The sequence below is a fragment of the Carcharhinus amblyrhynchos genome, chromosome 6, assembly GCF_965287045.1.
Source record: "Carcharhinus amblyrhynchos chromosome 6, sCarAmb.v2.hapA, whole genome shotgun sequence".
Taxonomy (NCBI): domain Eukaryota; kingdom Metazoa; phylum Chordata; class Chondrichthyes; order Carcharhiniformes; family Carcharhinidae; genus Carcharhinus; species Carcharhinus amblyrhynchos.
In genome coordinates this window covers 64,072,436-64,216,614 of record NC_137329.1, presented here as the reverse complement: position 1 = coordinate 64,216,614, position 144,179 = coordinate 64,072,436, and positions in this window count along the sequence as shown.

Below are 144,179 nucleotides of genomic sequence, written 5' to 3'. Positions count from 1 at the left end.
CACATTGTAACTTGCACTAGCCTGTCAAAATGTCCTTGTGACAAAACTAAGTTGTAACTTTCCCTGTCTTTCCCTAATCAAGCAATTGGCAATTCATTCATTAATTTCCACCTTTTTGGTATTTTCATGAAATACATTTCATTATAAGATTTAAGTAAATACTACATACCATTAAAAAGTATGCATTGTCCCAGGCAATAACAATATCAAAACCTTGTTGTTTGACGGTTAATTTGATTTCCTCCCCAAATGGGTAGATCTGTATTTGATTACCATTGTATGGCAGGCTGACACGTCTGTAATCAAAAAGCATTGTTAGACATAATGTAAGCATAGGTAACATGCAAAATGCACATTTTTATTATCTCTCCAAGTATTCAAAAATCCTATAAATTATTCTAAAACTGTAGAACGATTGGTGATCATGCATTTCCATTGGATTAGTGCATGGCTACACTTGACAAAGTACTGCAATGGTTTGCCTGCCTTTTACAATATGGACACGCCAGAGTATCACCCCATTTGCATATTGCCCACGAGGTGATTGTGATGGGGAAGGGATCGTTGTCCATCTCCTTGTGGCATGTGCCTTTGTAAAGGAGTCTAGAGAGAGATGAAGCGGTTTTTGTCAAGGTTCGTGCCAAACAGCTCTATGACAAAGGATTCTGTGCTCGATGGGCTACTCTTAAGGACGCACGTATCCTTGGGAGACAAACCTCAGTTATTGCTGAAAAATCATAAGTTCAGTGAAAGGTGCTCTTTGGTTTCTCCGAAACTTGTTGGTCTTCCAGTGCAAGGAGTTGTTTCCAAACGAGTGTTGCATACTGGCACATTCCAAAGCTCAGGACTAAGTGCTGAAGAATGCACTAAATTTTGGCTCAGCCACCACAGAGATGCAATGGGGAAAGGTTGCCGACTAAGACCTAACAGCCATAGTGAATTGAGAGGAGCGGAATTGTACAGAACGCATGGAAGGATTTACAGGCTAATAATCAACCTACGTGGTCACATTATGAACACACTTTCCATGACATCAAGCCCTAGAGTGAAACTTGAACTTCTGGCCCAAAGATGTGAATGCTAACGTTGGACCATGGGACTTCTCTTCCTATACTGCCCCCTATTCATCATCTCTGCAGGCAAGCACTTCGTTGGCTCTCGAGTCTACAATAGCAGAACTTATCAGACTGCTGTTATGAGGTTAATGATAATGTTATAATTAGTCGTTTGGAGTACAGAATCTGAGTGTTGCTGAAAAAAGACACATTATCAAATCTTTTCATCTTGCATTCATTAAGACAATTCGCAAAAATACCAATGTAAAGGGAACGATAATTTATATTCATGAAAAGAGGGTGCTGATTGGTTGGCAAGTGGACTCTAATTGTTAGAGATGTTGCTATTGAGAATGAGAGTTAACTTGTCAAGCATTGCTTAGATTCAAATCAGGCAGGTTGATTCTGATTGGTAAAGGCAATGCCATGGAGAATGGGCCAGAAAACGTCTGTCTAGTTGAAACCAACACAATGTGTGTACATGTTTGCTATCTGTAAAGAACAGAGCCCTGTGGATTAATAGCACAAATGTGCCACAATGCAAGTCTGACTGAATCTTAAATTGGTTCTCAATGTAATTCTTAGTGCAGTCAGGATTAGTTTGCAAATGCTACCTTGTCAAAGATTCACATTTTATGTCAGACACTGCACTTTGAATTTTGCAAGCATGGGCTGGTTGGGTACCGTTGGTATCTTTAGTGTTGCAAACAGCTAATGGAACATGCTGGTATGATCCATCAACTTTTGCGGGTACAGCCTATATATCTGGTATCAATGAACGTCATATGCCACATTATAATTTTGTGTGATAGGCAGAACTTAATGGCAGAATCCTGTTACGGGCGAACACCACTCATGTTGCTACTATATGGTAGCAGTATAAAACAGCTAACTTCACCAGTTGCTCAAGTTTTTGAGATAATCTTCCAAGGCCAATCTGAAGTACACTAAGTACTTTTTCAGGACTAAAAGTGGCAGCCTTAGGCCCATTCATGGGTTTGAGCAATATACAGCGAGCAATGATCTGATCAGGATAGACATTGTCTTGCAAAATGGCTTTGATGTTCCCAACTTCAGCGTTAAGCTTGCACAGTGAGCAAATGGCTCAAGCCCTATTCACGAGAGTATCAAGATGGCCAATCTCATAACACAGGGAACTGTAGGAATTTCAATGTGTACATGACTGGTAAAGGTAGGCTTGAGGTAGATGGGAATAGAGAATCCCTTTGCAGTTTTCTGAACTAACATGCTAAGTATGATGATACTATGCCTTTAGAAGGGGAACAGAGACTTCCCCGGGAATTACAGACCGGTGAGTCTTACTTCTGTTGTGGGCAAAGTTTTAGAAAAAATTATTAGGGATAGGATTTATAGTTATTTAGAGAGTAATGTATTGATTGGAGATAGTCAGCATGGTTTTGTGAAGGGTAGGTCGTGCCTTACTAACCTTACTGAGTTTTTTGAGAAAGTGACCAAAGAGATGGATGGGGGTAAGGCAGTTGACGTGGTGTATATGGACTTTAGTAAGGCATTTGATAAGGTTCACCATGGAAGGCTTCTGCAGAAAATGCAGATGTATGGGATTGGGGGTGATTTAGTTAATTGGGTCAGGAATTGGCTAGCAGATAGGAGACAGAGGGTGGTGGTTGACGGAAAGTATTCGTCATGGAGTTCGGTTACAAGTGGTGTGCCTCAGGGATCTGTTTTGGGGCCACTGCTGTTTGTAATTTTTATAAATGATCTGGATGAGGGTATAGTTGGGTGGATCAGTAAATTTGCTGATGACACCAAAGTCGGAGGAGTGGTAGTCTGTGAAGAGGGGTGTCATAGTTTACAGAGAGACTTGAGCAAGTTGCAGAGCTGGGCCGAGAGGTGGCAGCTGGAGTTTAATGCGGAAAAGTGTGAGGTAATTCACTTTGGCAGGAATAACAGATGTGTAGAGTATAGGGCTAACGGTAGGACTCTGAATAGTGTGGATGAACAGAGGGATCTTGGTGTATGTGTACATAGATCCCTGAAAGTTGGGAATCAAGTAGATAAGGTTGTTAGGAAGGCATACGGTGTCTTGGCGTTTATTGGTAGAGGGATTGAATTTAGGAGCCGCAACGTCATGTTGCAACTGTACAAAACTCTGGTGCGTCCGCACTTGGAGTACTGTGTGCAGTTCTGGTCCCCACATTATAGGAAGGATGTGGAAGCATTGGAGAGGGTGCAGAGGAGGTTTACCAGGATGTTGCCTGGTATGGAGGGAAGGTCCTATGAGGAGAGACTGAGGGATTTGAGGTTGTTTTCGTTAGAAAGAAGGCGGCTAAGAGAGGACCTTATTGAAACATATAAGATGGTTAGAGGTTTAGAGAGGGTGGACAGTGATAGCCTTTTTCCTCGGATGGAGAAAGCTAGCACGAGGGGGCATGGCTTTAAATTAAGGGGTGGTAGGTATAGGACGGATGTCAGAGGTAGGTTCTTTACCCAGAGGGTGGTGAGGGATTGGAATGCCCTGCCTGCTGCAGTTGTAGATGCGCCTAGTTTGGTGGCGTTTAAGAGATCCGTGGATAGGTTTATGGATGGAAAGGGATTGGTTTAGGTTAGAGGGTCATTGCTTTTTTAACTGGTCGGCGCAACATCGTGGGCCAAAGGGCCTGTTCTGCGCTGTAATGTTCTATGTTCTATGTTCTATGATACTATGCCTTTAAGAAATGTATTTGTATTACGTTTTTCGTGAAGGAGATGTTAAGACTAAACAAATAGATATGAAGGATAAGTTAAGATGACTCTGTTTAAACAGTGCCAATTTGTCTTCAACAAGCAGCCCTCATGCTGAGCTTGAAGAAAAGCAATAGCTCCTAATTATTGGGTTAATGCAGTTTTGTTATTTTATAGGATTATCCCATAGGGTTTTCAGAGTAAGGTTTAATTAGATTTTATTGATATGTGTGTGTCATGCGCTAATAGGAGGAGGTTTACAGAAGGACAAGCAGATGGTTGTTTGAATTTTTATAGAGCAGCAGCTCTTTCTTTCTCTCTCTCTGGAAATTGAAGTCTGGGACCTGCCAGAAAAAAGCATCTCTCTCCAGAGATCTGCAAAAGACAAGAGATGTTGTTTCTTTCTCTCTCTCTCATTGGAGTTCTGCTGTGTGAAAACAAGTCTTTCTCTGGAGTTCTGTTATTTGAAGATAGGTCTGGTGGCTACTGTCTGAGAGTCAGAAGACAGATGTCTCTCTGTATCTCTGCCCAGAGGTGTTAAAAAGCTTGAGGCCTAGCAAATCACAAGCCTGTGGGTTTTTGCTAATTGGTTCTGAAGAGGAATTTATACCTGTGATGAATGTTGCTTAAGTTGGAACTAATAGAGATAACTAACCATTAAGAATTATACCCCGTCATGTTTAAGCATTTCAGTTGGTAAAAGCTATGCTAATTATTTTGTTATAGTTAAACTGTATTGCTAAATAAAGCTTACCAGTGGGTCAGTAGAATCACACATGGAGTGAAACTCCTTATGCTCTCACTATCGCCAAAATCAAAAATAGTTAAGGTCTAGGTTTACTTCATAACATACCTTGGAGTTTCTAATCTGGTCCCTAACACAAGTAAAGAAAGCTCATTTGACGGTTTCATTGCAAAAGTGAATTTGAGCACAGGATGGAACCCTTTAAGATGTGTAAGGAAATCAATAAATGCAGCTGCAATTTTAAATATAGGAAAGGTATAATCTATATATTGGAAATATACAAGCAGTAGAAGTTGGGTATCATTCCATTAAAATACATTTCTGAGGAAACCCAACAAAAATATTTGAGAGAACTGTACCTAAAAGAAATGCCATGTTATTTAAAAACTGAACTCAAATAGATGAGTTGCTGAGTTCATAAGATCAATTAATACTGATCCACACAATGGTGACAGGCCTCGATCACCATAAGAAAATGTGGCATGTTAGCTACGACTCTCATAACTTTTACAGATACACCATAGAAAGCATTCTTTCGGGTCGTACCACAGCTTGGTATAGCTCCTGCTCTGCCCAAGACTGCAAGGAACTACAAAATGTTGTGAATGTAGCCAATCCATTGACTGTCGACATTTTCTGCTACCTCAGCAAGGCAGCCAGCATAACTAAGGACCCCATGCACCCTGGACATTCTCTCTTCCACCTTCTTCCATCGGGAAAAAGATGCAAAAGTCTGAGGTCATGTACCAACTGACTCGAGAACAGTTTCTTCCCTCTGCTGTCAGACTTTTGAATGGACTTACCTTGCATTAAGTTGATCTTTCTCTACACCCCAGCTAAGACATTCTGCACTCTTGTTTCCTTCTCTATGAATGACATGTTTTTGTCTGTATAGCATTCAAGAAACAATACTTTTCACTGTATGTTAATATGTGACAATAATAAATCAAATAAATTGATATTATGCAAATATCTATGGCTTCCTTGAGCAGTACTCCAGTGATTGGTTAGCAATTTCGCATGAATACATGGACATTGCATTGCCATTTATATGCAAATTATGTATGATCTTTGTAAACATGAAAGAATCTGCCACTCCATATGAAAACTTTCACAAAACTGATTTTGGCATCTCTCCCAACCATTTGGCCAATTCATGTAATCATTGATAAAATAGGGCATAAAAGGACATCATTTTAGTGTGTGTCCTGCGGAGCCCAGGCTTACATAGACACAGTGAGCCAAGAGGGCAAATCCTCTTATAAATATTACCCAGCAGCTTGTTGGACTTAAATAGTTTCTAGCTTGCTTTTCAACAAGATTGTCCAGTCATGATGAGTGGCTGGTCCAATAGATCCAAATTTTGGTCTGTCATTTAGAATGGCATATATTTTGTCAATATAGTCATAGTTCTTAAGGATGACTATTTTAGTCCCTTTGTCAGATCTATGACTATAAATAAACGGATTTGCTTTGAGGCCTTGTAAAGCTAATAAACATTGGTGCTGTATGCATGTGAAAATCAACCAAGTCATTCAGTTAAACCAGCGAAGAGCACTTTAAAGAATTCAGTATCTTAAGTGGACACTGGTTTATGGCAGATGATTTCCTAGGTAATGCCTTGACTGATCAGAGTCAACCAGGTTTGTTTGAATTTAAACAAAGCTTGGCAGTTAATTGTAACTCATGAGCTAACTGGTGTATTCTCCATGGAAATACTTCTACCAGACTCAGTCAGACTCCATTTGCCCATCAATAAGTACTCTCTTTTTATGAAATATAAATTGTTGTTCCCTTTACATTTGGTATTCTTGCAAATTGTCCTGATGAATGTAAGATGAAAAACATTGACAATTGTGTCTTTTTCAGTAATAGCTCAATTGTATTTCAGGCACATTAAAAGAGCACTGCCACTGGAAGTATTAAACTATCTGAAGGTAGAAGTAATTTTTGTTTTGTTAAATTATGGAAAAGAATACTGACATTTAACATTCTTAAGGACATTTACTAGTCACCTAGCAGCTCTCATTTTATATTTGCTTACTCATCTGGCTTTATGGTTTGACAATGACAACACCATAAATGGAAAAGGTTTTTACATCTGATCTATGTTTTTCAATACTGCAACGCTCATTGCGGTACCATTGCGTCATGTCATAATTGATAGGACTCTCACCTCTGGCTTTTGGTTCAAATCCCACTTGAGCACAAAACTCTAGACTGACACTCCAGTGCAGCGTTGAGCAAATGCTGCATTGTCATCTTTCACATGCAATATCAACCTAAGGTCCTGTCTGTTCTATTGTAAAATAATCCACAGCAGTATTTCAAAGAGCAGGGGAGCACCTACCAGAGATTGTCAACTTCATTTGTGTTCCTTTGTTCCCAAAACATTTAGTAACATAATCTAACATCTAAAGATGTAATTTGGAACAAAGCAGCAAAAATGATCATTAGGTCTCTCTCCCACACACTCACCAATGTCCTCCTACCCATTCCCAGTCAGGCTACACTCACTCATGACTTCCCATTCCTACTCAGCCCTGGCTGATTGGTGTCCTCCCTCACATCCCCACACCACTTCCACTCATTCACTCATGCCCTCCTTCACATCCCATTCATGCACTCACACCCCAATCAGCCCCATTCACTCATGCCCTCGCTTCCCACCCAGCTTCATTTATTCAGTCATCCACCCACTCACTCTTCCCTCCCGCTACCTGTATTTCATCACCTTGCTTGGATGTGAGACACCTTCCATTCCTTCTATACCCAAGCCCCACTCTCACATCATGCCCAAATCCCTACACCTCAGCCTTGCTTCTGCACTCCCTCACCTCCTCTCCCACCCACAACAGCCTCAACCTTACTTTCTCCCGAAAGGCAGCAGTCCCACACTCTCCCAGTAGTTGCAGCCAGGCTTCTTCTCCAGGTTTCAGTCCCGGCCTCGGCCCCAGACTCTCCCCCAGATATTCTGTGTTCTCTCTTCTCAGACTTCAGTTCTACGCCTTGACAGAATCACAGAATTATTACAGTGCAAGAGGCTATTCAGCCGACTGTGTGTCTGCACCATCTCTCCAAATGAGCATTTCATTTTGTGCTAGTCTCCTGCCTTTTTTTAGCTAACGCTGCAGATTGTTTCATTTAAAATAATTACCTAATTGTCTCTTGAATGCCTCAGTTGAACCTTCCTACATTACACCTGAGGCTATGCATTCCAGACTGTGTAAAAATCCTTTCATGAGTGGGAACAACTTCTCTCTATCTATCTGTCCAGACCCCTTGTGCTTTTGCATACCTTTTGAATATCATCTCAGCTTACTTTATTCCAAGGACAAGAGTCCTAGCTTCTTCAATTCTACTTCAAAACTGAAGATCCTAATCCTTATAACCATACTTGCAAATCTCTTCTGCACTCTCTCCACTGCCTTCACATGCTATCAAAAATGCTCTCCCCCAGGCCGTGGTCTCTCGCTCTCTTCCCAGGCCATGGTAAGAAGTCTCACAATACCAGGTTAAAGTCCAAAGGATTTATTTGATATCATGAGCCTTTGGAGTGCTACTCCTTCTTCAGGTGAGTGATTCTGTCAGCACTCACTTGATGAAGGAGCAGCATTCCGAAAGCTCATGATACCAAATAAACCAATTGGGCTTTACCTGACGTTGTGAGACTTCCTACTGTGCCCACCTCAGTCCAATGCTAGCATTTCCACATCATGGTTCCCAGGCTAAGGTCTATCATTCTTCCCCAGGCCGTGATCCCTCACTCTCTCCCAGGCTGTGGTCCCTGCCCCCAGGCCGTGATCCCTCACTCTTTCCCAGACCATGATCCCCCCGCAAACCATGGTGTCTCACTGTCTTCCCCAGGTCATGCTGTCTTGCTCCCTCCCCAGGTTGTGGTCCCTCGCTGTCTCCCCAGGCCATGGTCTCTCACTCTATGCAGGCGATGGTGTCTTGGTCTCTCCCCAGGCCATGGTATTTCACTCTCTCCCCACATTGTGGTCCCATGATCTCTTCCCAGGCCACAGTCCCTCGGTCTTCCACAGCCCACTATCCTTCACCCTCTCCCCAAGCTATGTCCTTTACTCTCCTGCAAAATATGATCCCACTTTCTTCTCAGAGTATGGTCTATTGTTGTTCCCCCAGGCTGCAATTCACACTCTCCCCCACTCTTCAGCCCCACTCTCAACATTACAAAGAGAATAGCAGGTCAATGTCACGCTGCTTTGTACAAGTTGGCAACTGCGTTGACTATATTGCAATTGTTACAACACTTCAAAAGTACTTCATTGGCTGTAAAATGCTTTAGGACATCCCAAAGTTATGAAAGACATTATCACACAGGTCATTTCTCATTTGCCATATACATTTGTGTGTACTGTGCCCGAGAGTTTTGCTGGAAGTTAGTACACAGCCACAGTAGCAACAAGTCAACTGCATCCCAATGGAATATTGTCTAGCAGCCCTTCCCTTTTATTTTGATGTCAAACTCTCATCATCGATAGCTTTGGCATTGAAAGGACTATTTGATGGTTACAATTATCTTAAATTAGCAAGCTTTATTAAAACATACCCCTCTTCATTCACTGTAATACTTCCATTCTCAACTTTGATCACAGTACTAATAATCTGGATTACGATTCTTGAAATAGTTCCGCCAACTGTTCTACGAAGTTGAATGTTGAAATCTCCTGAGCAATCACTGGCAAAGATGTAATTGCATGTTGTACTGATGACAAATATTTTATTGTCAAAGGTCTGGAAATGGTCAGTACCCCAAGTATAGCATGTTCCTTCTGCAGGAGCTGTGAAAGAAATAACTTAATAAATAAAACTTCTTTTTAAGCAGAAAGTTTTGTTAGCAACATTACAAATATTATAATCATTCAAATGAATCATGCTTGTTTCCCATTTAGAACCAAGTAAGAGCAGTTAAGTATAACTGCCTTATACTTGAGTTCATGTTGAAATCAAGTTTATGAATTCATATTTATGAACTTATAATTTAACAATAAAATAAGAGAAAAAGTTGACATATTGAACTCATTGTTTCATTTATCATCTTATCTGTGTTATTAGTCAACTGATTAGTTATTGCAGCAAGGAGCAAAAACCAGTTAGGACTGTCTTCACTAAGCAGCTCATGTGTATTTTAATGAACATATCACAATTGGTCCACAAAAAGGCCTTTGAGTGTAAACACAAATGGTGCATGCCCTATCTAATGAGAAATACTAATTAAAATATCCTATCTTATTTACTTATTGATTCAATATCAGTGAAACATAATAATGGTTCTCTGCTTCTGATGAAAATTTAGGAGAATCAATAGAATTATTGATTGCTTTCACAGAAACCATTTAGCCTGCCATGCCTTGCTGGCTCTCTGAAAGAGCACCTGTTATCCCACTGCATTTTACCCATGGCTTACATTTTTCTGTTTGGACTTTTACAGTATACTACAATGCAGAAGAGGCCCTTCAGCACACTGAGTCTGTACCGACACATGAAATGCGCTGACCTCCCCGCCTAATCCCATTTGCCAGCACTTGGCCCATAGCCTTGAATGTTATGGTGAGCCAAGTACTCACCTAGGTACTTTTAAAGAATGTGAGACATCCCACCTCCACCATCCTCCCAAACAGTGCATTCCAGACCATCACCACCTGCTGAGTAAAAAGGTTTTTCCTCAAGTTCCCCCTAAACCTCCCATCCCCCACTTTTAACTTGTGTCCCCTTGTAACTGACCCTTCAACTAAGGGGAACAGCTGCTCCCTATCCACGCTCTCCATGTGCCTCATAATGTTGAACACCTCAATCAGGTCAACCCTCAATTTCATCTGCACCAATGAAGAAAAATCCAAGCCTATCCAACATCTCTTCATAGCTTCAATGTTCCATCCCAGATAGCATCCTGGTAAATCTCCTGTGCACCCGCTCCAGTGTGTCCTTCCTATAATATGGCAACCAGAACTGTACACAGTATTCCAGCTGTGGCCTCATCAAAGTTCTATACAACTCCATCATGGCCCCTCTGCTTTTGTAATCTATACTCTTGTGCCTTTTTCACCACCTTATTAACCTGCCTTCAGAGATCTATGGACAATGTCCCTTTGTTCTTTGGAACCTCCCAGTGTCAGACCTTTCATTGTATACTTCCTCGTCAAATTTCTCCTTCCAAAGTGCATCACCTCACACTTTTCAGAGTTAAATTGCATCTGCCACTTACCTGTCCATTTGACCATCTCATCTACATCTTCCTGTAACCCAAGACACTCAACCTCACTGTTAACCACCTGCCCAATCTTTGAGTCATCGACAAACTTACTGATCCTACTCCTACGTAGTCATCTATGTCATTTATATAAATAATGAACAATAGAGGTCCAGTACAGATCTCCGTGGTATGCCACTGGTCACTGACCTCCAGTCATTAAAGCAGCCATCTATCATCATCCTCTGTCTCCTACCGCTAAGCCAATTATGAATCCCATTTATCAGACCATCCTGTATCCCATGTACTTATCTTTCTTGTCCCATGCCTTCTTAATAAGTCTCCCGTGTGGGACTTCGTCAAAAACTTTGCTGAAATTCATGTAAACTACATCAATCACACTACTCTCATCCACACACTTGGTTACTTGCTCAAAAAACTGAATTAAGTTTGTTAGGCATAACCTCCCTCTGACAAAACCACGTTGTCTATCCCTGATCAAACATTGCCTCTCCAAATGAAGGTAGATTCACTCCTTCAGCATCTTCTTCACTAGTTTCCCAACCACAGACATGAGGCTCACTGGTCTGCAGTTCCCTGCCTAGTCTCCACAACCTTTCTTAAATAATGGAACCACATTAGCTGCTCTCCAGTCATCTGGCACATCCCCAGTGGCCAGAAAGGAATTAAAATCTGGGTAAAAAATTTGATACAGTAAAAAGTCTGACAACACCAGGTTTTAGTCCAACCTATTTATTTGATAATATATATTATCATCAATAAATAGGTTGGACTAAAACATGGTGTTGTCAGACTTTTTACTGTGTTTACGCCAGTCCAACGCCGGCATACCCACATCATAAAAAATTTGATCCAATCTCTTTTGAAAGTCACAACTGAATCTGCCACCATTCTCACACAGTGTATTTCAGATCCCATCCATTCACTGTGTAGAATATTTTTCCTCATGTCAGTTTTAGTTATTTTCGAAAAACCTTAAATTGGTACTCTCTAATTCTCAATTCTTCCACTACTAGGAACAGTTTCTCCCTATTTATTCTGCTCAGAGAACTCATGATTTGGAATGCCCTTCTTACACCTCCTCTCATGCTTCTCTTCTCCAAGGAGCACAGTGCCAGATTTCCCAATTTATCTTGTTAGAATCCTGGATCAGAACCCCAATATATATTAAAAAGCCAGACTAGACCCCAACAATTTTTCTATTTTGGCATAAATGTGAGGTTATGATATTTCTCTCCAGGAGTAATTCCACTGATAAATTAGGGATCTTTTATAAAAAAAGTAAACTTTACTTAATAACAGAATTGAAATATACCTCCAGATGAAGTAGCTTAATATGAAACGAAACAACGCTAATTTCTAATCCGTCACTGTTTCAATTCCAAATAAGCAACATTGTTCTTGCAGGCTTAAATGCCACTTTAAATTTAGTTAGCACCATATGTATACTTGCTATAATGACTGTAGACTGCCTTGAAGCTTTCAAAGAGAAAAATGAGCTTCAGAGCAGCTTGCAGAAAACCTGTTTTCAAACCATTCCCAGCTAGAAACACACAATAACCACATTATAACATGATCCTGTCAATCAACTTCCCAAGGAATCTTTTGTGTAAGCAAAAGTCCATTGGCTCTATCAAAGTAACAAATTCCTAGCTGAAATTCCTAACTTGCTTTCATAACTCTTGAGCTAAAACACCGACTACCTACAGATTAAAGCTGAATTTTAAAAAAATTCCTCTTAAACATAAATCTCAATCGACTTAAGTTCCTCATCCCTGGAATCCACCTTGTGCGTCTTTTGTATACACTCGCTATTGCCTTCACATCCTTTTCTGAAGTGTCGTACCCAGACTGGATGCAATACCAGTTGAGGCCAAGCAAGCTTTATTATAACTTTTTTGTTTTTGTACTCTATCCCCTATTTACAAATCCCAAAACTCATTTGCTTTATTACAGAAAGGTTTCAGCTCAGAAGGTCTGTCATGTCTGTGATTGCACCAAGTGCCACACCTGCCTTTCCCGATAACAGGTATATGCTTCCTTATCAGAATAATCACTTAATTACCTCATTAATGCCCTGGTTGGACCTGCCTCCATCACAGTCTTAAGCAGTACAGAAGATTGGTTAGGGCAAGATTAGGGCCAGTTAGAGACAGCAGTGGGAAGTTATGTGTGGAACAGGAAGAGATTGGAGAGGCATTGAACCAATATTTCTCTTCGGTATTCACACAGGGGGACATAAATGTAGCTGTGGAGAACACTGGGTTACAGGGTTGTAAACTGGACAGTATTGCAGTTGATAAGGAGGATGTGCTAGATATTCTTGAGGGTTTGAAAATAGATAAGTCCCCTGGGCCGGACGGGATTTACCCTAGGATTCTCTGGGAGGCAAGAGAGGCGGTTGCAGAGCCTCTGGCTCTGATCTTCAGGTCGTCGTTGGTCACAGGTATAGTGCCAGAAGATTGGAGGATAGCGAATGTTGTCCCATTGTTTAAGAAGGGGAACAGAGAATTCCCTGGGAATTATAGACCGGTGAGTCTTACTTCTGTTGTGGGCAAAGTTTTAGAAAAAATTATTAGGGATAGGATTTATAGTTATTTAGAGAGTAATGAATTGATTGGAGATAGTCAGCATGGTTTTGTGGAGGGTAGGTCGTGCCTTACTAACCTTATTGAGTTTTTTGAGAAAGTGACCAAAGAGGTGGATGGGGATAAGGCAGTTGACGTGGTATATATGGACTTTAGTAAGGCATTTGATAAGGTTCACCATGGAAGGCTTCTGCAGAAAATGCAGATGTATGGGATTGAGGGTGATTTAGTTAATTGGATCAGGAATTGGCTAGCAGATAGGAGACAGAGGGTGGTAGTTGATGGTAAGTATTCGTCATGGAGTTCAGTTACAAGTGGTGTGCCTCAGGGATCTGTTTTGGGGCCACTGTTGTTTGTAATTTTCATAATTGATCTGGATGAGGGTATAGTTGGGTGGATTAGTAAATTTGCTGACGACACCAAAGTCGGAGGTGTGGTAGATAGTGAGGAAGGGTGCCATAGTTTACAGAGAGACTTGGACAAGTTACAGAGCTGGGCCGAGAGGTGGCGGATGGAGTTTAATGCGGAAAAGTGTGAGGTAATTCACTTTGGCAGGAATAACAGATGTGTAGAGTATAGGGCTAACGGTAGGACTCTGAATAGTGTGGATGAACAGAGGGATCTTGGTGTATGTGTACATAGATCCCTGAAAGTTGGGAATCAAGTAGATAAGGTTGTTAGGAAGGCATACAGTGTCTTGGCATTTATTGGTAGAGGGACTGAATTTAGGAGCCGCAGCGTCATGTTGCAACTGTACAAAACTCTGGTGCAGCCGCACTTGGAGTATTGTGTGCAGTTCTGGTCCCCACATTATAGGAAGGATGTGGAGGCTTTGGAAAGGGTGCAGAGGAGGTTTACCAGGATGTTGCCTGGTATGGAGGGGAGGTCCTATGAGGAGAGACTGAGGGATTTGGGGTTGTTTTCGTTAGAAAGAAGGCAGCTAAGAGGGGACCTTATTGAAACATATAAGATGATTAGAGGTTTAGATAGGGTGGACAGTGATAGCCTTTTTCCTCGGATGGAGAAAGCTAGCACGAGGGGGCATAGCTTTAAATTAAGGGGTGGTAGATATAGGACGGATGTCAGAGGTAGGTTCTTTACCCAGAGGGTGGTGAGGGATTGGAATGCCCTGCGTGCTGCAGTTGTAAATGCGCCTAGTTTTTGGGTGTTTAAGAGATCCCTGGATAGGTTTATGGATGGAAAGGGATTGGTTTAGGTTAGAGGGTCATTGCTTTTTAATGGGTCGGCGCAACATCGTGGGCCGAAGGGCCTGTTCTGCGCTGTAATGTTCTATGTTCTATGTTCTATGTACATTCCAGAGCCTAGACACTTGCTGTGTGATTAAAAACTTACTCATTGCTTTTTTTGCCAATCCTTAAATCAGTGTCCGCTTGTTCTCAGTTTGTCCATCAATGAAAATAGTTTCACCGTTCAGACCCATTGTGCTTTTGAGTACCTCTATTAATATTCCCTTAAACTTCTTATTTTGAGGAAAAACAGTCCCAATATGTTTAATATCTCTTCAAGGTGCCCTGCCATCATCAACAATATATACCCCTGGTCCCTGTTTCTAAACTCCCTTTCGAATTATAATTTTTAATTTATATCACATGTCCTACTCACTGTTCACAATGCTTTCAAGCTGTGTCATCTGCGAATTTTGAATTTGTGCCATGTACACTCAAGTCTAGATCATTAATATAGATTTAAAAAAAAGCTCCGAAGAAGGGTCATCCAGTCTCGAAACATTAACAATGTTCTGTCTTCACAGATGCCGTCAGACTTGCTGAGATTTTCCAGCATTTTCTGTTTTTGGTTCAGATTCCAGCATCTGCAGTAATTTGCTTTTGTCAAAAAAAGCAGTGTTCCTTATACTGACCCAAGGGAACCACACTATACACAATCCTCCGATCTAAAAAGATTGTTCACTTTACTTTCCGATTCTTGTCACTCAGCCAACTTTGCTTCCTTGCACCATGGATTTCAACCTTGCTCACAAGCCTGTTTTGTGGCACTTTATAAAACACCTTTCGGAAATTCATGTATACTATCATCGATACCCTCATGCTTCTTCATCAAAAAGTTCATGCCAGTTGTACATAATTTTCCCTTAACAAATCTATGCTGAATTTCTTTAATTAATCCATTTTGTTCAAGGGACTGTTACTTTTGCCCAGATTATCATTTCTAAAAACGTTCCCACCACCAAGGTTAAACGGACCAGCTGTAATTGCTGGGTTTATCCTAATTCACCACGGGCATAAAACTTTCAATTCTCTAGTCCACTGCACTCCTCTGCAATTAAGGAAGATTGGAAGACTATGGCCCATTGCTCCACAATTTTCATTATTACCTTCCTCAATATCTTTGGATGCATCTTATATGATCCTAGTGATTGAGCCAGCTTTTCTCATTATTTCTTTTCACCAATGTTTATTTAGCTCATCCAGTGTCTCAGCTATCTTTTTTTGATGACAACTTTGGCAGATTCTTCTTCCTTGGTAAAGATAGATGCAAGGTGTTCATTCAGTATTGCTGCTATGTTCTGATCTCCTTTTTGGTCCCGCTCCTCTTTTTACCAGCTTTTTATTCTTTGTATAATGAAGATTTTAGGATTTGCTTTTATGTTAGCTCCCAGTCTCTTCTCATAGTCTCCCTTTCTTGCATTTTTTTTTACTTTCCCTCTGAACTTTCTATATTCAACCACAGTTTCACATATGGGCAGCACAGTGGCATTGTGGTTTGCTCTACTGCCTCACGGCGCCATGGATCCGGGTTCAATTTGACCTTCAGACCTAACTGTGTAGAGTTTACATGTTCTGTCTGTGTGGGTTTCCTGAGTGGTTTAGGTTCTTTCCAAACTCCAAAGATGTGCAGGTTAGGTTAATTGGCCATGTTAAATTGACCCTTTGTGTCGGGGGATTAGCAGGGTAAATACGAGGGGTTACGGGGATAGGTCCTGAGTGGGACTGTTGTTGGCGCAGGCTTGATGGACTGAGTGGCCTCCTTCTGCACTGTAGGGGTTCTATGATTCTATGTAATATTACCTGGCATCTGTCATGCACATTCTTCTTCTGCTGCACTCTTTCAACATCTAGGGAGTTCTGGCTTTTTCTGTCTCACCTTCCCCCACATGGGAATGTACCACAACTATACCAGAACTATCTCCTCACAGAGTTCCAATCCAATTTTGCCTGCCAATTTTTGATTCTATTTTATCTCAGCCAGATTTGTTCTCATCCTATTGAAATTGGCCCTCCCCATTTCATTATTTTTTACTCTGGATCATTCCTTGTCCATTGCCATGGCAAACCTATGATTACTGTCCCATATATGCTCGCCTACTGACATTTGATAGACCTATCCCACCTCATTTCCTAGAACTAGGTGAAGCAATGTCTCCTTCCTCCTTCACTGTGAATTACACTAACCTATAAAATTCTCCTAAACACAATTCAAAAACCCTTCCCATCTGTATCATCTACATTATTATTAATCCGTAATTATTAGGTTAATGAAAGGATCCCATTATAGTTTTTAAACCTCACTATAATCTCCTTGTAAATTTGTTCCTTTATATCTTTCCCATTCGTTCTAAGACCACAGAACACGCCAAGTGGCACGTTTGTACCTCTATTTTATCGTAACTCTAGCCAAATAGATTCTGTCATTGACCCTTCAGATTGATTCCAGAGATGAGGGGGTTGTCATATGAAGACAGATTGAACAGTTTAGCCTACATTCTCTGGAATTTAGAAGAATGAGTGGAAATCAAATTTCGGTGTTCAAGATGATAAAATGTATGGATAAAGTAGATGTGGAGTGGATGCTTCTGCTGATGGGGCATTCTAGGACGAGAGGTCATAGTCTTAAGATTAGAGTAGTAAATTTAAAACAGAATTGAGGAGAAACTACTTCTCCTAAAAGATGGTGGTCAGGAAGGCGAATGGGATGCTGGCCTTCATAGCGAGGGGGATTGAATATAAAAGTAGGGAGGTCTTGCTGCGGGTGTATAGGGCATTGGTCAGGCCGCAGCTGGAGTACTGTGTGCAGTTTTGGTCGCCGCACTTACGCAAGGATATTTTGGCCTTGGAGGGAGTGCAGGGGAGGTTTACTAGGCTGATACCGGAGTTGAGGGGGTTGAGCTATGAGGAGAGGCTGAATAAACTAGGCTTGTACTCGTTAGAGTTTAGAAGAATGAGGGGAGATCTCATTGAGACATATAAGATGATGACTGGGATGGATAGGATAGAGGTGGAGAGACTCTTCCCACTCAGAAAGGACAGTAGGACTAGGGGGCACAGCCTCAAGATAAAGGGGGGGCAGTTTAGAACGGAGTTGAGGAGGAACTTCTTCACTCAAAGGGTGGTGAATCTCTGGAATTCTCTGCCCGTTGAGGTGGTGGAGGCTGCCTCACTAAATATTTTTAAGACGCGGGTTGATGGGTTTTTGATAAGCGAGGGGATTAAGGGTTATGGGGAGAGGGCGGGAATGTGGAACTGAGCCACGACAGATCAGCCATGATCTTATTGAATGGCGGGGCAGGCTCGAAGGGCTAGATGGCCTACTCCTGCTCCTATTTCTTATGTTCTTATGTTCTTATGTTCTTATATCCTTATGGTGAATCTGTGGAACTCATTACCCCAAAGTACGGTACCTGCTGGGACGGTGAGTAAATTTGAGGAGTTAGACATCTTTTTGACTGGTAATAGGTTGAAAGGTTATAGGGAGAAGGCAGGAAAATGGGGATGAGGAGCATATCAGCCATGATCGATGGCAGAACAGACTTGATGGGCCGATTGGCCTAATTCTGCTCCTATATCTTATGAATTTTAGGACATCCTTACTCTGCAACTGTAACATTCTCTTAACCAATATTGCCACCCACCTCTTTCTTAGCTAAACACTTCGTATGGGTATTTGAAAAGTAAAATCAATTCAAAAATGGGTCTAAATGGATACTCTATCAGAGAGCTAGTGCGTGTTCAACAGAAAATAGTCTCTTTTTGGGCTGTAAGATTCAGCTTAATGCTTAATTTACTTTTTCACTAATACAAAAAGGCTGAAAACATGGTTATTTTATAAAAGATAATCAGCAATTGCATTTGTGTATACTATACAGCAAGAAACTGCTTAAATCTAACCTGCAGTTATTTTACTTCAATACAATTAAACACAAAAGTGGCTACTAAAATACTCACAGTAAAAATTCCGCTGAAGTGTCTTGGCTGGATCTGCATAATGTTGGTTGTAGCCTAGCAGATAGTTACCTATACACACATACATAAATACATATAAATAATTGCCAATATGCAATTTAGCATAAATAATTCTAATATTTCTGTAATGTTTAAAGTTCGCCACCATTTTAGACAAGAAAACAGTGAATGCATTTGTTTCTGATCTAACAAGAGCAATGAAAACTTCCAACTGGCAAAAAGCCACCTTTGTTTTTAATTCATTTGAGGATTGTTGGACAACAATTATTGCCCATACCAAATTGCCCTTGGTAAGTTGGTGGCGAGCTGCATTCTTAACCTGCTGCAGTCCCTGTGGTGTAGCTACACACAGTGATGTTAGGGAAGGAGTTCCAGGATGTTACCCAACAACAACGAAGGTACAGCAAAACATATCCAAGTCAGCAAGGTTACTGACTTCGGGAGGCGTTTACATCCATTTGCTGCTCTTGTCCTTCTAGACAGTAATAACCTTGGGTTTAGAAGGTGCTATATAAGGAGCATCTTTTAGATGGCATACACTGCTGCCAATGTACATCAATGGTGGAGAGAGTGAATGTTTGTGAAAGAGCTGCAGTGACATGTCTTCTTTTTAATTCGTTGATCAGATGTGGACATGCTAACTGGGCCAGCATTTGTTGCCCATCTAAATTGCCCTTGAACTGAGTGGCTTGCCATTTCAGAGTAACTCACATTCCTAGACTTGGACTGGGTAAGGATGACAAACCTCCTTCCCTTAATGAAATTAGTGAACCAGATGAGCTTTGACAACAATCAACAATATTTTCATCATCATCATCATTAGAATTTCAATTCCTGATTTTTATAGCTTTCAAGTTCCACCATTGCCAAGGGATTTGAAACAAGATCCCCAAACAATACCCAGGAACTCTGGAGTACAGTCCAGCAAAAATACCACTATGCCAGCACATCCTCTTTGAATGCTGGAGCTGCACTTATCCTAGCAAGAAGTCTCACAACACCAGGCTAAAGTCCAACTAGTTTATTTGGTAGTAAACCCACAAGCTTTCGGAAACGCTGTTCCTTCATCAGGTGTGTGGAAAGTTCTGATCAGAGAAGGGCATATAAAGGCACACACAGTTTACAGAATACTGATTAGAATACGAGTCTTTACAGCTAATCTGCTATTCAAGTCTTAAAGATGCAGATAATGTGAGTGGAGATAGCATTAAGCATAAGTTAAAGAGATGTGTATTGTCCCCAGACAGGACAGTAAGTGACATGTTGCAAGTTCAGGCAAGTCATAGGGGTTACAGATAGTGCGAATGAACCCAAGATCCCGGTTGAGGCTGTCCTTGTGCGTGGAACTTGCACAGTGAATGTTTTATGGAAAGGGTAACAATCAATTGGATTGTTTTGTCCTGGATGGTGACAAGCTTTCTGGGTATTGTTGGAGCTGCATTCATCCATGCAAATTGATAGAATTCTATCACATTCCTGACTTGTACCATGTAGATGGTGGTCTTTGGGGAGTCAGGAGATGAATTATTTGCCACAGGATTCCGAGCCCCTGACTTGCTCTTCATATTTATTGATATGGCTTGTCCAGTTCAGTTTATAGCCAATGGTAATCTCCAAGATGTTGATAGTGGGAGATTTAGTGTTCGCACTGCCATTGAATTTTGAGGGACAATGGTTAGATCCTCTCTTGTTGGAGATGCTCATCGCCTGGCACTTGTGCAGCATGACTACTACTTGTTACGTGTTTGTGATGCTAAGCAAAAGAGATTTGAAATAGGACAAGAAAGAAAATATGTCTGAAGGAGCTACAAATGGCAAAAATAAATCTGCTAGACACAATGTTCAGATCAGAAGGCTGTAACATGAGTACTGATCCACAAGATTCCATTGAACTTTATCGGAACACTATAGTAGGCCAAGGACAGAAAGGTCAGAGTGACCAGCGGTGCTCCTCAAGGATCAGTGCTGGGCCTACTGCTGTCATTTATATTAATGATTTGGATGAGAATATAGGGGGTATGGTTAGTAAGTTTGCAGATGACACCAAGATCGGAGGCATAGTGGACAGTGAAGAAAGTTATCTCCAATTGCAACAGGATCTTGATCAATTGGGCCAGTGGGCTGACGAATGGCAGAATGGAGTTTAATTCAGACAAATGCAAGGTGATGCATTTTGGTAGATTGAACCAGGGCAGGACTTACTCAGTTAATGATAGGGTGTTGGGGACAGTTATAGAACAAAGAGATCTAGGGGTACATGTTCATAGCTCCTTGAAAGTGGAGTCACAGGTGGACAGAGTAGTGAAGAAGGCATTCGGCATGCTTGGTTTCATCGGTCAGAATTGAATACAGGAGTTGGGATGTCTTGTTGAAGTTGTACAAGACATTGGTAAGGCCAAACTTGGAATACTGTGTACAATTCTAGTCCACCCTATTTTAGAAAGGATATTATAAAACTAGAAGGCGTATAGAAAAGATTTACTAGGATGCTACCAGGACTTGATGGATTGAGTTATAAGGAGAGGCTGAATAGACTGGGACTTTTTCCTCTGGAACATAGGAGGCTGAGGGGTGACCTTATAGAAGTTTACAAAATAATGGGGGTCATAGACAAGGTAGATAGTCAATATTTTTTCCCAAAGTAGGGGAGTTTAAAACTAGAGGGCATAGGTTTAAGGTGAAAGGGGAGAGATACAAGTGTCCAGAGGGCAATTTTTTCACACAGAGGGTGATGAGTGTCTGGAACAAGCTGTCAGTGGTAGCAGTGGAGCTGGGTACAATTTTATCTTTTAAAAAGCATTTAGATAGTTACATGGGTATAATGGGTATAGTATAATTGGGATTATCTTATGGGTTAAAAAAAGGATGGCATGGACAAGTTGGGCTGAAGGGCCTGTTTCCATGCTGTAAACCTCTATGACTCTAACCAAGGTGAAAAATTAAATGACGGGTGTTGGAATAGAGATGTTCTTCAGCCTGCATTTGGTCTACCCTATGTAGAGACTGCATTATGAGCAGCAAATACTATATATACTAAATTGAAAGTAACACAAATAAATCACTGTTCCAACAAAGTATTCAAATACCTGGAACTTGGAATAGAGGAATACCTCTTATACTTGGAATAGAGAAATACCTCTATTCCAACAACTGTCATTCAATTTTTCACCTTGGTTAGAGTCGTAGTGTCATAGAAGTTTATAGCATGGCAACAGTCCCTTTGGCCCAACTTGTCCAAGGTGTGGCCCAGGAAGATAGTAGGGCAGAACCATGTCACGACTTCTCTTGTCCTCACATTTCGGTTCACCAGACTCCGCATTCATTGGATCATCTTTTGTCAATGCCACCTTCAGCCTGATATCACCACCAAACCCATTTTCCCTTTCCCTCCAAGCACTCCAAAGATACCCTTTCCTTCACAACACACTGCTCAGTCACCTAAAGCATCTTCTCCCTTTCCATGTACACCTTCGCATGTAATACCCTTGCCACTTAAGGGGAACGACGTATGGGGAAATCAGATAGGCCAGAAGAGAGAGGAAAGGGAAGTCAATATGCATTCAATAACAATAAGGAATCACTTAGTGTAGTGGCTGGGAGAGGGAAGTATGGAGGATATCTAGAGAGAAAAGTAGATAATGGGCATTGTAAAGGAGAAATCAGAATTATGGAGTAAGATGCAAGTAGTATGGCAAGAGACCAAAGTGCATAAGCAAAAAGGGCCATATCACCACTTCTGCAGGTTAAGAAGGCTGGTGGTGGACAATGAAAGCCAAGTGAAATCTTCCGTAGGGGCAACATTTTGCACTATAAATTTGAGAATGGCAAAGGTCTTGGTTACCAGTGATCAATCCAGTGGGAATGGTGATATATCTCCTGGTTTGATCCACAATACTAATGGATAATGGCACATTAAGTTAGAAGACTGTGAAGTGACTGGTAACATTACGGAGTCCTTGAAGGTGTCTTCAGAGAATGTTATGAGGCACAAAGTAGATTTGGGATTAAGCAAAGGGACATACGTCAGGAATGGACAAATAAACGTGGAAGGTGGACTGCCTTGCAATAAAGACATTCCAATAACTGGCTTCAAATCCAAATTGACCGACACATTCTGTTGCTGTTTGGCTGTGTAATAAAGCACACATGAAAACAATCTATAAGACCTATAGAATTACATTGTTGATACCTAAAATAGATGCTGGTAGAAGAGGGGGAGGCGTGGCATTGTTAGTCAAGGACAGTATTACGGTGGCAGAAAGGACGTTTGATGTGGGCCTATCTATTGAGGTAGTATGGGCTGAGATTAGAAACAGGAAAGGAGAGATCACACTGTTGGGAGTTTTTTATAGGCCTCCAAAAAGTTCCAGAGAGTTAGCGGAAAGGATTGCAAAGATGATCCTGGCTGGTTGTGAAAGTAACAGGGTAGTTGTTATGGGGGACTTTAACTTTACAAATATCAATTGGAAAAGCTATAGTTCAAGCACATTAGAGGGGTCAGTCTTTGTCCAATGTTTGTAGATAGGCCAACAAGAGGTGAGGCTACATTGGATTTGGTACTGGGTAATGAACCAGACCAGGTGATAGACTTGGAGGTAGGTGAGCACTTTGGTGATAGTGACCACAATTCGGTGACATTTACCTTAGTGATGGAAAGGGATAGGCCTTTACCGAAGGGCAGAAGTTATAGCTGGGGGAAAGGTAATTATGAGGCTATCAGGCGAGATTTAGGATACATAGGGTGGAGTAGGAAATTGCACGGGCTGGGAACATCTGAAATGTGGAGCTTATTCAAGGAGCAGCTACTGCGAGTCCTTGATAAATATGTACCTGTCAGGCAGAGAGGAAGTGGTCGAGCGAGAGAACCGTGGTGTACGAAGGAAGTTGAATCTCTGGTGAAGAGGAAGAAGGACGGGATTGAGGTACATAAGGAGGAGGTGTTGGCAATTCTTAATAGTGTGAAAATAGATAAGTCCCCTGGGCCGGATGGGATTTGCCCTAGGATTCTCTGGGACGCTACCGAGGAGATTGCAGAGCCTTTGGCTTTGATCTTCATGTCGTCATTGGCTTCAGGTATAGTGCCGGAAGACTGGAGGATAGCAAACGTTGTCCCCTTGTTCAAGAAGGGGAGTAGAGACCATCCTGGGAATTATAGACCGGTGAGCCTTACTTCTGTTGTGGGCAAAGTTTTGGAAAGAATTATAAGGGATAGGATTTATAATCATCTAAAGGGAAATAAATTGAGTAGGGATAGTCAACACGGTTTTGTGAAGGGTAGGTCGTGCCTCACAAACCTTATCGAGTTTTTTGAAAAGGTGACCAAAGAGGTGGATAAGGGTAAGGCAGTTGACGTGGTGTGTATGGATTTTAGCAAAGCATTTGATAAGGTTCCCCATGGTAGGCTACTGCAGAAAATGCAGGTGCATGGGATTGAGGGTGATTTAGCAGTTTGGATCAGGAATTGACTAGCTGATAGAAGACAGAGGGTGGTGGTTGATGGGAAATAGTCAACCTGGAGTTCAGTTATAAGTGGTGTACCTCAAGGATCTGTTTTGGGGCCACTGCTGTTTGTCATTTTTATAAATGACCTAGATGAGGGTGTAGAAGGATGGATTAGTAAATTTGCTGACGACACCAAAGTTGGAGGAAAGTTGGAGGAGTTGTAGGCAGTGAGGATGGATGTTACAGTTTGCAGAGGGACATAGGTAAGCTGCAGAGTTGGGCCGAGAGGTGGCAGATGGAGTTTAATACGGAAAAGTGTGAGATGATTCACTTTGGTAAGAATAACAGGAGTACAGAATATAGGGCTAATGGAAGGACTCTTAGTAGTATTGACGAGCAGAGAGATCTCGGGGTACTTGTGCATAGCTCCCTGAAAGTTGGCACCCAGGTTGATTAGGTTGTTAAGAAGGCGTACGGTGTGTTAGCTTTTATTGGTAGAGGGATTGAATTTCGGAGCCATGAGGTCATGTTACAACTTTACAAAACTCTGGTGCGGCCGCACTTGGAGTATTGCATACAGTTCTGGTCGCCACATTATAAGAAAGATGTGGAGGCATTGAAAAGGGTGCAGAGGAGGTTTTCCAGGATGTTGCCTGGTATGGTGGGAAGGTCTTATGAGGAAAGGCTGAGGGACTTGAGGTTATTTTGATTGGAGAGAAGGTTACGAGGTGACCTGATTGAGGCATACAAGATGATCAAAGGATTGGATAGGGTGGACAGTGAGAGCCTTTTTCCTTGGATGGTGATGGCTAACACAAGGGGACATAGCTTTAAATTAAGGGGGGGTAATTATAGGACGGATGTCAGAGGTAGGTTCTTTACTGAGGTCGTGGAATGCCCTGCCTGCAGCAGTTGTGGACTCGTCAACTTTAAGGGCATTCAGATGGTCAGTGGATCGGCATATGGATAACATTGGAATACTTTAGGTTAGAGGGTCATTAGATTGGTTCCACTGGGTGGTGCAACATCGAGGGCCAAAGGGCCTGTACTGCGCTGTAATGTTCTATGTTCTAAAACTATTGACAAATGTAAAATTTGAGCACAGCCTGGGTTTCAACAGCCAATAGTAATACAAGTTGGCTCGGAACTACGAAACCTAATTTTCATGGCTCTTGATCTTCAATACCATCCACCAGAAAATAACAAGATAGCAATTGTTGTTAATGTTCCCTATAGAAAAGGTGTGTATTCAGACTTATTAGGGAAAAAATAGCACCCCAAATACCACACAGGGTTTGGGAAACAGTGGTTTGGGTGGCAGCTTAATGGGAATGAGGATGGAGCAATGAGGGTAAGCCTATGTGAATGAGGGTTGTGGGATGAGGATGAACAAAGGGCAATTAGAAAGTGGGGAGGAAGGGGATGTGGAGATGGAAAGAGCGATTGCAAATTGGACTTGGGGATAGATGTGTGGGTGGGATCTGGGATAGGTTTAAGAAGAGGGATTGAAGACAAAAACAATAGTTTAGAATGAGCGTTGAGGTGAGCTTGGGGCATCAAGGATAAGAGTTCAAGAATTTTAGGATGAAGAATTAGAAGGTGTGGATGAGGACTGAGGTGCTGGAATGAGGGAATGGGGGAATTTTTGGCATGAAGCTTTTGAGCTGATGAATGGGATTTTACAGTTTTGCTCATCCCAAAATTATAAAATCCTACCTGAGTTCAACAAGCTTTTCCATGGTCCACCCTTCACCTGCTCAGATTCCTGTGGTGGGTGGGAAAATAAAATCCTGGCCAATGGATTTAGAATGAGGGTGCATTTGTAGGCAGGAATGAGAGGGAGGATTAAAAAGATTTAAAGATGAGTGGAGGGATACATTGTTTTGGGGTTCCAGAGGCTAGGCAGTAGAATGAGAAGCTTGAGATGTGGATTTGGAGAATGTGATTAGGGGTTTAGGATGCTTAATTTGGAAATTGGGATAAGGGTTTGCAGGTTGGAATTAATATTGTAATGTAGTTTTTAAAGTGAGGCTAAGGATTAGGGGTTGGAGATTTAAAAAATTAAGGATTGTTTTGAAGTTCCAATACCCAGTCAATCAATCAAAAAACTTTCCATCAGCCCTTTCACAAATTGCTTCAAATTATTTTAGGCGGACAGAGAAAATTCATCAGCCTTATGTGAAGGATAAACATTGCTGCAAGATCAACGGCGTTTCCATCAGTAAAATAAAATCACCATCACATCCTCCGGAATGTTTGGCTTCGCAGTAAAAGGCAGCAATCTGCCGGCTCTTCTCGCTGCTCCCGCACTGCCCCTCAGGGCACAACAGCCCGGCCGCCTCGCGCCGAACTCCACACTCACGAGCTGCAGCCGTTGACATGCGCGTGCACAATATTTGGTTCAAAACTGTACACAGCCCAGACCATGCCCCGCCCTGACCATCCGCACGCTGACCATCGCCCGCACTGACCAACCCCCGCACTGACCATCCACACACTGACCATTCCCCCGACCATCACCCACACTGACCATTGCCCACACTGACCATCGCCCACACTGACCATCCACATGCTGACCATCCCTTGCACTGACCATCCCCTGCACTGACCATCCCCCGCATTGACCATCTACACACTGACCATTTGTACACTGACCATTCCCCTGACCATCTGCCACACTGACCATCTGCCACACTGACCATCTGCCACACTGACCATCCACATGCTGACCATCCCTTGAACTGACCATCCCCTGCACTGACCATCCCCCACATTGACCATCTACACACTGACCATCTGTACACTGACCATTCCCCTGACCATCGCCCACACTGACCATCTGCCACACTGACCATCTGCCACACTGACCATCTGCCACACTGACCATCCCCTGTACTGACCATCCCTCACACTGACCATCCCCTGCACTGACAATCCCTTGCACTGACCATTCTCGCACTGACATCCACACACTGACCATCCCCCGCCCTGACCATCCTCCACATTGACCATCCTTGGCACTGACCATCCCTCACCCTGACCATCTGCACACTGACTATCCACACACTGACCATTCCCCCGACCATCCCTCACCCTGACCACCCCCCGCACTGGCCATCCCCCGCACTGACCATCCCCTGCATTGACTATCCCCTGCACTGACCATCCTCCTCACTGACCATCCTCCTCACTGACCATACCCCACCCTGACCATACCCAACCCTGACCATCCCCTACCCTGACCATCCCCCACCCTGACCAACCCCCACCCTGACCATCCACACACTAACCATCCGCACACTGACCATTCCCCCAACCATCTGCCACACTGACCATCTGCCACACTGACCATCCACACACTGACCATTCCCCTGACCATCGTCTACACTGACCATCATCTACACTGACCATCTCCCATACTGACCATTCACATGCTGACCATCCACTCACTGACCATCACCTGCACTGACCATCCCTCACACTGACCATCCCCCACACTGACCATCCCCCACACTGACCAACCCCACACTAACCATCCCCCATCCTGACCATCCATACACTGACCATCCCCCGCACTGGCCATCCCCCACACTGACCATCCTCCACCTGACATCCCCCGCACTGACCATCCCCACCCTCACCATCCCCAACCTCACCATCCTCACCGTGACCATCCCCCACCTGACATCTCCTGCACTGACCATCCCCCGCACTGACCATCCCCACCCTGACCATCCCCTGCACTGATCATCCCCCGCACTGACCATCCACACACTGACCATCCCCCGCACTGACCATCCACACACTGACCATCCCCTGCACTGACCATCCCCCACACTGACCATCCACACACTGACCATCCCCTGCACTGACCATCCCCACCCTGACCATCCCCACCCTGACCATCTCCTGCACTGACCATCCCCACCCTGACCATCCCCACCCTGACCATCTCCTGCACTGACCATCCCCACCCTGACCATCCCCACCCTGACCATCTCCTGCACTGACCATCCCCCGCACTGACCATCCACACACTGACCATCCCCTGCACTGACCATCTCCCACCCTGACCATCTGCACACTGACCATCCCCCACCCTGACCAGCTGCACCCTGACCATCTGCACCCTGACCATCCCCCACACTCACCATCCCCCACACTCACCATCCCCCACACTGACCATCAACCCCTGACCATCAACACCCTGACTATCTCCCACCCTCACCATTGTTCACCCTGACCATTCCCCACCCTGGCCATCCCGCAGTCTGACTATCCACACACTGACCATCCACACACTGACCCTCTCCTGCCCTGATCATCACAGCCCTGACCCTCTGCTCCTGACCATTCTACGCTGACCTGCCACTGCAGAAACCTAGCTCCTGGCCTTCACATCATGACCCTCCTGCATTGACCTCCCCCTCGCTCTTGAACCCCCACTCCTAGTCCCAAACACTGAACCCCACCTCACCGATGCTCCCGCATTGACACCCTTCGCTGCTGACCCTCGCAGTCCTAGCCCCTTGCACTGAACTCCTCCGCACAGATACCCAGCTCCTGACCCTCCCGCACTGACTCTCCCGCACTGACCCCCTCCCCTGGGGTTAGCCCCCCACTCCTGACCCACATTCTCCACCCTTCTACAAAGACACCCCACTCCTGACCCTGCCACTCCAATCCTCCGACTCTTGACCCCCTGCATGGACTCCTCTTGCTCCTAGGCCTCTGCACTGACCCTCCCACACTTACACCCCACCACACAGATCCCCGCACAGACCTTCCAACTACTAGCCCCCACTCACTGACTATCTGCACCCTGACCATCACAGTTCTGACCCTTCCACGCTGAACCACTCTCCTCCCAGCTCCCCTGCACTGACTCTCCTACACTGAACCTCCCGCACTGACCCTCAGGGAACAGCCTGGCCGCCTCACACCAAACTCCACATCTGCGAGCTGTGACCATTGATGGGTGCATGCACACTACTCAGTTCAAAATTGGACACAGCCCTGACCATCCCCACCCTGACCAACACCAAAGTGACTCTCCTCAACCCTCACTCCTCCCCCCCCCAAACTCACCCTTCGCCCAACACTGACATTTCCCCCCTACACTGACCCTCTCCACAATCCTCACCCTCCCTCCCAAAGTCATTCTCTCCCTCCCCTCACAGTGACCCCTCCATACTGACACTCTCCCTCCCCCACATTGACACTCACCCCCCCCCCATACTGACACTCCCCCACACTGACCATCCACAGCCCTGACCACACTGCCCATCACCACGATGTATGACGTCACATTTCTTTGCCACTTATCCTCCCTTTCCACCAGGCTATTAATTGTTTATTGACATTTATCACTATCCTACTCATTGTAAACTGCACTTCCAACTTTTCTGTCATTTTGAAGGTGTACTCTGCTCTCCCAAATCATTGCGATGTATCCTTAAAAGTAGAGGTCATTGTACCAATCTCCTCTTAACCTTCTCTGCTCCCATTAAAAGATTCCCAATGTTTATTCCCACTGTAATTCTGAACTCATCGTGATATCATTGCAAGAAAATCAAATTCATGCGCCCTGTACTGAATTACAGGGAATTTTACTCACCGCTTCCTTCATATCCATATCCTTTGTAGCTGTAATCAAGAGGTTCTGAAAAAAACATGTGAACTGACGTTTAATACGTATTCCCCATGTAACAGTAAAATTTGGATTGTTCTCAGTATTTTATTGACCCAATATTATTGTAGGCAAGCTCTCAATATAACACTGTAAGCAAAGACATTTAATGTTGGAAAGATTTATTGTAATATTGTGTGTGCGTATGTTGACCATTAACCCTTAGATAATGGAGACTAGAAACTTTGTTTGAATTTGAGGGCGGAATGAACAAAGTAATGTTAAAATAGAACAAGAAAATTCAACCCACAGAAACCATTAAAAACCACACACATTATTATTCAATGACAATAACAGAAGGTGATCATTGCAGCAAAACAAGTGCACCAACTGGTCATCTTAATAGGGCATGGACAAACCTTTTTTCAACAAAATGAGGACATCAGTAAATTGGTTATTCAAGGAATGAGTAAGTAGCAGTGAATTCATCAATCAATGAAGCAATGTGGGGACGAATTAATGAAAAATTCAGTGTGTGCCACTGAATTACTTGGCCATAACTTCCAAGCTCCCAGGCTTCTTGAATTAGGGCGTACCCCAAAAATGCACTGGGGAATCCCCTCCGGAGGTTTCACTTCAGGTTTGCAAAACAATTGCCCACAAGTGCACACTTTCCCTGGACAATTGTCCTGCAACTCTTCAATGACTTTCCTGCAGTATTACCTAACCTGCATGTGTGTCCTCCATTCACATACCTGCCTGGCAGGTCAGGTTCTTATTCCCTCTACTAAGGCCCCATCCCTTGTCTCTGCCTGCAAGACCCAACAGCCTCCTCACTCCAAGGTCCAACATTCTCCACATCCTGAGCCTGAAACCAGCCACCATCCCCCCATCTTCCCGACACCGCCTGACACCGTCCACCATTCCTACCAGGCATGACCTGACCTGACCCAACCAAACCCAACCCAAGCAAGGCCAGACCTCTCCAACTTCAAGGCCCAGCAGCCTCCTCCAACACTGGTGCAACACCCCTCCCCACAACCTCCAACTCCCCCATCCACTGAACTCAGATTCTCTTTGCAATTATATGTAGTTACATAAGACACTTATCTTCCCTTTGCCTGTCAAAAGACCTTTAAATTTCAATGACAAACATCTTGGAAATTGGTGAACCAATCTACGGTTCTAAGGGGACTGCTATGTACAACACTCTCCATCCCAGGTCCCTGAAGTTAAGGGGAGGACTCCTCCATAGAGGAACCTTCACTGGATATCTCTGCAGCCTGGACGGCTACATGACGTGCCAAGGAATGAAGGGTATGCTACAGCAGCCCATACAGGAAACTCCTCTGTTAAAGGACATGGAGGGTAGTTCCGTGAGGCAGCTCAGGCTATGGGGTTCCAACTCTTGAGGGGGAGTTTGGGGGCTTGGGACCAATGTGAAATTCTGTTCGAAATGGGGTAAGCTCAGATGGGAGTTCACCGCCCTTCTGCGCCATTTCACGATCCTGATTGTCATTGGATCCAGTTACAAACTTTTTGAGGTCACGGATAGTATTAGTTGTGAGCTCAACACCACTGTTGCATGATGCATTAAGTTGTGGAGTGTCATCCAACTAAACTCTCAGCCACCCAGCATGTCCCTGATCTTGGTTACCTCAGTGGTCACAGCTTGTCCCTCCACCAGCCACCAGAAATGGTATTGATGCAAGTGTGGATTCGTGAACTGCGCTCCCTAGTGGCAACCATTACTCCAGATGGATGAGAGCTGAGGCGTTAGGCGACTGCACCCCAAACTTTGAGTAGCTCCTGGTAAAAAATGGGCAACATCTGCAAGGAGTTATGAAGATCCCTCAGGTCTATGCCTCAGGAGCTGCACGCTATAGTTCAAGCTATGAATCTGGCAGAGAAAATATGTCACCAGGGAACACCCCCGAGTTGGGAGCTCAAATAGAGATATCGCAGCAGTGTCTGAAAACGGGCAGTCACCACCTGGGTAGGCCTATCTCAGTAGCATCATACTTCTAAGTGACTTCATCATTGATGTCATTGTCCTGCAGCAGTGATGTTGTCATCACTATTTGTTTGACTTTAGTGAAAACTGCATGTTGTTCTGTGCTCTAATACTACTGCACATCCTTGGCAGTGAGCTTGCATAGTGGTTCACATTCTGATTACAAATTAGGCAAAAACTTTGCCAAAGCGTTCACAAACCAACAAATTGTTTTGCTGCATTCACATTTGTTGGTCATTGCATCATTGCTACAATTCTCACTTTGTAAGGATATGGGGGAAGTTGCTGTCAGTACATAACATTTGTACTTACCTTCAGGCATCTTGAATTGCACTTTTTCCATGTTCAGTTTCAGGTTTCATCTGGTGAGCTTGCTCTAGCAGTCATAGTAAATTCTGACCATGCTCAGCTACGGTTTCTTTCATAGCCTTGCAGATGAACCACTATGGTTTCCAACAATGCCCTTGACAATCTCGTACTGTCTGCATTGGTACTCTTATGAAATTGTGGAGACATCAAATGGCATACACGACCATCTATATCTCCCAGACAACATCCAGAATGTAGTTGGAAAGCTACTGCTTTCGTTCAGCTTCACTTGCCAGTGACTATCTGTTGCACCTAGGGTAGAAAAGAACTTTGCCGTGACAAGTTGTGGCAAAGTTTCTTCAATGCTTGGTAAAGCGTAGTGAGATCCCTTCAATACTTTATTTTGATGCTTTGGTTCTCAACATACTCTCAGCTTTCCAAATTGTTTCACTACTATCATATTGCTAATCTAATCTGTAGCAATTGTTACTTTCTTGATCATTCCATTCTTTTCCAGTTCATCTACTTCAACTTTTCAGTTTGATTTGAGGGCAGCCAGAATGCTTCTTGACAGATGTTGAATTAGTTTCACACTCTCATCTAATCTGAAATTAAATTATCCAGGGAGACATCCAAACCTTGTAAACACATTTTTGTACTCCCCGAAGATCTGTTCATCGGCTAATAGTTTGGTGTACTGTGACACATTACAAATCTCTTATTGCACATTTAGGATGATCAGTTCAAGCTGTCGACTTATTCCAGCTGAGATGAGTAGCTGTTGCCACTCTGATGGTTGCCACCATCAATGATTTGGAACTCCAAATCTTCACTCTTGCCATTGCATTGGGCTCTGACTAATTTATCCTTTCTGTATGCAATCACATAGCCTCAACCCTACTCTCAAGGGCTTAATTTTTGGATTGCCATGTTGAGCCTCTTCACAGGTCTGCGATGGTCACAATGTTACATGATGTACCAGTGTGCATCTGATATTTCTTGTTCACTTGATGTTCTCCTTCTGCGGTCATCATTCTAATAGTGATAAACCATTTTGATATGATTTGATTTATTGCTGCCACATGTATTGGGATACAGTGAAAAGTTTTTTTTTGCGCTGTATATAGACAAAGCATACCATTCACTGAGTACATGGGGAGAAGGAAAAATGAGGGTACAGAATATAGTGTTACAATCACAGAGAAAGAACAACTTAATACAAGGTAGGCCCATTCAAAAGTCTGATGGCAACAAGGAAGAAATTGTTCTTGCATTGGTTTGTATGTGACCTCAGACTTTTGTGAAAACTGGAAGGTAGTATATCTGGGGCATGTGGGTCCTTGATTATGAGGCAGTGGGTAGCGTAGACAAAATCAATGGTTGGGAGACTGGTTTGCGTGATATATGGGCTACGTTCACAACCCTTTGTTGTTTCTTGCAGTCCTGGTTCGAGCAGGAGCCATACCAAGTTGTAATACATCCAGAAAGGATGCTTTCTAATGGCACATCTGAAAAATTGGAGAGAGTCATAGTTGACATGCTGAATTTCCTTAGCCTCCTGAGAAAGTAAAGACATCGGTGAGTGTTCTTAATTATAGCATCGGTGTGGAGGGACCAGCACAGGCTGTTGGTGATCTGGACACCTAGAATCTTGAAGTTCTTCATCATTTCCATCTCATCACCGTTGATGTAGACAATGGCATGTCCTCCACTACACTTTCTGTAGTTGATGATTATCTCCTTTGTTTTACTGACATTGGAGGAGAGATTCTCATTGCACCAATTCACCAGATTCTCTATCCCTTTCCTGTACTCCGTCACATCATTGTTTGAAATCCAACCTACAGTGGTGGTGTCATCAGCAAACTTGAAAATGGAATTGGAGCAGAATTATGGCCATACCATCATGAATGTATAAGGAATATAGTAAGGGGCTGACAACATTGCCTTGTGGGGCACTGGCGTTGAGGATAATTGTGGATGAAGTGTTGTTACCTATCCTTACTGATCATGGTCTGCGGGTTAGGAAGTCTAGGTTCCAGCTGCAGAGAGAAGTGCTGGGGCCTAGGCCACGGAGTTTGGAGATGAGTTTTGTAGGGGTAATGATGTTGAAGGCTGAGCTTTCATCAATAAAAAGGAGTTTGATACAAGTGCTACCCCACTCCCACCCCAACCTCCCCCATGACAACACAGGTCACTGGCACTGGGACATCGGGATCCTCCCAAGAAACCCCTGTCACGACCCCCTTTGTGGCCTTGTGCCAGCTGTGATTCTCCCTGGCATGAGGTTTGACCAGCGAAGACGTAATCTCACAAGCTTACTGGCACCCAACATTTTTAAAATTCATTCATGGAATGTGAGCATCGCTGGCTAAGCCAACATTTACTTCCTAACTCCTCTGAGATGAAGCGATAGGTTCCATTTTTGAACTGCTGCAGTCTATGTAGTGTAAGTACACCCTCAAAGCTGTTCGGATGGGAGTTCCAGTGTTTTGACCCAGTGACAATAAAGGTTGCATCGTCATTCACAGTGTTGATGTTGGGTGATCTGTCTTTTAGACTTCATAGTGGTTTATGAACTGAATCGCTGGGCCATTTCAAAAGGCAGTTGAGAAGCACCACATTGTTGTGGGTCTCAACTCACATGTAGGGCAGACTGGGTAAAAATGACAGGTTTCCTTCCCTAAAGGGACATTAGTGAGTCAGATGGGTTTTTACAAAAAAACATTTATTTCATTGCCTTCGTGAGATGAGCTTTTAATTCTAAAACTATTACCTGAATGTAAATTCTACCAGCTTTCATGATGGGATTCGAACCCATGTCCCAACAGCATTAGACTGGACCTCTGGATTACTAGTCCCGTGGCATTAACACTATATTTACAGCATCCTTCTGCACCTAACACCAATGCCAACCAAAGATTTTTACACTTTTGCACCTCAGGAGCACCAAGGGGCAAAGGCTGGAACAGTTGTTTGATCATCAGCTTGATTTTTGATATATTTTGATGTATTTGATTTTTGATAATGTTTTGACAATGCTCAATTATGTTCTTCTGTAAACTGTAAACTAGTAATAAGATGACATATCCATCAAAAGGTACAGTGCAGATGGGGCCATTCAATCCATTATATATTCAATAAGCTCATTTAATCAATTCCATAGCTCAAAAACTCTGAGTGAAAGGAATCTCTTAAACTGTCTCCTCACTCTCTTCATGACATATGAATCTACAAATAAGGAACAATAGAACAATTGACGCCTTGAATCTGCTCCACCATTTAATAAGATCATGACTAATCTGATTGTAACCTCAAATCTGCACCCTGCCTACCCACAATAACCTGTCACCACCTTACTTACAAAGAACTTATTTACTACTACCTTTAAAATATTCAAAGACTCTGCTTCCAGTCATTTTAGGACAAAATTTTGCCTCACTTCAGTTGATTTTGCCTGATTATCTTGAACTTAAAGAAGCTATACCTTCTTTAATAATAGTCTTTAGCATTTTCCCCATGACGTATTAATCTAACTGGCCTTTAGTTTCTCGCTTTCTGTCTCCCTCCCTTTTTGAATTGAGTTACATTTGCACCATTCAATCTAATGGAACCTTCTCTGAATCTAGAAAATTGCTAAAATTAAAACTAAATTATCAACTATTTCACTAGCCACTTATTTTAGGATCCTAGGCTGAAGTCTGTCAGGACTCAGGCATTTGTCAACCTGCAGCTCCAACAATTTACTCAGTATCACTTCTCCAGTGATTGTAATTTTCCTGAGTTCCACCCTCCCTTCTACTTTCTGATTTATTACTAGTTAACGGTTTGAAATTGGTGATCTGCGCGCCACTGACTTTCCCTATAGAGGAAAGCTCCTTCATCATTTCAAAAATCTCAATTGTAAAGTGCCCCAGTGCCTCAAACCTGTCCTTATGATTCTTGTAAATGTTTGATGGATACTCTCTAGCCTTAACATTCTTCCCACAATAGGGCACCAAAACAATGTAGTCAAACCAAAATATCATGCATCATTAGTTCTTCAACCTTGTATTCTATGTCCCCAGTTTGTAAAACACTAAATTCATTTTAAAAGCTTTATCAAACCTCTGTCAAGGGATTGTATATTCAACCCACCAGGTTTCACTGTTTATTCCATATTGCAGTTTTTTCCACTGCATTTCTTGCTTTTCATCTGAGGAAACCTTTACTTCACATGAATTACCCCGTCTGTCCACTTGGCTAACCTAATTCCACCTTAACTATTTTACAACCCTGCCCACTATTTACCAAATTCTCTACTTTGTGTTGTTAGCAAATGTCAAAATTGTGCTCTTTATGCCAATGTTTCATGTTTTTGTACATTTTGATAATAAAAGTGAACCCAGCATTGACCCATAGATGATACCATTTTCTAAAGATTTTCAAATCTGAGTACCTTGCAATTACTCACACTTTTCTGTCAATCAACCAATTTTCTATCCATGCTACTACAATTCAACTTCGAACATATGCCTGAATTTTTGTAATGGTTTATTTGACACATGCTTGAAATCAATGTGCTTAATGGGTGGAATTTTCCAGCCGCATGCGCCCCAAGACTGGAAATTTCCACCTTTAAATGGTCACTACCTCAAAAAAAATTCTTCTTTAACTTGCCAAATATCACACATCTTTAACAAATCCTTGCAGGGTTTCCATAAGTAAAAAAAAGTTAATGAGCGTTTATTATCTCCAATTATGAATTCTAGGAAGTATTACATTGACTAATCTCCGGTTTCATGGCACAATTTGCACATTTAAGAAAGAGAGTGATATACTATCATCAGGTTTCTGCTAGCTCCTCTCTGACATCCATCAAAAGACTGGCATTGACATGAGAGACATTAAATTCTGCTATTTTTTTCTGATTTCCTTTCCCACAATTATTTCCAGCATTTGTTGCATAATCTTTACACATAGATGTGCACTTTCACGATCATTTGTGAACAATGATTTCACAAGTTTGCGCCCCAAGACTGGAAATTTCCACCTTTAAATGGTCACTACCTCAAAAAAAATTCTTCTTTAACTTGCCAAATATCACACATCTTTAACAAATCCTTGCAGGGTTTCCATAAGTAAAAAAAAGTTAATGAGCGTTTATTATCTCCAATTATGAATTCTAGGAAGTATTACATTGACTAATCTCCGGTTTCATGGCACAATTTGCACATTTAAGAAAGAGAGTGATATACTATCATCAGGTTTCTGCTAGCTCCTCTCTGACATCCATCAAAAGACTGGCATTGACATGAGAGACATTAAATTCTGCTATTTTTTTCTGATTTCCTTTCCCACAATTATTTCCAGCATTTGTTGCATAATCTTTACACATAGATGTGCACTTTCACGATCATTTGTGAACAATGATTTCACAAGTTTGTATTAAATACATAAATCAATGGAGAATGCATTGGTATTAATCCTTGAATTTACTGCAAAGAAATCAAAAGGAATAATTTCAAAGGGTAGACCATTAAGGAGCTCTCCGTATAATAGTTTTTATAGAAAGATGGTAGAGTAGGGTCAGAAGGGAATGAAAAACATGATCACCAGAATTTTCCCATCCCACCCCCCATGAGAATCATAGCAGACAGGGAGCAGGCCTCTCAGACAGGGAGAAAGCAAAGACTTTTTGGCCACAGGATTGGATTTTCCAATTTTGGGGAAAGCATGGCCAGAAAATCCTGCCTTATGTGAGGGAGAGACAGCTTAAGCTTACTTAACATGAAGAAAAGTCAAAAATAGAAGAGAAATTGGGAGGACTGGGCAGCATGGTAGCACAGTGGTTAGCACTGCTGCTTCACAGCTCCAGGGACCTAGCTTCGATTCCTGGCTTGGGTCAATGTCTGTGTGGAGTTTGCACATTTTCCTCTTGTCTGCGTGGGTTTCCTCCGGGTGCTCTGGTTTCCTCCCACAGTCCAAAGATGTGCAGGTTAGGTTGATTGACCATACTAAAATTGCCCCTTAGTGTCCTAATGTATAGGTTAGAGGGATTAGTGGGTAAAATATGAAGGGATATGGGAGTAGGGCCTCGATGGGATTGTGGTCAGTGCAGACTCGATGGTCCGAATGGCCTCTTTCTGCACTGTGGGGTTTCTATGAGGAGGATAATGCCAAAGGAAATTAAAATTGTAACCCTGAAGGCACTGAGCCAGGAAGATGAATCAGAATGGGAAAGCTAGAAAATGGATGGGCAGTAGGAACATCAGGAGTCAAGCAAGACACCAATAACAGACAAGTGGTAGGATCATTTAAAAAGGACAAACTTGAATTCATATAGCATACCATCTCTCAGAATCTCCAGAATGCATTTCATTTACATTTAATTGCTTTAAGGCACAAATGCATTTTGGATACTAAGCAGCAATGAAGTGGAAAACCAGTTAATTGATTTTTGGATTGGAACATTTGCCAGGTCACTAGCCAAACTCTCTGCTCACCAATGGGATGTTAGGTGCCTTATGAGGATAGGTTGAGGGAGCTCGGCCTTTTCTCCTTGGAGAGACGAAAGATGAGGGGTGAGCTGATAGAGCTGTATAAGATGTTGAGAGGAATTGATTGAGTGGATAGTTAGAGGCTTTTTCCCAGGGCTGAAATGGTTGCCACAAGAGGACACAGGTTTAAGGTGCTGGGGAGTAGGTTCAGAGGAGATGTCAGGGGTAAGTTTTTCACTCAGGGAGTGGTGGGTGCGTGGAATGGGCTGTCGGCAATGGTGGTGGAGATAGATTCGATAGGGTCTTTTAAGAGGCTTTCAGATAAGTACATGGAACTTATTAAGGTAGAGGGTTATAGATAAGCCTAGTAATCTCTAAGATAGGGACACGTTTGGCACAACTTTGTGGGCTGAAGGGCCTGTATTGTGCTATAGTTTTTGTATATTCTATGTTTGTATGAATTCTTATGAAGATCAATAGCGGGACAGAGTTTGATTGTGGATCAAGGAAAATTCCAGCTCTGAATGCCTGCTTAAATGCCCACACAATCTGAAAAATGGTATCTCTATTGAACATTCAAACAATGGCATCATTAACTTCCTAATTACTTTAGGCCTAAATCTTTTAATTCAGAAGCATCACTGCTATCAATCGAATTATTTTAACTGATGCATGCAATCATGTAAAGCAAGTGATGAGAGAATTTACAAGAAGAATGTGAAACTCACCAACAGTGCTCAGTAAGCTGCAGAGAGCCAACGTGGTCAATAACCTAAACATTGTAAATGTCCTCAGCAAGCACCAAGGTTCCTTGTGCTTCCTGGATGTTGTGGACAGCAATGTCACTACTGACCAGTCACGACTGAAAACCCCAGTTTGAAAATTTATATTAAGGTACCAGAGGAGGTCACACCTCCTGAAGTTACCCAGCAAGGCAGCTGGGAGCTTGAATGTGCCAAACAGGATCCAAGTTATCGAATCAATAGCATTCACACAATAAAGCTAGTAAAATGTCAGTTTTAGCACTATCCCATTCAGTTTGTGCTGTCATGTTCAGTGAGTTATCGAGACAGATTTTTGTTAAAGAGTAACTTGTTCTCATCATACCTCAAAGTGCAGTACTGTGGTTTCACTACTTTTAATGCACAAGAGATTAGTTTTAAATACAGATAGCAGGGAAGCTTTTCTAATTTAATGCAAATATTGAACTTCTTTTGACTTTGTGCAGCCAAATAAAACCCACTAAAACAATGTTTGGACTACTGATTGGTCAAGTTGTCCCGACCGGCAGTAATTTCTAACAATGCTTTTAGACGGTCGAAAAGGACAATTTTTCAGAAACTACACAAGAGTTTTAGAAACCTCTATCTTGAATGGGAGGATGTTTGTGGGCCTTGTTTCCCTGATGTCCTGATATGTGTGGCTGTTAGACAAAGCTCCTTATCAGTTACAAACTGAGAAAATGATCTCTGGTGAAAGCAATGTGTGTTAATAATATCAGCTAATTGATGTGATATTTATTTCAGACACATAAACATTGACTGTATTCCTTGTAACTCTACTATTATCTGGCATTGTCTAACTATTTCTATTCTGCGTTGGGAGGATAAATATTTTACACTTATGGTATTCTACAGTATATTCTTCAAATGCCATATAATAAAAAATAAATAATTTAATGCTGGAAAATAGTTTTAATGATGTGATTTATAAAGAATTGTAAAATGTGTGATTGTGCCGTTAATTTTATACATTTATATGTGAAGATTAAAGTTTCTAACACTGGGGACGATGAGATGTTGAGTGAAATTTTAAAACTGGTCTCTCCTTTTTTTTCATTCCATTGGTATAATCAGGTAGCTAAAGTAGAAATTCACCTGTTATACCACAACATTTGGGACACATCTCAGGGCTAAGGAGTACAAGGATGGAGTGCTGGGATCCAGCTATCCTATGAGAGAGGATTGAGGCTCAGGGCAAACCAGAAAAAGATCTCATGGTTCATAGAATCATAGAACCACAGAACCCTACAGTGCAGAAAGAGGCCCTTCGGCCCATTGAGTCTGCACCAAACACAATCCCACCCAGGCCCTACCCCAATATCCCTACATATTATACCCACTAATCCCTCTAAGCTACACATCCCTGGACACTAAGGGGCAATTTCTTAGTTTGGTGTATAGCTTTCTTCTTCATATTCCTGCATTGATCATAAACAGTTTCAGCAAAGTATGATGCAAGAGTCCCATAAACTCTTTAGCAACATTATGCCAACTGTTTCCACAATGATGTCAGATGGACTAAGAGCATCAACAAGCCTTTTCTTTGCAGAACGAATTAAATTACCTAAAGCTTGGAATAAGGTGCCATTCTGGTATCAATCAAAAACTAGTATTAAGCTATCTCAGACATTGCCAGGAATCCAGTATGAAGGACATTAAGTGACACATGAAGTTCTGTAACTCACATGAGAGGGAAAGGTCAATGGATGCATATTCACATTCCATTTCTTTCGAAATAAAGCACCAGCTCCACACATCGCTCCATTCATCACACCCACGCCACCCACCCATCATTTGCCACCAGCAAAACTTGTCACATTCATGTTTCCTTTCAACTTCACATGCTTTGCATTGCTACAAACCTTAACTTGTATACATGGTTAGTTGCTAAACTGTAGCAGACATATCAGCCAAACACATCGCACAACACTCACTAACATACTTCCTTCTGTTTTGCAGGACAAGGTGGCCCATTTGAAAGAGTAGATGACTAAATGTCCCACCCCACTTGTGGAGCTGCTGCTGATCGGCATTGTAGTGGCCATGGCTCAGGCCATTTCCAGTGGTGGAAATGAAACCAGCTTTAGACTTCACCTCATTTTGATACCCATGTGTCATTAATAAGGCTTAAGTTATTAGATTGCACTATTTATAAGCTTAGTGATGAAAAGTTTCAATTTATATGCAGTATTGGAATGTTAAGAACTCATTCAGTTGGCATATTTTGCCAAAATACTGTCACATAGCTTTAAGAGAGAAAATGTGGAGTTATAGCTGGGGCACAGTGACACATTTTGGGGCAGGGCTCATCTTGTCTGTTGCTGGGCAGAGCAAGACAGCAAGATAGCATGAGGGGCAAAAGATTTGATTTAGATTCTCGTCTCTCATGATCTTACTGACCCAGATTTCCGGCGTGATTAGCCTCGCACCCTGTCTGATTTTAACATTTCACTTCTATTTTAAATAGAATTAGTGAGCCCAGATGATATCATCCCAGCTCACTTGTCTTAACAACCTCACCAGTGAAGGTCCTCACTGGCGAGAATCATGAATGGCCCCCAATCAACAGAGACTTGATGTGATGGCCTTGCCTGGAGGACGAGAGGCCATCATGGTCGAGCTGTGGAGGGGGGAGGGGAAGCGGGGAGAGTGTCTCTTGAGCATTGCCAACCTGGCACAACCCCCCCCCCCCCCCCGGTCACCCTGGCATTGCCCATTGGATACCAGACAGTGCCAAGGGGTGGGGCCTAAGGGAAGGTTGGATCAAATCTGTGACGCTCTCCAGTTTTGGAGCTTTCAGAAAGCCTCTGGAGACAGGCAGTTAGAGAGACACTGCCTTCTTCCACCAGTTTCTGGCAGCAACTGAGATAAAAACTAAGAACTGGATTTTTCTGTGAAGCAAAGCTATTCATTGCCACATGATATGACTTGTCCATCAACCTTCACTCAGCACACCCAGGGGACAATTAAAACTACAGAAAACTGCATTGGCCCAGATTAAAAATAAAAATGATGTCAATAACATTACGGTTGCTGCATTAAATGTTGTACAACTTTAAATGTATTACTGCTTTAATATTGTCAACTGCCAAGAGCTGCTGTTTTTCTTGCTCTGTGTTTTTCTTGTGCTTTTGCAGTTTTTGTGGGAACTATAGCTACTCTTTCTTGGACTCTTTACAACTGTTCAGCTTCTTTTTTTAGCTGGTGGAAGATTTCTACATCAATTTTTATAGTTTTCCTATTATGTGGGCGGCACGATAGCACAGTGGTTAGCACTGCTGCTTCACAGCTCCAGGGACCTGCGTTCGATTCCCTGCTTCGGTCACTGTCTGTGTGGAGTTTGCACATTCTCCTCGTGTCTGTGTGGGCTTCCTCCCACAGTCCAAAGATGTGTGGATTAGGTTGATTGGTCATACTAAAAATGCCCTTAGTGTCCTAAGATGCATAGGTTAGAGGGATTAGTAGGTAAATATGTATGGATATGGGGGTAGGGCCTGGGTGGGATCGTGGTCAGTGCAGACTCCATGGGCCAAATGGCCTCTTTCTGTGCTGTAGGAATTCTAAGTCATGTCTGACTGCTGGAGAGTATGTTTTTTCCTCGTTTCAATATCGATCATTTTCACTAGTGGCTCCTGCGCTGTCCAGTCGAGATCAATATCTTCTTTTAAAAAGTTCGATGGGGTTTTCTGTCCGTGCTTGCCCAAAAATTGAAAAATTTCACCTGAGGCCAATAGATTTTTGCATGGTCCACTCCCTGCCTACTACGATTCCTATGGTGGGTAGGATGGGAAAATTCCCCCTTTCTTTATTCCTCACAAGCAAAAGACCTCTTCAGTTCCACTTTCAAATCTGAACTACTTGAAGACTCTCAGTGCAGGGATCATTACCTGGATCCCTTCCAGGTTTTTTCAGATCAGACGACCTGTAAACGTCAGCTTCTCATTTTCCCTCATCTTTGAGGCAAGCCCTATGATTCTTGTCTTTTCTTCCTCTGTTTTTAGGCTCTGATCTTATCCAACTGAATCATTTCTCTGCCTTCTATCCAGTTTTATTCTTTTTAAATGTGAAACAGAGACTGTTTCCTTTGTTTTCCTTGCCCCTGAAAGAAAACGGTCACACTTCTGTAGGCTAATCTCTCTTTATTTTAATTTTCTGTTTCTTTCCAAACCTCTTAACTCACCAACCACACTTGGTTCGCAACTCTGACTGCCCCTATAGCTCTCTGAGACTCTTCGCTCACAATCAGGCACTTGGATGACTATCCCTCTTTTCCAAACTTCAACTGAATCGGATACCCATGGGCAAACGGCAGCAAAGGGATTTCACTGGAGTATTCTGGGAGATGTTGGCACAGCAACATCTACTGAGAAGTGTGAAGTGGGAAAACCTCTCCAGTGATAAACAAGACAAAGAGCATCCAATAGAGCAACACAGTGGCACAGTTGTTAGCACTGCTGCCTCACAGTGCCAGGGACCCATGTTCAATTCCGGCCTTGGGTCACTGTCTGTGTAGAGTTTGCACTTTCTCCCTGTGTCTGCATGGGTTTTCTCTGGATGCTCCGGTTTCCTCCCACAGTCCAAAGATGTGCAGGTTAGGCTGATTAGCCATGCTAAATTGACCCTTGTGTCAGGGGATTAGCAGTGTAAATGTGTGGGGTTTGAGGGAAATTGATGAGATTGAAGGTGGAAAAATATTCAGGTCCTGGTAATCTTCAATCCAGAGTACGTAAGGAAGTGGCCCTGGAAATAATAGCTGCTTTGGCGGTTATTTTCCAAAATTCTTTGGACTCTGGAATAGTTCCTACAAATTGGAGGATAGCTACTGTAAGCCCCATATTCAAAAAGGGAGGTAGAAAGAAAACAGGGAATTATAGACCAGTGAGCTTAACATCGGTACTGGGGAAATTGTTAGAGTCTATTATCAAGGATATCATAACCCAGTATTTGGAAGGCAATGGTATAATCAGATAAAGTTAGCATGGATTTACAAAAGGGAAATGATGCTTGACGAATCTATTGAATTTTTTTGAGCAACTAGTAGAGTTGACTGAGGAGAACTAGTAGATGTGGTTTATTTAGACTTTCAGAAGACTTTCAACAAGGTGTCACATAACAAACTATTATGTAAAGTTAAAACACATGGGATTGTATATAGGTAATGTCTTGGGATGATGAAAATCTGGTTAGCAGATAGGAAACAAAAGAGTTGGCATAAATGAGTCTTTTTCTGATTGACAGTCAATGACTAGTGGGATTCGCAGGGATCTGTACTTGGACCCCAATTGTTCACATTATATATTAATGGTTTGGAAGAGGGAGCCGAATGTATTACCTCCAAATTTGCAGATGATACAAAGTTGGGTGGGAGGATGAGCTGTGAGGATGATGCAGAGATGCTTCAGCGTGATTTGGACAGGCAGATTGTGTGGGCATCTGCAGGGCAGTTGCAGTATTATTTGGATAAATGTGAGATTATCCACTTTGGTAGCAATAATAGGAAGACAGATTATTACTTGAATGGGAGAGAGGTGGATACTCAATGAGATTGTGGAGCCCTCGCGCATCAGTTGCTGAAAGTAAGCATGCAGGTACAGCAGGCAGTAAAGGAGGCAAATGGTTTTTTGGCCTTCATAGTGAAAGAATTTGAGTACAGGGATATTTTGCTACAATTGTATAGGGCATTGGTCAGGCCACACCTGCAGTATTGTGTGCAGTTTTAGTGTCCTTATCTGAGGAAGGATGTCCTTGCTTTAGAGGGAAAACAGCCAATGTTTAACATAAGAACATAAGAAATAGGAGCAGGAGTAGGCCATCTAGCTCCTCGAGCCTGCCCCGCTATTCAATAAGATCATGGCTGATCAGATAGTGGTTCATTTCCACTTACCCGCTTGCTCCCCATAACCCTTAGTTCCCTTATTGGTCAAAAATCTATCTACCTGTGACTTAAACACATTCAACGAGAAAGCCTCCACTGCTTCAACGGGCAGAGAATTCCAAAGATTCACTACCCTCTGGGAGAAGAAGTTCCTCCTCAACTCTGTTCTAAATTGACTCCACCTTATTTTGAGGCTGTGCCCTCTAGTTCTTGTTTCTATTCTAAGTGGAAATAATCTGTCTGCTTCTACCCTGTCTAGCCCCTTCATTATCTTATATGTCTCTATAAGATCTCCCCTAACAGTTTACCAGGCTGTTTCCTGAGATGGCAGGTCTGTCATATGAGGAGAGATTAACTTGGTTGGGTTATATTCACTGGAGTTTCAAAAAGTGAGAGGATCTCATAGAAATGTACAAAATTCTAACAAGGTTAGACAGGAGATTCAGAAAGCATGTTCCCAATGGTGGGGGAATCCAGAACTAGGGGGCATAGTTTGAGAATCAGGGGTAAACCTTTTAAAACTGAGGTGAGGAGAAATTTCTTCACCCAAGAGGATGGTGAATGTGTGGAATGTAGTTGAGGCCAAAATCTTGTCTGATTTTAAGATAAAATTTTATATAGCTCTTGGGGCTAGGGGATCAAGGGATATGGGAGGAAGGGGGGGAATCAGGATATTGAATTCGAAAATCAGCCACAATCAAGATGAATGGCAAAGCAGGCCCGAAGGGGTGAATGGCCTACTCCTGCTTCTGGTTCCTAAGTTTCTATGTAAGCTGCGCCATTGAAATTTATCCACCTCATCACCAATGTGAAATAGTGTGGCACTCCTCCAGCGACGTTCAGACACTTCAGGCATTCTATAGCTATTTATTGATGAAAAGAAATCAGGTACAGGAGAATGCAACTCATGGCTACCTGGAATAAAACTCCAGCCTTTACATGTTGACTACATGGCTTCTAGATGATTCTGCATGAGAGGGAATTCCGCCATCTTGGGAGCGACAGTACTGTGCTTTTAAGATGTATTTTGATCATATTTGTCTGCAGGATGTTTCTGACAAGCCCAGGAATTTCTTGGCACTGTGTTGGCTACAGCCAGTGTCTTTTATTGTTATTGACATTGTTTATTTTTAATCTAGATCAATGCAGTGTTCTGTGGTTTTAATGTGTCCCCTGGGATTGCTGATTGGCGTTGATTGACAGGTCATGTCATGTGGCTACAGACAGTATGCTTCACAAAAAAATCCAGTTTTTAGTTTTGTTTCTCAGTTGCTGCCACAGGTTGGTGGAAGAAGGCAATGTCTTTCTGTCTATCTCTTTCCAGAGGCTTTTTGGAAGTTCCAAGACTGGGTAGCCTCAGGTTTGATGTAACATTAGAACATAAGAACATAAGAAATAGGAGCAGGAGTAGGCCATCTAGCCCTTCGAGCCTGCCCCGCCATTCAATAAGATCATGGCTGATCTGTCGTGGCTCAGTTCCACTTTCCCGCCCTCTCCCCATAACCCTTAATCCCTTCTCTTATCAAAAACCCATCAACCCGCTTCTTAAAAATATTTAGCGAGGCAGCCTCCACCACTTCAACGGGCAGAGAATTCCAGAGATTCACCACCCTTTGAGTGAAGAAGTTCCTCCTCAACTCCGTTCTAAACCGCCTCCCCTTTATCTTGATGCTGTGCCCCCTAGTCCTACTGTCTTTTTTGAGCGGGAAGAGTCTCTCCACCTCTATCCTATCCATCCCATTCATCATCTTATACGTCTCAATGAGATCTCCCCTCATTCTTCTAAACTCTAACGAGTACAAGCCTAGTTTATTCAGCCTCTCCTCATAGCTCAATCCCCTCAACTCCGGTATCAGCCTAGTAAACCTCCTCTGCACTCCCTCCAGGGCCAAAATATCCTTGCGCAGGTGCGGCGCCCAAAACTGCACACAGTACTCCAGCTGCGGCCTCACCAATGCCCTATACAGCTGCAGCAAGACCTCCCTACTTTTATATTCAATCCCCCTCGCTATGAAGGCCAGCATCCCATTCGCCTTCCTGACCACCTGCTGCACCTGCAAGCTGGGTTTTTGCGATTCATGCACAAGGACCCCGAGGTCCCTCTGCACCGTCGCCTGCTGCAGTTTTTCGCCACGTAAGTAATAGTCCTTCCTACCATTCTTCCTACCAAAGTGGACCACCTCACACTTGCCAACATTAAATTCCATTTGCCATTTCCTGGCCCATTCGCCCAGCCTATCTAGATCCTTCTGCAGACTCTCCACACCCTCCGCACAATTTGCCGTTCCCCCAATCTTGGTGTCATCAGCAAATTTCGACACCCTGCACTCGGTTCCCTCCTCCAGATCATCTATATAAATGGTAAATAGCTGAGGCCCCAGCACCGACCCCTGGGGCACCCCACTAGTCACCATCCGCCAATCCGAATAGCACCCATTGACCCCCACTCTCTGCCTCCTATTTGACAACCAATCCTCTATCCACGCTAACACCCTACCCCCAACTCCATGTCCCCTGACCTTCTGCAATAACCTCTTGTGAGGTACCTTGTCAAACGCCTTCAAAGGAGCAATTCACATAAATGGTTAAAGCTGCATGTCCAGCATCACATGAGCATACTTGCTATTTTGTGCTCAGTTTGAAGAAGGATATATGTCTGTGGAATGGTGTTTAACTTGAAATAGCAGAGATAGCTAGCTTTTAGGAGTTATTTTCTGACATATTTAAGTCTTGTAATTGGCAAATGATCCTTCTCAGTGGACCCTGTTATTAGGATGTCATCCAAATGAATGACAGCTCTGGCAGCAAACTCTCTATAGTTTGTTGAAAGATGGCGCAGACCAACAATATCCCAAAAAGTAGTCAGTATATTGATAGAGCCTTTATGTATATCTGCAGTAACGTAAGCCTGTGATGTTTCATCCAGTTCTAACTGTTCTAACTGTAAGCATGGCTTATATTCAACTTTATATATGTTAGGTTCCCAGTCAACTTCACACAAACATCTTCTATTTTGGGGATGGATCATCTATCCAATTTCATTGCCTGGTTTACCGTCAGCTTATAATGTCCGCAGATATGGATAGGTTTGTCTTGTTCAGCTGCTACACATTGAGTATTTTCCATTCTGCAAATTATATGGACTTGATGGGCCTCAAGTTTTCCAATTGCTTCAGCTCCTTCTTTACTATTTCTAAGGCCTCACACTGTAGGTCCAGCCCCAATAATAATCTTTGCGTGACCTCCGTGTTGACATGAATCCAAGTTTGCAGTCCCTTAATCTTCCCAAGTTCCTCTTGAAATACTTCTTTGTATTTTCCATTTATCTCGTGCAGACCTCCTTCTTGTATCTAAAAGATCTCCTGACAGTTTAGCTTAAAATCCTGCAGCCAATCACACCCAAATATGTTCTTTTGGCCTGATACCACCATCAGCGCTAACTGTGCAAACTGCTGTCTGTGATGGCTGTGCCAACTGGTGTCTGTAATTCACAAGAGTAGTAGTTGCTCCTTCTACTATTGTGGTTTTGCCAATATTTGCAACTAGTCTTGCTGCAGTGTTCATCAACCTCAAGAATTGAATTCCTTCTTTAAGATATCAGTAGGTTTGTTTACTTACAACAGTAGCCGATATCCCCATGTCTACCTCCATGTTAAAAGGTCGACCATTCAGTATCAAAATTACTGTGATGTGGGGTCTACCTTGCCTGCTTCCACATTGTTTAACGACATAACATCTCCTGCTGGACACTCCTACATACAATGCACTGGGTCTGGATTATTTATCTGCTTGTACTGGGCTGGCCCTGCTTGCTTCTATATTTGTGCCTTAAATGACCATTTTTCTCCATACCTTTAGCACTCTGTTCCTCTTAATGTACATATTTCTGGGGAGTGGCTTCGCCCAAATTAAAAGTGCTCTGCATTACTTCTAAACTATTTAAATCTTTGGTATTTAGGCATTAGACCAACTTTAATGTTAAATTCACTGCTTGATATTCAGCCTATGCCCTCACCTCTGGTGCTATCACTACCTATGGTTTCCTACCCTAACTGGTGGACTTCAATGCTTTGCTCACTTTGTAATTCCTAGGTGCCTTTCGCAGTGCTCTCTGTAACTATTGCCATTTCCATTGCATTCTTTAAAGTCTACTCTAACTCATCCAACAGTTTCCTTTTATAGTTTCATTACTGATACTGCATAACAAACAATCTCTCAACATTTCATGTAAAGTGGGCCCAAAGTCGCAATATTCTGCAACCTGCTTGAATATCACTATGAAGGCGCAATGGTCTCCTCTGGGGCCCTTGCTGTTAAATTCAACTTATACCTTTGTAGTGATACTGAGGCTTCAGAGTGTTAATGTTCTTTATTCATTCAATGTGTTCTGCAAATGTATTTGTGGAGAAAGCATCCAAGGATGTTAAACTTTAGATCAAGTTATACTTCTGGGTCCTTCACACAGTAAGTAAATTACTTTCTTTTTATCCTCCCCCTTTCTTTATTCCATTAGTCCTGAAAACATTCTCTCGTTCATGAAACTCATTCAAATATTTTAAATCCACTCAAGTAATTAATTTGTTGTAAAAATAAACAGATTTATATTCAGAAATCACATCAAAGACAGCTAATCTTTGAGTAGCCTTTTAAGACTGTCAATCAAAGTATAAACTCAACTCTGCTGAAATTGAGTGCTTTTGAAGTTTTGAAAATCAGTCAAACATATATAACCAACTCAGCTGGAGTGACAACCCTTGGGGAAGGTCAGAAATTAAATCTATTGAAATAACTGGTACAGATAACTGCTACACAAAATGTTCTAAGTTACAATCTTATTAATGATTATTAACACTTAAGTAGAAATCTAAACAGTTTATTTTAACCAATGGAGCTACACCATAAAATTTCACTACTTCTTTAACAAGACACAAATGTTGTTCTATATAAATGCATTACGCAAAACAAACACTATTAACTTAGCAGTGTGTTTATAATTACGCACGTTATGCGCTCAAGTTTCCTTCTTACTTCCTCCAATAATTCTCTTATATGACGTTTCAGACTGAAGGGACCATCCATAAGTATGCTACAATTCTCTGGAGAATTTTCCTCAGTTCTAGTTATTCTAAGAGATAAAATCCTTCATTTACCATGTTGTGGTGATTGTCTGTTTGGGGGCTACACAGCAGAAGGGGATCAATTGACTTGAAGAACAAACTGGGACTGAGAATGGGTAATCACCCTAGGGAGTGGGTAATCACCCCAGGGAGTGAAGTCCTATCATGGGCAGAAGACATATAGGGACTAGGGCAGCTGATGAACTGCTCCAGGGAAGCCAAGGGCTGCCAGCCTTTGTACAGTTTTTCCTTGTTAACAAATACCTTTGGTGTTTCTGACAAAGTCTGTGAGCTTGCATTATTACATGTGTCTTGACTGTGGATGCCTCACCTTGCTCTGTTACTTTTTCAGTGCTTCCATGCTAACCTACTTGTTGCTTTCTCTGGCACAAGACTCTATGGAGTACCACTGTAGATTATTTTACTAGTTTCAAACTAGACAATTTTCAGCTTTGGTTCCCTCAAAGCATCCAAATTTAGATTAAGCCTCACTTGCATGCCACATGGCTAACAATGGACGTCATTTTTTTTTGAGTAATTGGTTGGATTTTTAAACGGGTCAGGATTATAGTCAGAGGTGTGCAGGATCACATTTTTTCAGCACATGCCTCCATGCCAATTCTATGCCATAATCCTCACGTCCAACCATTTTCAATTAAGGTGACTCAAGGTCACTCCAGCTACCTGCTAGGCAGCAGTGGGAAACTGATTAAGGCTAATTATTGGTGAGATGGGACATGTCACTGGTCCTTCAGCTGTGTGAGCCCTCCTATTATCTCTAATTGGGTGACAAACCGGTTTTCTGCTATTAACTGAATCTTTAAAAATCTCAGCAGAAGTACCTGGAACGCACATGCAAATGTTTTCTTTCATTTTTTGTAATACATTACTTCTAGCCACCATTTTTCTCAGCTTCCAAACTTCAGTTGATCATTCTGTGCTACCATGTTCTACTGCAGAATGCCAGTTGGTGAAGGATAGAACTAGAAACAATCTTTACATACTTTTATATTAATTTGCAAAGTTGTATATTACAAGCACAGACTTAATCTGACAACTACAGTTTTAGTTTGTGTCTATTTAGAAGGGCTCAAGCAAATCCTCAGTTATCTCCCACTGCCTGCATACAATAAAACACAATTAATATACAATTAGCGCATTTTCCATTTGAATGGTGCTAGATATTGGGTTGTCCAAGTAATGTGCTCTGGAGAGGCAGGTCTATAGGTAAAATATTTAAATAAGGTTCTTATTCATAAAATTTTGTCAGAAATTGACACTAGTAAAACACTGAAAGATTACCTTAGTTCTAAAGACCAAGATGTAGTATCAGTTTGGTTAGAGATAAGAAATAACGAAGGTAAAAACTAGCCAGTGGCAATAGTTTATAGGCCACCTAACAAAATACACCTAAATCTAAATAAAAGAAACTAAATCTAACCAAAGGAAACTACAAAGGTATGAGGCGTGAGTTGGCTGAGATAAAAAAAGGCGGAACTTCATTAAAAGATGGATAGGCAAAGGTTAATATTTAAGTAATAAATGTATGCATCACAACAGTTATACATTTGTTTCTGATGCAAAGCTCATGAAAGTAACTAAAAAGAAATTAAGGATAGTATTAGATCCAAAGAGCAGTCATATAAAGTTGTGAGAAAAAGTAGCGAGCCTAAGGATTGTGAACAGTTCAGAATTCAGCAAAGGAGGACAAAGAGACTCAAAGAATGGAAAAATAGAGTATGAGAGTAAATTTACAAGTAACATAAAATGGACTGTAAAAGCTTTTATAATTGTGTAAGAAAAGATAAATGAAGACAAATGTACATTACTTTCTAAAACAGGAGAATTTATAATCAAGAACAATGGAATATGAGAACAATTAGACATGGTGGCAGCACAGTGACAGTGGTTAGCACTGCTCTCTCACATCACCAGGAACCTGGGCTCAATTCCAACTCAGTGTGGAGTTTGCACATTCTGCCCGTGTCTGTGTGGGTTTCCTCAGGATGCTCTGCTTTTCCTACAGCCCAAAGATGTGTGGGTTAGGAGGATTGGCCATGCTAAATTGTTCCTTAGTGTTCAAGGATCTGTAGTTCAGGTGGAATAACCATGGCAAATGTATGGGGTTACTGGGATAAGGCAGAGGAGAGGCTTGGATGGGATGCTCTTTTGCAAACCCGATCTGACTTTTTTACTGACTACTGCACCTGCATATTTGCCTTCAGTGACTGGTGCATGAGACACCCAGGTCTTATTGCACATTCCACTCTTCAAATTTATGACCATTCAGATAGTGATCTGCCTTCCTGTTTTTGCTACCAAAGTGGACAACGTCTCATTTATCCAAATTATACTGTATTTGCTATTCATTTGCCTATTCACTCTACTTGCCCAAATCACACTGAAGCTTTGTGTCATCTACAAATTTGGAGATATTACATTCAGTTCCGTAATCTATATAACTCCCCATATTTCTCCCCCTCCCTACATCTCTCCATATATACCTCTCTCCCTCCCTGTATCTCTCCATACATACCTCTCTCCCTCCCTGTATCTCTCCATACATACCTCTCTCCCTCCCTGTATCTCTCCATACGTACTTTGTTCCCTCCCTATATCTCTCCATACATACCTCTCTCCCTCCCTATATATACCACCCCCTCTCTACATCTCTCCATACATACCTCTCTCCCTTTATATACCACTCCCCATATCTCTCAATTCATACCTTGTTCCCTATATCTCTCCATACATCTCTCTCTATATATTCCTCTATACATCTCTATCTCTGTTTATAGATTATATATATATTTATTTCTATAGATTATATATACTCTCCGTATATCATATATTTCTCCCCATATTATGCATATTTATAAATAGAGCACAGCTGACCACCTCCACCTCTGATATACATCCTGGGGCACCTAGATATAGTGCTAGACCATAAAAGATTAGGAAGTTGTAGGGTCACCAAGAGTGCAAAGATAAAAGACTGCATGAGATAGGTTTAGGGAAACAGTAACTCTTTAGAATCACATACTCCTGTTTTCTAGCACCGTTAGATTTCACCACTTAACGTTATTGCATTATTTGTTTCACCCGTAAACGTTATTGCACCCCACTGCTGTGACTAATCTGTCTGGGATTCACCTCCAACAGGATGACTGTAACCCAACTAGATCCAGAGGGGCTCAGAGCACCTTTCTGCATGGGAAAGGTCCTTTGGCCCACCAAGTATGCGATCCCCATATTCCATTTCCTGTACTAGATCTGGACTGGCGTGGATCCCAAGCACTCATTCCAAGCTATACTAGGTGTGGGTGTCCTGTAGGCCTACTGTGTTACACAACCTGGCATAGCATCTCCAGCACCCACCCAACTCAAGGACCCCATTCCCCCAAGCAGCACCCCCTCGGCCACTGGGGGCTTTACATCGGAAGGTGATGCCGTCGGCCCCCACCCAGACATGGGCCCAGGTGCCAGTGTGCATGTAGAGAAAAGGTAAGGGCCGATTTTGTAAATTGTGCCTATAAAACAAAAGCCTCACAATGCTGGTCTGACTGCATACTAAGTGCTGCCTAGCTGTGAGTTGGGTGGAAACTGGGAGTTAGGGGAAATAAGCAGCAGAGGCTACATGGGAAAGTGCTGATTGGTGAGTAAGTGTTACTCTTGATTCTCTGAAACTGACAGTGAGTTCAGGCTAAAAAATCTTAAAAGAGGATCACAGGAGGGCTGTGATTTGATTAGCTAACAGGGAGCTGTACTAAATTTGAAAAACCATTTAAATTACTGGTTAGATATTGTGTTAAGACTGAGGTAATCAGGAGATATATCATAAAAAGATTTAGATTTTAAAAAATTAAAACCCAAATTAAAAACTAATTAAACAAAATAGGGATGGAGGGTCAGGTAATAAATTGTTTATGCACAATGTGGGAGCTGGTGGACCCCATTATGGTTCCCAGTGAGTATGTCTGTAGTAAATGCTGGTTGCTTAAGGAATTCTGGCTCAGAGTGGATGAGCTGGATTCTGAGCTTCAGGCACTGTGACACAACAGGGAGGGGCAGTGACACCTGGACACTGTGTTCCAGGAGACAAAAATTCAATATTTTGAATTTGGCCAATGTACAGGGACAGGAGGGTGTAGCTGCAAATGAGACAGGTAGAGGGATCCAGGAGGTAGGGTTGCAGGAGCCTCAGTGCCTGAACTTGTCCAACAGGATCAAAATTCTTGCTCCCTGTGTGGACAGGAATGGATACTGCAGGGAGGATGAGCCAACTGACCATGGTACCATGATTCAAGGAGCTGTTCAAGTGGGGGGAGAAAAAAGAATCGTAGTCATAATTGGGGATAGTATCGTTAGGGGCATTGACACTGTTCTCTGTGAGCAGGATTTAGAATCCCAAAGTGTTTCCTGCCTGGTGCTCGGTTTTGGGATATCTCATCTGGGCTGCAGAGGAACATGGAGTGGGGGGATAAAGATCCAGTTGTCGTGGATCTATCTCCATTTGGAGCGGCAAGGTTTGATCAGGGATAGACAGCATGGTTTTGGCAGAGGGAGGTCATGCCTAACAAATTTGATTGAATTTTTTGAGCATGTAACCAAGTGTGTGAATGAGGGTAGTGCAGTTGATGTAGTTTACATCGATTTCAGCAAAGCCTTTGACAAAATCCCCCATGGGAGAATTATTAAGAAGGCACATGGGATACAAGGTGATTTAACAAGGTGGATTCATAATTGGAGACAGAAGGCGGTGACAGATGGCTGCTTTAGTGACTGGAAACAGTAAGAAGTCTGACAACACCAAGTTAAAGTCCAACATGTTTATTTGGTAGCAAAATCCACTAGCTTTCGGAGCGCTGCTCTTGATTAGGCGATCAGGTAGTGACTGGAGGCCAGTGACTAGTGGTATACCACAGGGATGCATGTTAGGTCCCTGTTGTTCATCGTTTATATAAATGACATGGATGACTATGTGTGGTTAGGATCAATAAGTTTGCCGATGACACAGATTGGTTGGGTGATTAACAGTAGGTTGAGTGTCTTCAGTTACAGGAAGATATAGATGAGATGGTCAAATGCGTGGATAAGTGGTGAATGTAATTTAACCCTGAAAAGTCTGAGATGATGCACTTTGGAAGGAGTAATTTGATGTGGAGGTATAGGATGAAAGTTCTGAAGAACAGAGGGATCTTGGCATGTTTGTCCATAGATCTCTGAAGGCAGGTTAATACGTTGGTGAAAAAGGCATATGGCACACTCGTCTTTATCAATCAGGGTATAGATTACAAAAGCAGAGAGGTCACGATGGAGTTGTATAGAACTTTGGCAAGGCCACAGCTGGAGTAGTGTGTGCAGTTCTGATCATTATACTATAGGAAGGACATGAAAGCACTGGAGGGGAAGGAGATTTACCAGGATGCTGCTTGGGATGAAACACTTAAGTTATGAAGAGAGGCTTGGGTTGTCTTTGTTGGAGTAGAGAAGACTGAGGGGTGACCTGATTGAGATGTTCAAGATTGAGGGGCATGTACAGGGTGGATAGGGAGCAGCTGTTCCCCTTAATTGAAGGGTCAGTTACGAGGGGTCGCAAGTTAAAGGTGAGGGGTGGGAGGTTCAGGGAATCGGATTGCACTACTTGGGAGGGTGGAGGAGGTAGAATGCCTCACATCCTTTAAAAAATACCTGAATGAGTACTTGGTATGCCATAACATTCAAAATCATGAGCCAAGTGCTGGCAAGAGGGATTAGGTGGATATGTCAGGGCATTTCATTTGTCATTGCAGACTAGATGGGCCAAAAGGCCTCTTCTGCACTATTGGATTCTGTGATTTAAATGAAAACCTGCAGTTTTCCTCATGTTGATATTGAGTCCAGTGGCTAAACAAAATTTTTCAATAATATTTCTTTATGAGTCTCACTAATTGCCGCAATATCATCAGCAAATGCAAGGGAAGTTACTGTAATTTCATCATTATCCATTTTAATAAAGCATCCTATCTCTTTGGCCTCTGGAGTACTGATAAGACTATTCATAACGCTATTAAATAGTAGGGGTGAAAGCGAATCTTCTTGTTTCACCTCCTACTTAATCGGAATAAATTTAGTTTTCTTCTTTCCAATTTCTACATCCAGATTAATTAGTTGTATAATCTGTTTTGGGAGTCCGATCCTTCTGATACTTTTCAAAATCAGTTCATGCTCAACAGAATCAAAAACCTTAGCAATACCTATGAACATTACACTAAGATTCTATTTTCTAGCCTTAACATATATTGCTTAAAATAGCATTATTTTCATTAGAGCCAGATTTGTCTTTCACAAATTCCTTTTGACTATTATTCAACTAACGACTTTATCCTGTCTTTTATTAATGATTTTGATGAACACTCTTAGCAATATAGAACCAATTATAAGTGGTCTCCAATTATCAATATTTTTGAGTGCCTCCTCTTCGCCTGATTTAGGAATCAATATAGTTCTCTAACTTTACATCTTTAGGGCTAAATCCTAAGGTTAGCCAAATGTTATATATTTTTACTAAGAGACCTGGCCACTTACTTCAACATATCTTCAATTTTGATCCTGTCTGGACTCGAGGCCGTATCTTTTTTGAGTTATTGCAATAAATTCCTGTTCAGTAATTGGAGCTAATTAGCTTTTATTTTGATTTTCTGGTATTTATTAATATCTATCTTCTCTCTGTTAACTGCTAACCTATTTAAAATATTTTTATGACTCATATATCTATAAGGGACATTTAATATTTTGTAGACCTCCTATTAATTGTCTGGCCAAGTTGTTTCATTTATATTTATATAACTGCTGAGTTCTTTTAAAGCTACTTTTTTGTTTCTTCTTTTCAGAGCTCCATTGCTTTTATTATCTCACACGCTCTTTGTAGTGAATTTCCTATCTTTCTTTACTCTTGCTTCTTGCATTCATTTGATAAACTGCAAACTTTCATTTGTATCCCTACACTTACCACTCCACTGTACACCCTGCACAGAGACCAATGCTGCTCCCCCACTCACCTTTATGTGGAATTAGACTACTAACAGTGATTTTTATTTTGTTCTTTCACGGAATGTGGGATTGCTGACTCGGGCAGAATTTGTTGCTCGTCCAAAATTGCTCTTCAGAAGTTGGTGGTAAGCTATCTTAGAGTCATAGAGGTTTACAGCATGCAAACAGGCCTTTTGGCCCAACTTGTCCATGCTGCCCTTTTCTTAAACTCTAAACTAGTCCCAATTGCCCACTTTTGGCCTATATCCCTCTGTACCCATCTTACCCATGTAATTGTTTAAACACTTTTTAAAAGACAAAATTGTGCCCTTCTCGATGACCACGTCTGGCAGTTTGTTCCAGATAGTCACCATCTTCTGTGTGAATAAATTGCCCCTCTGGACCCTTCTAAATCTCTCCCGCCTCACCTTAAACCTATGTCCTCTAGTTTTAGGCACCCCTACCTTTGGGAAAAGATATAGACTATCTAGCTGATCTATGCCCCTGATTATTTTATAGACCTCTATAAGATCACCCCTAAGTCTCCTATAGGCCAATAAAAAGGCCCAGTCTATCCAACTGTAATTGACGAGTATTTCATCATACTCTTGACTTGTGTCTTGCAGATTGTGGACAAATTCTGGGAGTCAGGAAGTGAATTCCAAGCCTCTGACTTGCTCTTGTAGCCAAAGTACTTATATGGCTGATGCAGTTGATTTTCTGATCAATGGTACCCACCATCCCCAGATTATTGAAAATGGTGGATTTGGCAGTGGGTAAAACCATTGAATGTTTAGGGGAAATGCCTCCTTGGTAACGATTGTTGCTTACCACTTGTATGGCACAAGTGTTACTTGCAAGTGATTAATCTAAGCCTAACTGTTGCCCAGGACACTGACAGCTCCTGTATCTGAGGTGTTGTGAATGGTACTGAAGATTGTGCAGTCATCAGTGAACGCATCTGCTCTAACCTTGTGATGGAAGGAAGGTCAATGCTGAAGCAAGTGAAAATGATCGGAACTAGGGCACCATCCTGAGGAACTCTTGTGGCAATAAGATGATTGACTGCCAACAACAACAATTATGTTTTGTGCTTGTTGTAGCTCCAACCAGTGAAGAGTCCCCCCTGATTCCTATTGACTGCAGCTTTGCTAGGGTTTCTTGATGCCATACTTGGTCAAGGGCAGTTAGTCTGGCTTTGTGCTTTTGAGTTTGGCTTTTTTTTGTCTCTATTTGGACCAAGGGTATAGAGAGGCCAGGAACTGAGTGGAACATTAATTGAATATCTGTGTGCAAGTTATTGTTTGGGTAAGTACAACTTAATTGCACTGTTGAAGATGCCTTCATTACTTTGAGTATACTGATGGAGTGGTATCTGGGCCAAGTTGAATTTGTTACTGCGGCATGACATACCTAGAAATGTGAAAAATTGCCCAGGCATTTGTCAATGTACTGGAACAGTTTGACTAAGGCTGTGGCTGGACATGGAACATGCATTTACGGTACTATTGCTGGAATAGTGCCAGGGTCCATTGATTCCCAGTGTCCAGTACCTTCAGCTGTTTCTTTATCAGGAATGAATCTAATGGGCTGAAGATTGTGATACTGGAGGCCTCAGGAAGAGGCCGGGTGCATCATTTAATTGTAGACGATGGGAAATACTTGTCTTTTGTGCTGAAATGCTGGGCTGCTCTATCATAGAGTCATAGAGGTTTGCAGCATGGAAACAGATCCTTTGGCCCAACTTATCCATACTGCCCTTTTTAAAACCCCTAAGATAATCCCAATTGCCTGTATTTGGCCCAGTCCCCCTATACCCATTGTATCCATGTAACTATCTAAATACTTTTCAAAAGATAAAATTGTCCCTGCCCCTTCTACTATCTCTGGCAGCTTGTTCGAGATACTCACCACCCTCTGTGTGGAAAGAAAAAATGCCCCTCTGGACATTTGTATCTCTCCTCTCTCACCTTGAACGTATGGCCTCTAGTTTTAGACTCCATCTTTGAAAAAAATATTGACTATCTACCTTGTCTATGCCCCTCATTATTTTATAAACCTCTATGAGGTCACCCCCTCAGCCTCCTAAGCTCCAGAGAAAAAAGTCTCAATCTTTTCAGCCTCTCCTTATAACTCAATCCATCAAGTTCTGGTAGCAACCTAGTAAATCATTTCTGCACTCTTTCTAGTTTAATAATATCCTTTCTATAATAGGGTGACCAGAATTGCACACAGTATTCCAAGTGTGGCCTTACCAACGTCTTGTACAACTTCAAGACATCCCAACTCCTGTATTCAATTCTGACCAATGAAACCAAGCATGCTGAATGCCTTCTTCACCACTCTGTCCACCTGTGACTCCACTTTCAAGGAGCTATGAACATGTACCACTAGATCTCTTCGTTCTTCACTCTCCTCAAAGCAATACCATTAACTGAGTAAGTCCTGCCTTGGTTCAATCTACAAAGTTCATCATCTTGCATTTTCATAGAATCATAGAACACTACAGTGCAGAAAGAGGCCCTTTGGCCCATCAAGTCTGCACCGAAAACAATCCCACCCAGACCCTACTCCCATATCCTTAATATTTTACCCACTAATCCCTCTAACTTATGCATCTCAGGACACTAAGGGGCAATTTTTTTAGCATGGCTAGTCAACTTAATCCGCACATCTTTAAACTGTCCAAATTTTGTCTGTCTAAATTAAACTCCAACCGCCATTTGTCATCCCACTGGCCCCATTGATCAAGAGCCCGTTGCAATTGGAGATAATTTTCTTCACTGTCCATATGCCACCAATCTTGGTATCATCTGCAAACTTACTAACCATACCTCCTACATTCTCATCCAAATCATTAATATAAATGATGAATAACAGTGGGCACAGCACTGATCCCTGAGGCACACCGCTGGTCACAGGCCTCCAGCTTGAAAAACAACCCTCTACAACCACCTTCTGTCAAAAAGTTAATTTTGTATCCATTCAGATACCTCACCTTGGATCCCATGAGATTTAACTTGCGCAACAACCTACCATGAAGTACCTTGTCAAAGCCTTGCTAAAGTCCATGTAGATAACATCAACTGCACAGCCCTCATCTACCTTCTTGGTTACCCCTTCAAAAAATTCAGTTATATTTGTGAGGCATGATTTTCCACTCACAAAGCCATGCTGACTGTTCCTAATCAGTCCTTGCATCATTGAGGTTGGGAATATTTGTGATCTACAGGAGGTAGAGTCATAGTAATTGAAGTTTACAGCATGGAAACAGGCTACTACGAATAAAGATCTCCAACTAAAATTATAATGAATGGTCAATAGGGAGTACTATGTGCAGTTTGATCATCACATAATATAGAACAGAAGATTTGCAAAGATGTGTGTAGCTTTATGTTATCTGGAAAGGATTGGAATGCTGGATCTGTTGAAGAAAGGTTGAGGGCTGACCTCACAAAGGTATTTTGAATTATGAATTTTTATTTCGTAAAAGTCCGCATAAAATCTTATTGCACAAGATAAGAGCTCATGGATTTGGGGACCTTTTAGAATGGATAAGAAGAAACAGATGGGATAATTGGGTTTTTTTTATATTGATTAGTGAGGTGCCAGAGGGATTAGTGCTGGAGTCTCAACTATGATTTACATGAATGAGTTGGATGAAGGTACCAAATTGGCTAAGGATACAGATAAAGTTGGCAAGAAAGTTGAGGAGGATGTCAAGGGAAAAAGATACATTAAATGAGTAGGTAAAAATTTGGCAGGTGGAGTGTGGGATAAGGAGAATGTGAGGTTATATACTTTGGTGGGAAGAATTGGAAAGCAGAATATTATTTAAATCAAGAGACTGAAGCATGCTGTGGCACAAAGGAACCTGAATGTTCTTGTACATAAATCCAAAAAAAGGTTGGCTTGCAGGAACACAAATAGTTAGGAAGGCAAATCAAATGGCCCTTCTTGCAAGGGGGACGAAGTGTCTTACTACAAACAGGACATTGACAAAACTGCACCTGAAAGACCGTGTCCTAGTTTTGGTCACTTTACTCGCATTGGAGGCTGTTGAGAGAAGATTTAATAGGCTGATTCCTGAGATGAAGGGATTGTCTAATGACAATATTGGCCTATACTCAAGCTTAGAATGGAAGGTGATCTGTTTGAAACATGTTAGATTTTGAGTGGTTTGACAGGGTAAATGCTGAGATGATATTTCCTGTCCTGAGGGAACCTAGAACTAGGGGGCACAGTTTGAAAAAAAAGGTTTCCTATGAGATGGAGGAATTTTTGTGTTTTGAATTTTCTCCATTAGCAAGAAGTGAAGATTTGGGTCATTGACAGGCAGGAAAGTTGAGTTAAGGCCACAATTAGATCATCCATTATCTTGGCTGACAGAGCAGGCACAAAGGGGCATTGTCCGATTTCATTGGAATAACACACAAGGAAAGTTTTGATAGGATGTTTCCTTTATGGTGTAGCACAATAGAAAAGTTGCCAAGAAATTGAAAGGCAACACAAGAAAAATTTTCACCCAAAATTTTGAATATGGAATGCACTAGCATTGAAGTGTTGGAAGCAAATAGTGTAGATAAATTGAATGGAAACATAGATAAGCATGTCATGGAGAAGGTATTAGAGGGTCACAATGTTGATTTACATGAGGAAAGAAAGGTAGAAGTTCAAGTGGAGCATGAACTGTTTGGTTTATTTATGTGCCCTACATCCAATGTATGAAGTCTATCCTACGCATATAAATCTCAGCTGAATATGTTCAGGAGCAGAAAGGACCCTCTTCAGTGATAGTTAAAGAAACCATTAGCCATTTTTATATTAATGTCTACTGCTGCTTAAAAGCAACTTCACAATGTGTGTTGATGACCTTTGTTCTTACTTCAAGCGTACTGCTAACATCACTTGCTATAGTTTCTACCCACTTTGGCCTGTTACCTACAAAGGAGGACAAACCGCTTGCAGACAGGAGGAAGAAGAAGGATTCTCAGGAGGCCATATTCTCCAACGACTTTAGAGAGCAATTCTCAAATGATGTCTGTTTCACCTGAAGGGAAATACATCGTTGAGCAACAGAGGGTGGTGGAGTTGGCTTGGCTATATTGCTGTAGCAGCAGTAAGCAGATGCACAATTTGAAAATGTCTCCTGTTTTATCACAGAATCACAATTGTTAGTGCAGAGGAAAGCCATTCAGCCCACTGTCTACATCAGCACTCTGAATGAACAACTCACTTAGTGCCATTTTCCCACCTACTCCTAGTAACTCTGCAGATTCTTCCTTTTCAGGCACCATTCTAATTCCTTTTTCATGCCTCCGCCACACTCCCAAGCATAGTCCCAATCTAGACCTTAACTACTTGCTGCATGATATTGTTTTTTTTTTGCATCACTTTTTTGCCAATTCCTTTAAATGTCTTCTCTTGTTCTCGATCCTTTAAGTGGGAACAGTTTGTTTCTACCTACTCTATCCTAACCCGTATCAGCCTCCTCTTCAGGGGAAATGTTCCAACCTCTCCAATCTATCTATACAATGTCCTCATCCTTGAAGTCAATCTTGTGAATCTATTCTATATCCTCTCCAATGTGTTCACATCATTCCTATAGTGGGGCATCCATACCAGGATGCAATCCTCTAGCTGAGGTTGAACTATGCCTTATACATATTCAACATATCTTCCTTGCCTCGACTGTTTACCATTTATATCAATGATCTGGAGGAGGGGGCTGAGTGTAGAGTGACGAAATTTGCTGATGACACGAAGATGAGTGGAAAAGCAAATCGCGCGGAGGGTGTGGAAAGTCTGCAGAGATCTGGATAGGCTGAACGAGTGGGCGAGGACCTGGCAGATGGAGTATAATGTTAGCAAATGTGAGGTCATCCACTTTGGCAGAAATAATAGTCGGAGGGATTATTATTTAAAAGGCGAAAAGCTGCAGCATGCTACGGTGCAGAGGGACCTGGGGGTCCTTGTGCATGAGTCACAAAAACCCAGTCTGCAGGTGCAGCAGGTGATCAAGAAGGCAAATGGAATGTTGGCCTTTACAGCGAGGGGGACAGAATATAAAAGTAGGAAGGTCTTGCTGCAACTGTACAGGGTACTGGTGAGGCCGCAGCTGGAGTACTGTGTACAGTTTTGGTCGCCACACTTGCGGAAGGATATATTGGCCTTGGAGGGAGTACAGAGAAGGTTCACTAGGCTGATACCGAAGATGAGGGGGTTAGCCTATGAAGAGAGACTAAATAGACTGGGTCTGTACCCGTTGGAGTTTAGAAGGCTGAGGGGGGATCTTATAGAGACGTATAAGATAATGAAGAGGATAGATAGGGTAGAGGTAGAGAGATTCTTCCCGCTTAGAAAGGATGACAGGACTAGAGGGCACAGCCTCAAGATAAGGGGGGGCAGTTTAGATCGGAGTTGAGGAGAAACTTCTTCACTCAAAGGGTGGTGAATCTCTGGAATTCTCTGCCCGTTGAAGTGGTGGAGGCTGCCTCGCTGAATATATTTAAGTCACGGGTAGATAGGTTTCTGATAGACAAGGGAATTAAGGGTTAAGGGGAGAAAGCGGGAAAGTGGAATTGATCCACTTCAGACCAGCCATGATCTTATTGAATGGTGGGCAGGCTCGAAGGGCTAGATGGCCTACTCCTGCTCCTATTTCTTATGTTCTTGTACTCTATGCACTTATTCATAAAGCCAAGAATACAGTATGATTTAACCATGCTCCCAAACTGTCTTGCCATTTTCAATAGCTTATGCAGATATATATTCAAGTCCTTCTGCTTCTGCACCCTCTTTTGTATTGAATTTTTCAAATTGTGCCCTATCCACTAAATGTATTTCACTTTAACTTCATTGCAGTGTTAATGTAAGTTTTATTTGTTACTAATAAACTTTGTCACAAATTGTTAAAACGTCCCAACACCGAACCCTGGGTAACTCTCCAACAAACCTTTCTCCAGCCCAAGAAATATCCATTAAATGCTACTAAGTTACTGTTCAGCCACTTTTGTATTCGTGTTGCAACGGTCCCTTTTATTCCATGAGCTCTAGCTTTTCTCAAGTCTATAATCCAGCACACTATCAAAGTCCATACAGCCTGTTCAATACCTCCTGATCAATGTTAAACACTTCTATTGTCTGAATTGCATCCTTTTTCACCATATCCTTGGTAGCAGCATCTTGGTAAAGACAGGTGCAGAGTATTCATTTAATACCTCAGTTTTCCCCTCTACCCCCACGTGTAAATCCCTTATTTGGCCCACTCTTTTCGAATTTATATGCCTGACATTGGCATTCTCTTTTCATATTCCTTTTACTTCTGTTTGCTTTTCAGCTCTTTACTGAATCTTTATTCAGACTGAACCATCAGTCACAAGTGCACTTCTTCAATCTTTTGTTATCTAAAGTTCAATATTCCCTACCTTTCTGTTTTGAGGGAATAATTGTTGATTTGTGTTCAAACTATTTCTTTTTGAAGGTTGCCCATTGTTCAGTTATTATTTTTCCTTTCAAACTCCAATTGCAATTTCTTCAATTTCAATCTGTTCTTGTGTGGTGAAGTGGGATTTCCCCGACCTAAATATTCTTATTCACTATTGAAATTTGACTTTTCTATAGTCATCTTAAACTTTGCTACAATGATTGTCCTCTACTGACACGTGGCATATCTTATTCCCAGGAACCAGGTCCAGCAGCACTTCCCCTCTCATTGGACTGGAAGCATAATGTTGTAGAAATAACTTTTACCCTTCTCTGCCCTTCACATTACTGTCCCAATTTATATTCAGGTAATTAAATTCTCTAATTAAAACAATTTTTGCACTTTTTTAATCCCTACAGTGCAGAAGGAGGCCATTTAGCCTAGTGAGTGTGCACCAACTGCAATCCCACCCTGGCTCTATTCCCATTACCCTGCTAATCCCCCTGACACTAAGGTCAATTTAGCATGGCAAATCAACCTAACCTGCACATCTTTGGAGTGTGGGAGGAACCCCATGCAGACACCGGAAAAACTGGAACACCCAGAGGAAACTCATGCGGGCAGTGGAAGAATTTGCAAACTCCACACACTGACATAAGGCTGGAAGTGAACCCAGGTCCCTGGTGCTGTGAGACTGCAGTGCTTGCTACAGTGCTACCCCTATCCTGTAATTTCTTGCAAGTTTATTCCTTTACATCCTTGTCACAGTTGCAAACAATGTAATTGCACTTGTTTTTTGTTCCTTGGCTCTAAGCATATTCTGTCCTTAACCCCTCTGGGTCATCCTCTTTCTTCAGCACTGCAGTCTCTCACCTGAATACCTTTATAAACAATCTTGCCCTTCTTTGAGTCAGGTCTCTGTTATAGCCAAAACATCTTATCTGCATCTGGAACTTGCCAGTCCTATTAATTACATACCAATGCACCTTAACCCTGATTAAGACATGACATTTAAAAATCACAAACTAAATTCTCAGGCAGAAAATCACTGAGAATCCATTTGGCTTAGCTCAAACTTCTGCAAATAACAGTTAAGGGCCATTGCTGTATTAATCATAAAGCATGCTTCATATAATTTGCATGCAAGGATTCAATTGACGACTGTGCAGCAGCAATATCTATGTCCACTAAAAACAAAGAACAATGGGAGCAAAGAAGTTTGATATACCATTGGTCTATCTATCGTACTTAAGCCTGGAAGTTAATAGATAGGTAAAGAAAATATACGCTTGATGATCTAATTAAGTAGATGTTCACAAGTTGTAATTGGACAACTATATTTGTATTTATACATTGAGTAATTCTAACTATTAGTTGAATAGGTACAGATGATTTTTGAACAAATGTACAGCCTGTAGTTAAGCCAAAGGGTATGATTTCTTCAGTTGGGGAGCCCCCAGTGGCCAGCAAATGCCCTTGTTATAGCTTGAATAAAGATCGTAACTTGAACTCTTGAGTGTTGCCTGGTCAGTTACAAGGAGTGAGGTACACCATAGCCTAATGATTGTGAAACACTCACCATTTTGTTTCCTTTATTCCGACCCCAGTATTCTGTGCACCTTGGTATTACTCTCTGATATCTCCTTCTAGCTCCTGCATTTATCTAAATTCTCTGATAGCATTAGCACAATTGCCCAGCAAAGATCTTCATCTCCTAACTGAATGCAACCTGTCCACTCAACAGGTCCCATCTGTCCCAGAGACAGTCCCAATGACCCAAGAATCTGAAGCCCTCCATCCTGCATCATCTTTCCAGCCATATCTGAATCACCTGATGAAGGAGCAGCACTCCAAAAGCTTGCGCTGCCAAATAAACCTGTTGGCCTTTAACTTGGTGTTGTGCAACTATTTACCATGCTTATTTATTAGTGTCATAGGTTTACATTAATGTTGCAATGAGGTTACTGTGAAAATCCCCAAGTCGCCACATTCCAGCACCTGTTCAGGTACACTGAGGGAACATTTACCATAGCCAATGCACCCAATCAGCATGTCTTTTGGACTTTGGAGGAAACCCTCAAAGACTCTGGGAGAATTGTGCTGACTTCAAACAGACAGCGACCAGACTGAGAATCAAACTCTGGTCACTGGTGTTGAGGCAGCAAAGAACAAAGAACAACACAGCACATGAAACAAGTGTTTCGGCCCTACAAGCCTGCACCGCCCATTTTAATACTCAGTGAGTGCCTCATTCCAATCCTCCTTCTACCTACTACTTTTGTCCACATCACGTTGACTCTACAATAAAGGGATGCAAATTTAGAGAATTATATGTGTGCCAGATTAAGGGAGATCCAATTTAGGGACAATTTATTAACACCAATCAGCCTAAAAGCACGTTTTTGGGGTGTGGGAGGAAACCGGAGCACCTGGAGAAAGCACAGGGAGAATGTGCAAACTCCCACAGATACCGACCCAAGCCGGAGATCCGACCCGGGTCCCTGTAACTGCACAGCAAACAGTGATAGTCACTGAGCTGTCGCATTTCCCATCAATTGGTCCAGTTTAAGCGTACACTAACGACATGAAGCACTAGGCAACTCTCGAAGCAACATCCAAGAGCAGCCCTCGCACGACCCACTGCATGTATGCCCCTTGTTGGCCAACAAGGCAGACCGAATCGCCTGTGGATGTAAAAAAAAGACATCAATAAACATACAACGGCCTATACAGACATTAATGGAAGATCCCCAGTAGCTCCAATGTAAGAGACAGGTGAGCCATAAAATCTGTTGGATGGCCCATAGGAATCTATTAATTCCCAGGAACATCCTGAGGCTCTTGAACCTCAACTAGAACATTCTTTTGTATCCCTCCACCTCTAGTCTGCTCATGTGCCTACCTAGATAAGCCATAAACAACTCTATCAGTGCTAACCACTGCCACCATGAGATCTTGCTTGCTAATTATTTACCCAAATCCCTAATTTTTGACTTTGAACCACCTTCCTCATTGATTCATACCGATGTCTACTAATACCAGCTGTTCACCCTCATTTAGGATGTTCTGCAGGCATTCACTGATCCTGAATCACACTTGTGTTGTCTGAAATACCTGTGTTCCTGACCTATCGAATCCTTATCACTATTGCTCTTTGTCTTTCTTGTGCTGCTGAGCCTGAGAAGTACCTGTGCTTCTAGCTGCACTTGCCAAATGAACCATCATTCTCATTCCTATTCAGAACTGAATACTAGTTGGAGAGCACTCAGAACTCCTTCACTGTTTCTTCCAGCCTGTTTCTTTTTGTTTGTCTCGATCTTGCATTCCTTCCCACCTACATCCTCTTAAACCATGGGACGGCCACATCTATAAACCTGCTATTTGGAAAGCTCTGAACCTCATGGATGCTCTGCAGTGATATCAACTGCTGCTTAAGTTCCAAGACACAGTTTGATGCTGTGGCTGATGGCGCATGCTGCATTAGTGGTTAACCAGAATATGGGTAGTTCTCAAATAGTGCAGGGTCTGCACTCTTGGAGGTCGAAGCATTCCTGCCACTTCTCTGTTAATTAATAACTTTGGTGCTGCTAATAAACCTTTAATGATGACCTTACTAATACTGAAACTCTAACACTTAATACATTTTATTAATAGTAATAAACACTATTTTAGAAAAAGATGAAAATCACCAGTTTTCCTTAGTTTAGATAAGATAAATAGGAAATACTCATCAACCAATCACCTAGTTGCTTGAGGTTTTCTTTCCAAACACTGCTGACTATTTACAGTCAGCAGTAATTCTTCTCCCCTGCCCCCTCACTCCTTTTGAATCCTGCAGAGCTCCCCTAGTCTTGTGCTCTCTTCTGTCACTCACTCCGTTGTACTCTGCTGGGCTGTTAAAGTCTCAAACTCCGGATATTTTGAATGAGTACCATATACTATGAATGAGGTACATGTAGTTGAAATAAGACACAAAATAAATCGAACAATACAAGTTCAATATCTGGAAGAAAGTGCATTAAAATAATACTTAATAAATAATAATTAGTAGAATAATTCACTGGAATTGGTCCCTTTTGCATATTTGCGATGGAGTCTGTTTGCTTCCCTAGAGGCATTTTGATATGCTTTTGGAATAAAAGAAACAAACCAGGGGACATCAGTGAGTTTGAATACTGATGTCTCATTTACAGGTGGGGGTGCAATTATTTGGAAATGACTGTGGAGAGTGGAGACACTGCTCAGCAAGTATCCGGAGCTTACCTGGAACTAAAACTATAGGGCAAGCATTGGTGTTAACCAGCAGCCCAGGCCCACTTCCCTAACTTTTTTCCAGAGATTCCATATGGCATGGTAGACTTTATTATTTCAATAGTGCGAGCTTTTTGTAGTACTGTGTATTCAGTCAGGTCTAGACTGCCCAGCGGAGTCCCACAGTGGGCAGGGTTAATACAGTAAGAAGTCTCACAACACCAGGTTAAAGTCCAACCAGTTTATTTGATATAAAACCCACAAGCTTTTGGGGTTTGCCCCTTCATCAGGTGAGTGGAGAGTTCTGGTCTCAAACAGAGCATATAAAAGGCACACACAGTTTACAGAATACTGATTAGAATGCGAGTCTTTACAGCTAGAGAGCTGTATATACAGCTATAGCCTTTTATACGCTCTGTTTGAGACTGGAACTCTCCACTCACCTGACAAAGGGGCAAATCTCGAAAGCTTGTGAGTTTACTATCAAATAGACTGGTTGGACTTTAACGTGGTGTTGTGAGACTTCTTACTGTGTTTACCTCAGTCCAAAGCTGGCATCTCCACATCAGTGTTAATAGCCCAGGAGTCACCTCACCCATACTCTTAAAGGGGCAGTCTGCACCCCAAACCCCAACTCGCTATATCATCACACCCTTCCCCTTGAGTCCAAAACTTCCCAGCTGAAAATGCATGTATATAAATGAGAATGTATTTATACAGAACATCACAAACTACCCTTCTGACAGTACACATGGACACGAGTGTGTTGGGGACGGCAGTTTTATCAAGGTTCTTGCTGGAACGTCTTCCAGAGTACTCTTAGGATTTTGAAAGATGTTGTTGTTCAGCAGGAGGTTCCCTCTCTCAGACTGTAGGTAACTGGTGCCATTGATACTGCATTCTCCCTTGGTGACCAACCCCGAAATAGTAGATGAGGGCCAACATGGGTGGTTCCATTGTTTGTGGGGCTTCCCACCTCTGATGCAGTGCTGTGATGAATTGGTCCACCTCTTTTCCAAACTAGTTCATCCCTGGCCTATATTGTGTAGGGCAAAGCTCCTGTTTAGGCAACAATGGTAGTCGCTACTCACTTCCTCCAGAGGTATATTTCCTGGTCAGAATGAACTCCCCCCTCTGAAAAGTCCTCATGTTCACGCTTCCTGCACTTCTGGCCATCTGACTCTCTTGGTTCCTTCCAACCACATTCTGAGTTTCTTCGAGTCGCAGCAGATTAAACATGGTTCTCAATTTTTGGTTGAATATCAACAAAGCCAGCAAACACTGAGATGACATGTATCACATATGGTTATAGTACACACTCGGACCAATTCTCGCTGGGTGATATAGTGTCAAATTCATGTCTGATTTTGTGGTGCTCCATTAACTCTGCAAAATCCTGTGCCACAAACTGGGATCCATTGTCACTGACCACTTGTTCCAGGTACCAAACCAGGCAAATATTTCCAACCAATTCAATTCATTCCATGTGATATTAAACAGTTGGAGACATTGGATATGGGACCTGATAACATTTCGACAATAGTGCAGAAGACTTGTGCTCCAAACCTTGCTGCTTTCCAAGCCAAGCTCTTTCAATACAGCTACAATGTGGAGATACTGGGGTGGGCACAATAAGAAATCTCAACACCAGGTTAAAGTCCAACAGGGTTATTTGGGATCATGAGCTTTCAGACCGCTGCTCCTTCAGGTGAATGGAGGTTAGTTCACAAACATGGCATATATAGGCAAAAACACAATTGCAAGGGGGGGGAGCTCTCAACTGATTGGAATCATAATTAGTACAAAAAAAGGTTGTTGTAGGTCAATCACCTCAACCTCGGGACATCTCCGCAGGAGTTCCTCAAGGTAGTGACCTAGGCCCAATCATCTTCAGCTGCTTCATTAATGGCCTGCTTAAGCTTAGCAATAGGGATGTTCATCTCACCCATGACTGCACAATGTTTGGCACTATTTACAAATTCTCAGATACTGAAGCAGTCTGTGTCCATACTCAAGACCTGGACACCATCCAGCTTTTGGCTTGAAGTAGCAATCAGCATTTGTGACATAAAGTGCCGGGCAATGACTTGTCTCTAACAGGATAGAAAACCTAATCATCTGCCCTTAACATTCAATGGCATTACTGTTGCTGAATCTGTACTTTCAAAATGCTAGGGGCTACCGTTGATCGAATACTGAACTGAACCATAGTATGGCTACAAGATCAGGTCATAGGCTAGGAACTGTATGGTAAGTAATCCACCTCCTGACTCTCCAAAGCCTGTCCACTATCTACAAGGTACAAGTCAGGAATGTGATGGAATGCTCTCTACTTTTTGGATGCAGTTCCAACAATACAAAAAGATTGACACCATCCAGGACAGAACAACATGCCTGAATGGCACCACATGCAATCTCTCCACCACTGGTGTACAGTAGCAGCAGTGAGCGTCATCTACAAGATGCAGTACAACAATTCATCAAGGCTGCTTCGACAGTACCTTCCAAACTCATGAGCTTTACCACCTAGAAAAACAATGGCAGCATATACATGAGAACATTACATGCAAGTTCTCTCCCAAGCCACATAGCATCCTGACTTGGAACTGTATCATTGACCCAGTAATGGTAAAGAAACAAAATCCTGGAACTCCCTTCCTAACAGTACTATGGGTGTACCATGGATTGCAACAGCTCAAGAAGACAGCTCGCTACCACCTTAACGGCAATTAAGAATAAGCAATAAAAATGCTGACAGAGCCAGGAACACCATGTCCTGGGATTTTTTTTTAAAAAAGCTTCTTTTCATGCATCAGTGATGGATTACTATCCCATTCTTTCAATTAGGCACTGACTTTCTTTTCAATGTTCGCTACTTAATGTATTAGAGATTGGATTTTGTCAGATATTTATTTGTAACTAATTTTGGCATGCCTAGGATATACATTCAAAATATTAGCAGCCTTTGTAATTTCTGCCAACACCTTGTCTCCAGATTCAGCCACTAGCATTAAGGCTTGTTCCAGTGCGACTTCGATCCCCAAGTAAGTTTTCAATTGTAGACCCTGCGCTTAGCTGCAAAATGTGAACAATGAAGTGGGGTCAACTTACTAACACTTAAATGCTAACAATATAATCTCAGGCTGATGCCAAATCAGAGGTTCCATTGGGAAACCTAATTACCAGCTGGTCAGTAATCTAGCACTCTATCCTGTTTCACCTTAAATTGGTTATGTTAATGAGTGCTATGCTTACTGAATTCATGCACCTTGCTGCTTTATGATTAATTGCATCCTACGATCCATCATTTGTATGGCATGAAGTTCCTGTTCACATTCGGTCCCAGAAGGTTCACACAGCAAATTTACAGGATTTTAAGAACCAGGACATGTTTGTCCTTGTGTTTATTGCAAACAAAATGTGCCTGGTTCTGTAGTAAGAAAGAACCACAATTCTAAATTATTGCTACAAGCATCACTGAAGCAGAAATATAATATGAGTGAACATGCAAATGTTTATTCAATGAAAAGTTAATTCCCTCCTTGTGCTAATTCCAGATGACCATTGCTTTCAAACTGATGGAAACTTTAACTCAGTTAAAATCACAGATTAATGCTAGAATGCCCTAATTATTATATAACAAACCAGAATTGTTATAGAAGGTACTAAATCATTGGAGACTATTCTTTCACTGAGCCTGCCTCTCTTAACGTGTGGCACATTTCATGGGATTTTTCGGGTTTGCAGATTGAGATCTGCTTCAACAGTTGTGAACAAAAACACAGTGTGCTCATGCTACATGCTTTAATAATGCGGGTAACATCTGGTCTCAATTCACTTTCCCAGCACTCCTAGGTTGTTTTCTTGTTTACATGTGTGTTGAACATACAGAATAAATGTGACAATTTGGCTTCTGGTTCTCCACAACTGGAGCATAAAAAAGAATTGAGTTGAAATACCAGACATTGCAGGGTAACTAAAGTCAAAGGTGATGCAGGAAAGGAGAAGGCAAGTTTAATGTTTCAGTTAGAACCAATTGTTTCAGTTGGAATTTAATAAAATACATCCACATTAAATAAGAGCATGAAATAATGATCAATATTCCACACAAATAGTCAACTGCTAGGCATGGAGGATAAAACATGACCCATTGATAGGACAAGATGAAGGTGTGTAACAAAGAAAAGAATGACACCAATTTTAATTGGTTCAAAGCCTGAAAGTACAAATTCTTGTGGGAATGTTCTGAATCAATACTTCATATACACATAATATATGAATATTTACACAATTGTTGGATTCATAGTCTAACATCTCACTGCATATAGATAAACCACAATAGTAAGTCTTCAGTGTCTGTCAGAGAATTTGAAGGGAAGAACATGATTAGACCATATGACCACTCTAACCCATCCTCTAGGCCTGTCCACAGAGCAACCTTTCACATTTTGACATGCAGCCAAAAGGTACTGTTGATTAGCGGGCACGGGATGGTATCCTCCAGACATATTACTGTCTCCCACTTGTCTCTCTTTCTCTCCCACTTCCCCAAGGGGAGAGTTTCCCACCAACACTCATCCCATTGGTGGCAACGGAGACCATTGAGCCCCCACCCATGTAAGGTTGGGGGCAGGGGATGCCCTTGGGGCATCAGGCAGTTCCAAAGGGGTGGGGGAAGGGGCCAGGGAATATTGGAGGATCGGTGATAGTGGAGGGTGGCCCTGCTGCATACTTTTTTAATTGGATAGGTGGGGTTAGGAGAGAGGAGGTGTTGGGGCTGGCCATGTTGTGGTGGTGGGGGTGGGGGGGGGCAGATGGGTGGGTGGGTGGGAGAGAAAGGCACAGGCAGGCTAGTACTGGGAAAAGGAGGCTGACGATTGAAGTGCTGGTTATGGATGGAAGGGGAAAAGTGAGCAGTGTTCATACACCCACCTCCCCACTGACAGATTGGCGCACGTGCAGTGGCCTGATCAGCGCTATGCTGCCTTCCTTTACTTACTGGTGTGAGGTTCCCTGAAGCACTCTGATTCGTTCAACTAAGTACACATAAAAAAACCAGCAGGAAAATCTCCTGTTTTCTCTCTGGGTATTTTCTTTTTAGGAAAATTCTGAACTAGGAATCAGCTCCAGCTACCCTGGAAATTGAGGGTTCAATGGCAAGCCAAGCATATATTGGGTGACTCCAATGCAGAAAGGCTCATTGAAGAGGTTGGCTGTCAATGTTGAAGTCCTTGTGCCTTTGGAGAAGATGTCAGCTGTCAATTTTAGTTGATCCTGAAATTGATGCCCATCATGGGCTTTCCCTTTTGAAACAATTGTCACTGTTTCTGCCTAATCAGAATGCAGTCAACTTAAATACTGAAAGCATGGAGTAGATTCACAAGACACAGCCACTCACCACAGGGATCAGAGTGGCTAAGGGGTGGACCTTGGCAAACTTTTGGGATGAGCAAGGCCATAAATCCCACCCATTATCTTGCCACTGCTACTTGATGCGGAATTCTGCAGTCATGTGGTCAGCTGCCAAGACTCAAAGTGGATGAATGATGAACAATGCCATGCTCATTATCCCATCCACTTGCCCTCTCGCCACTCATCTAACAGCATTCCCCCTGTGTTGACCCTTGACTAGGTCTCTCATGATCATACATCAATGATGTCATGGTAATTGCACAAGTGAATGAAAGCATTATCATCTGGTTGGCTTAAAGTTATTTTCATCTTACATTTCTATTCATTGAATGTCACCCAGAGGGGATGAAGGGTAAGGGATGAGTCCAGCTGCCCAACACTTTTCTGATCAGGAACTTCATGTTTTAGTGGAAGAAGTTCAGAGGAGAGACTAGTCCTCATGCTGCTGCAATGTCATTGCAGTAACTAAGAAGGTCATAATTAAATTGCAGCTCTGATAAATACAGCAGGAGAACTTCACCACAGGAATAGATTCAATGATCTGCTGTGCTTCAGAAAGGTGAACAGCTTGACTCATCTGTACCAGTCTCCAAAGGTAGGGTTATATCTGCAAGCTGCAGCTCAAGTGCAGAATTTGGCACATACTTCTGCTTGTATGTGTAAACAGACCATGTAGCTGCACCCAGAAAACAGGCGAATCCAGTGTTACATAAACACACTGAAAAGCAACATTCCTCCTTGCACTGTGTACCTGGCTAACAAGCCTCTGCTGACTAAAAGGGTGAAGGAGACTGTAGAGATGGCCTGGAGTAGGAATGAATCAGTCTAGCTGAGATGCTTGGAACAAGATTGCCGGAGTTCCTGAATAGCTTGGTGATGGTGAATTGCCATTAACAGGTGATAAAGATGGTGTTAATATCACCTTGACACATGGTGGTAATGATGTAGATCATGCTATCATTGCTGAGCTCAATGGGGCATTCTTATGAGAGGGAGGGCAAGGATAGGGTTGCATCATATGGGGAGTATGATTAAAGGCAATAGCATGCATCAGAGCATACCTTCACTATGAAGCTATACCCAATTAACTTTTGTGCCATAGACAGGTCGCAGCTCTGTTCCCTTACTTCAGTTTATATGTTCAGTATCTTAACTCCAATTCCTACCTTCTGTAGCTCAAACTGAATTCCCACGTTTAGGAACATTCTGTCCCTCAAGTCCAGTTCCTACATTTAGTGCCTCCCCCTAACTCAACTCCAATTCCTGTGTTCAGTGTCTCTATACCTCAAATCCAATTTTCCCTCTGGCTTCTTGCTAGCTGAGCTCACAAGGCTTTGCATCTTGCAGCTCTGTCTTTAACTGGGAGTGCCTCTCTTCCCCTTTCTTTATCTTAGTGAACAATACATTGATATTTCAATTCCTTGTCCATTTGACTTCAGTCTTCCTGGAACTCTCCTTTATCATTCCTTAGTTTCTGATGGTTCTTTAGCTCTGGGACTCACTTTCTGCTCTTCCTTTATTTTGCTACCTGTACTGATAGTTTCTGTGAAGTGTGCCTTGTCTCTGAGTGATATGATTGAACTAACTGTAACTTCTCCTTTTTCAGTGTGGGCCTATTGTTGTTAAGGAACAACTTAGTTTTTTTTAAGAAGCCTGCAGTTCTGTTTATATCATAAACCCTTAATTACAATTTAGGCAAAAGGTTAAAGTGACACTAATACCTATAGAAATGCAGACACCTTTGTTTAACATGAAGCTAAACTAAAAATTCCTTTCTTAGCATTCAAGTGCAGAAGCATCAATTTAAGTTCAAACTTAAACTTGTACCCTATTTCTAAAACCCACAATTAAATATTAATTAGTTAACCTATTTCCTAAGTGGTTTTATGACCTTAGTAATTTAGGAAAGTCTTAAAACGGTAGAGGAAAAACTGTTGCTGCTGCCTAGGAACAGGGGTCAAGATAAAGGGGGGGCAGTTTAGAACGGAGTTGAGGAGAAACTTCTTCACTCAAAGGGTGGTGAATCTCTGGAATTCTCTGCCCGTTGAAGTGGTGGAGGCTACCTCGCTAAATATTTTTAAGACGTGGGTTGATGGGTTTTTGATAAGAGAGGGGATTAAGGGTTATGGGGAGAGGGCGGGAATGTGGAACTGAGCCACAACAGATCAGCCATGATCTTATTGAATGGCGGGGCAGGCTCGAAGGGCTAGATGGCCTACTCCTGCTCCTATTTCTTATGTTCTTATGTTCTTATGAAGTTCAGTTGGTGATTATGCTCTAAGGTGAAGGGAACAGTTTAAATCCCAGCAAGTTGGTGAGGAAAATAAGTCTAAGAATCTTAGATTAGTTGCCTTGAAGTTGAAGTAGCAGTGACTATTGAGTGAGTTCTGAACTCGAGGGATTTACCAAGTTGTCAACAGTCTACTGAGAGAAAGTATTACATGGAGCAGGTCCTAGAGGAAATAGAGCACGTTTCCAAGAAGAACTTTTGAGTTAAGACAAAGAACAGGTATCTGGAAAAGTTGTGTCAAGTAAACTCAAAAGCGAGGGGCAGGGGAAAGCTCCAGGTTTAAAGAGGAAGCTGCAGAGAAGCAGATTTGGAACAAAGTAGGTGGGCTTATAAGGGGCTAAAAGTTCACTGGAATCAACAAAAGATTGGTGAGCCTTTACAATGTGCCTGTGAAACAGTGGCATTCTGGGAGAGCTGAATACCTGAAAGAGTGTGCAGAAGATGAAATTTGAAGGCATGTGGCATAAGAGGGAGAGACTGAAATCTGTGTATGGATCTTTGTTGAAGATGCCCAAGTGAAAACATAGTTTCAGAGGATGTTCTGACTTGATAAAGACATAGATCTTGGGAAGACATTCCAAAGTGAGTTCTTTGAGAATAGAAATTGAAAACCAAGTTGAAAGACATGACTTCTGATACATGACTTCTGTGACAAGCATCTTTGGGAGAATTGATGAGAGATCCATAGCAATTTGTTTTGGATAGCATCTAAATGCTATTTTGATAGATTGAACCAGGGGAGGACTTATTCAGTTAATGGTAGGGCATTGGGAAGTTATAGAACAAAGAGGTCTAGGGGTATATGTTCCTAGCTCCTTGAAAGTGGAGTCACAAGTGGGCAGAGTGGTGAAGAAGGCATTCAGCATGCTTGGTTTCATCGGTCAGAACAATGAATGCAGGAGCCGGGATGTCTTGTTGAAGTTGTACAAGATATTGATAAGGCCACACTTGGAATACTGTGTACAGTTCTGATCACCCTATTATAGAAAGGATATTATTAAACTCGAAAGCATGCAGAAGAGATTTATTAGGATGCCACATGGACTTGATGGTTTGAGTAATGAGAAGAGACTGGATAGACTGGGACTTTTTTGTCTGGAACGTAGAAGGCTGATGGGTGATCTTATATTGGTCTAAAATAATGAGGGGCATAGATCAGCTAGATGGTCAATATCTTTTCCCAAAGATAGGGGAGTCTAAAACTAGAGGGCATAGGTTTAAGGTGAAAGGGGAGAGATACAAAAGGGTCCAGATGGACAATTGTTTCACACAGAGGGTGGTGAGTGTCTGGAACAAGCTGCCAGAGTAGTAGTAGAGGCAGGCACAATTTTGTCTTTTAAAGCATTTAGACAGTTATATGGGTAAGATGGGTATAGATGTATATGGGCAAATGTGGACAACTGGGACTAGCTTGGTGACTTAAAAAGGGATAGCATGAACAAGTTATGCCGAAGGGCCTGCTTCCATGCTCTTAACTTCTATCACTCTATCACCTAAATTCAGGATGTGGTGTATTTGACCACAGGTTGCCTATTGACTTGCTGTGTATTTATTGAGCATTCTTAGGCTATGAGAGATTTTGTAAACTGTGTTGTTAAAAATCTGCATATCTCTGTAAATGTATAGTTGTGATAAAGTAATAGTATAATATAGTTAAATGTCCTGTAGTTTCCTGCTTTCTGTCTTCCTCCCTTTTTAACTACAGCATTTACATTTTCTACTTGCCAATTTAGTGGGACCTTGCAAAAACCCAGGGGATTTTACCAAATTAAAACCACCACATCAACTCTCTCTCTCTCTCTAACCACTTCTTTTAAGATTCTAGGATGAAGACCACCAGGACCCAGGAACATGTCAGCCCACAGCTCCAACCCTTGTCAATGCCCATTCCTGGTGATTGTAATTTTCCTGAGTTCCTCCCTTTTCTGATATACAGAGATGTGGTGGACTTAATCCAACTAACCACAGGGAGCTGAAGGACAGATTGCAATTGTAATTCATTATTCAAGCATGGAAGGGCTACCCAGAGAAACATCTGAACTGGCACAGTCTTCTAATGCAGCTCTCACCAAGGGGGCATTCTCTTACAGCTTTCTCTTCTATCACAGATTTATACAATTAGTCAATACAAATAACATTTCCCATCTTGTATTATTAAGCCTTTTGCCCAAATTCTCAGCTGTTTTTTCCTAGCTAGAGGCTGTCTGTTTTTCTGACAAGTGAACAACTTTGCTGTTAAGTTCTGCTGCTCTTAAGTCCTTGAGGTATGAGCATTTGACTAGCGTGTGATTTTTACTTTAATGCAGAGGTGCTAGATCTATTCCTCCTCCTTTCTTTTACTAAATCTATTCATTTACCCTTGCAGTCCTCTCTTTTTGGCCCTTGGTCTAGCCCAAGCCAGCCAATTTACATGATATTCTCTCGTTCCATTTATGCTCTTCCTCTCAAGTAATTTTTAGAAGTATAATTAAAAGTATAAATAGTAAAATCAATGATAACATATAATTGCATAGACTTAAAATATTCTTCAGCACTCTCATTACCTGTACCCATCTTGCAGTTAAGTCTTATTAACGATTATTTCTACCTAGCCTTAATTTATTCCAATACAAAATGCCTTTTATTTTAGTTTGGTCTTAGCCAAATTCTTTATGGAATTTGTGTCACTGCCTTTATTGTTTTAATTATTTTAAATGCTTCAGGCCATATTAATCATTTCATGTGTGATGATACTGCTGTTTTTCTATATTTTGTGTTTAAGGTGAGAGTGCTTTATGGAGCAGTGTTTTGTTACAAGTCAATTTGTCAGGTGAACATGCAACAACTGCTAAGAAAATATGAAAATAACAATTTTAGCTTTGAACTTCGAGTTTTTGATTAGGTTAATTGAAAGGGGCAGTCATGTAATTAATGGGAGAAGCGAAACTTGCAGGAAAGCCACTTACATTTTCATTTTAAAAATGCAATCAGTTGCTGCCTGAAATTGCTAGAAGTAGGTCACTGCCTTTGCCTCTGTCCCTCTCTGCCTCTGCTATTAACTGAGTAGGTCCTGCCCTGATGCAGTCTACCAAAATGTACCACCTCACATTTACCTAACTTAAACTCCATCTGCCATTCATTGGCCCAATTGATCAAGATCCTACTGCAATCCTACATAACCTTCTTCACTGTCTGCTATGCCACCATTCTTGGTGTCATCTGCAAACTTACTAACGATGCTTCTTAAATTCTCATCCAAATCATTAATATAAATAACAAATAACAGCATCAATCCCTGAGGCAAACCACTGATCACAGGCCTCCAGTTTGAAAAACCCACCTCTATAATCACCCTCTGTTTTCGGTCATCAAGCCAATTTTGTATCCGTTGGCTACATCACCCTGGAAATTTAACCTCATGCAACAACCTAAATTCGTAAATATTGGAATCACATTTGTAAGCTATTTTCACATGTTTCACAATCTATTAGAAGTAGTCATTTTTTAAACCAGATTTTCAATTCTTCTATTCAAGCAGTGTTTTTTCTTATGCTTGTTAGCAATGCTCTGTCCTCTCCAAAAAAATCCTTATTTGGCATTTATGGAATGTTTATCAAGCCTATAGGTTTTGTTCTGTATATTTTACCAGCCAATTTATCATCCTGGGTTTCACTTTTTAAAAGGATGCACCATTCAATGATCTTCTCAAAAATATAAAATGTCAAGATCCATCATAAGATTTTTGCTCATTTTCCCCATTACAGATCAAATGTCTCAGGTGGTGGCCAAATTATCAAATTAATTTTTCTGAAAAGTTAATAGGCAAAGAAACAACTATCTCTTAGAGAAAGCCATCACCTCATTCATTTCAAGTATATTTTCCTTTCAATAGAACATCCACCAATACCCAAACTTATACATTCCTTTAAACTATACCCAAAGTGAGTTATCTGATTTTTACTTTGGTGTTGTTTAACTCTACCTCCTGTCCTCAGTTGCTTCCTCGTATTGTTTTATGCATGCAATAGATCCCATCTTATCTCATTCCAGAGTCCTGGAGAAACTTTACAGTCCAATAAAATGTTTATATATCTTTATAACAGAAATTAAACGTCCTCACTTTATTCCAGGCACTTCCCTTCAACATCATGTAACTTTCCATTTTAAATGCTTTAAAAGCAGCTTGTGTCCAGACATTTATCGATTTCAATTTCAAAAGCCGCCTTTCTGGTTTTCTGAAAGATAAGATTGTTTATAGTGTACTTCCGGCTTTGCTCGGCCAGAAGCCATCATCACCTGCTTAAAAAAACAATCAATTCCTGCTCTGACTAAGAGCCCAATGAGTGAATGGCCGAGATTCTCCAGTCTTGTATGCCTCACCACCACTGCCAACAAGAACGGAGAATTTGGTGCACAGCCAAATCTCCATTCACTGTAATGGGACTGGAGAATCCCAGCTGCAGGTGATATCAGAGAATATGTTGCTGTATGGCAATCTTTTAAAAATTAATTGTCTGCAGAACTGAAAGAGGTGAGGGATGGGCAGAGAAAACTTGACATACAATTGTGTCATTCAAAAATGTAAAAAACTTATTTTTCTTAAATCTTGCTCAAATTTCATCTTTTATCTTTTTTCCCTTTTAAACCAATTTTTAATTTCTAATATTCACAAACTAATCAAAGTTGAAGAAACACTAAAGTTAACTGAACCTGAACTTTTTTTGAACTCAGATGTTTTGAAAGTTCAAATTGTATTGCTGCCAAACTCCAGGCTTATCTTTATATCTTGGGAACAAACTGTTCTTCACAATTCTAAACTTGTACAACTTTGTTTCAAACTCAAACACAATCCTCCTGAATCCTGGAACAGTTTGAATTTCTATTAAACAGAAACTCACAGCAGTTAAAATTAAAAATATTTTTAGTTCCCTTTCCAAATTAATTCTTTGAGCTTATGATACTTGAGAACAACACTCTGCTTTGACGATGACTTTTACTTCAATCTATAGTCTTCCAATTGGGAAAACATGCATAGAGTTAGGATCTGATTATCAGATTATCAACTGCTCTGATTTCGAAGAGAATGACAAATGCTTGCTGCTGATTGTTTGAGTCTGGAATTTCTTGATTTCAGCAAAACATGGAGTGCTGTGTCTCAGGGGAGGTGACATTTTGTAGTGGAATTAAGTTCCTCAAAGCCCACACTGCATCTTCCAACTTGTCACTTTGTCTGGGTGTTTTGAGTATAAATCAAATCTTGTTCCAATCTTTAGTCTAATGGCAACATTTTCTTAGCATAATACACCCTACCATATTTTTCCAAAGTAATTGATTGCTGCCAGGAGACCAATTCGGTCCTGAACAATCAGTTCCATTCCCCAGCTGATCTTCGAAGTCACTTGTTCACATGTGGTATCTCTTTTTGGGGGTCTGATATCTTTGCAGTACAAACCATTCACATAACCTGTCACTACACAGAATATTGTTCAATTTCAAATCCTGTGATAGTAAACCATTCGTTATCTCCTAGCTAGAATCTGTCCTTCTAAAAGTAGACAATATTTCTGGCAAGTTCTGCTAAACCGTGAGGTATTAGCATTTGACTATCATTTGATATTTTAATTCTAATGCAGGAATGTTAGATCTATCCCATTTTTTACCTCATCTAGTCATTCATCCCTGCAAGTTATTTCTGGGATGTTACTCATATCCTCTGCGGTGAAGATACAAAATATTGGTTGAATTCACCTGCCATCTCATTTTCCATTAATTCTCCAGACTCACTTTCTACATGAGTAATCAGACTCCCCTGAAGTGTCATCAATCATGAGTCATGGAAAAGTTGGCCCGGCTCCAAGAAAACTGCGAGCGGTTCGGATATGGCTATTCCCGCAATAGAGCTGACAAGGTCTTGAATGTAGACCAGAGTGCTGGCCAAAATTATTGGCGCTAGGAATGAGAGGGGGAATCCCAGAATTGGGTCCCATCTTCAATTTTTAATGGCTCTGGATTTGTTACAACTTTGTGAAAATCCACCCCATAAACATTCGTTCATTGCCAAAAAATAATTTTCACAGGGCAGTTGCAAAATTCCTCTTCGCCAAAACATTAAATTGAAGTGTTTTATTCTTTTCTTCAAATCTCTCCAAGAATTTGTCACATTTTTCCTCCTGATACCATAACCCTCCCAAGAGATCCTTTTTTCCTTTGATATCAGTCTTCTGTTTAGCACTTACTCTCTTTGCTTTCAGAAGGTGGCAGGGCCACGGCCATATTAGTCATCCTCTCTCAAATTCCCCCTCTGAATCGGTCTGCCTTATGACCTTTTAAAAAAAACCTTTATAAAGTCGATGTCTACAAGCAAATGTTTTGTAACCTCTCTTAGAATGGCATCTATTCTCATCTATTGTGCTTATCTGCAAAGTGTCGTGAAATGTTGATTGCATTAAAGCTGCCCACAAGTTCAAGCAGTTCTTGTTCTCATTCTCCATCAGTCCCATTTCAATACCTGATAAATAGAGATTATCTTCCACCTCAGAAGTTTCTGAGAAAATTCCATGTTGGATGGTGTATGCTGTTTCATCAGGTTCTTTCTGTAATGCTGTTCACCCAGTCTGTCATCCTATTAGCTGTTAGCTATATGCTAGCAATGTTTTGATATCCCTTTATGGGAGTCCAATTACCTGTTAGATTAACGTTTAATAATTAAATGCAAATAAAATATCTGAAATCCATTGGTGTTCCTAATCAATTAGCAATCTGGTGATGTTATTACTGGATGCTTTTCCTCTATTCTTCTAAAGCTAAGATGAACTAAATCTACTCAGACCAGAATCACAGTTAAGGATTCTGTTTTCTATTGTTTAGTAGCAGGCTTTTAACCACTAGAGATTTTGAATTGTATTACGATGGAAAATAAATAGAATGAAACAACTTAATTGAAATTATTTAAATGTTTATTATACTGTCTGTAATGCATAAGCATATCTTTAATGAACATATAGGGAATAACAAAACTCAGTGATGCAAATATGGTTGGTATTTATTCAGCTTAAGGTTTCGATCATAAAATTACGAATGTTATCGCTTCATTCCAAAACTGTAATTATGTAAACATATTTGAATTGAAGACAAGTGATTTTGGATGTGTTTTTCTTTGAGAGAATGTGTCTCACTCATTCCAGTTTGCACCAAGTAATTTGATGTTTTCTATTGGCTAGGTTTACAGGCATCATAATTGCATTCACATTCTTGGAATAGGATGTATTTCATGCGCATCATTCGCCCATTTTTACAAGTGGCATTTGCGGTCAGTTTTTTGAACCTCTTCGGCACACAGCAGCCACAATGTGTTTCAATCAAACCTGTCACTCCATATCTGTCAATTAGAAATAGACACAGTAACTTCATTGCAGTGTGAACATAAGCCTACTTGAGACTAATAAATAAACTTTACTTTAATTCAAAACATTCCCTTTGAGGGGCTTAAACCTCTGTGGAATGGCAATAAGAGCCGGATTGCCACTTTGTAGCAGTTATCTACCTGGGAAATTTGCCACTCCTTCTTCAACTGAAGATCCTCAGGGCAGTCAAGGACTGGAAAGTTGGAGGGAAGGAAGCCATGCCCCCTTTCTGTAGCAGTAGCTCCCATATAGCAGTTATTTTTAGGAGGGGCGGGGGTGCGAAGTTAATCAGAAGGTTAGTTTGTTATGTTGGGTTTGATTGGGGAAGTAGCATAATTGGTCGAGGGGGTTTGGCTGTCAAGTGGTTGGGGATGGGTCAATGATTACTGAGGGAGTTACAGGGAGGGGCATCCCATAGTGGTCAGATAGGAGCATGAATGGGGAGGAATGGGGGGAGGAATGGGAGGTGGTCAGTTCTATACCTACCTTAAGTTGAAAATAGTTTTCATTGTTCTAATGATTCCTGAGTATCTATTACAGTCAGAACCAACTGAAGTTTGCAATTTAAATTATACTTTTGGATGATTCCCATTGCAACATAATTGCCTATTAGGAGTTCGAATTTCCTGGACAGTTATGATGCAAGCCTTACCATGGGGCCTCCGGGAGTTCCCTAGTGCATCTTTGGTATACCCTCCAGTTACAATCCCTTGTGTCCTCCTTCCAGCAAAATTATTGAAATTTGACAGCAGTCTAAAGGGGGGGGGAAATTATATTCCCATTTCTAACACTATACAGTCCTCCTTCTGTATGTTAAATGTTTCCTGGGCTCAAAGCAGAGGAATTCATCATTTTAATACTCAACAACCAATAAAGAGAGACAATTGACAAAAAAAGATACACAAGAAATATATTACAAAATCATGAAGTTGAGTTGTCTTCCATTCCCTCTAAGTGCTGGAAAATGGGATTCGGCTGGGTGGTCATGGTGGTGTGATTTTCCTGTGATGTAAAGGGAGCAGTGTGCAGAGATGTGGGGAGAGGGCAGGGGAATAGCAGCTTTTTAAAATTCGATCAAGAGATGTAGGTGTCGTTGCCCGTCGCCAGTTGCTCTTGAACCAAGTGACTTGCCATTTCAGAGGTCATATTGCTGTGGACCTGGAGTTATATGTAGGTCAGACTAGGAAGGGACGGCATATTTCCTTCCCAAAAGGACATTAGTGAACTAGACGAGTTTTTAATAATAATCAAGTATGATTTCACAATCATCATTAGATTTTTAGTTCCAGATTTTAAGTGAATTCAAATTCCAGCATCTGCCGATGTGGAATTTGAACCCAGTTCTATGGAACATTATGCTAGATCTCTGCATTACTAGTCCAGTGACAATACTAGTGCACCACTGCCTCCCCAGAAGTACGTGAACTGCTCCTTTGGAGAGTCAGCACAGACACAATGATTGGTTGGCATTGTGGCCTGGGAAGCAGTGGCAGTGAGTGCCCATGCACTGGCATAGAGGGCTGGGTGCCTGTGGCGAAAGAGAATGAACGACCTCATTCGGGCAGCAAGGGGGAATGTCCATTCTGTCCTGACATCAGTCCCTGGCACCCTGTGGCCTTCCAGCACCTGACCCCCTAGCACCTGCCTCTAACCCCCTAAGAGGGCACCCCTCCCTTAGCAAACCTCTAACTGCTGAGACATGGTCCCGACAGACGCAACCTGATTGCCCCACACCCCCGACATCCTGTGCCCTTCCAGCCATCAGGCTTTCAATCCCTAATGGAGAAAATGGCCCATAGTTGCAGACAGCAGGCAAAGACCACAGGTGGTCCCTGAGCTGTGTATCGTCAAAGTGTTTGAAAAACATGAGATGAAGCTGTTGGGGGAGTTGAAGGATTGATCTGTGACTGACAGCTGTATCAAGGAGCATCACGGAAATAAGGAGACACAAAACCTTCATTCATATGACCTATTGCAGGTAAATTGCAATTAGCCCAGACATGACCCTCCCTTGCACTTAGCTATGTGTTTAGAATTGGAGGAGATGGGCCCTCAGAAGCTGGTGTCCTCTGGCTGTCTCTATTGAGACCCCTGACGACTTAGTGGGATGCTGCAAGGGCTCCTCTGAGAAAAGCACCCAACAGTCAACACGAATCCACCAGAGCGGCTACAGTCACCTCAGTGGGATATGTAGGTGGTGAGGCTTCTGGGGCACTCAGCTGCAGATGCACATTAGGTGGGAACATCCAAGTTTTCAGACATGCGGAGGTCTCTTGGAGATGAGGAACCATCTGGCTCCCAGCCAGGTGCCGTGCCACTGGGATGAATTGTCCCGAAGCGGCTGGAGATGGGGAGGCAGAGCTGGAGATTGCAGGAGAGGCTGTTAGCAGCACTGCAGCAACTGCAAGGAGAAGTCCTGCAGCCTACAGTCACAGGAGGTGGTATCGGCATTGCATGTCACCCAGGCCAACACTGCAAGGGTGATAACCGTGGTGGAAAGCCTGGGGTAGGAAATGGTCACCATGGATGGCAGCGTCCAAAGCATGGCTAAGTCGCTAGTGACATTGGCTGGGGGCCACAGGAGCATGCTCAAGACATCGGGGAGGCATGGTTGTGGGCCTCAAAAGCTTGGCCCAGACCCAGAGGCCTATTGATGAGGGGATGCAGAGCATGGCGCAGTAGCAAAGAGCTAAAAGTAAGAATATAGTATTGGAATTGTATAAAACACTCTTAAGGCCACAACTGGAGTTTGTGTGTGATTCTGGTCACCAGATTACAGGAATGATGTAATTGCCCTGGAGAGAGTGGAGAGGAGGTTTACAAGAACGTTGCCAGGGCTAGAAAAGTGTGGATATGAGGAAAGATTGGATAGGTTGGGGTTATTTCCTTGACACAAAGAAGTGGAGAGGTGTACAAAATTATGAGGGGAAGAGATAGAGTGGACACGATAAAATTGTTTCCCTCGAAGTATTCCAGAACCAGGAGACATAGATTCAAGGTCAGCGGTAGTAGTTGTAGAGGAGATGTGGGGAAGAACTTTTTTTATGCAAAGGGTGCTGGATGTCTGGAATTCACTAGTGGTAGAGGCAGAGACTGAAATTTCATTTAAAAAGTACCTGAATCTTCTGTAAGCTATAGGACTATGGGCAGATGTAGGAAAGTGGGATTAGATAGGGCACCTGGGTGTTCTTGGTTGGCATGATAATGGTGGGCTGAATGTGCTTCTCTGCTGTAATTTTCCTATTTTCCTATAACAATTGCTGAGGGGTTCCAGAGCTTGGTCCAGACCCAGAGGGCTATCTGAGGGCTCGCAAACAATGGGGAAAATGCAGTTAAACCTCCAGACTGGCAGAGCCATGTGATGCAGAGGCCTCTAGAGCTCAGTCTAGCTACTCCAGCTACCCCACAATCCCATGAAGTGTCCCAGGGGCCCACTGGCACCTCAAGGAAGGAGGAATTACTGGGGCTGATGCTGGGGACCCTGGCCATTTCCAGCTCTTCTGAGTTTTGCTAAGTGAGTGGAACTCCTTTCCAATGAAGAGCACCTCTTGATCATATGAGATCCGCAAGGCAACGTGCGTCCCATTGATACCCCATGTGCGGAGGGGCTATCTCGGCGATGGTGGTGAAGGCTCGGGCATCCTGTTGAGCCTGGTCTACATCAAAGTGGATGTCATTGGCTGCCTAGGCATCTGTAACCTCACAGATGCATTTGTGCTCAGAGGACAGGGAAATGCCATAGAGGACTCTTCTGGATGACTGGAAGGTCCTGGCGTAGAGGTTGAGGTCCATCATGACCTCACTGCCACCAAGAGTGGGTGTCCTCCAGCCCATAAGATGCCAGGCCCGTGAGGACATGATACAGGTAACACACTGTTTCCTTGCTAAGACACAGTCTGTTATGGCACATAGCGTCCTGCAGCCCATCTCTGTCCCTGGCTTCCCCTCCGGGCTGAAGGATGGCCGTATCCTGGCCCTGACTGGTGGCCCCCTATCCTCCTGCTGTGGGCTGGGCTGGTCTTGCTGTGGGTGGATGTCTCCCTCCTCCTCAGCAGCCACAAGAATGACTACCACATCTGTTGGCTCCAATGCGAAATCCAGAATTCCTTTGGATTAGTGGGGATGGGGGAAGAGAAAGAGACAACCTGGGCACTTCACTCGCTCCTGACAATACATGTCTCCATAAGTCTGGATGCTGGTAACCCAACATCATCCTGATGCCATGCCATCCGCCACTCCAATAGCATGCTGGCCATTGCCACATCCTCGTCATTGTGGGTGTGGAGTGCATACAGGTGGCCATGATGGGGTCCCCATTGGAACTCCTGAGGCATGGTTATGAGTTCACCCACCTGGATGCCTGGTGCCCTGGTTTCCAGGAATGGCTTACATTTCAGATGGATGGGTTCCTATCGAGGGCAGCACTGCAGAGTCCACGCAGTGTGACGATCCGTGTTAACACCTGCCGAGCTGCCTTGATTGGAGCAGCAGCTGCTGCGTGTTTCTGTTACTGGGGCCTGGGATGGAATGTCAGCAGTGAGCCACAGAGCCTGTGCAGCAGACAGATGGCAGGGTAACCGTGGCAACATCAGTGGGGTCGCGAGGATCGACCTCATGGGGGTCATGTGTGCAACACCAGGCCCAAGCTAGCAGCGAGCCCTGACCTGAGAACCCCCATAAGCCCACACGCACCCCAAACACCTGCAGCTATGTAAACCCTCCACCCACCTCACGCCATGTCAGCAGCTCAATCCTTCCCACCCCCTCCACCCCCACACCACTGCTGCACCCTGGGGGATTGATGCTGTTTGGTATTCATCGCCTCGCTTCTCTTTGTTATTGTTGTGCCTGAAGCAGCCTTTTATAACAGTAATGATTCGCATCGGCATGACGTCACTCTGGTAAGGTGAGAAGCATCCAGGAGGGGGGACAATTACAAGCTGACCTTGTTCATGATATTGAAATCCAATCAAATTCACACTACTAAACTTCATGGCCATTTTAGGCATGAAGTGGCTCTTGCCAAGAAAATGGGGCCCTGGGAAGATACCAATTCGTTTAACACTAGGCGTGAACCGAATTTTTCACCTATCGTGCTATCTTCCCAGCTCAAACTGATCGACTGGCACCACGGCCAGTAAAACCATGCTCCATGTTTTTGAATTGATTTCAGACTATTTTGCTACTTTTTAAAAATTTAATGGTTACTGAAAATATTTTTGAAATTTTTAATGAAAATTGCTGATAAAAGTTATTCAGAGGATACATTCACTCAGCTGTTGTTAAGTTCACAGGGATGGAAAAGCATATGTAGTGTGGTCACTCACACACATAGAAGTGGGCCAGTTCTATATTTATGTGAGTGCCAGGCAATGATTTTACAAAGATCATGGGAGTCAATTCCATCTGTATGCATAGCCTTTCAAATCCCGCATAGGAAAATTGGATTTGTTTAATTTGGTTTTTATTTCACTATAGTACTGGGTAGTCACCCCCAAGTAACTTTGCCCGGTTCTGAACTATACAGGTGGTTGCACTGAAGCAAGAATGGCTCAAACAGCAAAGCCGTTTTATCTGAGAAGTATGGGTCTGACCAGCCTTGAATTAAAACCAAGCTTAGTGGACAAACTTCCTATACAACCTAGCACAGAAAGCTAGTAAAAAACATATAAATGGAGGTGGATTCAATTGTGATGCTATGTGCGATGTAAACAAAGTACCACAACTCTGCTTTTTGCTCAACATGGAGCAATTGTTGGCCCAAAGTTTGGTTTGGGAGAAATATATTTTGATAAGGTACTGGCACCAGTGTAGGGGAAAGAGGGAGGTGTGCCATTGGTGCTGCAACTGAAGAATGCTGGGACCAGTCTTGGCAAGTTATGCAACTAAAGCTATAGAAGAAGCTTTGAACTAAATGGTTTGGTTGAGGGTTCATGTGAGGGAGTGATTAGAAAATTAACTGGAAAGGACAGGCAATAGTGCAGGGTTGAGCTACAGGGAATGATGATCAGGGTGTAAAAGGAAGGAACAGAATCTACAAAGATAATAGTGCACCAGTAAATAAGGTCAGAGTAGGGAAAAATGATTAAAATACAGCATTAACTGCACTTTATTCAAATGCAAACAACGTTCGTAGCATATTACGTGAATTGAGAGTATGATATGATAATACAGAAACATGGTTGCAAAGTAACTATAGCTGTGACCTGGGTATTAAAGGATATTTAGGAAGGACAGGAGCAAACATAAAGGAGGTAGGTTAATAAAATATGAAATCAGTACATTAGTGACAAATGATCATGGTTAAGAGAATTAAAAAGTAGATTTAGCTTGGGTGAAGATAACTAGGAAAGGAATAGATTAATCATAGACAACCAGCATGGATTTAAGGGAAGGTTGTATCTGACTGATCTGATTGAATTTTTGAACTCAGGCTTTTGTATCTTTTCTCCTGACAGAAGAAGGTGGAAGTCCAGGGTACGTGGGGTCCTTAATTATGCTGGCTGCTTTGCCGAGGCAGTGGGAAGTGTAGAAAGAGTCAATGGTTAGGAGGATGGTTTGTATGATGGATTGGGCTACATTCACGACCTTTTGTAGTCTCTTGCAATCTTGCGCAGAGCAGAGCATACCAAGCTGTGATAGAACCAGAAAGAATGTTTTCTATGATGCATCTTTAAAGTTGGTGAGTGTCGTTGCTGACCTGCCAAATTCCCTTAATCTTCTGGGAAAGTAGAGGCATTGGTGGGTTTTCTTAACTATAGTATCTGCAAGGAAGGGGAGCAGGACAGGGTGTTGGTGATCTGGACACCGAAAAATTTGAAGCTCTTGACCCTTTCTACTTCTTCCCCATTGATGTAGACAGGGGAATATTCTTCTCTGTGCTTCCTGAACTTGATGACAATCTCTTTTTTTTGTTGACATTGAGGGAGAGATTATTGTCGCTGCACCAGTTCACCAGATTCTCTGTCTCATTCCTGTACTTTGTCTTGTCATTTTTTGAGATCCGACCCACTATGGTGGTGTCATCAGCAAACTTGAAAATGGAGCTGGAGGGGAATTTGGCCACACAGTCACAGGTTAATAAGGAGTATAGCTGGAGGCTGAAACACAGTCTTGTGGGGCACTGATGTTGAGGATGATCGTGGAGGAGGTGTTGTTGCCTATCCTTACTGATTGTGGTGTGGGTTAGGAAGTTTAGGATCCAATCACAGAGGAGCCGAGGCCCAGGCCACGGAATTTGGAGATGAAGTTCGTAGGAATAATGATGTTGAAGGCTGAGCTGTAGTCAATAAATAGAACTCTTTCATAGGTGTCTTTGTTATGTAGGTGTTCCAGGGTTGATACAGGGCAGAGAGATGTTGTCTGCTCTGGAGTTGTTACGGCAGCAGGCAAACTGTAGTGGATCCAGGCAGTCCGGGAGGCTGGAATTGATTCATGCCGTGATAGTCTTTCGAAGCACTTCATAATGATGGATGTCAGAGCCACTGAACGATCATCATTAAGGCACGCTGCTTGGCTTTTCTTTGGTACTGGGATGATGGTTGTTGTCTTAAAGCAGATAGGAACCTCAAACATGTGTTTGTATATGTAAATAAGACTTCTGCCAGTCCACTGTTGAACTGACACTGTGTACACTTCCCGCTACCTCAGGAAAGCAGCCAGCATAATTAAGGACTCCACACAAGCCGGATATACTCTCTTCCACCTTGTTCCATTGGGAAAAAGGTGCAAAAGTCTGAAGACACGTACCAACCAGCTTCTTCGCTGCTGCTGTCAGACTTTTGAATGGTCCTACCTCACATTAAGCTGATCTCTCTCTACAGCCTAGCTATAACAGTAACACTACATTCTTCACTCTCTCCTTCCCTTCCCTATGAATGGTATGCTTTGTCTATATATCATGCAAGAAACAATACTTTTCACTGTAAATATATGTGACAATAAATCAAATTCAAATATTGAAACAGGAAAAGCTCTGAGATAATTGGCTCAATGTTAAATAATTTCAGCACCGTGTTATTATCTTAGGGTACACTGATCTGTGAAAAGTGTTATTTTGATGAGAGTTGATATCAAGAAAAGATTTCTTACGTGGTTTCTGAATTACAACGTCCTTTGCAATGATTGAGAACGACTTCTGCTTTGCAGTCATCCTTCCGTAATGTGACTGTACTCGAAATAATGGTACACTCAGCTGAGAGTAGAATTAGGTTGAGAAAAATTGTAACAATTATTTTAAATATTTTAACATTCAGGTATTGATTAAAATATATTTGCATTAGAATTAATGTATTTATTATTTCATTAATTTATTCATTTAACACTTCTTGTTGAATAATTTGAGATTCTGGACTGAGGTTCCAACTGCAGTTGAAGTAGTAGCAAACTTTTCCCTAAAATTTCTAAATAAAGCTGATGGCTCTACTGAAACAGTCCCACAAATTGGGAAATGAGCCCTGTTGCACATATGCTTTGGTTCATCAAATGCTACACAATACATGAGGAGAAGAATCACGGTCTCAATGAGTGTAAAACAAAAAGATTTAACACCATTATTTTTGTTCAATAAATCTCAAGTTTTTAAAGGCCAAATCATTATCACCAATATCATAAAACTTAGGTTTCATAAAAATCGCTTACGGTTGCACTGATATATTCTGCAACATCCATTTGCATCATATCCAGATGGTATCTGCAAACAAACAGAAAAAGAATTAGTTTGAGTTACCTCCACAAAATACTTTGCTCTAGATGTTCTCAAATTTTAAGCAGTCTAATGTTTTCTCTTTAATTTTACTGTGCGATAAGGCTAATAGTTAAATTGCTTGGCTTAAACGTTTGGAAATTGTTCTACCTTCTGAGGTAAAATCAATAAAATGGGAAGATTTTATGCCTTCACTTGAAAAACTGATACATGTATGATGGGATAAATTCCAAAGATTCAACTATGATTAGGAACAAATAGGACAAGTAGTGATCCTGTAACTGCATGTAGACTTGATGAAGTTGCTTCTCTGATCACCCACCACACTCAGAATAACATTGAGATGTGATTCTAGTACTATTGAAAGGTCTCCCGGGAAACGGTTTTGTCAAAACATAGCAGGCAGACCTTCATCATGAGATTGTTCTTAGGAGGGTGTTTACATAAGGCATTTGAGAGCATGGTGTGACAGGTGTACTGATTTTAAAGTACAATAATGAAGCACTTACACAATTCTGATCTGGTTTAGGTTCAGTGCAACTTTTAGTAAGAGTTGTTTTTCTCAGTTGACACCGATGATTTCTGTAAACACAAGTCCCAATGACCTTAGTACAGTTGTAAACCTCCAGCTCAACACTTCCACCAAGCTGTGAAAAGAGAAAGTCTAGATTACACAACAAAACAGATGATTTCATGAAACAGTAAATTCAACGGTTGGCATCCTGTAATTACCTTGAGGTACTTTCCATTTACGAAGCACTCTGAAAAATAATAACAAGTAAAATATTTTAACAATAAAGCATTAGCCCAGAGGCTATTATTAGCAGCCAGCCTCATTATTATTTTTATTGTTCCTCTCCCCTCAAAGGTAGATCATCGGCCTGATCTCCCAGCCCTTCTACTCAAACATGGATCACTGGACTAATCGCTTGCCGCTCCCAACCTCCTTGAAAATAGATCTCCGGCATCTCTACATCGGGGCCCTCCCAATGGGTCCCCAATTAGGCCCACTCCCTTCAGGCCCCAACCCCTTGGCACTACTCCTGACACATTGACAATGTCTGGTTGGCACTGCCAGGGTGCCAGGGGGCAGTCCACATCCCAGACCACCCACGGCCTACAGTAACCTCTGAGCCCTGTTATTCCCGTAATTCATGTTGGTGTTACATCATGCCAATGGAGGTTCATTGTATGTTCCCAGATGATTCAGTGTCTAGATGCCTTTGTATATTAAAATATATTTAAATGAATACTAATCAGGTTCATGCCCAACCAGACTCTCCCAGTATTTTCCCGGCATAGCGGGATTTGTGCTGTGCAACACATCGAAGAATCATCTCCCATAGCTTTGTTAAAAGCACAATCTGCATAGGAATTTGTACTATTATTAATGCATTCTTTATATGAAACTTAATGACTATATTTTTTATACTCATCTATGAGATAAAAGTAATAATACATAATAATACAGTGACATGCTACATAATAGCGCAACTTCCATGGATAACTACAGGAGCTAATTCTGGGAAAAGAGTTTGGAATTGGTATGGGAATGAAGATTTAGTGCAGAAGAAGAAAATGTAAAAGTTGAAACATGGGTTTGATTGAGTAACTGAAGTCACCTAACTCTTTAGTTTCAGTAAGATATATAAACAGACATATCAGTGCTACTTGGCTTGGAGTGTAATTCTGAATAAAGTGCTGGTGTTGGGTGATTAAGGGAGTTCAGTGAGGAGGTGAGGCAGGTATCCCTTATTTTTGCCTTTTTAATATTTTCACCCTAGGAATTGGTTCTTGCTCTACTAGATACTAGCTGTTTGGTGAGTGTCTGGTAAGTGATAAAGTCCTTTTACTCCTAAGGTTTAAAGGTAATACAAACTGGTGTTACAGCTAATAGTATATATATATATATTAAAAGCAAGAAAATTATGGGAGATTTTAATCTACATATAGACTGGTTAAATCAGATGTGAAAAGGTAGCCTTGATGAGGAGTTCATCATGTTTTAGGGATAGCTTCTAGAATAGCATGTTCTGGAGGCAACCAGAGGCTATGCTAGATCCAGTATTTAATATAGTGACAAGGGCTAAGCTTCTCAGTTTTCACATACTCTGCTGCCACTGCCAACAAGAAGAGAGATTTTGGCGCTTTGTCAAAACTGCATTCACTGCAGTGGGATCAAAGAATCCCAGCTGTGGGCATGGTGAAAATTCCAGCCAAAATTAATCAATGATATAAAAGTGAAGTAAATGACAGAAATTGCAAAATGATTTAATTTTACATTCAGTTTGAGGGAGAGAAGAGTGGTTCCAAAACTAGTTTTATAAATGTAACAAAGGGCATTAATGAGGATATGAAAACAAAACTGGCTAAAGTGAAATGGCAAAGTTAAAGGACAGGTCATTAGAGATGCAGTGACAGACATTTCAAATGATATTTTAGGATACTCATATTTTAGGATACATTATAATGAGAAAAGAAAAATTCTAAGGGATGGATCTAAGGGATGACTCACTAAAAAAAAGTTAAATAAAGATAGTAGCAACCTTAAAGAAAAAGTATGTCATTGTGCAAAATGAGTCTTAATCCTATAGGGCGGCATGGTAGTACAGTGGTTAGCACTGCTGCTTCACAGCGTCAGGGACCTGGGTTTGATTCCTGGCTTGAGTCACTGACTGTGTGGGGTTTGCACATTCTCCCTGTGTCTGCAAAGGTTTCCTCCAGGTGTTCTGCTTTCCTCCCACATTTCTGAAAGGTGCATTGGCCTGAACAGGTGCCAGACTGTGGCGACTAGGGGTATTTCACAGTAACTTCATTGCAGTGTTAACGTAAGCCTTACTTGTGACTAATGAAGAAATACACTTTAAACTTTAACTTTATAAACTTTAGAAAGTGTGTCTCAGGGAATTAATATTTAAAAATAAGAAAATGGCATGAGAAAACAGGTAAACTGATCATCTTCATCATACAAGTAACATCCCAGAAACAGCTGCAAAACTGGAATTGAAAAGGAGGAAGGAACTCAAGAAAATTACAATCATCAGGAAAGTAGCACTGGGAAAATGTTGGCGCTGTGGGCTGACAAGTCCCCAGGTCTTGATAGACTTCATTCTAGAGACTTAAAAGAAATGGGAGAGACAATTCTCCCAGCTCGCTCCAATAGTGTAGCAGTTCCGGAGACATCAGCAATAGCCATTTTGCAGATTCCCCTTGGGTGTCACGGCCTCTGCTCATCTCTGAGGGTAGCTTTCTTTGACATAATTTCCAGCACAGAGCTGATGACTCCAATTTGAGCTGATTATCACATGGTAATGTTATTCAACTTGATATTTCCATATGGTTAGCAGATCTTGGGCAGATTCTCGGGTCCGCTAGCATCTCTCCCACCTAGCCCCCCCCGCATGGAGTTCCTAGTAGAGCAAGGATCAATTCCTAGAGTGAAAATGTTAAAAAGGAAAACAAGGAAAACCTGCCTCCGCTCTTTACTGAACTCCCTTAATCATCCAATATCAGCACTTTATTCAAAGTTGGACTCCTGGGAGTGGTTCCCTCCTGCTGCATTCACGATTGCTCCCCACTAGCAGTGAGCAATTAGTAAGTCAACAATCAGGAAGCCAGCAATGAGGGGGCAGGGGGCCACGGCGCAAGGGCTGATCTCCGTGCTGACAGATTGGTGCATGAGCAGCGACCTACTCAGCGCTATGCTGTTGGCCTCCCTGGAGGAAATAGGGCCTGCCACTACTTACCTGAGGGAATCATACTGCAGCACTCTGCGTCACTGTGTATCGGAGAATCGCTCTGGTAAATACAATAAAAATCTGAAGGCATTTACTCCCTTTTTCCTGCATGTTGGGGTCTTTGAATTTTTTTGGGGAGAGTCTTGACTATGGTTAGTGAGATTATTGATGTGTTCATTTTAATTTTTCAGAATTTCCTAGGCTCATGGAAGGTTCCATTAAATCCAAAGAATCATAGAATCACTACAGTGCAGAAGGAGGCCATTTGGCCCATTGAGTCTGCACTGACCGCAATCCCATCCAGGCCTATTCCCATAACCCCATGCATTTACCCTGGCTAGTCCCCCTGGTACTAAGGGGCAATTTAGCTTGGCCAATCCATCTAACCAGCACATCTTTGGACTGTGGGAGGAAATAGGAGCATGCAGAGGAAACCCACACAGACATGGGAAGAACGTGCAAACTCAGCACTCAAGGCCAGAATTGAACCTGGGTTCCTGTCACTGAGATTCATAAGAACATAAGAACATAACATAAGAAATAGGAGCAGGAGTAGGCCATCTAGCCCTTCGAGCCTGCCCCGCCATTCAATAAGATCATGGCTGATCTGAAGTGGATCAGTTCCACTTTCCCACTTTCTCCCCATAACCCTTAATTCCCCTGTCTATCAGAAACCTATCTACCCGTGACTTAAATATATTTAGTGAGGTAGCCTCCACCACTTCAATGGGCAGAGAATTCCAGAGATTTACCACCCTTTGAGTGAAGAAGTTCCTCCTCAACTCCGTTCTAAACTGCACCCCCCCCTTATCTTGAGGCTGTGCCCTCTAGTCCTGCTGTCCTTTCTGAGTGGGAAGAATCTCTCTACCTCTACCCTATCCATCCCTTTCATTATCTTATACGTCTCTATAAGATCCCCCCTCATCCTTCTAAACTCCAACAAGTACAGACCCAGTCTCTTTAGTCTCTCTTCATAGTCCAACCCCTTCATCTCCGGTATCAGCCTAGTGAACCTCCTCTGCACGCCCTCCAAGGCCAAAATATCCTTACGCAACAGCGGCGACCAAAACTGCACACAGTACTCCAGCTGCGGCCTCACCAGTGCCCTGTACAGTTGTACAGTTCAGCAGTGCTAAGCATTGTGCCACCCTGGAAAATAACAGTCAAAAGCAAAGTCTTTGAATAAGGCAGCATTGGCATGGTGGCACAGTGCACCAGTTTCCTCCTATAGTCCAAAGATGTTCAGGTTAGGTTGATTGACCATGTTAAATTAACTCTAGCTTTGGGGAATTAGCAGGGTGAATATCTGGATTTATGGGGATAGGATTAGATTGTTGTCGGTGTAGGTGCAAAAGGCCAAATGGCCTCCTCTGTACTTAAAGGGATTCTATGATTCAATGATAGATTAAAGGGGTGAAAGGTTACTGGAGTTGGGAGAAGGGTGAGGGGTCCCACTCCAATGGTTGTAGTCATACTTAATAAAAATGATGATGGTTGTGGTTGTTGGAGGTCAATCACCTCCAACACTGCAGGAGTGCCTCAGGATAGTGAGCTGGGCCCAACCATCTTCAGCTGTTTCATCAATGACCTTCTGTCCATCATAAAGCCAGGAGTGGAGATGCTTGCTGATGATTGCATGATGTTCAGCAGTATTTGTGACTCCTCAGATATTGAAGTAATCTGTGTCCAAATGCAGCGGGACCTGGATAATATCTAAGTTTGGGCTAATAAATGGCAAGTAACATTCCTGTCACACAAGTGCCAGGCAATGATCATCTCCAACAAGACAGAAGCTAACTATTGCCCCTGCACATATCTTGGCATTATTATCGCTAAATTTCACCAACCCGCTCCCCCTCCCCCACCCCCACCTCCTGCCAACCCCATCAACATCTTGGGGGTTACCATTGACCAAAAACTGAACTAGACTATCACTATAAATGCTGTGGCTACAAATGCAAGTCAGAGACTGGGGAGAATAACTCATTTCCTGACTGTCCTAAACTGTCCAGCATCAACAGGGCACAAGTCAGGAGCATGATGGAATATGCTTCACTTGCTTGGATACGAGCAATTCCAACAACACTCAAGAAACTCGACATCTCCAAGTTTATTAATGTCTTCCTGTAATTAGTTGCAGTCTTCCCCAAAGCAACATATTATGTTGTATGTCTCTTAATGGTCCTATTTCTATCACAGCCTTCCCTTTTTATTGAGGTGCCTGTAAAATACTTTACTGTTTCTTTTAAGTTCCTTAACCATCTATTTTAATTTATTTTTCTTCTTTCCTAATTTGTTTTTGACTTATCTCCTAATCTCTTTATATCATGCGCTCCACGTACTTATTGTATGTTTCTTTCCTAACTCTAGGTTTTTATTCATCCATGGTCTTCAAGCATCTCTGACTACTTATACTTAAAAATAGGATAATTTGAGAAAAATACTGCAGAAACCATATCTCAAATTTGAACTCATTCAACAGCTGAATATAATTTTTATTTTTTGCAGCAAGATTCTTCTGGAAAAACAGGATTTTATTTTTAATTAATATTGAGAAGGAAGAAGATTAAAGGTGTTTAATGAACAGTTGATAGAGACAGAACAACTACACAAAAACTTTGTAATACAAATTTTAATGCTCCCTATTAGATTTATAAATTCTGCAAAATTTGTAGAAACAGAACTAAAGTGTTTGTAAAGTGCATTGACTGACTGTAGACCCAATACCAGTTAGATATCAATCTTACCTAGAATTATTGAAGATCAAAGTCGAGAATCAAAATGACCAAATCACATCTTAATCACTTTCTGATTGATCCAATTTTGGACTAATGGCTGTGAAATACCATCGCTGATAGCATGCTGTAATGTTGGTGGAAATCTGGCAGAAATCTACCAGAATCAGGGAAAACAACCATTTAGGATTCACTTGTCTATGAAAAGTCTTTGGTTGTAAGGAACCACTGGAATAAATATAACTAATTCTCTGTCAAGTTCAGTGAAGCATGGATTATCCAAACCACCAGCTCTCAGGGTGTAGATCTCAACCATTTACACAGTCTTTGTGTGATATCATGAGGTCAGTCTATTAAAATGATTTGTGTGTATGTCTTTCCACACTAACCAAACTATGAGCAGCATATTAACAGCCTAGGCATCCAGTGATTCAACAGCTCCTCAAAGGCTCCTGAGATACTTACACTCAAACTAATTAGATAAATGGGGAAAAAGTGGGTAAGAATCAATGTCACTGGGTGGAATTCTCCCAAGCTGTGGATTAGGTGATAGGTTGGTGCAGGCGGTCTGGTAGGAGCCAAAAACTCAGAAATCCGCCATCTTAAAATCACTTTGCAATTCTGCCAATGGTAGATTAATGGTGACTTGATCACCCCATTGGCAGATGGCATGAATGTTCTTAAAACAGTTGCCGACTGGCATCCAGTTAGTCCTCCCAATCTTGCATGACACCAGTGGCAGATCACATCAGTGCCAAACCCTTTGGATAAAGAGTGGCACCAGGTGGCTTTCAGTTTGCCAGAGACCTCAGGGTGTGTGCAACAAAGAATTTCTGTAGTTGTGCTCTGCTCCTAACTTGTTGAACACCAGTCCTTTGAGGCAGATTAGTTCTTTGCCTCCATCTCCATGTCCAACTGGTCTTCAGGGACAGCACCATTCTGCTGGACCCATGGACCCTCCATGTCAACATTTTGGTTTAGTATTGCGCCTGGGCTGGAGAAGTACTTGTGTCTTCTCCACTGGTGCCACAGGCCAATGTTGGTTCAAAAGCAGTTTGTTCCGGGGCTCATGCAAACATTGCAAAAAAAGTCCAAAGTTTGACGGGGACTTCAGTGCAAGGTGAAATGGGGGTTGGGGTGACATAATGAGGAAAAGCAAAGACTAGGGAGGTAATGCAGAAGAACGCCTGTGCAGCGTTGAGGTAGGGTTAGGGAAAGAAGTCGGGGAAATGTGAAAGAAGGTGTGTGCAAGGAGGGGAATAAGGGACAGGTGAGGGCTCATGATGGCAGGTAGAGAAATGACAAGGAGATGGATGAAGAGATTAAATAATACTGAGGGCAAGGAAGCTGGACCCTAACAAGACTGCATGAAGTGCAGATAAACAAGAGCATCAATGGACAGTACATGTATACAGGAAGGGACTGAACATAAACTGCAAATTATGTGGTGGGGATCTGTTAATGTGAGGAAGGTTCACACAAACATTGAACAGGTTAGGGCTAAAGTTGTTTATGTAAATTACTGTTGTCCATGGTCCTCTTTGGAAATTGGAACTATATCAAGGTTCCCATATATGTTCAGGCACTGGCAAACAGGAGTCACTGAGTACAAACCTTCTGTGAAATGGAAAGGAGTAACAGAAGGAGGCACATAACATGCATAGACAGCTGGGATCAAGCTGATCCCTTGAAGAGTATAGAGGAGTAGAGTTAAAAGAGAAATCAGGAGGGCAAAAAGGGGACATGAGATTGCTTCGACAAATAAGGCAAAGGAGAATCCAAAGAGCTTCTACAACTACATAAAGGGCAAAAGCGTAACTAGGGAGAGAGTTGGGTCTCTTAAGGATCAACTACGTCATCTACGTGTGGATCCACAAGAGATGGGTGGGATCCTAAATTAATATTTCTCATCAGTATTTATTGTTGAGAAAGGCATGGATGTAAGGGAAATTGGGGAAATAAATAGTGATTAAGGAGTGTATATACAACAGAAAAGGAGGTGCTGGAAGTCTTAAAGTGCATCAAGGTAGATAAATCCTTGGGACTTGATGAAGTGTATCCCAGAATATTTGGAAGGCTAGGGCAAAAATTGTGGGTCCCCTAGAAGAGATATTTGAATCATCGACAGCCACAGGTGAGATGCCTAAAGGCTGGAGGAAGGAAAATGTTGTACCTTTGATTAAAAAGAACTGCAAGGGAAAGCGTGGGAACTATAGGCTGGCGAGCCTTACATCTGTAGTGGATAAGTTGTCAGAAAGTATTCTGAGAGACAGGATTTATAGGCATTCAGAGATGCAAGGACAGATACGGGACGGTTAGCATTACTTCGTGAGTGGAAAATCATGTCTTACAAATTTGACTGGGTTTTTTGAAGAGGTAACCAAGAAGGTAGATGAAGACGATGCAGTTGATGTCTTCTAATGGACTTTAGCAAGACTTTTGACAAGGTACCACATGGTAGGTTGTTGCATAAGGTTAAATCTCATGGAATCCAGAGTGAAGTAACTAAATGGATACAAAATTGGCCTGATAATAGAAGACAGAGGATGGTTGTAGAGTTTTTGTTTTTCAAACTGGAGACCTGTGACCAGCAGTGTGCCTCCCGAATCGGTGCTGAGTCCACTGTTATTTGTCATTTATATTAATGATTTGGATGAGAGTTTGGAGGCATGCTTAGTAAGTTTGCAGATGACACCAAGATTGGTGGCATAGTTGACAGTGAAGAAAGTTATTTAAGATTGCAATGGGATCTTGATCAATTGGGCCAGTGGGCTGACAAATGGCAGATGGAGTTTAATTTAGATAAATACAAGGTGATGGATTTTGGTAGATTGAACCAGGGCAGGACTTACTCAGTTAATGGTTGGGCATTGGGGAGAGTTATAGAACAAAGAGGTCTGGGAGTACAGGTTCATATCTTCTTGAAAGTGGAGTCACAGGTGACAAAGTGGTAAAGAATGCATTCAGCATTGGTCAGAACATTGAATACAGGAGCTGGGATGTCTTGTTAAAGTTATACGAGACATTGGCAAGGCCACACTTGGAATACTGTGTGCTCTTCTGGTCACCCTATTCTCGAAAGGGTATTATTAAATTAGAAAAAGTGCAGAAAAGATTTACTAGGGTGCCACTGGGACTTGAGTTATCAGGAGAGGCTGGATAGACTGAAGCTTTTTTCTCTGGAGTATAGGAAGTTTAGAGGTAATCTTATAAAATAATGAGGGGCATTGATCAGCTAGATAGTCAATGTCTTCTTCCAAGGGCAGGGGAATCTAAAACTAGGGGGCATTGGTTTAAAGTGAGAGGGTAGAGATACAAAAGTGTCCAGAGAGGCAAATTCTTCACACCAAGAGTGATGAGTGGCTGGAACAGGCTGCCAGAGGTAGTAGTAGAGGTGAGCACAATTTTGTCTTTCAAAAAACGTCTGGACAGTTACCTGGGTAAGATGGGTATAGAAGGATATGGGCCAAATGCAAAGAATTGGGACGAGTTTAGTGATTTAAAAAGGGGTAGCATGGACAAGTTGGGCCAAAGGGCCTGTTTCCATACTGTAATCCTCTATGATTCTAACAGATGATAAGCAGTCCGGGGCAATGTGGCCCTCAAAGTCAGATGTCAAAACTGTGAAAAGATCACTAAGCTGGGTGGTAGGACTTCTTCTTGAAATGCATATTCACTTGTTGGTGCTGCTACAGTGGACAGGGAGGGTCCAGGACAATTATACAGGATGCACATCTAATTGGCCTGGAAGTAACAGCAAGACAAATTCCTAAATGTGCACTTTTAAAGGGAAAGACAGAACTAAATTGCCTCACATTAAAATTAGAAAAGCTATGTGGTATAGGACAGTGATGCAGCCTTGGAGAGTGACCAAACAGATTCTATTAATTCTCCATGAACAAATAAGTGCTCATAGTTATGCGAGGAAATCAGAGCTAGTTTTAAATGATCTATATTTGTGTTGCTAAATATTAGAAATAAGATATTTTTCTAAGTAGGCTTGATTTGTGTTGCTGTGTAAGGAAGGGTAAATCTATAGAACATAGAACATAGAACACTACAGCACAAACAGGCCCTTCCGCCCACGAGTTGTGCCGATCACATCAACACCTACCAATCTATAGACCTATCTATAACCCCCAATCCCATAAAACCCCATATACTCATGCAGAAGTCTTTTAAAAGACCCCAGCAAGTTCGCCTCCACCACCACTTGACGGCAGCCGATTCCATTCACTCACCACCCTCTGAGTGAAAAACTTACCCCTAACATCACTTCTGTACTTTCCTCCCCGCACCTTAAATCTGTGTCCTCTCGTAGCAACCATTTCAACCCGGGGAAATAGCCTCTGAGAATCCACCCTATCTATTCCTCTCAACATGTTATAAACTTCTATCAGGTCGCCTCTCAACCTTCGTCTCTCCAGGGAGAAGAGTCCCAGCTCCCTCAACCTAACTTCATAAGGCATGCCTCCCAGTCCAGGCAACATCCTTGTAAATCTCCTCGGTACCCTTTCAATAGCTTCTACATCTTTCCTATAGTGAGGCGACCAGAACTGCACACAGTACTCCAAATGAGGCCTGACAAGGGTCTTATAAAGTTGCAGCATTACCTCCCGACTCCTAAACTCAATCCCTCGATTAATGAAGGCCAGTACACCATACGCCTTCTTGACCACCTCCTCCACCTGCGAGGCCGATTTAAGAGTCCTGTGGACCCGGACCCCAAGATCCTTCTGCTCTTCAACACTACTAAGACTCCTGCCCTTGATAGTGTACTCGTTCATCCCGTTGGTTCTGCCAAAATGGACGACTACACATTCTATAGTTAGAATCATACTAGACAAAGATGTTTGCACCTGAGATTTCTGGTTCCAGATAAAACTGTGCTTCTATTGTGCATAGACAGGCTTATGGGGCAAAACGTAAACAAGCTAGGAGGAGTATAAAGTCATTGCTTAGCAACCAGGGACACATTTAGAGTAGAAATGCTTTTTGAGTTTAGTTTTAACTGGATTTATAAAAGTTGGAACTAGGTGGTGAGTGAGAAGACAGCTATGCTAGAAGTAGAAGAGACATACAATGGAGCAAGCTCCAGAGGAACTAAAGGACAGTTAGCTCTAGAAGCCAGGAAATGGAAAAGAAGTTCCAGGAATACTGAAGTAAAAAGATTTAAAGAGTCTTTGGAGCTGGATACTGTTTCTTGAAATCCAAGTCAGACATGGCAGATGATGTCGGTTACAGACAAGCCACATATCTGAAGTAATTGTTCGAATTGGTTGTCCTTAGTTCCAATGTTTGTAGCAATGACATTTTGTTGGGGACTCAGTAGCTAAGTTTGTGCAGATTTTTGGATGCATGTTACAATTCATGATAAAGGAAGTCTGAAAGGAGAGATGGAAAAACCTAGTGCTAGAGTCCTTCTTAAAATTGGAGAGGAAGCTTTATTTGAAAAGATGGTTGGAAAACGAAAAGTGGAATTTTATTGCACACAGTAACCAAGGATCAGATAACTGAATTGACAGGTAAACTGGAATTAGAATTAGCTGCAGGAATAAGGAAAGTTGACATTATTGGAAGTATGGCAAAACATTTAAAATTGCAAGTGTTCCTGAAAGCCCAAGTTCTCCAAAACATGAGAAAATTGAGTTGGCAAAGAGAAACAGAAATGAAAAAAATCTTCAATTGGAGGGAAAGGAAAAAGGGGACGGTTTCCAAAGAGAAATGGAAGTTAAAAATTTTTAATTGGAAAGGGAAAAGTTAGAAAAAGAATGAAGAGAAAAAGAGGGAAATAGAGACTTTCAACTTAAAATACTGGCAGTTAAAGCAGAGATATTAGGGCAGCTTGAGGAAAGATAGGATTCTAGACAAGAATCTAGGGGGAAATGTTTAAATTTATACCGATTCTTCTGAGATTTGAAGGAAAAGATGCAGAAACATTCTTTATAGCTTTTGAAAAAGTATCTAAACAGATGAAATGGCCAAAAGGTATCTGGACATTATTTTTACAAAGTACACTGGTAGGTAGAGTTAGTGAGGTATATGTGTTTTGATGGAATAATTATCTATAGAGTATGATGTAGTAAAGTAAGTACAGTAAGAAGTCTCACTAGAGTAAGCCATCCTTAGTATGTATGAATTAGTTCCTGAGGCATATAGGCATAAATATTAGAATACAGGAAAATAGCCTGCAGTATATTGAATTTGAAAGGATAAAACAAAATAATTTTGAAATATGGGAATTAAAGATAGAACATATGAAACCCTTAGAGAGGTGATTCATTTCAAAAAATTTAAAGATTTACTTTAAAGTGGGACATATTCAGAGACACTGTTGGAAATTAAATTGAAAAAAAGTTGATTTCAGTGAAAAGGAAGCACCTGAAAAGGAAATAGCTGTTAAAAGTGTAGCAGTGATACAGGTGAAATTGTTCTTTCAGAATCAATGAGAAAGGAGGTTAGATATCAAGATAGTTCAGAGAATTATTTGAATATTAGTGGAGGAACTTATCCATCTAACAAAATAAGTAAATAAATTAAACTGTTAAGAGATCCAGGAGCAGATCAATCACTGAGGGAACCTGACAATACATTTCACATTTAGGAAGATTTATGAAGGAAAAAGTTTTAATGAGGGATATTAATGGAAAGAATGAATCTGTTTCTTAGTGTGAAGTGAAGAAGTAACTTAGTGAATTGAATTGTTAAGTTATTCCTAAATTACTTTCTGAATGGATAGATTTTATCCTGGTTTGGTTTGTGGAGACAAAATTTATCAGGTTTGGTTTGTGGAGACAAAATGTGATGACAATTGTATTGCAATAGGCAGTTGATCATAATGATCTTCACAAACTTTAGTAAACTACTGTGGAAAGAAATGAGACACTTCTTGCAGATAACAAATAATTGAAAGAAAACCTGATTAATAGAGAAAATCAAATTTCACGTATGGGGCAGGATCTTGAGCCTGCACACTCTGTCAGTGAGATCACTAGCAGGCCCTCAAGATCCTGCGAAACCCAAATATTGCAAATCTCATGATCTCCGATTTTCACTGTCCCTCACCAGTAACGTAATCAGGTTCACATTAATAATGGGTGAGAATCTGATTTGTATTCAATTCAATAAATTTGAACCTAATTTAAGAAAAATCTCACCAGATCTTCGTACTTTGCTAATGTGACAACACGTTGGTGAGGTTTGCAACAGGCTCAACCGAACATGAACCGGTTAAGGGGATCCCCAGGGGGCACAAAGGTCAGTATAGCCCCCCCTCCTCCTGAGGAGAGGGACATGGCGAGGCAATGGCAGTGCCAGCCTGGCAGTGTCAACCTGTGCCCTAGAGGGAACCTAAGCAACAGTGAATGCTGGTGATGATCAGGGTATGGATTGGGATGGGGGTGGGGGGGTGGGTGGGAGGAAGGGAGGGAAGAGGTCTGATGCTGGCAGGAAGGGGACCAATGCTGGCCCTGATTAGGGTGGAGGGAAGGGAGCCCACATCACTGTTGACCCAGCGTGGGGAAAGGAGGGCCAGTGCCAATGCTGATCAGAGGTGGACAGGGGCTGATACTAGCACAGATCAGAGGAGGGGAAAGCAAGTGATTCCTGTGGCAATTGGAGGATGGGGTGTGGAGGATGCCCGGGGTTGATGGGGAAGGAAGGGAATGCTGACATTGATTGGTGGTGGGGGGGTGATGCCAGGGATAATCGGGTAACGAAGTGTCAGTTAGGGTGGAAGGCAACAGAAAACTTCTTGGAAGAGGGAAGATTAATTACTTTTTCAGTTCGCCCCAATCTCATTGGAGTTGATTCCTCGCTCTGAGTCTCTCTCTCAACAGACAAATAATACAAACCCGCTCAATTTTTTTTTGGTACTTAAAGTGATAAGATTGGGAAGAAGAAAAATACTTTTCACTGAATATCAATACGTATGACAATAATGAATCAAATCAAATCAAAACAAGAAAATTTGCCAATGGAGCTGGAGAGTTCCACTTCCATTTTCTCACCCAAGCTGGTCCTCTGCCAAATTCTCATAAGATTCTGCCCATGATAGGGAAACTTGTGAATGAATAAAAGAGAACTGATGAAAATCAGTGCGGGAGAATGGAACATTTGGTTGAGGCCTTGAACTGTCTAATGCATAAACTTGAAAAAGCAAAGTTAAAACATAGTGAACTTCAAGCATTAGAATCATTTATGAAATACCATGGAAAATGCTTTAAACAATAAAAAGGGATTCTGGTAATACAGAATATAAAAGCAAAACTAATGAACTATGTTGTGAGAAAAAAACAAGATTCTTGAACTTGAAAGCAAAGTGGAGGAAGTGAAGAAGATGATAGATGAAATGGAGAGTTACATTTCGGAAGATATTCCTATGAATAAAAATTAATTTGACAATTAATTTCCACTTGAGGGAGGGAAAATGCAGTGAAATCTACAAACCATACTCTGTCAATGATGTGAGGCCAGAGGGGTTTACTGGACAGGGAGTTTGAATCCACCCCACTGAGACCTGATTCTCAGGTCCAGCAGTGAGAATGCATTGGTTACTCTTATCCAAAGCTGCTTAACTACAAAGCATTGAAGATCCTGAAGAATGAAACTGCACTCTAGGTAATTGCTTGTAAAACTAATTATATAACTCTCAAGAATCAGCTGTGCCTCACCAAGATGATTGTTGTTGTCAGAGGACTAACTGGTGATTTTTTGAGGAGTCCAGCATGCTAGTTTAATATTCAGAGCTAGACTTAGCTGCAGAGTCTGGGGAACAAAGGTTAACCCTTTGGAACACCAAGCTCCAAGAATGTAAACACATCTTTCAATTCAAGCCTTGGCAATACACAGCTCACACTGTGGAGAACTCCGTGGCAAGGTAAGATAATGATAGCTGGCGCTACTCCCTGATGGTGATCTTACAAAAAAAGTTCTAAGTGCCAAACAAGTATGAAAGGGGAAAAATTTGCACTGTTTTTCTGAGCGAGTTAAAAACTGAATCTTACCTCGCTCTGTCAAAAAAGTGAAGCCAAGCCTGTTTCTTGTCAGTCAGGGTAGTGGGGGGGAGGGCGGGTGGGGTGCTGGGACCTAAACTCATTGAAAGACAGCAGATGACTGCAGAGGGCACAATTGCGCATGCTCAGATTCCTTTGTTCTGTGTACTTAGAGAACTGTCAATTTAAGCTACCCCAGCTACATCTGGCCTTTGCAGCCGATCCAACCTCGCAGCTCCCCCTCCCCCCACCCCCCCACCTCATGCCTGGACCGACCAACCTAACCTGATTTCCGGTGGACACTATCAGTATGCCCCGAACCTCCCCGGGGGCCTCAATCACTTTAGGTCCCACCAGCAAGGTCTGCACAAGTCCCTGTTGAAGGGGCCCATATATGATCCTTGCCCGAGTGAAACTTCACTGGCAAGGTTGCAGGGAAAAGTAAGCTTGGACAATAGCGTCCTGGGTTCATTTGTAATATTTAAATTCTATTTTACATACAATTTAAATTTTCCAATCAGACTCACACCCTTTTTGGGCGCAAGGGTGATCTCGATGGATGTCTGGTGCAGGTAAAATCGCGAGAGGTGAGAAATCAGCCAGATTTCTTGGCGCTCTCTCGACCTTACTGCTTGGCTCGCCCAGCCCATTGCCCAGTGGGGTGAGAAGGTAAGATCATGGCCCCTGTATTCAATATCACGTCTGGCACCAGTTTTGAGGTGTCCCATCAGACTGCAGACCTTGTTGTCATGCATTCTATCTGATGCACTTTTGCGCTAAACAGGGTCAGTCTTTTATGTCTTTATGTCTTTTTGACAGTGGGGAGGTGGGGAGTGGGGGGGTGATGGAATGTACTGGTCAGATGCCATGAAACCATAGAGGCTCAACACTATTCATCCTGCTATGTGGGGATCTGGCTGTACTGTCAGAGAGGGAGTAGAAATTCACACAGGTAATGGGAAGTACATGGATGGAAGTCATAAATGGGTGGAGCACTGAGCATCACAGCTCTGTCAGGATCCCTCAGAGTTCACTGTGATGTTCTTTCTCTTTCAGTGCATGATTCATGAGAATAATGGAGACTGTGAAGTTGTCCTTTCTGATTGGGATGGACTAGCAGCAGAGACAAAGACGAGCTGCTGTGTGTGGCCAGGACCAATGGCCTGAAGTTGCTCAGGGAGCATACATGGGGGAACAATATTGGAGATAGTGGTGGCCAAGAATCCAAATGGAGGTGGCAGATACGCTGTATGCCAGGTTGGAATGTTTATCAACTTTGATTGGGACCAGGCGAGCCAAGATGTCAGGGCCATGGGCTTTGCCCATGGATGCCCGAGGTGCAAGGTCTGATAGACTTCACCCACATGGATTTTACATCAACATGGTGGCATTCAAGAGCTGCAAGGGATTCCACTGCCTCAACATCCAATTCGTCTGTGAGCACACAATGCACATCATGCAGGTGAGTGTCCATTTTCCAGGGAGTGCCAATGACAGTTACACCTTGGGCTGCTCATAAATCCCAGCTGCTTTGAGGGAGAATGGCAGCTGGAGGAACCTTGGGGGCAAGAGGTAGTCACTCGGAAGGTGGCTCATGACATCAGTATGGAAGCTACAAATACCAGCGGAGACTCAATACAATGAAGCTCATGCTTCAATGCGCATATTGTGTTGAAAATGCTTTTCCAGTGCTTGGACTGGTTGGAGGTGCCCTCCAATTCAGCCACCATAGGGTCTCCCAGATGTGCTTTGCTGCACTTTTCACAAAATAACACTTCAGATGGGAGACAACGTCGACCTAGGGAAGATGGGCAAGCTTGCCAGATCTCCTCGGATGAGATGATGTTGATAAAGCAATGTCAAGGAGGAAGAGGAAGAACGCTGGGCAGTGGACAGTGCCAGAATTAGCTGTTAAGCAGGGAATGACCTGATGCCTCTGTTTCAGGGAGTAGCAGGTACTGAGGTCCCCCAGTGGGTGTAACATCTATCTTAAGATGCACTGCTAACATAATTAACGTTTGGTTGCACATTTAAAATGGCAGGGGCAGCAGCCATTGGCCTGACTCTGCAGGAGAATGATGATTTGTAGCTAGGATAAAGCAATACTTCTCTCATCCTCAGAGTGGACATGCAGAGACTATTTCCTTTGGTGGATGTAGCTGTTACTAGGGGGCATAATTTTAAGGTTTGTGGTGGGAGATATAGGCGGGATGTCTGAGGTAGATTCTTTACTCAGAGAGTGGTTGGGGTGTGGAATACACTGCCTGCTGTGATAGTGGAGTTGAACACTTCTGGAACTTTCAAGTGGTTATTGGATAGGCACATGGAGCACAATGGAATTATAAGGAGCGGATTAGCTTGATCTTGGGTTTGGACATAGCTCGGCACAACATTGAGGGCCGAAGGGCTTGTACTGTGCTGTACTGTTCTATGTTCTATGTTTTATGTTCTATATGTCTGACTCCTGCCTAACAGAGATGTGCATGTACCTTGCCATTGAACAGACACATCATGGCATTCATCAAAGCTAGAATACACAGAGGGCACTGCAGTGCTTGAGATCAAGTATGTAGCCAGGTTCTCATTTTCATCTTTCATCTGAGGTGGGCAGGCAATCGGCACCTTCAACAGCTCCTTTGCCTCTCCTGCTCAGGTGAAGAGATGGAAAATTGAACTACTCTGATTCTGATGGATGAGTGGAGAGGTTTTGCTCCTTTCATGAACAGATTCTCGGGAATGGCGGTGGAAGTTGCGGGGGCTGGGTAGACACTCTGTCATTATTGTGGGAAAGACATAGCATGCCCATTCTCACATCCACAGGATTGGAGTGCTGGTTGTGTGCGTGGATCCACTGAGTTTGGCAGCATGAAACGACAGGTGGAGGCTTTGTGAGTGAATAGAGTGATTTATTATTTGTAACTATACACAGTAATGACCTCTCTACACTTATGCCTACTTTCAACCATGCCAACTAGGTGTCTATCACTCCTTCTTGCTCACCCTCTGACTCTGCCTTAGTGCTTCTCAGGATCTGCAGCTGAGGTTGAAGAGACCTGTTGACTTCTACACCTTGTTGCCTTGATGACCTAAGCCAGTGACCCCAGGGGTACCTGGATTTTGAGGGTCCTGGCTTGTTTTCAGGCAGCATGAGTATTGTAGTAATGCCCTCATCAGTATGTGCGGCTGACAGTTTGTTGCTCACAGATAGATGGGACTCTGATAGGCTGGACACCACTGGATTCTCCGGGATGGAAGGGGTTTTGCACCAGTTGGTCCTCATCCCATTGGTTGCCTGCTGGTCCCAGTGGTCCTCAAAGGGATAGAGGGCCATCTGGAGTGAGGTCTACTAGGCCGCCATCATCTGGTGACAGTCGTGGATTCTCACCAATGCTGCACAATGCAGTTGAAGCCCTCAGATATGGAGGTGAACCATGGTGTGGACATCTCTTCTGTGGTGTGTACACCTGCATCAAGGTCTTCACTGCAGATGCAACCCTCTCAGTGTTGGCCTTAGTGTTGCTGAAGTGATTGCACCATTTTCCCAGACAGAAGGACAGTTGGCCTTTCAGTCTGAGGAGGGAATCTGTCATCTCCTCCTGATGCTTGCGACTCTGCCTCTGCACTTCCATTACCTCAGGAGGTATCCAGGGGCATATCATTGGGAAGATGCACTGCAGGAATTCAGCAAAGATCCTTAGACAGCAGCTTCCAAATCCACAACCACTTCCATCTAGAAAGAAAAGGGCAGCAGATACATGGGAACATCACCACCCACAATTTCCCCTTCAGACCACTCCCATCCTGACTTGGAAATATATCGTCATTCCTTCGCAGTCACTGGATCAAAATCCTGGAATTTCCTCCTGGATGGTATTGTGGGTTAACCAAAGCACATGGACTGTAGCATTTCAAGAAGGATGCTGACAACCTTCCTCTCAAGGCAACTAGGGATGGGCAATAAACGCTGGCCAGCCAGTGGTGCCCATGTCCTACAACTGAATTAAAGGAATTAAAAAAACAGATCCTGGCCTCTGGCATCCCTTGGACTGCCGGTTCCTTGGGACATCACTGCCTCCCCTTGTCTACACAGTAAGAAGTCTCACAACACTGGGTTAAAGTCTAACAGGTTTATTTGGTAGCAAACACCACTAACTTTTGGAGTGCTGCTCCTTTGTCAGGTGAGTGGGAAATCTGTTCACAAACAGGGCATATAAAGACATATAAAGGTGTCTTTATACCTTTGCTACCAAATAAGCCTGTTGGAATTTAACCTGATGTTGTGAGACTTCTTACTGTGTTTACCCCAGTCCAACACCGGCATCTCCACATCATGGCTCCCCTTGTCTACAGCAGCCTTAAACATTCTTATCATTGCAGCCTCTATAGATCTCTGCGGTAAAGGATTCCACAGATTTAATACCATCTGAGAGAAAAAAAACCTCCTCATCTCTGCCTAAATTAGGTGACCTCTTACTCTGTGATTGTGCTATCCGAGGCGAGACAATCCCAGAAGAGGAAACATCCCCTCAGCATCTACCCTGTCAAGGCCCTGAGAATCACATACCTCAGTAAGGTTGCCTTACAGTCTTCTAAAAACCAATGAGAACAAGCCCATTCCACTTAAATTCTCTTCACAGAAAATCCTGCTATACCCGGAATCAATCCTTCTCTGGACTGCCCCCACACCAAGATACCTTTCCTCAGATGAGAAGACAAACACTGCTTACGGTATTCCAGATGTGTTCCACTTGTGCCTTGCATAGATTCCCCATAAACATATATCCCATTCCTGTTGATATAAAGGCCAACATTGTATTTGTCTTCCCTACGACCTGCCGAACATGCATGCAAGCTTCTTGCAATTTACGCATGATGATCCCGATTCTCTCTGTGCTGCATTTTTCTGCAGCTTTTCCCCATTTAAGTAATATTCAGCTATTTTATTCTTGGTGTACATGACATTGTGTTCACACAATACACACTGAACTAGGCATAGGAAGTATACTGATCATTGATATTAAGCTGTTACTTGAGTCAAAGTCTTGCATTTACATGGCACCCTTCATGACCATGTTCTGTAGAGCCAATGAAGTGTGCTTGAAGTGTAGACATCTTTTTTTAGGAGAAACAAAGACAATTTGTGCATGGGAAGCTCCCACAAACCATGGTGCGATGATAATCTGTTTCTCTAATATGAATATTAACCAAATGTTAATTAAATGCACTGTTCGAAAATAGCGCCTGCGCACCATTTATTTCTGTACTTTGGATTATGTGACAGATCCCTTTAACAAATCACATTCCTCTGCGACTGCAGCATTGTTTTAGTATTATGCTGGAATGTCAGCTTTGATGGCTGCACTCAATTCCTGGAGTGTGAATCGATAACATAAACTTTGCCTCAGACGCAAGATTTCATCCGACTGAACCACAATTAAAATTGGACATATTGGATGTTGATGCAGGGGGGGACAGGACAGAAGCTCAAACATATAGAAACTCTAACTGGCTTGGTTTTATTTACCTGGTTGAGTGGGCTGTACAGGTTCACCTGAAAAAGAATTCAAAATTGACGTAATATTCAACAGGATGCAATGTCTTGCAGACACGTGTTTAAAGCTGGTAACACTGAATAATTTCTTTCACAAAAACTGTGCAATGGAAATTGCTAAAATTCCATCTTCAACGTTGTGAACAGTTTGAATAAGAGAAACTACAGTGTGTGGAACACAATCAATAGGAACATGTGTTTCTCATATTTCATGGTGAGACCATAACACAGCATGATGCGCTATGATTAATGAAAGGCAGGACATTTTTGTTCAGAGAAGACGTACATTGTCCCCCACTAACATTACTGCCATGGTGAGAGGTATGACAAAGAGGAAGATCAGTCAGAATGAGGTCAAGTAGGTGTGGTGAATGTCCCTTTCAGGATCAGTCTGCAGAGTACAGATCACATGATTTAAGGAACCAATCAGGTAGCAGCATGAGTGATCAACTTGGTGAGCTTGTGTTTCTGTTCTAGAACCTTCTCGGAAGCTGACTGGCAGCCATGAGGCTGCAAACATATGTATTATAGTTACATGTAAATATATATTGCAGATGTTATTAACCTAAACAATGAACTGGAATTATTATAGTAGGTTTTTCGCTCATGCTTGTTCTCTCACCACCTGCTGCAAACCCATTCTGGCAGAATTGTCATTCAAGATTAATTGGGAGTGCTTCTACCAAGCCATTCTTGGTAACAAATATTGGAGTTATCCCATCCAGGTCTGCATTCTGTGCTTCATCAAGTGGTTTTTAAGGCGAAAGAGCACAACTGCTCAGCTGAAAAGGGGGGGTGGTGGGTAGCTGATAGGAAGTCATTTGCGTGCAGACATTGTGTTCATGCTGTGTAGACATGTTGAGGATTTCTAGCAATATGCCCCGGTGCTTTTACACAACAGCGCTGCCATTTCTTGTGGTTCATAGTGTCAGTGTGACAGGACATACCAGGGAATCGTCTTGGAGGAGCTACGGTGTTTACTGAAAGATATGATTGTGTGTGTGTATGTGTATCTCCACTTGTGGTTTTACATGTCTGTGCCTTATTTCTCTCAATTTTTGCTCAATTCCTAGATAATAATGAGGCAAACTCTGCATCAATGAATGGCCTGAGTGTGGCTGTCTTGTGTTCATTGCTGATGTGAATGCCATGATGTATCTGTTTTTTTTCACATATTTAGCTTCTTTATCCTGACATATGTTTTGAACTTTCTTTATCTAAATGGTATAATTTCTGGGATCTGAGACCTGGCTGTGATTTTAAAATTTGGACATATTAGAAACTTGGGCCAGAGATAAAACATGGAAGATCAACAATAATCACTGATGTCCATGCAATTTTTTACCTGGAGGATAGCAGTCAGACAATTTTTCTGGGAAAGATTTAAAAACAATAAACAGGAAGGAGAACCCCTCTTTGTTTCTGTAGCTTACCTCTATGTGAGTTGCTTGTAACTACCAACACACTGTCCCGCCCCCAGTAGCCTCCGATTACTACAGGCAGTGATGGTTGTTGACTTGGTTTCACAACTGTCCTTGCCTTAAAAACTTTCAATGAGGTAGCCGCAACTGTTTCACTGGGCAGGGAATTCCTCCTGAACTCAGTCCTAAATCTGCTCCCCCTTATTTTGAGGCTATGCCCCCTAGTTCTAGTTTCACCTGCCAGTGAAAACAACTTCCCTGCTTCTATATTATCTATTCCCTTCATAATCTTATAAGATCTCCCCTCATCCTTCTGGATTCCAATGAGTATAGCCCCAGTCTACTCAGTCTCTCCTCATAAGCCAAACCTCTCAACTCCGGAATCAACCCGTTGAAGCTCCTCGGCACCCCCTCTGGTGCCAGTCTATCCTTTCTCAAGTATGGAGACCAAAACTGTACACAGTACTCCAGGTGTGGCCTCACCAGCACCTTATACAGCTACAACATAACCTCCCTGTTTTTAAACTCTAGCAATAAAGGACAAAATTCTATTTGCCTTCTTAATTTTGCGTGCTGTACCTGAAAACCAACTCCTTGAGATTCTTGCACAAGGACACCTAGGTCCCTCTGCACAGCAGCATGCTGCAATGATTTGCCATTTAAATAGTAGATCATTTTACTGTTATTCCTACAAAAATAGATGACCTCACATTTACCAACATTGTACTCCATCTGCCAGACCCTCACCCACTTACTCAGATTATCTATATCCCGTTGCAGGCTTTCAGTGTCCTCTGCACACTTTGGTCTTCCAGTCATCTGCGAATTTTGACACACTACACTTAGTCCCCAGTTCCAAATCATCTACATAAATCGTAAACAGTTGCGGTCCCAACACTGATCCCTGAGGCACACCACTAGTCACTGATTGCCAACCAAAGAATCACTCATTTACCCCGACTCTTTGCTTTCTGTGAGTTAACCAATCCTCTATCCATGCTAATACAATGCCTGTAACACCATGCATCTTTTTCTTATGCAGCAGTCTTTGGTGCGGCACCTTGTCAAATGCCTTCTGGAAATCCAGATACACCACATCCACAGATTCCCCATGGTCCACTGCACATGTAATGTTTTCAAAGAATTCCACTAAATTAGTCAAACATGACCTACCCTTTATGAACCCTTGCTGCATCTTACCAATGGGACAATTTACATCCAGATGTTTCGCTATTTCTTCCTCGATGATAGATTCAAGCATTTTTCCTACTAAAGAAGTTATCCTAATTGGCCTATAGTTACCTACCTTTTGTCTACCTCCTTTTTTAAACAGTAGCTGTCTAAACATACTGTCTAGACATGTTGAGGATTTCGAGAAACATGCCCTTGTGTCTTGACACCACTGTCCTGTCATTTCTTCTGTGACAGGACATACCAGAGAATCATGATGGAGGAGCCTGCCATGTTGGCTGAAAGATGTGATTCTGTGTGTGTGTTGTTTATCTCCGCTTGTGGTTTTACATGTCAGTGGCACATGTCTCTAAATTTTCACTCAATTCCTAGATAGTAATGAGATGAATTGCATCAATCAATGGTCTGGCTGTGGCTGCCTTGTGTTAATTACTGATTTGAATGCCAATGGTGTGTCTGTTTTTTGACGTCTTTGGCTTGTTTTCCTGGCGTATGTTTTGAACTGAACTTTATCTTAGTGGCATCATTTCTCACATCTGGGCCCTGGCTGTCACTTTAAAATTCAAAGTTTTGGAAACTTAGGCTGGTGATAAAAGATGTCAGATCAACAGTCAGTGCTGATGGCCATGTATTTTTTACCTGGTGGATAGTAGAAATCCAGTTTTCCTGGAAAAGAAGAGTTAAAATTTTAATCAATAATAAACAGGAAGGGGATTGTTTGATATTCCTGTGTTAAATAACAGAAAGGAACATTACAAAACAATGTTTGACACAACCTGGGCAACACTAAAAGCAATTAACTGCTTTTCAGAATGGTTTAACAATAGAGAAACAGAAACTGCAGGTTGTGGAACAGGCTTGAGTGACTGAGTGAATTAACCATGTACATTTGCGATGCTCAGTGACTGCTACCTTAATACCAAATGGCTGCTATTCAGTCCCGAACATGAGTCTGGTCAAATTAAAAACAAATTAAAGAAATTCACATTACACATTTAATATAATTTCTCACTATTTTCATTCTGGTTCTTTGGTCAATCACATTGCCCATGTATTTTTACTGTGCATCTATCCTTTGCCATGCTTTTCTGGAAATCGGTACGGCTCCCAGAGACAACATATGTTGTAACTCAGATCTCAATTAAGTGCAAAATGTAACTCACTGTAAGATATGGATAAAGATAGAAACATAGAAAATAGGAGCAGGGGGCAGCCATTTGTCCCTTCAAGCTTGCCCTACCATTTATTACAGTCATGGCTGATCATCCAACTCAATAGTCTAATCCTGCTTTTTCCCCATAACCTTTGACCCTATTTGCCTCAAGTGCTATGTCCAGCTACCTCTTGAATGCATTCAGTGTTTTGGCATCAACTACTTGCTGTTGTAATGAATTCCACAGGCTCACCACTCTTTGGATGAAGAAATGTCTCCTCACATCCGTCCTAAATGGTCAACCCTGAAACATCTGACTGTGACTCCTGGATCTGGACTCTCTCACTATTGGGACCATCTATCCTGCATCTATCCTGTTTAGACCTGTTGAATTTTATAAATCTCTATGAGATCCCCCCTTCATCTGTCTGAACTCCACCGAAAACAATCTTAACCTAGTCGGTTTCTCCTCATGCATCAGTCCTGCCATCCCCGGAATCAGCCTGGAAAACCTTTGCTGCAGTCCCTCGAAAGCAAGAACATCCTTCCTCAGTAAAGGAGACCAAAAATGCACAAAGTACTCTAAGTGTGGCTGCACCAAGACCCTGTACAGTTGCAACAACACATCCCTGCTCCTGTACTCAAAACCTCTCGCAGTGAAGACCAACATGCCATTTGCCTTCTTTACAACCTGCTGCACCTGTATGCTTACCTTCAGTGACTGGTGCACAAGAACACCAAGATCTCACTGCACACTCCCTTCTCCCAATTTACACCCTTCTTGTTTTTGCTTCCAAAGCGTACAACCTCTCACTTATCCAAATTATATTGCATCTACCACTGATTAGTCCACTTACCCAACGTGTCCAGATCATTCTGAAGGATCCCTGCATTCTCATCACAGTTCACCCTCCCACCCAAACTGATATTGTCGGCGCAAATTTTGAGATATTATGTTTTGTTCCCTCATCTAAATCATTAATATATATTGTGAATAGCTGGGATCCCAGTGGCACCCCACTAGTTACTGCCTACCAATTTGAAAAGCACCCATTAATACCTACTTTTTGTTTCCTCTCTGCCAAACAGTTTTCTATCCATCTCAATATACTTCCTCCAATCCCATGCACTTCAACCTTACATGATAATCTCTTGTGCGGGACTTTGTCAAATGCTTTCTAAAAGTCCAAATATACCACATTGACTGGTTCCCCCTTGTTACATCTTCAAAGAATTCCAACAGATTTGTCAAGCATGGTTTCCCCTTCATAAATCCATGCTGATTCTGTCTGATCCTCCCATTGCTTTCTAGATGTTCTGCTATAAAGTCCTTGATAATGGATTTGAGAACTTATCCCCATGACTGATGTTAAGCTTACGGGTCTTTAATTCCCTGTTTCCTCTCTGCCTCCCTTTTTAAATATTAGAGTGACATTCACTACCCTCCAATCTGCAGGGACTGTTCCAGAGTCTATAGAATCCTGGAAGATGACCATCAATGCATGCATGGTAGCACAGTCGTTAGCACTGCTGCTTCACAGCTCCAGGGTCCTGGGTTTGATTCCTGGCTTGGGTCACTGTCTGTGTGGAATTTGCACATTCTCTTCGTGTCTGTGTGGGTTTTCTCCGGGTGCTCCGGTTTCCTCCCACAGTCCAAAGATGTGCGGGTTAGGTTGATTGGCCATGCTAAGAAATTACCCCTTAGTGTCTAGGGATGCGTAGGTTAGAGGGATTAGTGGGTATAATATGTAGGGATATGGGGGTAGGGCCTGGGTGGGATTGTGTTTGGTGCAGACTCAATGGGCTGAAGGGCCTCTTTCTGCACTGTAGGATTCTATGATTCTATTTAATGATCCACTATTTCTGGAGCCACTTCCTTTAGTACGCTGGGATGTAGATTAGAACATAGAACATAGAACATAGAACATTACAGCGCAGAACAGGCCCTTCGGCCCACGATGTTGCGCCGACCAGTTACAAAAACAATGACCCACTAGCCTATACCAATCCCTTTTCGTCCATAAACCTATCCACAGATCTCTTAAACGCCCCCAAACTAGACGCATTTACAACTGCAGCAGGCAGGGCATTCCAATCCCTCACCACCCGCTGGGTAAAGAACCTACCCCTGACATCCGTCCTGTAGCTACCCCCCCTTAATTTAAAGCCATGCCCCCTCGTGCTAGCTTTCTCCATCCAAGGAAAAAGGCTATCACTATCCACCCTATCTAAACCTCTAATCATCTTATATGTTTCAATAAGATCCCCTCTTAGCCGCCTTCTTTCCAACGAAAACAACCCTAAATCCCTCAGTCTCTCCTCATAGGACCTCCCCACCATACCAGGCAACATCCTAGTAAACCTCCTCTGCACCCTCTCCAATGCCTCCACATCCTTCTTGTAATGCGGGGACCAGAACTGCACACAGTACTCCAAGTGCGGCCGCACTAGAGTAGTGTACAGTTGCAACATGACGCTGCGACTCCTAAATTCAATCCCCCTACCAATAAACGCCAAGACACCGTACGCCTTCTTAACAACCTTATCTACTTGATTCCCAACTTTCAGGGATCTATGTACACATACACCTAGATCCCTCTGTTCATCCACACTATTCAAAGTCCTCCCGTTAGCCCTATACTCGACACATCTGTTGCTCCTACCAAAGTGAATTACCTCACACTTCTCCGCATTAAATTCCATCCGCCACCTCTCGGCCCAGCTCTGCAACCTATCTAAGTCTCCCTGCAGACTATGACACCCTTCCTCACAATCTACCACACCTCCAACTTTGGTGTCATCAGCAAATTTACTAATCCACCCAACTATACCCTCATCCAGATCATTAATAAAAATTACAAACAACAGTGGCCCCAAAACAGATTATCAGGTTTTGGGATTTATCTTCCTTCAGTTCCACCAACTTTCACAGTACCATTTCTCTACTCATATTGATCACCCTCAGTTCTTCTTCGCTCTCAATAAACTTTGCATTTTCCAACATTTCTGTCATCTCATTTGTGTCCTCTTTTGTGAAGATTGAACCAAAGTATGTATTCAGTTGCTCAGCCATTTCTTTGTCCCTTATTATATATTCCCCGTTTCTGTCTGTAAAAGACCGACATTTTTCTTCACCAACCTCTTTTTATTCATGTATCTATGTCTATAAACTATGAGACCATAAGCCACAGGAGCAGAAGTAGACCATTTAGTCCATCAAAGTCTACTCCGCCATTAATTGAGATTGTGACTGATCTAATATAACCCTCAACTCCTGCCTCATCACCATAACCTTTAATACCCATCCTGATTAGACGTCTGTCTAATCCGCCTTAAACATACTTATTGATGCAGCCTTTACAGATCTCTGAGGTGAAGAATTCCACAGATTCATGACCCTCTGCAAGAAAAAAAATCCTCCTCATCTCTGTTTTAACTCAGATTACCTTACTTGAGATGATGTTCTCTGCTCCCACAAGGGCAAACATCCACTCAGCATCTACCCTGTCAATCTGAGATTTGCATACCTCTCATTCTTCTGGACACCAATAAGTGCAGGCCCATTCCACTTAACTTCTCCTTATTAGAAAATCCTTCCATACCCAGGACTTTTCTGGACTGCTACCGATGTCTGTTTATCTTTCTTTAGATAAGAGAATCAAAATTGCACGTGTTATTCCAGGTGTGCTGTAACTAGTACCTTGCATAGCTTCCCCATATTTATATTCCATTCCCTTTGATATAAAGGCTAACATCCCATTTGCCTTCCCTATGACCTGCTGAAATAGGATGCCGCCTTCTCTTGATATACCAGTGTTCAGGGTAAACACATTCCTCTTTGAGTGAAGGGTAAGACTGACAGTAGTAGGGAACCCTGGATGACTCAGGATATTAAGGCCCTGGTCAAGAAGAAGAAAGAGACACATGACATGCATAGGTAGCTGGGATCAAGTGAATCCCTTGAAGAGTATAGGGGGTGTAGGAGTAGAGTTAAGAGAGAAAACAGGAGGGCAAAAACTGGGACACGAGATTGTTTTGGCAGATAAGGCAAAGGAGAATCCAAAGAGCTTAAACAAATACATGAAGGGCAAAAGCGTAGAGAGAATAGGGCCTTTTAAGGATCAACAAGGTCATCTATGTGAGGGTCCACAAGAGATGGGTGAGATCCTAAATGAATATTTCTCATCAATATTTACTATTGAGGAAAGCATGGATATTAGGGAACTTGGGGAAATAAATAGTGATGTTTTGAGGAGTGTACATATTACAGAGAAGGAGGTGCTGGAAGTCTTAAAACACATCAAGGGTGATAAATCCCCAGGACCTGATGAAGTGTATCCTAGGACATTGTGGGAGGTGAGGGAGGAAATTGCGGGTCCCCTAGCCAAGATACTTGAATCATTGATAGTCACAGGTGAGGTGCCTCAAGATTGGAGAGTTGTGTCTTTGTTTAAATAGGGCTGCAAGGAAAATCCTGGGAACCAGGCTCACAGCTGTGCTGTGTAAATAGTTGAAAGGTATTTTGAGAGACAGGATCGACAGGCATTTAGAGATGCGATGACTGTTTAGGGACAGTCAGCATGGCTATGTGAGTAAAAATCATGTCTCACAGATTTGATTGAGTTTTTTGAAGGAATAACCAAAAAGGTAGATGAAGACAGTGCAGTTGATGTTGGCTACATGGACTTTAGCAAGGTCTTTGACAAGGTACCACATGGTAAGTTGTTGCATAAGTTAAACCTCATAGAACCCAGGGTGAGGTATCTACATGGATACAAAATTGATGTCTCGACAAAAGCCAGAGGGTGATTGTAGAGGGTTGTTTTTCAAACTGGAAGTCTGTGACCAGCGATGTGCCTCAGGGATCAGTGCTGGGTCCACTGTTACTTCTCATTTTTATTAATGATTTGGATGAGAATATAGGAGGCATGGTTAGTAAGTTTGCAGATGACACCAAGATTGGTGGCATAGTGGACAGTAAAGAAGGTTATCTCCGATTGTAATGGGATCTTGATCAATTGGGTCATGGGCTAACAAATGGCAGATAGAGTTTAATTTAGACAAATGCGAGGTGATGCATTTTGGTAGATTGAACCAGGGCAGGACTTACTCAATTAATGGTAGGGTGTTGGGGAGAGTTACAGAACAACGAGATCTAGGGATACATGTTCATTCCTCTTTGAAAGTGGAGTCACAGGTGGACAGAGGGGTGAAGAAGGCATTTAGCATGCTTGGTTTCATCGGTCAGAACATTGAATACAGGAGTTGGAATGTCTTGTTGAAGTTGTACAAGACATTGGTAAGGCCACACTTGAAATACTGAGTACAGTTCTGGTCACCCTATTATAGAAAGGATATTGTTAAACTAGAAAGAGTGCAGAAAGGATTTACTATCATGCTACTGGGACTTGATGGTTTGAATTATAAGGAGAGGCTGGATAGACTGGGACATTTTTCTCTGGGTTGTAGGAGGCTGAGGGATGACCTTATAGAGGTCTATAAAATAATGAGGGGCACAGATAAGCTGGATAGTCAATATCTTTTCTCAAAGTTAGGGGAGTCTAAAACGAGAGGGCATAGGTTTAAGGTGAGAGGGTAGAGATACAAAAGTATCCAGAGGGGCAATTTTTTTCACAAAAAGGGTGGTGAGTGTCTGGAACAAGCTGCCAGAGGCAGCAGTAGAGGTGGGTACAGTTTTCTCTTTTAAAAAGCATTTAGATAATTATTCGATAAAATGGGTATAGAGGGATATGGGCCAAATGCGGGCAATTGGAATTAGTTTAGGGCTTTAAAATAGGGCAGCATGGGCAAGTTGGGCCAATGGGCCTGTTTTCATGTTGCAACCTCTATGAGGTCTCCATGCTGCATTCTTCAGCAGCTTTTCTCCATTTAAATAGCATTCAGTTCTTTTATTCTTCCTAAAAATGTGTACCTGTGCACAATTGACAAATAATAAAAATAATTTCCTGCCAAGGGACATCAAATGGTGGATTATCCAGTGTGAGTAGAACTCCAGATCTCAGGTAGCAAATGTGTCCATTTACACAGTCCAAGTGATTTGTGTGTGGTCAGAATGGCAGATTATTTCATTAATTGCTGTAAATGACATTGTGGTCACACAATACACATTGAACTAGGTACAGGAAGTAAACTGATCCATTGATTAAGAGGTGCTCAGTGGCTCTCCAAGATTTTACAATAAATATACTGTCATGTGAGCAGAAGGTCCTGCATTTATATGGCACCCCTCATGATCACGGTTCTTTTAAGCCAATGAAGTGTGTTTGAAGTGTAGGCTGCATTTCTTAAGAAAAACAAAGTCAATTCATGCATGAGAAGCTCCCACAGACTACCATGTGATGATAATCTCTTTTTCTGATGTTTATTGAAGGATGAATATTCACCAAATATTAATTAAGTTGTACTCCTCCACTGTTCTGAAGTAGTGCCTGTGCACTTTTTACCTCTGCACTTTGGAGGCAGATCCCTTTAACATCAGCCACAAATCATATCCCCTCTGAGAGTGCAGCATTGTTTCAGTATTATGCTGGAGTGTCAGCCTTGATGGCTGTGCTCAATTCCTACAGTGCGATTTGAAAACATCAACTTTGCCTCTGAGAGAAGGGTTAGACTTCTCCGGCTGTTTACACCATAGGGATTTTCCGGTCCAGCTTATGATGCAACCAGCCTGTGGATTTCCAGCCTCCATGGCGTGACTTTAATGGGAATTCCCATTGACAGTGGCAGGAATGGGAAAATCAGCCATCAACAAACAATGTGCCATCTCCTGTCAGTGGAAAGCACGTGGCTGGGAGGCTGGAGAATCTCGCCCAACATTTCTTCCAACTGAACACCAGCTGAAATTGTAAAATTGGACATACTGGATATTGATGCAGGAGGAGACAGGACAGAAGATCAGACATATTGAAACTCTAATTGGCTTAGTTTGATTTACCTGGTAGAATGTGCTGTGCTGGTTCACCTGAAAAAGAATTAAAATTTGATGTAATATTCAACACGATGCAACGTCTTGCACTCACACACATGTTTAAAACTGGGTAACACTGAATAATTTTTACAAAAAGCTGTACAATGGAAATTGTTAAAATTACGTCATCAATACTGAGAATGATTTGAACAAGAGAAACTACACTGTGTGGAACACAATCAATAGGAACATGTATTTCTCACATTACATCGTGAGAGCGTTACACGGCTTGATGTGGTGTGATTAATGAGAAGTCAACACATTTTTCTTCACAGAAGCTGTGCATTGTCCACCCCCTAACATTACTGCCATGGTGAGAGGTAAGATAAAGAGGGAGATCAGTGAGAATGAGAAGTTGGCATGGTGAATGTCCCTTTCAGATCCATCTGTAGAGGATGGATCACATGATTTAAGGAATCAATCAGGGAGCAGGGTGGGTGATCAACCTGGTGAGGTTGGGTTTCTGTTCCAGAACCTTCTCAGAAACTGATTAGCAGCCATGAGGTTGCAAACATCTGTATTATAGTTATATGTAAATACATGTTGCAGTTGTTATTTACCTAAACAGTGAATTGGAATTATTATAGGAGGTTTTTCGCTCATGCTTGTTCTCCCACTAAAAGATCTGAGGACGTGTACCAATTGGCTCAAGAATAACTTCTGCCCTCTGCCATCAGACTTTTGAATGGACCTACCCTGTATTAAGTTGAACTTTCTCTACACCCTACCTAAAATTCAAGATTCTTCACTCTCTTCTTTACTTCTCTATGTATGTTACTGCATAAGAGAAACATCATTTGACTGTGTATTAATACATGTGACAATACACAATCAAATTGTTAAAAAATCCAAAGAAAATGCTGCAAACTCATAGTGGCAGATAGTGTTGTTTAAGATTAATTAGTAGTGAGCTACCAAGCCATTCTTGGCAACAGATTTGAAGTTGTCTCATCCAGTCTGCATTCTGTGTTTCCGCCAAGTGGTCTTCAAGACTACAGCTCAGCTGGAAAGGGGTGGTAGCTGATAGGAGGTGATTTGCGTGCAGGCATTTTGTTCATGCTGTCTCGACATGTTGAGGATTTCGAGAAATATGCCTTGTGTCTTGACACCACAATGCTGCCATTTCTTCTGGCTCATTGTGCCACTGTGACTGGATATATACCAGGGAATCGTGATGGAGGAATCTGTGATGTTGGCTGAAAAATAATATTCTGTGTGTATGTGTGTGTGTGTGTGTGTGTGTGTGTGTCTATTTCTGCTTGTTGTTTCACATGTCTGTGGCACATTTCTCTCAATTTTCATTCAATTCTTTGATAGTAATGAGATAAATTGCATCAACAGTGGACTGGCTTTGACTGTTTTGTGTTAATTGCTGATGTGAATGCCAGTGATGTGTCTGTTTTTTGACGTATTTAGCTTATTTGCCCTGGGCTGAACTTTATCTCAGTGGTATCATTTCTGGCATCTGAGGCCTGGCTGTCACTTTACAATTTCAAAGTTTTGGAAACTTGGGCTGGAGATAAAAGCCGTCAGATCAACAGTCGGCACTGATGGCCATGTATGTTTTTACCTGGTGGATAATAGTCATCCAGTTTTCCTGGAGAAAAAGATTTAAAATTTTAGTCAATAAAAACAGAAAGGAGATTGTTTGGTATTCCTGTGTTAAATTAGAGAAAGGAAATTTACAAAATAATATTTGGTACAAATCTGGGTAATACCAACTGATATTACCTGCTTTTCAGAATGGTTTAACATTAGAGAAACAGAAACTGCAGGTTGTGGAACAGGCTTGAGTGGCTGAATGAATTAATCATGTACGTTTGTGATGCTCAGTGGCTGCCATGTTAATACCAAATGGCTGCCATTCAGACTCGAACATGAGTCTGGTTAAATTAAAAAAACAAATCCAAGAAAATCACATCACACATTTAATAGAATTTCTCACTGTTTTAATTCTGGCTGTTTAGTCAATCACATTGTCCATGTATTTTTGCTGTATATCTACAGATCCTTTGTCATGCTTTTCTGGAAATGGGTACAGCTCCCAGAGAAAACATTTGATGTCATTCACTACTCTGTCAAGTGTAAAATGTAATTCACTGGACGTTATGGACAAACTAGTAGACCATAACTAGCAGGAGCTGAAGTAGACCATTCAGCCTGTTGGTCTGCTCCGCTATTAATTGAGATCATGACTGATCTGATATAATCCTCAACTCAACTTTGCTGCCTCATCCCCATAACCCTTAATGCCCTTACTGATGAGATATCAGCCTATTTCATCCTTAAACATACTTATTGATGCAACCTATACAGTTCTCTGTGTAAAGAATTCCACAGATTCAATATCATCTGAGAGAAAAAAATCCTCCTAATCTCTGTTTTAACTGAGATTATCTTACCCTGACATTATGTCCTCTGGTCTAAGACTCTCCCATAAGAGGAAACATCCCCTCAGCATCAACCCTGCCAAGGCCCCGAGAATTCCATACCTCAATAATAAAATTGCTTTTCAATCTTTGAACACCAATGAGTACAGGACCATTCCATTTAACTTTCCCTCTTAAGAAAATCCTTCCATACGCAGGATCAAACTATTGTATCTTCTCTGGACTGCCACCATGCCTGTTCACCTTTCTTAATATGAGGGCCAAAACTGCACACAGTATTCCAGGCATGCTCTAACTATTACCTTGCATAGTTTCCCCATATTTACACTCTGTTTCCTTTGATATCAAGACTAACATCTCATTTGCCTTCCCCATGACTTGTTGAACTCAGATGTTAGCTTCTCTTGATGTACACATGAGGTCCCCTGAAATACTTTGAGCTTTGTTCTTCTGCAGCTCTTCTCCATTTAAGTAGCATTCAGTTCTTTTATTCTTCCTAAAAATGTGCATAATATCACTACTGACAAATTACCAAAAAAAATTCCTGCCAAGGGACATCAAATGGCAGATCATCCAATGTCAATAGAACTCCAGATCTCAGGTGGCAATTGTGTCCATTACACAGTCCAAGTGACTTGCGTGCTGACAGAACGGCCGAATATTCCAATAATTGCTGTGCATGGCATTGTGTTCACACAATACACATTGAACTAGCTGTAGGAAATATACTGATCCATTAATTAAGAGGCATCAAGCAGCCTTCCAAGTTCTTACAGTAAATATGCTGTCACTTGTGCAGAAGGTCCTGCATTTATATGGCACCCCTCAGACCATGGTTCTCTAGTGCCAATGAAGTGTCCTTGAAGTGTAAACACATTTATTTAGGAAATACAAAGACACTTTGTGCATGGGAAGCTTCCTCAAACCACCATGTGATGAGAATCTATTTTTCTGATGTTTATTGAGGGATGAATATTAGCCAAATATAAATTAAATGCTACTCTTGCACTGTTCTGAAGTAGTGCCTGTGCACCATTTACCTCTGCACTTTGGAGGCAGATCCCTTTAACATCACCCGCAAATCACATCCCCTCTGAGAGTGCAGCATTGTTTCAGTGTTATGCTGGAGTGTCAGCCTTAATGGCTGCGCTCAACTCCTGGAGTGCGAGTTGAAAACATCAACTTTGCCTCCCAAAAGGGTCAGACTTGTCCAGCCATTCAACCCGTCTGGATTCTCCAACACCGCTTGCAACACAACCAGTCTGTGGATTTCCAGTTTGCGTGGGATGACAGTAATGGTAATTCCATTGACAGCGGCAGGAACAGAGAAACCAGCCACCAGGAAACAGTGTGCCATCTCCTGTCAGTGGAAAACATGTGGCTGGGAGGCTGGAGAATCTCACCCAAGATTTCTTCCAACTGAACCCCAGCTGAAATTGTAAAATTGGACATATTGGATATCGATGCAGGAGGAGACAAGACAGAAGATCAAACATATTGAAACTCTAACTGGCTTAGTTTTATTTACCTGGTGGAATGTGCTGTGCTGGTTCACCTGAAAAAGAATTAAAAATTGAAGTAATATTCAGCACACACAAGTTTAAAGCTGGGTATCACTAAATAATTTTTTACATGAAAGCAGTATAATGGAAATTGCTAAAATTTTGTCTTCAGTACTGCAAATGGTTTGAACAAGAGAAACTATAGTGTGTGGAACACAATCAATAGGAACATGTGTTTCTCACATTGTATCGTAAGAGCGTAACACAACATGAAGCGGTGTGATTAATGAGAAGTCAACACATTTTTATTCACAGAAGCTGTGCATTATCCCCCCTAACATCACTGCCATGGCGAGGGGTAAGACAAAGAGGGAGATCAGTGAGAATGAGGTCAAGTGGGTGTGGTGAATGTCCCTTTCAGGATCAATCTTCAGAGAATGGATCACATGATTTACGGAACCAATCAGGAGGCAGCGTGAGTGATCAACCTGTGAGTTTGGGTTTCTGTTCCACAATCTTCTTGCAAGCTGACTGGCAGCCGTGAGGCTGCAAACATCTCTATTATAGTTATATGTATGTTACAGTTGTTATTAACCTAAATGATGAACTGGAATTATTATAGTAGGTTTTTTGCTCATGCTTGTTCTCTCACCTAAAAGTCTGTGGATATGTACCAATTGGCTCAAGAAGTTGAGATGCCAGCGTTGAACTGGGGTAGGCACAGTGGGAAATCTCACAACATCAGGTTAATGTCCAACAGGTTTATTAGATAGCACAAGCTTTTGGAGCACTTGCCCTTCATCTGAGTGGAAGATTTGGTTCAAACAAACTCAAGTACAAGATAATAGTTGGAATGCGAGTCTTAACAAGTAATCAGTTTCAAAACCGAAAGCCATGTTCCGCACACATGATGATGGCCTCAAACAAGATCTTGGGTTCATGTCACACTATCTGTAGCCCCTACAACTTGCCTGGGCTTGCAAAATCTCACTAACTGTCCTGGCTTGAGACAGTTCACACCACTTTATCTTTATTTAACCCTCCACGCAGCGCCCGATTTTAGCATTTTGATTCTAAGTACTGAATCTGAGCGTGATTCAGATCCGACTTATAAACCCTGTTCTCAAGCGTCCCTATATGCACTCAGCCTGAAAAAGATGTTGCGAATCTGAATCGTGCTGTGGGCGGGGATTATTGCTACTGCTCCAATCGGAGCTTTCAGCTGCGGATACACAATTTAAAAAAATGTGAAAACACTCCCATACCACATACCTCCGGAGCTGCAAAAAGTGGACAAAGTGGCCTGCGATATCGCCTCACACTCACAACATAACTTTCCCCTTTATCCACCCAGTTCCCCCTGCTACTCAGAGCGGTCACGACCCCTGCCCCACTTTCCCCCTACTGATTGCCTGAAGAGTGGCAGCAGACACCCTCCCATGCCTCTGCCCCCCCCACCCCTCCCCCCATTTCATTCCCCCTACCAGAGATACATCTGGCTCTCGTGCCCCCACCCACCCGCCCCACCAGAGAATGATCTGGCTTCCCTCCTACCCCCCAGCAGAGATAGATCTGACCTGCCTCCTCTTCCACCCCCACTAGAGATACATCTGGCCTGCCTCCCTCTCCCCCTCCCACCAGAGAACGATCTGGCCTTCCTCTCCCCCCCTCCCTCTCCACCAGGGGAATGATCTGGCCTCCTGCCTCATCCCCCTCCCTCACCAGAGAATGATCTGGTCCTCCTCTTCCCCCCTGATCGCCAGAGATAGATCTGACCCACCTCCCTCCTCACCCCTCCACCAGAGATACATCTGACCTGCCTCCCTCTCCCCCTCCCACCTCCGACCTGAGTTAGAGAGCTGCCGGAAGTCTAAACGTACATCTTCAGAAGCTGGAGCACCTGAAACAGACTTTTGCCGAGCTTGTCTGTTTCGTGCCGAATCTGGATGGTGAACATGATGGTAAAGAGGAAAATACTGGTAAAGTTGGGCATCCAGTCCATTAAGTCAATTTAAATGCATGCAAATGCATTTAAATTGACATCGTGCGTGTTTTGGGCACAGTCCCACTTGCATCAATTTTTTGGCCTTGGTAAAGGGGGGATTGGTGTGGACACGGACATGGATCGTGCTATTCACCTCACGCCCAACTTTACCAAGTTTTTGTGCCTGAAAACAGTAAAATCGAGCCCGCATTGGTTGTACCTGTAAAGACTTGATTACCTGTTAAGGTTTGCATTCCAACCATTAACTTGTAATTGAGTTTGTGTCTATATTTGCCTTGTTTGTGAACCAAATCCCCCACTCACCTGATGAAGGGGCAGTACTCCAAAAGCTCATGCTACCACATAAACCTGTTGGACTTGAATCGGCTCAAGAATGGCTTCTGCACTGCTGCCATCAGATTTTTGAATGGACCTACCTTGTATTAAGTTGAACTTTCTCTAAACCCTAACTATGACTGTGACATGACATTCTGCAGTCTCTAGTTGTCTAAGTCTGGTATGCCTTGCCTGTATAGTGCATAACAAACGATACATTTGACAGTACGTTAATATATGTGACAACACTAAATCAAATTGTTTAAAAATCAAAAGAAAATGCTGCAAACCCATTCTAGCAGTTATGTTATTCAAGATTAATCAGGAGTGCTGATACCAAGCCATTCTTGGTAATGGATGTTCAAGTTATCCCAACAAATCTGTGTTCTGTCCTTCCACCAAGTGGTCTTCGAGATGAAGGGGAACAACTGCTCAGCTGAAAATGGGTGGTAGCTGATAGGAAGTAACATGCGTGCAGATATTGTGTTCATGCTGTGTAGACATGTTGAGGATTTTGAGAAACATGCCCTTGTGGCTTGACAACCACAGTGCTGCCATTTCCTCTGGCTCATAGTGCCAGTGTGACAGGACATACCAGGGAATTGTGATGGAGGAGCCTGCGATGTTGGCTGAAAAAAAATTGTGTGTGTCTGTGTGTGTGCGTGCGTGTGTATGCGTGTGTGTCTATCTGCGTTTGTGGTTTTGCATATCTATGGCACATTTCTCTCAATTTTCACTGAATTCCTAATAGTAATGAGACAAATTGCATCAATCAGTGAACTGGCTGTGGCTGTCCTGTGTTAATTGCTGATGTGAATGCCAGTGTAGTGTCTGTTTTTTGACGTATTTTGCCTGTTTGTCCTGACGTATGTTTTGAACTGAACTTTATCTCAGTGATATCATTTCTGGTATCTGGGCTCTAACTGTCACTTCAAAATTTCAAAGTTTTTGAAACTTGGGCCGGAGATAAAAGATGGCAGATCAAGTCTGGTCAAATTAAAAAAAACAAATCCAAAAAATCACATCAAACATTTAATAGAATTTCCCACTGTTGTAATCTTGGTTCTTTGGTCAAACACATTGCCTGTATTTTTGCTGTGTATCTATCCTTTGTAAAAAGTCTGACAACACCAGGTTTAAGTCCAACCGATTTATTTGATAGTGAACTCACAAGCTTTCGAGTTCTCTCTCCATTCACCTGAAGCAGAGCTTAACCTCAAAAGCTTGTGAGTTTACTATCAAATAAATCGGTTGGACTTAAACCTGGTGTTGTCAGACCTTTTACTGTGTTTACCCCAGTCCAATGCCAGCATATCTACATCATATCTATCCTTTGCTATGCTTTTCTGGAAATGGGTACAGCTCCCAGAGAAAACATTGGATGTAATTCAGTAAAATGTAGCTCACTGTAAGTTATGGACAAACAATGAGACCATAAGACCCAGGAGCGGAGGTAGACCATTTAGCCCATCGAGTCTACTCTACAATTAATTGAGATCATGACTGATCTGACATAACCCTCAACTTCACTTTCCCCCCTCATCCCCAGAACCCTTAATGCCCTTACTGATTAGATATCTGTCTATCTCAGTCTTAAAAATACTTATCGATGCAGCCTCTACAACTCTCTGAGGTAAAGAATTCCACAGATTCACGACCCTCTGAGAGAAAAAATCCTCCTCATCTGTGTTTCACTGAGATTACCTTACTCTGAGATTATGTCCTCAGTCCGATACTCTTCCACAAGAGGAAACATCCCCTCAGCATCTACCCTGTCAAGGTCCTGAGATTTGCATTCCTCAATAAGGTTGTTTTTCATTCTTCTGAACACCAATGAGTAAAGCCCGTTCCACTTAACTTCTCCTTATAAGAAAATCCTTCCACACCCACAATCAATCTACCGAATCTTGTCTGGACTGCCACCAATGCCTGTTTATCTTTCTTTAGATAAGAGGACAAAAACTGCACACAGTATTCCAGGTATGTTCTAACTCGTACCTTGCATTGTTTCCCTATTTTTATACTCCATTCCCTTTGATATAAAGCTAATATCTCATTTGCCTTCCCTATGACATATTGAACCAGGATGTTAGCTTCTCTTGATGTACACATGAGGTCCCCTGAATCACTCTGCACTGCATTGTTCTGCAGCTTTTCCCCATTTAAGTAGCATTCAGTTCTTTTATTCTTCCTAAAAATGTGCATAATATCACTACTGACAAATTACCAAAAAAAATTCCTGCCAAGGGACATCAAATGGCAGATTATCCAGTAACAGTGGAACTCCAGATCTCAGGTAGCAAATGTGTCCATTTATACAGTCCAAATGACTTGTGTGTTGTCAGAATAGCAGCTTATTTTAATAATTGCTGTATGTGACATTGTATTCACACAATTTACATTGAACTAGGTACAAGAAGTAAACTGATCCACTGATAAATAGGCACCTAGTAACTATCCAAGTTTTTACAATAAATATACTGTCACTTGATCAGAAGGTTCTGCGTTTATATGGCACCCCTCATGACCATGGTTCTTTAGAGCCAATGAAATGTTCTGGACTTGTAGACCCCTTTTTTTAATGAAAAACAAAGACAATTTGTGCATGAGAAGCTCCCACAAACCACCATGTGATGATAATCTGTTTTTTGATGTCACTGAGGGATGAATATTAACCAAATATTAATTAATATTTGTAATAGTGCCTGTGCACCATTTACCTCTGCACTTTGGAGGCAGATCCCTTTAACAGCACCCACAAATCACATCCCCTCTGAGAGTGCAGCATTGTTTCAGTGTTATGCTGGAGTGTCAGTCTTGATGGCTGCGCTCAATTCCTGGAGTATGTATTGAAAACAGAAACTTTGCCTCCGAGAGAGGGATTAGAATTTGCAGGCTGTTCACGCCGTTGGGAGTCTCTGGTCCTGCTTGCAACGCAACCAGCCTGTGGATTTCCAGTTTGCCTAGGGTGACGTTAATGGGAATTTCCATTCACTGCGGCAAGAAGGGAGAAACCAGCTACGAACAAACAACGTGCCATCTCCTGTCAGTGGAAAGCTTGTGGCTGGGAGGCTGGAGAATCTCACCCAAAGTTTCTTCCAGTGAACACCAGCAGAAATTGTAAAATTGGACATATTGGATATCGATGCAGGAGGAGACAAGACAGAAGATCAAACATATCAAACAAAGAGGTGGATAGGGGTAAGGCAGTAGACGTGGTATATATGGATTTTAGTAAGGCGTTTGATAAGGTTCACCATGGTATGCTTCTGCAGAAAATGCAGATGTATGGGATTGGTGGTAATTTAGGTACTTGGATCAGGAATTGGTTAGCAGATAGGAGACAGAGGGTGGTGGTTGATGGTAATTATTCATCATGGAGTTCGGTTACGAGTGGTGTGCCTCAGGGATCTGTTTTGGGGCCACTGCTGTTTGTAATCTTTATTAATGATCTGGATGAGGGTATAGTTGGGTGGATTAGTAAGTTTGCTGATGACACCAAAGTCGGAGGTGTGGTAGATTGTGAGGAAGGGTGTCGAAGTTTGCAGGGTGACTTGGACAGGTTGCAGAGCTGGGCCGCGAGGTGGCGGATGGAGTTTAATGCGGAGAAGTGTGAGGTAATCCATTTCGGTAGGAATAACAGATGTGTTGAGTATAGGGCTAATGGGAGGACTTTGAATAGAGTGGAGGAGCAGAGGGATCTAGGTGTATGTGTACATAGATCCCTGAAAGTTGGGAATCAAGTAGATAAGGTTGTTAAGAAGGCGTACGGTGTCTTGGCGTTTATTGGTAGGGGGATTGAATTTAGGAGTCGCAGCGTCATGTTGCAACTGTACACAACTCTGGTGCGGCCGCACTTGGAGTACTGTGTGCAGTTCTGGTCCCCACATTACAGGAAGGATGTGGAGGCTTTGGAGAGGGTGCAGAGGAGGTTTACCAGGATGTTGCCTGGTATGCAGGGGAGGTCCTATGAGGAGAGACTGAGGGATTTGGGGTTGTTTTCACTGGAAAGAAGGCGGCTAAGAGGGGATCTTATAGAAACATATAAGATGATTAGAGGTTTAGATAGGGTGGATGGTGATAGCCTGTTTCCTCGGGTGGAGAAAGCTAGCACGAGGGGGCATGGCTTTAAATTAAGGGGGGGTAGTTATAGGACGGATGTCAGGGGCAGGTTCTTTACCCAGAGGGTGGTGAGGGACTGGAATGCCCTGCCTGCTGCAGTTGTAAATGCGCCTAGTTTGGGGGCGTTTAAGAGATTGGTGGATAGGTTTATGGACGAAAAGGGATTGGTTTAGATTAGTGGGTCAATGTTTTTTTTTAAAAATAAGACTGGTCGGCGCAACACTGTGGGCCGAAGGGCCTGTTCCGCGCTGTAATGTTCTATGTTCTATGTTCTATATTGAAACTCTAACTGGCTTAGTTTTATTTACCTGGTGGAATGTGCTGTGCAGGTTCACCTGAAAAGGAATATGAAATTGATATAATATTTAACAGAATGCAATGTCTTACACACACACATATTTAAAGCTTACGTGAAAACTGTACAATGAAAATTGCTAAAATTACGTCATCAATACTGAGAATAGTTTGAACAAGAGGGAGTACAGTGTGTGGAACACATTCAATAGGAACATGTATTTCTTACATTTCATGGTAAGAGCGTAACACAACACGATGTGGTGTGAGTATTGAGAAGTCAACATATTTTTCTTCAGAGAAGATGTGCATTGTCCCCCCTAACATCACTGCCTTGGCGAGAGCTAAGACAAAGAGGGAGATCAGTGAGAAAGAGGTCAACTGGGCGTGGTGAATGTCCCTTTCAGATCAATCTTCAGAGAATGGGTCACATGATTCAAGGAACCAATCAGGAAGCAGGGTGGGTGGTCAACTTGGTGAGCTTGGGTTTCTGTTCCAGAACCTTCTCGGAAGCTGACTGGCAGCCATGAGGCTGCAAACATCTGTATTATAGTTATATGTAAATACATGTTGCAGTTGTAATTAATCTAAATGGTGAACGGGAATTATTATATCAGGCTTTTCTCTCATGCTTGTGATCTCACCTAAAAGTCTGAGGACACATACCAATCGGCTCAAGAATACCTTCTGCCCCGCTGCCATCAGACTTTTGAATGGACTTACCTTATATTAAATTGAACTTTCTCTACACCCTACCTATGACTGTAACATGACATTCTTCACTTTTTTCTTTACTTGTCTATGTATGGTATGCCTTGTCTGTATAGTGCATAAGAAACAATACATTTGTCTGTATACTAATACATATGATAATACTAAATCAAATTGTTAAAAAAAAATGCTGCAAACCTATTCTGGCAGATATGTTGTTCAAGGTTAATTGATAATGCTCATACCAAGCTATTCTTGGTAACAACAAACAACAAAGAGCAAAGAAAATTACAGCAGGAACAGGCCCTTTGGCCCTCCAAGCCTGCACTGACCATGCTGCCCGACTTAACAAAAACGCCCTACCGTTCCGGGGACCGCATCCCTCTATTCCCATCCTATTCATGTACTTGTCAAGATGCCCCTTAATAGTCACGACCGCATCCGCTTTCACTACCTCCCCCATCAACGTGTTCTAGGCACCCACTACTCTTTGTATAAAAAATCTGCCTTGTACACCTCTTTTAAATCTTGCCCCTTGCACCTTAAACCAATGCCCCTAATAATTGACTCTTCCCCCCTGGGAAAAAGCTTCTGACCATCCACTCTGTCCATGCCTTTCATAATCTTGTAGACTTCTATCAGGTTTCCCCTCAACCTCCGCTGCTCCAGTGAGAATAAACCAAGTTTCTCCAACCTCTCCTCATAGCTAATGCTCTCCATACCAGGCAACATCCTGGTAAATCTTTTCTGTACCTCTTCAAAGCCTCCACATTCTTCTGGTGGTGCAGCGACAGAATTGAACACTATATTCTAAGTGCGGCCTAACTAAAGTTCTATAAAGCTGCAACGTGGCTTGCCAATTTTAAGCTCAATGCCCCAGCCAATGAAGGCAAGCATGCAGTATGCCTTCTTGACTACCTTCTCCACCTGCATTGCCACCTTCAGTGACCTGTGTTCTTGTACACCCAGATCCCTTTGTCTATCAATACTCTTTCACTCTCACGTGAACAGACTGGGAATGGAGGGATACAAACGAATAGTCTAGTTGGAAGCATGAGAGGAGCAGGCTTGGAGTGCTGAAGGGCCTGTTTCCTGTGCTGTGTTGTTCTTTGTTCTGTGTTCTTTGTTCTTCTTAAGGGTTCTGCCATTTGCTGTATATTTCCTACCTGTATTCGACCTTCCAAAATGCATTACTTCACATTTAAATTCCATCTGCCATTTCTCCCCCCAAGTCTCCAACTGATCTATATCCTGCTGTATCCTCCAATGTTCCTCATCACTATCTGCAAATCGCCAAACTTTGTGTCGTCTACAAACTTACTAATCAATCCAGTTACATTTTCCTCCAAATCATTTATATATATTACAATCAGCAAAGGTCCCAGCACTGATCCCTGAGGAACACCACTTGTCATAGCCCTCCATTCAGAAACGTACCCTTCCACAGCTACTTCTGACTTCTTTATCAAACAGATATTGAAGTTCCACCAAGTGGTCTTCAAGATGAAGGAGCACAATTGCTCAGCTGAAAAGGGGTGGTAGCTGATAGGAAGTGATTTGCGTGCAGACATTGTGTTCATGCTGCTTAGACATGTTGTGGATTTCGAAAAACATACCCTTGTGTTTTGACACCACAATGCTGCCATTTCTTCTGGCTCATTGTGCCAGTATGAAAGGACATACCAGGGAATCATGATGGAGGACCCTGCCATGTTGGCCGAAAGATATAATTTTGTGTGTGTATGTGTTTATCTCTTCTTGTGGTTTTACATTTCTGTGGCATATTTCTCTCAATTTTCTCTCAATTCCTAGATAGTAATGAGACAAATTGCATCAATGAATGGATTGGCTGTGGCTGTTTTGCGCTAACTGCTGATGTGAATGTCAGTGATGTGTCTGTTTTTTGATATATTTGGCTTGTTTGTCCTGGCATATTGAACTTAACTTTATCTCAGTGGTATCATTTCTGGTATCTGGGCCTTAGCTGTCACATTAAAATTGTGAAGTTTTGGAGACTTTGGCTGGAGATAAAAGATGTCAGATCAACAATCGGTGTTGATGGCCATGTATTTTTTCACCTGGCGGATAGTAGTCATTCAGTTTTCCTGGAGAAGAAGATTTAACATTTTAATCAATAATAAATAGGGAAGGGATTGTTTGATATTCCTATGTTAAATAACAGAAAGGAAGGAACATTGCAAAATAATATGGTACAAATTTGGGTAATACCAAAAGTGATTACCTGCTTTTCAGAATGGTTTAACATTAGGGAAACAGAAACTGCAGGTTGTGGAACAGGCTTGAGTGACTGAATGAATTAATTGTGTACATTTATGATACTCAGTGGCTGCTATGTTGATACCAAGTGGCTGCCATTCAGACCCAAACATGAGTCTGGTCAAATTAAAAAAAACAAATCCAAGAAAATTATATCACATATTTAATAGAATTTCCCACAGTTTTATTCTGGTTCTTTCATCAATTTCACTGTGCATCTATCCTTTGGCAAGCTTTTCTGGAAATGGATACAGCTTCCAGAAAAAGCATTTGATGTAATTTGCTACTCAGTCAAGTGTAAAATATAATTCACTGGAAGTTATGGACAAACTAGTAGACCATAAGACGCAGGAGCTGAAATCGACCATTTAGCCCATCAGGTCTGCTCCACTATTAATTGCGAACATGACAGATCTGATATAATCCTCAACTCAACTTTGCTGTCTCTTCCCCATAACCCTTAATGCCGTTGCTGATTAGATATTTGTCTATCTCAGCATTCAACATATTATCGATGCAGCCTCTATAGCTCTCTGTGGAATTCAGTAACATACCAGAGATAAAAATCCTTTTCATCTATGTTTTAACTAAGATTAGCTTACTCTGAGATTACGTCCTCTAGTCCGAGACTCTCCCACAAGAGGAAACATTCCCTCAGCAAGGCCCTGAAAATCGCATGCCTCAGTAAATTTGCTTTTCATTCTTTGAACATGAATGAGTTCAGGCCATTCACTTAAATTCTACTCAAAAGCAAATCCTTCCATATCCAGGATCAGTCTACTGAATCTTCTCTGGGCTGCCACCGATGCCTGTTTATCTTTCTTCAGACAAGAAGAACAAGACTGCATACAGAATTTCGGATGTGCTCTAACTAGTAGCTTGCTTAGTTTCCCCATTTTTATACTCCATTCTCTTTAATATAAAGGCTAACATCCCATTTGACTTCCCTATGACATGTTGAATTCGGATGTTAGCTTCTCTTGATATACTCATGAGGTCTCCTGAATCACTCTGCATTGCATTCTTCTGCAGCTTTTCTCCGGTTAAGTAGTATTCAATTGTTTTATTCTTCCTAAAGATGTGCATTATATCACAAATGACAAATAATAAAAATAATTTCCCGCCAAGGGACATCAAATGGCAGATTATCCAACATCAGTAGAACTCCAGATCCCAGGTAGCAAATATGTCCATTTACACAGTCCAAGTGACTTGTGTGTGGTCAGAATGGCAGTTTATTTCATTAATTGCTGCACATGACATTGTGTTCACACAATACACATTGAACTAGGTACAGGAAGTAAACTGATCCATTGATTAAGAGGCACTCAGCAGCTCTCAAGATTTTACAATAAATATACTGTCACTTGAGCAGAATGTCCTGCATTTATATGGCACCCCTCATGACCATCTTTAGAGCCAATGAAGCGTGCTTGAAGTGTAGACCCCTTTTCTTAGGAAAAACAAAGACAATTCGTGCATGGGAAGCTCCCACAGACCACCATGTGATGAGAATCTGTTTTTCTGATGTTTATTGAGGGATGACTATTAACAAAATATTAATTAAATGCTACTCCTGCATTGTTCTGAAATAGTGCCTGTGCACCATTGACCTCTGCACTTTGGAGGCAGATTCCTTTAACATTACCTGCAAATCACATCCCCTCTGAGAGTGCAGCACTGTTTCAGTATTATGCTGGAGTGTCAGCCTTGATGGCTGCGCTCAACTCCTGGAGTGTGAGTTGAAAACATCAACTTTGCCGTCAATAGACGAGTCAGATGTCTCCGGCTGTTTACGCCATCTGGATTTTCCGGTCCCGGTTGCAATGCAATCGAGCCTGCGGATTTCCAGCCTGTGTGGGGTGATGTTAATGGGAATTCCCATCGACTGTGGCAGGAACAGGGAAACCAGCCATCAACAAACAACATACCATCTCCTGTCAGTGGAAAGCAGGGAGCAGGGAGGCTGGAGAATCTCACTCAAAATTTCTTCCAACTGAACACAGCTGATATTGTAAAATTGGACATATTGAATATCGATACAGGAGGAGACAAGACAGAAGCTCAAACTTATTGCAAGTCTAACTGGCTTTGTTTTATTTACTTGGTGAAATGTGCTGTGCAGGTTCACCTGAAAAATAATTTCAAATTCAAGTAATATTCAACAGGATGCAATGTCTCGCACTCACACACATGTTTAAAGCTGGGAAGCACAGATTAATTTCTTACACAAAAGCTGTACAATGGAAATTGCTAAAATTCCATCTTCAGTACTGAGAATGATTTGAACAAGAGAAACTATAATGTGTGGAACACAATCAATAAGAACATGTGTTTCTCACATTACATCATGAGAGCACAACATGATGCGGTGTGATTAATGAGAAGTCAACACATTTTTATTCACAGAAGCTGTGCATTATCCCCCCTAACATCACTGCCATGGTGAGAGGTAAGACAAAGAGGGAGATCAGTGAGAATGAGAAGTTGGCGTGGTGAATGCCCCTTTCAGATCAATCTGTAGAGAATGGATCACATGATTTAAGGAATCAATCAGGGAGCAGGGTGGGTGATCAACCTGGTGAGGTTGGGTTTCTGTTCCAGAACCTTCTCGGAAACTGGCAGCAATGAGGTTGCAAACATCTGTATTATAGTTATATGCAAATACATGTTGCAGTTGTTATTAATCTAAATGGTGAACTGGAATTACTATATCAGGTTTTTCTCTCACGCTTGTTCTCTCACCTAAAAGTCTGAGGACACGTACCAATTGGCTCAAGAACTGCTTCTGCCCTGTTGCCATCAGACTTTTGAATGTACCTACCCTGTATTAAGTTGAACTACACCCTAGCTATGACTGTAACATGAGATTCTTCTCTTTCTCCTTTACTTGTCTAAGTATGGTAAGCCTTGTGTGTATAGTGCATAAGAAACAATGCATTTGACTGTTTAAGGATACATGTGACAATACTAAATCAAATTGTTAAAAATCAAAAGAAAGTGCTGCTAACCCATCCTGGCAGATACACTGTTGAAGATTAATCGATAATACTCATACCAAGCTATTCTTCGCAATGGGTATTGAAGTCATCCCATCCAGTTTGCATTCTGTGCTTTCACCAACTGGTCCTCGAGATGAAGGAGCACTACTGCTCAGTTGAAAAGGGGTAGTAGCTGATAAGAAGTGATTTGTGTTCATGCTGTCTAGACTTGTTGGGGATTTCAAGAAACATGCCCTTGTGTCTTGACACCACAGTGCTGCCATTTCTTCTGGCTAATAGTTCCAGTTTGACAGTACATACCAGGGAATTGTGATGGAGGAGCCTTCCATGTTTGCTGAAAGATATGATTTTGTGTGTGTATTGTGCGTGTGTGTCTATCTCAGCTTGTGGTTTTACATGTCTGTGGCACATTTCTCAATTTTTGCTCAATTCCTAAATAGTAATGAGACAAATTGCCTCAATCAATGGACTGGCTGTGGCTGTCTTGTGTTAATTGCTGATGTGAGTGCCAGTGGTGTGTTTGTTTTTTGACTTCCTTGGCTTGATGTTCTGATGTGTATTTTGAACTTACCTTTATGTCAGTGGTGTCATATCTAGCATCTGGGCCCCAGCTGCCACTTCAAAATATCAAAGTTTTGGAAACTTAGACTGGAGACAAAAGATCTCAGATCAACAATCGGTGCTGATGGCCATGCATTTCTTTTACCTGGTGGATAGTAGAAATCCAGTTTTCCTGGAGAAGAAGAGTTAAAATTTTAATCAATAATAAACAGGAAGGAGATTTTTTGATATTCCTGTGTTAAATAACAGACAGAAACATTACAAAATAATATTTGATATCAATCTGGGTCATACCAAAAGTGATTACCTGTATTTCAGAATGGTTTAACATTCAAGAAACAGAAACTGCAGGATATGGAACAGGCTTGAGTAACCGAATGAATTAATCATGTACATTTGTGATTGCAGTGGTTGATATATTGATATCAAATGGTTTTATTCTATTCTTTGGTCAATTTCGCTGTGTATCTATCCTTTGCCAAGCTTTTGTGGAAATGGATACAGCTTCCAGAGGGAACATTTAATGTCATTCGCTACTCAATCAAGTGTAAAATGTAATTCACTGAAAGATATGATTAAGTATAGAAACATACAAGATAGGAGCATTAGGAGCTATTTGGTCCTCTGAGCCTGCTCCAACATTTATTACGATCATGGCTGATCATCCAACTCAATAGCCTAATCCTGGTTTTCCCCCATAACATTTGATCCCATTTGCCCCAGCCGCCTCTTGAATGCATTCAGTACTTTTGCATCAACTACTTATCGTTGTAATGAATTCCATATGTTCATCACTCTTTGGATGAAGAAATGTCTCCTTACCTCCATCCTAAATGGTCAACCCTGAGTCCTCAGACTGTGACCCCTGGTTCTGGGCTCCTCCATGATCAGGAACATTCTCCCTACATTTATCCTGTCTTGACCTGATTGAATTTTTAAAATCTCTATGAGATCGCCCCCTCATTCTTCTGAACTCCAGCAAAAACAATCTTAACCTAATCAATCTCTCCTCATACATCAGTCCCGCCATCCCTGGAATCAGCCTGGTAAACCTTAGCTGCACTCCCTCAAGAGCAAGAACATGCTTCCTCAAAAAAGGAGACCAAAACTGCTCTTGGTGTGGCCACACCAAGACCCTGTATATTTGCAACAAAACATCTATGTACTCAAAACCTTTCGCAATGAAGGCCAATATGCCATTTGCCTTCTTTACTGCCTGTTGCACCTGCATGCTTAACTTCAGTGACTGGTGCACAAGGACACCAAGGTCCCGCTGCACACTCTCCGCTCCCAATTTATAGCCATTCAGGTAGTAATCTGCCTTCTTGTTTTTGCTTCTAAAGTGAATAACCTTACACTTATCCAAATTATACTGCATCTGCCATTGATTTGCCAACTCACCCAACCTGTCCAGATCATTCCAGAGGATTCCCACATCCTCGTCCCAGTTCACCCTCCCACCCAACTTGGTATCATCTGCAAACTTTGTGATGTCGCATTTTGTTCCCATATCCAAATCATTTATATATTGTGAATAGTTGAGCTCCCAGTACCAATCCCTGTGGCACCACAATAGTTAATGTATGCCAGTTTGAAAAGCACCCATAATTCTTACTCTTTGTTTCCTTTCTGCCAACCAGTTTTCTATCCATCTCAATACACTTCTTCCAATTCCATGCGCTTTAATCTTGCACGATAATCTCTTGTGTGGGACTTTAACAAATGCTTTCTGAAAGTCCAAATATATCATTTTCTCTTGTCTGGTTTTCTCTTGTCAACTCTACTAGTTACATCTTCAAAGAATTCACCAGATTTGTCAAGCATGATTTCCCCTCCAGAAATCCATGCCAACTCTTTCTGACACTGCCACTGCTTTCTAAATGCTCTGCTATAAAGTCCTTGATAATGGATTCGAGAACATTCCCCACTACAGATGTTAATCTTACTGATCTGTTTTCTCTCTACCTTTCTTTTTAAATATTAGAGTGACATTCACTACCCTCCAATCTGCAGGGACTGTTCCAGAGTCTATAGAATCCTGGAAGATGAACACCAATGCGTCCACTATTTCTAGATCCACTGCCTTAAGTACTCTGGGATGTAGATGATCAGGCTCTGGGGATTTATTTCCCTTCAATCCCATCAACTTTCCCAGTACCAATTCTCTACTAATATTGATCACCCTAAGTTCTTCTTCCCTCTCACTAAACTGGGCATTCTCTAACATTCATGTCATCTCATTTGTGTCCTCTTTTGTGAAGACAGAACCATAGTATATATTCAGTTGCTCAGCCATTTCTTTGTTCCCTATTATGCATTTCCTCATTTCTGTATGTAAAGGCATTTGTCTTCACTAACATTTGTCTTCACTAACCTTCCTCTTCATGTATCCAGAGCTATAAACTGCAAGACAATAAGACATAGGAACAGAAGTAGACCATTCAGTCCATGGAGTCTACTCTGCCATTAATTGAGACCATAACTGATCTGATGTAACCCTCAACTTCACTTTCCCCCTTCATCCCAATAACCCTTAAAGCCCTTCCTGATTAAATGTCTGTCT